Genomic DNA, 142499 nt, shown 5'->3' on the forward strand with positions numbered 1-142499 from the left:
TGTTCTGTGCAGGGCCAGGAGTTGGACTCAATGATCCTTGTGTGCCCCTTCCAGCTCAGGATATTCTGTGATCCTATGAGTTCCTAATGTGATGCTCATGAGCTTGCCAAAGTCAAAAATTCCTCTCCAGCTGCTACAGCATTTAATACACAGATGTCAGAATATCAAAGATCAGACCACTCTAGGTTTATTACAATTATTTCTGACTTTCCTGTTTAATTTGCATATTTGAGACTCAGTATTGCCCACTTTGCAGCTTCTTTGTACAGGAAAAATTACCCAAGGTGTGCATACCAGTGAACTGAGGTGCCTGGATGGGAGACACCTGTACCTTTACCAAGACAAAGCTGAGCAGATGTAATCATTAGGAGATTTTTAGGAATGTCATATTTCCTGGGAAATATACCTTTGGGTTCCCCAAAACACAAAATTCCTTCATGTAAAAGCCTCAAGGAGCAAACAGAAAATGCTGAGGTTATTTCAGTCTATAAATGACTGCAGCCTCATGAAGACAAACTCACTCTTTTCCTTTGCACCAGCTGCAGAATTGCTTCCAAATCTGCCTAGAATCTAATAAATCATTCACATCACCTTTTCTTTTAATGGATGAATATTCATGGCGAAGGTTTGCAATTATAATTTGTAGGATGCTAAATTTCTGGAAAATTTGCACAGAAATAACCGATTCCTTTTTTAATTTTAATGATTACACATCTTTAAGACACTTGTTGAAGCTGCCTATAGGAATTCAGACGAGTACTGCCAGTTAATGAAACTCAAAGTATGCAGAGTGTATTGCCAATAAAGACACAGGTGAAAGCTTTGATGGAAGAAGTCTGTCGCAGTTCCCTTACTTATTTTTATCTTTCCTTTTGGATGTCCACAAAAACTTGTGCAACTGAAGTTTGGAAACAGGAGGAGATGAATTGTCATCTCTGGTTTTCCCATGTGCCTTACAGGCACTCCTGGCTGTGGAAGCTCTCACTCATTTGGCAAAATAAAGCCTGAGCTGTTTTCTCCTCTAGGAATAAAGCACAAAGCTGAACACCATGACAGAAAGAGCTTCACACCAGGCATGAAATTACTCTTTGGTATCACAGCTAATCTGTGTAGAGGGAGCAGCTGTTCAAAGAGCAATTCTGCCCATCTTGGCTCACTGGAGTATGGATGATGGGAGCTGGGTGCCTCAGTCCTGTGCAGATGAGATCTCCAGTGGCTCTGCAGGCAACCTACAGCTCCCTCGAGGCCAGCTCTGCCTCAGCCCTGCAAAAATTAGTGGGGATGCACAGCATTGATTCTGACCCTCTGATACAACCATCCTGAGGAACTCACCTGTTCCCATATTGTTCCTATGCAGTCTTATTTAACTGCAATTACATTTATTATACTGGAAACTTTCTCATTAAAAATTTAAACAATGTTGTGGCAAAAAAAAAGCACACGTGCTTTTATTCCAGGCTGCTTTCTAAATATCAGATCTGCTTTCAGAACTGAAGTAACACAGGGATTGTCATGTCAGCAATTTTCTGAAGGCTAGGTACTAAGATTTTATTAATATTTTGACTCTGTAAAACATCCCAATAGTATTAAAACACTCATGAGACTTAAACACAAGTAGCAAGGGAATTTTCCTCCATTTATCCAATATTGTACTTTCAAGTGTGTCAGGGCTGTTGCAGGGTCCAGATGGCTTGTACTCAAAGATCAGGTTCAAACTCAAACTTGCCCTTTTCTTTCCCCTTCTTTCCCTCCACCTCCCTTCTCCTTCCTTCCAAATCCCAAATACTCTAAATAGGATACAAGCACCTGGACCGTAATTGTGGGTTCACTTCAGGGTTTGACAGAGAATTGAACTATTTTGTCTCCTGGCAATAGAGTGACAATTCAGTTTTTGTTTGTTTTACACTGCTGTGTACTGACCCCATCTCCCCCCTTTGAACCAGCCCTGCCCAACCCAGGCAGCACCCACAGCACGGCTCAGACAAACCAGGAAGGGAGGAAAAGGCAAGGCAAGGGAGGGCAGGGCAAGGCAAGGCAAGGCAAGGCAAGGCAAGGCAAGGCAAGGCAAGGCAAGGCAAGGCAAGGCAAGGCAAGGGGGCATCATAAAATTAACACTCAGCAGCATCCAGCTGGCCTGGAAAGTGTTTTTTAATGCATGAAACTTTGGAATTTTAAAGGAAGATGACACACTGCTACAAAAGCGGCTTTCAGGAGCTCATGACTATCTTTGTTACAGATTCACCTGAAAAAAAGTATTATTTTCAAGAGAACTTCCTTTCTGGATGTGCCCAGGAAACAGAAACAAAATTTCTGTCCTTTAGGCAGCAGGTAGGACTGGGTATGGGCCAGGATTGTTTGTGCCTGGTAAAGAGAGGCAACTGTGAGGGAAAGACTGCCAGGGCAGAAATTAGCAGGGTGTAGACAAAGTACTAAAGAGGCTTTGTGACTCCTTATATCCCTTTTCTTTTTTTCTTGACTATTTAATACTTTTCTGAAACCCTGCACTGACAGCACATTAAACTGTTTAGCTGTTAATTGTTTATTCACTGGACAAATGTATTGACTTAATATGTCCTAAGTCAAACAATGGGCTGTCTGGAGGAAAAAAAGATCCAGCAGATCTCCTCAGATCTATTGAAGAAAATGGAAATGCACAACTATATTCTAGCAAGGACGTTCCTGATGAGGTTCATTTCCCTATGTACAATTAACAAAATTCTGATTAAAAAGGAGTGCCTTTCTCCAGAAATCACAGCTCTTCAAGTTAATTCTGACTCAGCAGGGAGATTCTTTCCTTTATCAAGATGATCATCACTTCATTCAGTGCAAGGGAGCTGCAGTGCTGAGTGTTCCCAATTCCTAATATCCATAAAATATGTATGTGTAATGGTTTGTGCCTTTTCACAGAATATTTATAGGCTGAGACTGTTAGCTCAGCCATTGACAGGTATTTTCTGAGGTTATGAAATGGTGGAAGCAAAATGCAGGCACCTGAACCCCCCAATCCAATCTGCAACTGAAAAAAAATTAGACACATAATTAATCTAAGTAAGTGTGGAGAGTGCAGCTTGTAGCAAGAGGGAAAAGATACCCCTTTTCCTTCATTTATTAAAAGAATGTTAAAAGGTGCTTTGTTCACAGGTGCCTTGTTCACAGCTTGTACAAGAAACATATTTTGGATTCTAGATGGTTCCCTCTCCCTGCCAAAAAAAGATATAATGAGAATTATATCCAGCTGCAAACTGATGCTAAATAATTTCATATTTAAAAAAAGATAAGGCATAGAATGGTAACAGGAAAGGCAAGTCATGCAACAACATGTATAGAGTTGTGTGGGTTATATATTACCAGAAATCTTTAAATCATGGTCAGATATTATTCTGAAAGGACCACTAGAGCTGAAACAGAATTTCCCATTCCATGAAGAAATTACTGTGTGGGATTTGGAGGTCTGTGCTATACAAGAGGTGAGCTGGTTAGAGGTGAATATCAACATCCACTTTAAAAATCAAGAAATTCTTTCTCTCTGACCATCTCTCTGAGCTCTGTGGAAAGGGGGAAGTTAAAAACTTCCCCTTTCCACAGAGCTCAGAGAGATGGGAAGATAAAACCACCATAACAGAAAAAGACCAAACAAGAGCCAAGGCAAACAGCAGCTGGCTCAACAAATCCGAATTTCAGGTAATGGTCACGATCAACATGCTGGAACTGTAGATGATAATAAAGTGAGAGCAGAGGTCAAATCTTGCTCTTTAATAACATGTTTGGTTCAAAATAACAAATAAAATGAAAGTGTCCTTCATGAAAAAGCCCATTTTTGTGAGTAGTGCAAAAAACTGGTCCCCACCCCAGCAGTGCCTCAGTTCCCACACCAGGCACACAAGTGGTGCCTCCAAATGAACCGACCATGAAAAGGCACCTGGGAGACTGAAACTGCTGCTGACCCTGCTGACCAAACTCCCTGTTTCTTGGTATTCCTCAATCTGTTGATTTACACCCCTCTGCCATCTCTTCTCTGAGAAACAGACTGTAAAGTGTTTGGGGCAAAACCACCTTTCTATTGTTTCCTTTTGTGTAGTGGGTCACACAAGGGGCTTCAGGTCTTGGCTTTGACACTTTGGGTCTATGGAAACAGCTGGAACAGTAACAGATAATATTTCATTCTTTAATCACTGTTGCCTGCAGAGCCCCTGGAAATAACAACTCACACTGGTATCCAAGTACTGATGTTTAGGGAAGAGTTTCAGCTTTTACAGAGACTCTGAGGATATTAATTCATAGCAGGTAAAAACCCAGAGAAGTTTTGTCTTGATGAGGTCATTGCTGGAGCTGGTTTCTTCCCCATCTGCTTGTGTGAGATTTTGGATGCAGCTGTGCAGACACAACAGGGGCAGGACACTGAGCCACAGGGATGTGGAGACTGATCCAGACTCTCAGCTCCTGTGAGAAGCATTAGCCTTCAGACAGTTGTAAGAAATAATAAGATTTTATGCTTATCACAAGAAAAATCCCATAATTGTCCTAATAACTCTCTGAACAATTTATCCCATTATTTATTTCTTTGTTTGCCAGTGCAGTAACCTGAACACAGATGGCCAGGAAATACTTCTTTCCATTATGTGACCTTTGGGCTCTATTGTCAGCTTGCTTTCTGCACCATGGAGCAAGCTCATTTGTGAAGACATAGAGGAAAAAGAAATAGAATAGCCAAAACCTTTGTTTTAAATGTATTTACTTGGGCTGGGGGAGTCCAAACCTCTGAGTCAAACTATCTTGAAAGCAGCTATTTCCAAGGCAGAGAAATCTCTGGCTGACCCAAAGTTTATTTAAATGATTAAAGAAAGAGTAAATTACCTCATAGAAGAAAATAAGAATCATGCCATGGAGCCAAGGGGGTATTCTGGAGGTAGGTTGAGGTCTGGGTCACTGCCCTGGGTCAGGATTCAATCCTGAATCCTCCACCTGCCATGTTTGTCCTGTCTCTGCCACAGGGACATTTTACTTTTGAAACTCAGAGACAAGGATAGATGGAGGTGAAAAAGCTCTTCTTTAGCTCCCCATTCTCTAATGAGGATTGTGGTTCACAAATTGTGATGGGGAAATGATGGAACAGTCCTACAGCCTCTGCACAGTAACCATTCAGCACTGAAATTATCCCACACTGGAAATGGCTATATAAGTGGCCAAGATAGAAGGAAAAATTAGAGAGGGGATTTCAAACTCAATAAATAAATAACTATATAAATGTTTGCTAGTTATGTAGTTCCAGGCTATTACATCAATATTATTCAAACTTTATGGCATTTTAAGTCAGTAAATAACATTTTCCTTATCTCAAAAACAAAAAACCTGCCAGGCTGACAATGATGAGAGAGAGAGGAAGAGGTGCTAAAACACACAGTGCTTGGACTGTCATTTAAAGCTGGTCTTGTCCATTTGAGTGGAACTAAACTGTGTTATAACCATGTTATGAAACCATGAAAACCTGTATAGGAGCCCAAACTGGGATATGTCAGCCATGGAAACAGAAATGTACAGATGATGCTCCAGAGGCTAATGAATTTTAAAAGGATAGCTCAGACATCTCCTTCTTAGGAAGAAAAAGGAAAACACTTTTTTAAAATACTTTTGGATAGGATTTTCTTGATGAAAATAGATCTTAAAACTTTTTTTTTGTTTGTTTTTAATCTAATCCAAATATTATTACCAATAATGGTTTATTCAAAGACCATTATTACTGAAAGGCCCCAGTTTTGGAAAAAGGGTGAAGTAAAAATTTAGTTCTAATTTTCAACCAGAACAAGGCAATACTTCATGCAAGGTTAAGCAGAAACACAAAGTGAGGAGACAGCTCAGGTTTGCCTGCTCTGTGTGCAGCTTCACCACTATATCACACTTCTTTCCATTTCCTATTTGCAGAAGCAGAACAAAACAGATTTGCACAGAGCTGCCCAAATCAAAAAGCAATGATTACCTCCAATGAGCAAATAGAAAACACAGTCATTTCTAAAGACAGCTGTCTCACATATACTGCTGAACTGTTGGTGTATTGGCATTTTTCAGCGGTTTTTTTCTTTCTGATAAATTCGACTCCCCTTTCTCTTATTGGCAAAGCACATAATAGATACTTTTGTTAATTTACTGGGAAGATAGTTCTCTGCATTTTTTTTTTGTGACCAAACAATGCAATGAAGTTGCACAGAAATGATATCTGGGGAAATACATCATATTTTTGTCACTTCTTCATTGAGATATTCACCTCTCTCTGGGCTCTTCATGCACATAATGGAGCTATCACACACTGCGAGGTTAAAAAATAGCTGCACAGGGAAAATGAACTTGACTGGCAGATTCTGTGAAGGTCACAGAGCAAGAGAGACTTCACACAAATGCACACAGAACTCAGAAAATATCGTATTCTACTGAATTCTGACAGGGGCCATATCCAAATCCCTTCATCTGAATGTTATGAAAACTGGGAGAAGGCTGGATGTAGATATAATCTCTACAAGTGACCTTTGCTGCCTCTCTGCCTTGGATTCAGACATAAGCAGCTCCACATTTAGAAAATATTCAGAGATGAATTCAGAGCACATTGGAAATCTGCACCTGAAACCTATTTTTTAATACTGGAGCCTGACTTGCTGCTACCAATGATCAGAGTGAAGGCAACTCCATCAGCCTGAAAGAGCAGGGTATAAAAGGTTAGAGCATCTCTACTGTCAATTAGAAAAGTTTCTATAGTCAAACCATCATTAAAAGGAGAAAGACAGGGGAAAAAGCCAGGAATCTGTGCAGCATCCTGCATTAGACCTGAAAGATGGACTGGCCTGATTCTCAGCTGCTGCTGCTGCTGCTGCAGGCAGCAAACAGCTCTGAATTTAAAAGCACAGTACTGATAAGCAAAAAAAGAAGACAAAAATAGACAAACAAATAACAAAAAAAACCCAACCAACCAACCAACCAAACAAACAAAAAACCCCAAAGCCAAAACAACAAATCAAATAATTGATTTCAGCCACATCATTGCATAGATACATAAATTGATAGTTCTCTCAATAGTATTTATTTGTTCTTTTATCAAACAGATAACTTCAATATTCACTATCAATTGCAGTGTACTTGGGCTTTTTTCCTTTTTTTCATACTTTCCTATTTACTCCTCACAACAGCCTGTGGTGTCTAATACACACTACAGAGATACATGAATTATTAAAGGCTGTCTCTTCAAGAGGGCTGAGGTGTTTATCAAGATTTTTTCATAGATGTAACCAGAACTATTTTTTCCCCAAGAGAATTTGGAATTGCTAGACTTTCTAATCATAGGACTGTTTGCCATAGCTGGCAGTATTTCTGGTATTATATGTGGCAATTATTTCCATTTGACATAGCTGACAGTATTTCTCAGCAGGGAATTTGCAAAAAGTCTAGAAGGGATTTGCAGCTCTTGTGCAAGGACCTCAAATTCAGGCTCTTTAACTTGTTATCACTCCCTGGATTTCAGCCATTCTGAAAAAGGCCCTAAATACCCAACTATAAATATAAAAAAATTTATAGCTTGGGATCTCATCATATATATTCCTGATCTAAATTCATAGTACCTGTCAGGATTGAAATTAAGAATATACCAAGGTATATACAGTGAGAATGCTGAGGACTAATATTTTTAATTTCTTCTCTTGTACGGATGTTCATATTGTCTTAAAGGGAAGAACATGTAAGAAGCAGATCTCACGACTATGATCTCAGCATCAATGTTTTTAGATTGTCTTTCCAAAATAGCTGATCGATGACAGAGTATTTTAATTGGGATATTGTTCATCTGAGGGGAGAAAAAAAGGGATTTTGTAATTTCTTGTTCTTCTTGTTCTTCTTCCTTAAATAGAGATGCCTTTTTTCCTCTTGAACACAGAATTTTCTGATCACCAGTGACATATCTTATCAGGTGCAGAGATGAAAACGATTTTCTAGACAATTAACTGAGAATCACCTGTTAGAGACACGCCAGGTATGTTTACACTGTTCCTTACACTGGTGGGTGAAGCTGGCTGGTTTATGTTATAATGCCTCATTTGCTGGACTGTAGCTTTGCCTTGTTATCAACGTTAGAAAAAGCTGTGTTTCTGAGTTGTGGAAACATTTCCGATTAAGTGAGAGAAGGAGATGGAAATACAGATTCTCCATCCAGCTGAAATATCCCTCCCAATTATTTTTTTCACCCAGTGACCTCTGTCATCACCAGCATCTTCTTATCCCGTCTCCAGCTCCTTCTAGATACTGAGCTGCAATGAAAGGTGCCCTGCCAACAACTACATGCCATAGCTAAAGATTTGTGCTGATTTAATTTGAGAACAAATTCATTTTAAAAAGATTGAACAGATGAAAACATAAATTATAACAGAAACCAGGATGGAATTTGTAGTATAGCACTGAACAGCTACAATGCAGGAATGAGGCCATATGCTTGTGAGTGTAACATTTTGTCCTTTATTTTAATTCTGGTTGGTTCAAGATGTTTAGAAAGCTTTTACAAATGAGTCTGACACTTGAAACATACTGATCATTTCACTGGTAAGAGTGATTTTACTGGTTAACTCCATCACTTTAGACTGAAAATCTAATTAAAGAACAGTAGACAGATTCTGACAGGAGTCATCCAGGTGGGATAAATCCAGATTTTGACAGGAGTCATCCAGGTGGGATAAATCCAGATTTACAGCCATATAAATGAGGAGGATATGGCCCATCTGGCATGAGTAAAAAAAAAATACACAACCACAAGATCTTCCAGATGCTTTCAAACCCCTAGGAGGATCACTCCTTTTCTCTCATAAGAATCCTGTACAGAGAAACCTGCACTCTCAAAATTCTCTTAATGAAGAAACTCACAAATCATTTGCAAGCTTGAAGCAAAGTTTTCTGCTTGGACATGATCCAATCCCCAATGCAGCAGCACTCTGACATTTACTAAGGGATTAGCACATCCTCCAGCATCACATCCCAAACACCACAGCACTGCAACCTCTGGCCCCACACATACGGCTGCTGTTTGATATCAACGTGATTTGCACAAATGCTGCAGGCCCCACGTGAGCTGACATTTGTGTAAGAGCTGTCAGAGGAGAAAGCTGCCCTGTAACTCAGACCTGGGGGAAGAGGGAATCTCAGCCAATGGTAAAACCCTGATAACAAGTCCAGAATTTCTTAGTTCAACCGCTTTTCGAGCTGGTTGTGGACTGAATCCTGCAGCTCATAGCTGGGGATAAATTTGTCACGCTCCACTCCATCCCAGCCCCCAAGAAGGCATTTTAGCTTCTGCCCAGCACTTGCTCCTGATCTGACCCCACTCAGAGGTGGATGGGGACTGCATGGCTTTGGGAATTCTCCCAGATTCCCAAATTGTTTAAAACAACCCAAACCCTACGGGGCCAAGGTGCTCCGTGGGAAGCACAGCCATGCACTGGTCTACAGGAACTGACCATGGACTGGAGGATAAGCTGTGATCAGGACAGTCCTTGGAGAGGATGTCACACACCTGACTGAAACAGGAGGAGGGGGTGAGGGTGGAGTGAACAGATCCCCAAAGTAGTTTTCATCTCACAGGGCTAGAATAGCCCAGAGGTTGCTACCAGCAACCAAGCTGGATAAATCAGTGCTCTGGGAACAAAGAATTTGTCTTGCAGCCTGATGTTCACACTACCTTTCACCTGTGCTGGAGCACAACCAAAGGGCAGGACTGAGAGGGATTAAAGAGTTGAAAGGCTTTTTATTCCTGAAAGTTGAATTCACAGTCCAGTTTCTCATTTGATAAATTCGTAGCTGTCAGCTACAAGCACTTCAGGGCAGATTCGCTGTGTAGGAGCACAATGAGCTGTACACACAACTGTGATCCTGGAAGACACAAACACAAAGAACTGATTTCTCACTCCTTTGTTCGAAATGTGCCTGTCTGTAAATGCTGATTATAAACTCATTTTCCATGACATCCATGTCCTCATCCTTTCTCTCCACTATGTAAAAGAAAAGTATCCAAAAGGCAACAAAGAGAAAACTGGTCATCTGGTAAAGGTGGGATGTACACTGCATGATGATGAGAAATTCTCACATTGGAGCACAAGCTAAAACCTGAAATTTTCAGTAAACTACAAAGGACAGATAGACAGCCTATATCTGGGACAATCTTCCTATTTGCTCACTCCCTACAGATTCACATCTTTAGCTGGTCTAATTCTGCCCAGTCTGACTGACTCCTGCAGTGGAGTGAGTTTACAGCAGGTAAATATTCATCCTTACAAAGGTAAGGGGCATTTAGACCACAGAGGAGCCAGTCCATCTATAGCCTGAAGAACTGGGTTTATCCTTCTGACCTCTGCAAAGGAATGAGGATATGAATGAGATAATGAGGAAAGAGAAAACTTAAGACACAAAGCATTGAATTAATTGTGAGGAAAAGACCTGAGGCATCACATAGTCCACCCATCAAGGCAGGGACAGGTGCCAAAAGCAATTGGTTAAAATACATTTTGCCATTCTTTCTGAGGCAGAGAGCAGACAGCAGAGCACAGGCTACAGGGCTGAACAGCTTCCAGCCACCAGAGAAGGATTTAGATCTGGTGGGTCATGGACAATGCTTTAAATGCCCTGGAACCCACACCTTCAGCTATGGGATCCTGGAGACTGTTGCTACAGACACAAGAGAGGGGTTTCTGGAAAGGCAAATGTGGAAACCAAGTCTGCATTTTCACATTGGGCTCAGGGCTCCCACTGGTGACTGAAGCTACTGCTGGCAGTTTCACTGGTGGAGCAAATTCAGGAATCATCCCCCCAGCGAGCAGCTTTAAATTAACCTGGTTATTTCATCCCAGCTCTTTGACAAATGAGTCTGATTTATTTAGCTCATTTGAAACAAGTTCATTTTAATGAAGTTATTTATATAACTCCGTGATGCCATTAGCCAGATTACACGCTGTCCGAAGGGCATAATGCATGATCTCATTTCCAACTTAAACCCCTTCTATTCCTTTCATCCTCTAACTTAAGTAGCAGGAGATCAGAACATATGTTCTTCTGGTTTTCTCTAGATGGCAAAAAGTCATTTGACAGCTGCCAGGTATTATCAGCTCCTTTAGTCACTTCTTCTCTAGCCTAGGAAATCAGATTAGAATGCAAAATATATTTATGCTAAATCACAGGGAAATATAGTCCTGTTTGAGGTCCAGAAACATATCACTGTCACTTTTGGAAATGGATAATATTATCCTGACCACTGCCCTTTAAACTGTCAAGTTTTTTTCACTTCTTTAATTGCTTCTGAAGATTATTCTCACCAGTTTTTGCATGTCGGTAATGGGAAAAAAACAAACTTGTTGTGGTTCAGGTTTCAAGTTCTATCCTACCATGGATTTTCCAAGAGGCAAACTTCTCACACTCATATTCATGCTCATACTTCCCCACAGGAGTGCATGGGCACATGGGCACAGAAATTCACTCTACAGAGCACCACTTGAGCCTTGCTGTGAACAGGAGAGAGCCCAGGAAAAGGCATGTGGGCACTTTAAATCACCCCTGGAACTGGGCCCTGGCACTGGGTATAATCTTGCACTGAAACCCATTGATTCTTTGTGAGTTCAGGTGGAATTGCCATCAGCAAGATAAATGTATTTGAAGAACTTGGCCATGCAGGACTGGACTGATGTTATTGATGTTATTTATGAAGTGCTGAGTTTGGAAAATACTGCCTGAGGTCCAGGTGTGCTTAAGGATCAGGGACCTCTCCTTGTTCCTTCTGATACAAATACAAACATTTCTCAAGGCATAGGAGGAGACAGAAAAGTGCTCTGGAGATTTGAGGAGGATAACCTTGTCTCCCTAAGTTTAACTCTATCTCTTCTTGAGTGTAAAGCATCTACAGAAAATTTTAGGCACATACACTCTAAGAGGACACATCTATCTACCTAGGCATTACCTCAGAAGTGGTCCCTGATAGACTGTTTTTTCTCATTAAAAAGTGAAAAAGATGCTCACTTCTTTTTGCATGAGAGCTTCTGGCACAATTCCTTCCCCAGGAGCTGGCAGGCTTCTGTCCAGACTCCTCCTCATTGTGGAGCCTGGGACCATGGACATGCTCTCCTCAGCAGTGAAGCCACCCAGAGAGATGTCTCCCTGCAATCACTTCTGCTCACATCCTGCAGCTCGTCTCTAACTTTTTAACAACTTTACGGGTTTGTGCTGGAAAATGGGTCACTGGAAAAATCCAGGGCAAAACAGAAAAACAGCAAAAAAATACCTATTTTGGACATTTTTCTTAGCCCAGATCATTTCAATCATGTAGCATTCTGGCAGGGATGATGGGGGGATCTGCTCCCTCTCTTCTTACACAGAGCCTGACATGAACCTGTTGTTCAGATGGGAAGGATAAAACAGGGGGCTCACACTCAGTTTCTGGGACCTTTAGATTACACTCTCACAGGAAAAACCTGAGGCAAGTGACAGAAATCCTTGTCTGGCTCCAAGTGTGCCAGCTGCAGGAATAAGATCTTTCCTTTCCTTGGTGCTTCTGGCCTTTAGCTCTAGCACTTTCAGCCACCCTCTGAGAATATGGGTGCTCCATGGACCTCTTGAGCAAAACAAGAAGAGTTTATGCACCTCTTGGACAGCAGTTCCAGAAAGCAAATGAGATCTACTCCTAATTTTTCTGCAGCTTTTTAAACATTTAAATTTAGATATTAAATAGGCTGATGCCATCCTTCACTAATTCCTTCAAATATTCATTTTTGTTTTTTTCAATGTAAAAGTGTTTGAGTTGGTCCTGGGTTTTTTTATTTCCCAGAAAGAAACCACTGAGAGAAACCTTTAATCACACTGTACATTGCAAGAAAAACAATCAGCAATGCAGCACAGTATCAAGCATGTGATATAAAAAGAAACATTAAAATCTAGGGCAGAAGATTTTGACTCTCAGATGTTCTTTAGGTTGTGTCTCAGGTATATCTATTGACAGAAACTTCAGACTGCTATTAAAGGGAGACTGCAAGACCAGCATGGGCCTGAAAGGCTGGATTTGTAAATATAAAAATCACTTAAATTGTGGGGAATACTGTCACAAATAGATTTTCTTCCAGTAGAAAGATTTGGGTTTGGAATTATGTTCTTCCTGCCAGCCCCGTGATAATCCAAAGAGGCAAAGCCAAAACTGGCCAGTCTGCTTAGATAGTTGAAGTTGGGAGCAGAACAAGAAAAAGAACAATTTCATTTCGTAGAATTTTTTTTTTTTTTTTTTTTTTTTTTTTTTTTTTTTTTTTGTAGTAAACAAATTTAGGAACAAACAAGAATTGAAAATATAAAGGAGATGCTGCTTCCTCATATCCCGTCGAAGCTGAAAAAGCTGGTTCCCAGGTTCTGGATGTATCACAGCACCATCTGCCAGCACAGAGTAGAATTACACCACAAATGGCACATTTCCCTAAGAAACACCTTGTCTCCTTCAAATGCACAGGAGGTTTGTCATTGGTTTCACGATAACCCAGCATTTAGCAAAAGCTGCAAAAAAGCTGAACTTACATAAAACCTAAATCAACACGCAGCTCCAAAACAGGACAAGTTTTTCCACTGTGGAATACATCACTCTCTTCCCACAGCTTGAATTTATCAGAGTTCAAGACTATGACTATTCAGTTACTGGGGTTTTATGGGTGACATTGGCCAAGGAAGCAGCTCTTGGCCCTCTGGTTGTCCCTTCCTCTCCTACACAGCTGCAGCTCCCCTGCCCACCCATGGTCCCAGCACACAACCTGTGTTCAAAGCCATGCAGAAAGCACCTGCCCACTTTTACCTGTCCCTCCTACAGAAAAAAACTACATTCGCCACCCTCTCCTCAAGCCTCACCCTGCATAGCAGGATGCTTTGCCTGGAATGGGAAAAACAACTTGAACAATGTTCCACTTCCAAAGCTATCAGTGGTAAATGAAGAAGGGACCCTCATGCTGGTTTTGGTGCTGATTAGTGCTGAAACCACAGACACATCAATCTCAAAGTTAAACATCCTGATAGTGAGATAAAGATGTGGTAAAATACCTGGATAAAAGCAAACAAGTGCTACTATTGATCACTTACCTAGATATGCTGAGCTGACACAGATGGCCTGGAGACATATGACTGACAGTGCATCACTTTACACTATAAAAGCCGAGTTCCAAATTTGAACAGCAGGGTCTTATAACATTCCCCTTCTTGGGGTGTATGTGTGGAGATTCCTCCCTCCAGTGAGGATGCCCCTAAACATAATTCCTTGAAGCTGAGTGAAAGAAATCTGCCCATGGTCATTGGAATAGGTGAGTAACATCAATCTCTACTTAATAATTGTTCTTGCTAGCTTTAATACAATTGCTTTAATACAATTGCTTCAATATTGCTTCATAGTACAGTATATTATAATAGTTATAGCTCCTCTACAGTCTACTAAATAATTCTGACTGAGATCTTTTCGTCTAATCATAATCATTATAAATCATATATATTTATGTAAATACATCTGGTTTGCCATTCTTAATCCTGTGGGACAAAGCTGTATAAAGGTTCAATTACACCTAAATAAACCTTTACACATAAACTGTTGGCAAAGTCTGGGGCTCAGACTGGATCCAGCTGCACTCAGGCTCCTCACTAAGAAGGACTTTAGAAAGCAAGGGGCATCCTCTCTGCACCTCATGATTCAGTGGAAAGGCTTGTCTAATGAACTTTGTCTGAAGCTCCCACCCTGCCCACGACACGCTGCCATCAGCGCCTTTGATTTCAGTAGCACACAGCAAAGCACTTCCCAGCTGGGATCCATCTGCTCCTCCCATCTGCTCTGTCCTTTCCTCTCCCTTCTCTTCTGCCAGAGATCCTGTGAAGTCTCATTCCTTCTCCTCTTCTGCTGTCCATAAACCCATCCTACAGAAACAAATTCCTCCTTCCTGTTTTCTCAGATATCCTTTCCAAACACCAAGTCCTGATGGATACTGTGAATTGCACAGCCGCTTTCCTGCTAAACTCAACAGCAGGAAGAATGGCTCATCCCAATGTCGCTGGCAGCTCAGATCCATGTAGACTTTGTCCTCTGCTCACTGTCTTGGGAATTCTGATCCTTTTTCTTCCCCACAATTAACCTTATTAACAGAACCATTCCTAGTCTTGGACTGGGTTCAGTGGGATTGTTACTGCCATGGCCCCAGGGTATGGAGAGAGCTGGGCACGTCCAGATAGGAACCCAGGCTGTAGGTGTGCACTGACTGCCATCAGAATTCTGGTGCTCCAGCAGAGGTTTCAGGAAAAAAGAATGAAAATGCCCTCATTCCCAGCTCTGCAGACTGGACATTGAGGGTCCTGAATACATTGCCATTCTCTAACATTTTACCCTGACAGAGACTAAGTGACAGAGCAGGCCCTCAAAACAAATACACAGTGACTTTCAAGGTAGTCAGTCCATTACAGCCTCACACAGGTGCAAGTCAGGAAATCATGAGATTGTCACCAAAGACAAGGTCTCAGAATGAGTGAGTGCTCTTTATAGGATTCCTCCTAGGCCAGGCCACAAGGTAACAATTTTTCTTACAGGAGATTTCACTCTGCAGTGAAGAGCCCACAAAAATTGCCACCAGTGCTCTGTTACTCCTTCTTTGTCATCTCTCTGTTTCATGGCAGCTCTTCAGAGCCTGAGCAATTCTCCAAAGCCAGCCCCTTCCAAACTGTGAGCATGCAAATGAACAAGTGTTATATAAATACTAGATGGTTTATTTATATATTTTTTCTGTCAATGAGTAATAAATATATTTGCTGTATCCATATGTAATTCAATACATATCTATATACACAGAAATCTATGTAAATATGAAAAATCTCAAAAAGAACCAGGAACCCAGGCCTTTTCTAACTTCTGTTTTGCATTTCTTCCTCTGAATCTTGCAGAATGAAACTTTATTTTTTCTATTACGAAAAAAGAATCTGCACCAAGCTTTCTGTCACCACCCATGTAATCAGATTTGGGATTATTAAATTCACACTTTGCCTTCAGGATTTATGGTGAGTCATAAGCATGTCGATCCTCCTTCTCACGTCTTGGCCTTATCAAGCAGCACCACAGTCTCACTTTTCCCCTAATGCTTGAGGAGGTGTGAGTTTGCTGTACCTACAGAGCAATGCTAATTGGGCTTTAATTGGAGCAGAGGGAAAGACATTCCATCTCTGGGATGCAGCTGGTGGGTCTGGAGCACACGGCAGTAGGGACACCTGGTGGCCACCAGGAACACAGGACCTCTGGAAGAAAACTCGGTGTGTTAGTGAAAAGCTAAGTTAATCTAAAGAAGAGATTGTTAGGTCCATAGCAAACTCTGTGTTTGAGTCTTTCATCAAGTTAAATAGGTAGAGATGCATGTAACTGTTCCACTAACATGAGATAAGTTAGGATTCATGAACCTCATTTGCTCTGTGGAACAAGAGTAAGATTTCATCCTGTTCCTGAAACACCAGAGAACTCCAGTCATCATTTTATCTACATATACCTGATATAAAGTGAATGTTCCTGGGTATGGTTATAAAACATATTTTTGAAGCAAATTATATTCTTCCTATTGCATAAACAGAGAATGGGGCCCAAACAGAGGTCATCATCCCAAACTCTACACAAAGTCTTGCATATTTGTGACTAAAATAGTGGCATGAAATTCCCAGTGGCCCAGTCCTCTCAACCTGCTGCCACTTCACAGCTTATCATTCTTATATATCGCTATGATACGTCCCAGAACAACACCACTGTGTAAAAGGAGGTACAGATTTTGCAGTTAAAATAATGTTTTCTACAAAGTACACACAGATAAGTAAGATAAAAATATAGTAAAGAGACTTTATATCCAGCATGGAAAAGGCTCATAACTGAAGGGATGACATATGGGGAAACTAATTTATGGAAGGAGTCCTCTTCATGTTTGCTGCTTACTGCATAAGGTCTTTTTAGAAATTTTCACATGGCGAAGGCGTATATAAAATTTCAGTATTGTTTCCTGCAGTCTGAACACAGCCTCCTGATGAAGCATTTTGGAACCTCAGGGAAGTGGTATCCTTTTATTCTCAAAGCAAGCCCATTGCTGCCTTGAAACCAAACCCAGCCAAACAAACAAACAAACAAACCCAAAAACTAAACAGAAACAAAAAACCACACCACAACAACAAAACAGAGAGATACTTCAAGGAAGGCAAATGCAATGTTCATGCTTCATTTGCTGCAAAAACTGGGGAAAAACAAAAAAAACAAAAAAAAAAAAAAAAAAAAAAAAAAAAAAAAACAAAAAAAAAACCACACCCAACCAGAAGCTGCAAGACATCATGGCTGGTGTGTCCAACAGCTGTATGCAACCCTAGAATAGAAACTGTATCCCTACTTTGGCCAATCAGTGCCTAAGGGTACCAGGCACTTAATTTTTTCCCTGGAAGTCAACCACTGCATGTGGAACTCAAGATTCCTGAGTTTTGATGTCCAGAAATACCAAGTACACATAGACCAGGGTCATTGTGTGCTTTGAAGAAAACAGGTGCTATAAATCCTGCTTTCAGCTCCTTGTACTGGTTAATGTCTTGTCCCAGCTACGCATTTCATCTCCATATTTTACCACCATTTTTATGGGCAGTGTCTCCTCCCCTAAGCTGCCCTGTCTCCCCATGAGGACAATTTTTAAAGCTCCCAAGGTTTGGGGAGGACACAGCTGGAGGTCACACACACAGCCAAAAGTGGCCAAAAAAGGGCTTTGTGGTAGAAGTGCAATGAGGTTTTTAGACAAAAAAAATTGCAGGCAGGGGATGCCATGCACCCTCTTGCCCTTCTGTGCCCAGTTTGTCTGTGAGGGGCTCAGCTCATTTACCAAGGGTCCCACAGGCACCCATTCCATGGGGCAGCAAGAACCACAAGCTGAGCACCATTACATGCTTGCTTATTCTTGGATTTATGGATAATTTTTGGTAACATGCATAATATGCCTTGGTTTTGTGAGTTTGCTGGGCAGGAAGGAAATGAAAAGTGACCACAGAGCCACAGAATAATTAGGATTTGAAGGGAGCTCTGGAGATCATCCAGTCCAACCTCCTGCCAAGGCAGGGTGACCCAGAGCAGGTTAACACAGGAATGAATCCAGGCAGGCTTGGAATGTCTCCAGAGAGGATTCCACTACTTCCCTGGGCAGCCTGTTCCAGTGCTCTGCCACTCTCAATGTAACTAAGTTGTTCCTCACATTGAGGTGGAACGTTCTGTGTTTTAGTTTATGGCCCCTGCTCTTCATCCTGCTGCTGGGCACCACCAAAAAACTGCTGGCACCATCCTCTGAGATATTTATATGCATTGAAATTCCCTTCCAGTCTTCTCCAGATTAAAAGGGCCCATCTCCCGCAGCCTCTCCTCATATGAGAGATGCTCCAGAGCCTTCATCCCATGTGTGGCCATTGATTAGACATTGACTGACATCCACTGATTAAACACTGCAATGGGCTGCCCAGGGAAGTGGTGGAGCCACCATGGCTGGAGGTGTTTAAGGACACTGAGTGCCATAGTTTGGTAGACAGGGCGGTATTCGCCTGTAGGTTGGGCTCGACAGTCTCGGAGGTCTTTCCCAACCTCAGCGACTCTGTGGCGAAGGCCGCGTGGATGTTCAGGGGGTCTGTTCTCTCAGGCGGGTGGGGAAGGCGCCGTGCGCTTTGTGGCGCCGCCGACTCCCCGCGCCTCGCTCCGTGCGCTTTGTGGCGCCGCCGGCACCCCGCGCCCAGCTCCGTGCGTTTTGTGGCGCCGCTGTCGCTCCCAGCCCGCTCCGTGCGCTTTGTGGCGCCGCCGGCACCCCGCTCTCCGCTCCGTGCGCTTTCTGGCGCCGCCGACACCCCGCTCTCCGCTCCGTGCGCTTTGTGGCGCCGGGCGGGCGGGCGGAAGCGCCGGGCGGGCGGGCGCGGGCCCTTCCGGCGGGCTCGCAGCGCCTCGCCCCGCCGCCGCCGCCTCCGCCTCCCCCGCTCGCCGCCCGCCGCCGCCCGGCGCCTCCATCCTGGTACTTGGGAGTCTCCATCCTGGTTTCTCAAGTGCCCGGACCCAAAACAGGAAGTAAGTGCGCGGGGCCCTGCGGGATCGCAGGGCCGGGAGCTGCGGGCAGCGGCGGCGGCCGCGGGCGGAGGGGAGGGGACGGGGCGGGGAGCGGCCGTGTGCGGCCCCGCGGCTCGGCGCGCTCGGGCCGGGCTGCGGGGCGGGCGGGCAGGGCAGGGCAGGGCCGGCCGGGCGGCGGAGCTCGCGGCGGGTCCGTCCAGCGCCGCCGCCCGCCCAGGGCACGGGAAAATGGCGGCGGCCGCCCGGGGCCAAATGGCGGCGCTGGCGGCCGCGGGGCAGCCGGGCTGAGGCGGGCCCGGAGCCGCCGCCCCGGGGGCAGTGCCGGGGCAGGGGCAGGGGCAGGGCCGCGTCCTCCCGCCGGCGGCTCCTCTGGGAGAGCCCTGGGCCGGCCCCGGGCCGCGGCTCCCCGCCTCGCCTCGCCTTGCCGGGAGCTGCCGGGAGCGCTGCGCACAGGGAAATTGGGAACGGACGGGCAGACCGGCCCTGGAAATTCCCAAAGCCGGCTGCCTTGGGTGGGCAGGGCAAGGGGAGGCCGGCCAGCGCGTTTGTTTCGTTATGTTCTATTATTTTTTAATTGCTGTTGGGTTTTTTTCTGGTTTTAACTCCCTCCCCCATACCTGGATGTTTCTAATAAGAGGCCACCTGCACGATCTCGTTTGAATTTCTCGATTTCCTCTCGCCGGGTCTGTGCTTGGGGTATCCTGAGCTTGTGGGGTTTAATCTGTTTTGTTTCATAATCTCTTTTTTTTTTTTCCCAGCGAGATGTGTGATTTGAGGTTGCTTAGGGCAAGTGGAGTCTGAAATGTTCGACTCTGCCACCACGATGAGGGATTTTCATCTTAGAGTGGTACCAGGATTTTCTGCACTAGAGCTATGCTCTGTTTTCCCAAAATAAAGGATTCCGGTTGGAATTCCCCCACCCCTTCTCCTCCCTTTTAAAGATTTTTCTTTCCTTCTATTTTTTTTTTCTTCTTTTTTTTTTTTTTTTCATTCTTCTTTTTTTCTTTCTTTCTTTTTTGCGGTCTCTTTATTCTTGGTTTTGCCCTTGGGCATGATGAAGTGTATTTACACTTGTACCAGCTACTTCTCCAGCTGACTGATAGTATTTGTACGTGTTCATTCACAGAGTTGCACTGTTCAGCCCCACCTGGCCATTGTTAGTTGAAGTCATCTAGAAAACGCTTTTTCTTTGCCAGCGCTGCTCTGGCTCCAGATGTAAGTTGGCCTCTTGACAGCATAGTTAGAATTCCTTTGCAAAAGCAGGAGATGCAGGTTCTGCATTGAGATGGACACTTGTAATTCTCGTTTTCATTTACATTATTTCACAAAATGATAATAATAGACAACTTCATGATGTTTTAAGACTTACTGAAAAGATTGAACATTAAACATTATTTAACTTAATAAACATTAAATAATATTTATTAATAAACATTAAATAGAATGCCCCAAAATACTGATTTTTGTCTTAACCACACAAAGTTATAAAAAGTGGCCATGTAAGAGACAAAGACCTCTCTACTGTGTTTAATAGGTTCTTTTTTTTGAGCATCATTTCTGCGCTTATCTGTCCATCAGAAAGCAAGAAAGCCTTCTCCTTGCTTATCAGTTTTATAGTTAGGATAATTTTTCTTACTTTTCTTGCACGTTAAAATTTTAGCCATGGTTTATAAAGGTGAAGAAGTCACTGAAATGCTTAGCATGGAACTAGATTTACATGAAGGGAAAATAATTTTAGTAGCTACCATACTTAGGAAGATTTCTGTCCCCAGCCATAACCTTGTGCCCAAGAGCCAATTCCTGAAAAAGAAGACTTGAAACTTTCTGTGTTTATTTCTTTTGAAAGAGCCGGACATAGGTTTTATTTTGTTTTGTGTTGGGGTTTTTTTGTTGTTGTTGTTTGTTTGTTTGTTTTTTTTTCCTGTGTGACATTTAAAGCATGCTCCGTGTTTTTTATTAGACTTTTTAATGGACAGGCTAAAATTCATGGAGTTCTGCCAAATTTGGATCAATGCAAATGAGAACACTTTGTCCCATTGTGTTTCCCATATATTGTTTCAGTGCTGGCCCACTTCTTTAAGTACCACTGATGAGGAGGATGTAACTGCTCATAAAGGGAGGTAATCTCATGCTGATACAGATTAATAAATCCTCGGATGCCCCAGACTCAGGTCCTTGCATCCTTGTGATTGGTGTCTGCCAGTTTGGTTCCTTTCCATATCCATTAAAGAAAATTTCTGTGTAGAGGAATTTTAAATTTCAGCAGAATCAGTTCAGTCTGGAGTAAAGTTGGGGGGGGATTTGTTGAATATTAGCATAACAGCACTGGCACTAGTTGGATAATAAAAACTGTTAATGTGCTGGAAGTACTGACTTGGTGTGGAATACACTAAACATTCAGGCTTCCTAAAATGAGAGGTCCTGTAATGACTTTGTTTCCTTGGTGTTACTCTTGAACAAATATCTCAAAATCCCAATGCATTCCATGGGATTGTTCCAGTTATGCCGCAGTAACTGGAAGCCACCCATAATAATTTTCAATTTTTGCTTTTAACAGGACTTGGTGAAACATACTTATTATGCAGTGCAGAGAACACAGCCTTTAATACAATTTACTATAGAAATTTTAAAATGTTTACAACAGTCCACTGAAGAGTAGACATAACATTCAGTTAATAACTAGGGGCAGTGACAGAATTCTGTCTGCAAGAGTAAAAATACTATTTCTTAGAAGTGCTTAAGTTTTACAGCCCAGAGAATAATTGAGCCCTTCTGCCTGATGACAGCTATTTAGAATTAAAGGAATTTTGTATTAGGATGTTACATTTCTTTTCAGCTTGGTGTAAAATCAGCTTTGTGAGGTTGTTTTTTTTTTTTCCTGCCGTAATTCTGCTGCATGCTTCCCAAATAAATAAGAACAGCTTTATTATGTGGCTTTAGTGGAAAACTTACATTGGAATTCTGTATTAAATGAGTCTTGTAGACTAAGCATTTTCCCACCTCTTTGGCTGCATGTTGAAGCCTGTTTGAAATTGCAGTGCTGCTCTGAAAAATGCTGCGTTTGGTAAATACACACAGAAATCCAGCAAGGCAAAACATGCTGATTGAATTGACACTGATTTCTAAGGTGCTGTTTCATTATGGATTAATTATGGTATCCACACTTTTGGTCTATCCAACATTGTTCTTGTCCCCCAAAGATAACACCCTCCTTTGGAATATGAAATGTTAGTGATAGATTGGCATCTCTGTAAAGAATGTGTATGAATCAAAGATTAACGAAAAGCCTTGAGTTGTTCATTTAAAATCCAAGTAAGCCTTTTGTTTAAAATAAAACTTACATTTGTATTTCCAAAAGCACACTTAGTGAAGTTGTGAAAAGAAGGTGATGTTTTGGAGGCAATGAAATTACTCAGGTCCTAATTCTCACTAATTAAGAAACCTTGGCTGTCATTTACTTTGCCTTTAGCTTTTGCAAGAGCAGGTGTGTATGGATGTACATGGTGTGTGTGGATGGGCAGGTGTGTGTGGATGGGCAGGTGTGTGTGGATGGGCAGGTGTGTGTGGATGGGCAGAATTCTCCCATCACGTCCCACAGCCTCTCCCGAGGTCTGGCATTGTTTAGCTCAGCTCCGGTTTCTGCACTGTGATGGATCAAGGGTGTCCCTGCAGCCAGGGCCAGGAGAAGGCACCCAGGGTTGTTGGCTCGGGCAGCAGCACTGGGCTTGGGCCACTGAGCTCCCTGGGAATGTGTTGTATTTGATGGATGTTCAGAGTACCTGGTAGCTGCCTCATTATTTAAGTGTGAAACAATGAGGTTTATAAGATCTGGAGGTGGTTTCCTGTTCACTCAAAAGAACCACCGCAGTTATTCCTGGTTTTGGTCACTCATTCATGTGTTAATGTGTTGGTGCCCTTGCCCTGGGGTAAATGTAGCTTGAAAGAACCTGGTTGGTGGTTGGTTGGTTGGCTTTTCTTCCAGCTTTCTTGTATTTGTATGGTCTAATGAATAAAAAATATTGTGTCCAAAATACACATTTGACTTCATTCTTTGTGTTCTTTCTACTCAGTTTTCAATTGTGATCCAAGGCCATACGCATTAGAGTTGATGGGAATCAAATCAAGGATTTGGCTCTGAGTTTTTATCAGGGCTTGGTGAAGGTCATTACCTTTACTCAGAAAACTTAGGACATGCTAAATCTTGAGTATTTTACATAGAGCATCATTATTTTTTAGGAGAGAGCGTGCACTTAACAGGTGACAAACCATTTTTGGGAAATTGGCGAGGAGTTATAAACCCATCCTCGGTCCAGCAATTACATTGAGGAATGTTTCTTGGGCAGTCACAGGTCTTTGAACAAAGTGCAGTGCCCTGTGTTGGGGGCTCTGCAATATGTGGGAGCTCGAGCTGACGGCTGCAGATGTGTGACTTGATCAGAGGAGTCACTGGTGCTCTTAGATGTGCTGCCTCAGCCACCGTCTGCTAAATCCTGTTACAGCGTTGGATGGAAGTGTCAGGGCTGCAGCTACTGATCCTGGTGTAGCTCCCTCCCCATCTCTGGGAATGCCATGTTTGGATGTATGGATCCCTTTTATGCCGTGTCCTGTTCTCTCCTAACTTGCAAACCAGCAAGGCAGAGAATGTAAAGGGCTTAATTGCCCTGTGGTTTTTTATTTGGTAGCCAAATCCTCTAAACACACAGATTGATTTCCATCAAGTCCTGAGTAACTGTAGAAAGAATCACTCAGCTTTGCTGTGCCTATACTCAATTTTCATCAGTCTTCCAATAAAAGAAGGAATAGTCTCCTCTGTTTTCTGCTGTGGATGTGCTATAGTTTCCACTGCTTTCAGAACAGCTGTAGGTGAGGTAAATGACTGTTGTAATGTATCTTGTAAATCTCATGTCTTTCAGGCCCCTAAAATGGTGAAAAGAAAAATGGATGCTTTCAATTGATTGTAGAAGAATAAATGTTGTGACAATTAGTTAACATAAAATTAAGGAATAATCCTCCACCTCATTTCCAGTAACTTTAGGGATTTTTACTACAGCAGTCCCTGTAGTAAAACTTACTCAGAAAGTACATATGAACATGGAAAATCTGTTTATTTTAGCCCAGTCTGTTCACTCTCCAAAAGCTAAATTAATAACTTAAAACTGGGTTGAAAAAGTTACAGTCTGCTAATTTAGCTGTAATGCTTTGGATGTCTTTCTTCATGTTTTAACATGAAGGATGCCTCATTGGTTCCTAAAATCAGTATTACAGCCCTGCAGCAAACAGCAGCTTCTAGTGACAGAGCACAGGCTGTAAAACTCAACAGCAGATGAATCCCAAGGAAGTTATTCCCTCCTACACTTGCATGTGGCAAGAAACTGCTGCTGATGGTAGATGTGAAAGTAAGTTTGCGAACTCTCTGATTTAAAATGTCAGTGGTATCTGAAATTTTTTACATGTTCAGAGGAGTAATATCACTTCATTTGAGGAATCACTCACTGTGTGTTCTTAAAGATGTGCCAAATCTTCAACAAGCTTGAGAGGTGAGAAGTAATTTTTTAGAAGGACTGGCAGTAGTTTTATCTTTCTAGGATAACACTTCTCTTGGGAGTCTTCAATACTGAAGAACATGTTTTCTGATTAAAAATTAAATAATCTCCTGCTGATGCAATCATGTTAACATTATACAGGGAATTTGAAATCCAGGTTGTAAATTCCACTTGCATATGGGTATATGGGTATCCCTGCCTAGTACATGGAAAATTTGTAATGTATTTGTGAATTCTTTTTTCTTTTTTGAAGCTATAGCCAGATTTTCTTAACAACATTTTGGCTTCAAAATAAAAGTAATTTGTTGTTGTTGACATATGAGTAAACACAGAAAAAGAACTGAGCAGTTAAAGGAGAAGTAGATTATATTTTCTTTTTACAAATCTCTGCCAAAGTCAACAAACACAGGCTTAAAACTGATGAAATCTTTGCAAAGCTTCTGGATATTTTAGATGTGATTTCATTTAGCTTCTGCAGCAGCAAAGGTTGCCTGTCTCTGTATCTGGATAAAACTTGTTGTGGGGTTCTGCTTTGTTTTATTTCACAATTACTGCTGGTGGTTTCACAGAATGTCTTAGAAACTTTGTGTTTCACTGCAGTACTTTTATAGTGGAAATGGAATTATCAGAGACACTTTATATTGCCCTAATTCCTGACTTCAATGTATATGGCTTATCCTGGATTACTTGTTCTCTCAGTAGCTTTTTGTACTGGCGATTGCTTGCAACCAATTTATCTGTTGCTCTTGTTGTTTAAATGTTAAAGAAAAAAATGCAAGTTTCACATTTAGTTATATGGATGGAAGGAGAATAAAACTTTGCGAGTTGGCAGTCTATAAATAGGGCAGCTGTGACTAATAGGACACTAGAAAAATATTTGTCAGGCCTGACTGGCTTTCAGTTCTATAATAGCAGAATTATTAAATTAACAGTGGAACAAATACTGGACAAAAATCCTCAGATGTGAAGAATTTAGAAATGCTGAAAAAGTAATAGCCTAGGTTTGTGTTTGAAAAAAAAAAAAAAAAAGAAATCAGTAGATTGCAAATCCTCCTAATGAGTTTAGGTACTATTTTTAACTGGAAAAGTTACTTTTAAGCTGTCTGGTTTTACCCTGTGCAATATATGTGTGCAGGAAAGTAAAGGTAGGTGAATGAAGTTTTGGATTTTTCATGGATCAGGCTTATTCCCTGTGGGAGTTTGCACTGGTCGTTTGGAGTTGGAAGCAGCATTATGGTGCAAGTGAAGCCAGCTGCAGAAAGGTAATCTGTGTGTTGCTCTTTCAGGTTTGAGTATGAGCACAGTTGAAGAAGAGTCTGACACAGTGACAGTAGAAACCGTGAACTCTGTGACTTTGACTCAGGATACTGAAGGGAACCTAATTCTTCATTGCCCTCAAAATGGTACAGAATTGTATTATGTCATATTTATTTTTCTTCTTTGTTTTGATTGATCTGACCACCACACATCCCTGCCCACAAATTCTGTGAACTATTTAGGTGTAGCTTACTGTGGAAGAATTGCTCTGCTTTGGTTTAAAGAATGATAGAGTGTTGAATTAGGTATAAATCCCAAAACTGTCTCTGTGTGTGCCCAACAAAGATAGAGCTGCTATGGTTTATTTCACTTGAAAGAGATTCTTAGAGCCAAGCACATACCCAAGTTACTGTAGACTTATTTGTGTTCAACAGACTGTGGATGGAATTTTCAAAGAAAGTGCATGTTGAAGAAAACATGTGAACTGTTGTTGCCCATAACTTAGGCCATGTTCCTGGGCAGCAGCAAAGCACTGAACTAGCCTGTCACATTTGTCACATTTGCTTCTCCTGTTTGCCTTGGCTTCCTTTTTAGGAGAGCTCTGTCCAAGGCTCCACTTAGCTTACCGGAAGTAACCTGGCTATGTTTTTGTTGTTAGAAGCTGATGAAGTAGACTCTGAAGACAGCTCTGAACCTCCACACAAGAGGCTTTGCTTATCAGAGGATGATCAAAGCCTTGATGATTCTACTCCGTGCATTTCTGTTGTTGCAGTTCCAAGTAAGTTCTTTTATGTACTCCTGTAGTAAATATGTCTGTTGGTCAAGGTTAAAAGTGGGCTCTTGAATCACAGTAGAATATTCTGCATGGGTTTTTCTTCCAAATTTTATTAAAATACTTGGATATCATATCTTTTTTTCCTTCCAAATTTTATTAATATGCTTGGGTATCATAATTTATTTTTTTTCAGCCTTGATAGTTTTGCAGCAATTAGTACTGGCAAAATAAGCCTCTGTTAAAGTAGTTTAGAGACGTGCAGGCATAGATGCATTCAATAAAATGAAGGATAAGTAAATGAACAACTAGATGCTCTCCTGCAAAGAGATTTGGGGTTTTTTAATGATCAGACAGTAGTTAGTATTTCAGTGTTTTCTAATATTGAGTTGTATGTAAAAGAGATTGATGTTAAAAAGGATGAATACTGAATTAGTCTTCTGGGAGTTGATTGAATATTAGGAAGTTTAATATAATCTCCCAAAGGGAGACAGAACTAGATATAGTTAAAATACCAATTTGCAGTACCTAGAGTGCCTGTTTATTTGGTGAAACTAAGCAGAAATTCCTTAGAAGTAAAGGCATTATCATATTGAAGTTGAAGGAGGACTGGGGAAAATGCATGCAGCCAAAAGATTTGAATATTGTCCTTTAATAACTGGAAATTACTGGAGGTAGGGCTGGAAATGAAAGATTAATTCAGTTTCAAATTTTTGCATCAAACGCATTTTGTTTATGTTTCACATGAGGTCATAGTTGTAGTCAAGCATAAAACTGAAGGTTTCAAAATCCATACTTAAATTTTATGAAGAGAAGCCGTTGATAATCATTTTAGTGAATTTACTGTGTCAGCAAATAAATAAGGCTCGAATAAGGCTCTTCAGAATTTTCACTTCAGAGGTAGCAATTTATAAAACTCATAGCATGTGTAAAAAATGCTTCAGGAGTTAAGTATGCAACTAACTTACCCATTCTGAAGTTTCAGAAAATGATCAGAGCTTTGAGGTGACCATGACTGCTACCACTGAGGTAGCTGAAGATGAGATTAATGAAGGAACTGTTACCCAGATTCAGGTACAGTAAAACTTCAAATTTTACCTATTTGATGTATGCTTTTATTTAAATTGAAAAGGGAGACAAGTATCAGAAATACTTACTAAATGAGTCCTTGAAATGAATGTATGTGAGCATGGATGTTGTTTGTAAAAATGCTGGTCTGTGAATGGACAATTGAATAATTTTATGTATGAGAGGTTATTTGTAGTCTTAAGTTACTGCCCAAACAGCAATACTGCAAAGAGTAACAGAGGTAACCCTCCACTGGTAATTATGTGCTTTGTTGTGATCTGCGTGGAATATGAGTTTATCTGTTATTTCTGTCATTCTTTGGTTATAAGTTAAGCTTTTTAACAGGATTAAATAGGCTTTGTCTTGTCACCAGTCCTAACAGTTTCATGCCGTTTTCATTGTGGATATACCATGTTTGAAAGTTCTATATTGGAGATGCTGGATATAATCCTGTTTCCACCACAGCAAGTGAGACTCTTCTTACTTACTGTTCATTACACAGGATAAAGAATGCTGCCTAATTAATTCTCACGACATCTGTATATTATTGTGCTAAATCTTACTCAGGTGTTTTTAGAAAGATGATAGTTCCAATGCTATGTCTAAGACATGACACTTTTGAACAGTCAGCAAGGTGACAAGGTCTGCTGATTGAATTTTCCTTCCAACTGTGTCTCCATGTTAATTGCAAAGTGATGTAAAAAATTGAATATCTGACTGTATCATTTCATATTGGTCTTTTCAAGATTCTTCAGAATGAACAGTTGGATGAAATCTCCCCACTGGGCAATGAAGAAGTATCAGCTGTTAGTCAAGCCTGGTTCACAACCAAAGAGGATAAGGATTCTCTAACCAATAAAGGTAGGGTATTTCAATGCAGTTCTGCCATGCCTGTTCCAAATGTCTGAGAACATTTTGCAAGTTGCATAAAGTAATCTCTGGTCTGGCTTTTGGAGATGGGCCATGCCTGCAGTGGTGACAGTGGCCACAGTAGAGAAGGGCTGTGGGTCAGCCCAGATGGGAGAGTTGTGTTTGCCTGGTCAGGGATTGGGAAGCTGCAGCAGAAGTGGGGGATGCCAAGGAAAAAACCAATCCATGCTCAGGTTAATGGAGTTGCTTCAGAAGAAGAGGGCTCCTGCAGGACCAGGATCTGATGAAATAATCCCTGCTACTCCTAAAACTTCCACCCCACTGGGCATTCCTCCCTGTCCAGATAGATTTGCAATCAATGTAGTAGTTGCTGAACTCAAGAGCTTTTGTTTTTTTCTTTCCTCCCCACAGGGGAAGTGGAGGGTGAAAGAAAAACCTTTCTAAACCAAGAGAAAAAACTTAGTGTCAAATGAAGCTGTGTTGTCTCTCTGGTTTCCTCAGCCCCTCTACTGTTTTCTTACTTTGACTTTACTTTTTTTAGAGGATTTTTTTTTCTGTCAGTTCAAAGCAACTCTCTTTTTTGTTAAAAACTCTTTAGGAAAGAGACACAGCATTCTTAAAGGAGGGCATTCAATCTGGTGATTCCAGTTTAGAGATTAATAACTTGAGGAAGACATTTCTACTAAAATATGCCAAGAAAAATATTTGAGAATCTCTGCTGGCTGAACTTTTCTTGTAAGCTCTGTGGTTTGTCACAGAGATCAGCAGTGGAGGAATGCCAGTGTGTGTCTTCTTTTACAGTAGCTCAGAGTTTGCTATGTGTTGACTGAGCTCATAATTTTATAGCAGTCTCCACTTGATAATGTTTTCTTCGCAAACCTGAGGGCAGTCTTGATTATGAATATGCAAACATGTGAGGTGCAGAATATATGTCCTTTCCTAAAATAGTTTGGTATTAAAGGTTATTCCAAAGAGTAGCAGTGTCCCATTAAGTCAGTTCAGAGGTTTTGGACCTGTGTGAATCACAGTTACAGGAATACATTATTTTTCTGTTTCTGTAACTGTGGAAGAAGAGATCGAAGCTATGGGGCACAGGGAAGGAATACTCTCTCACCAGTTCCAATGGAATTAGTAATAATGCTTGTACTTTTCATTATAATTGGATTTGAGTAAACAGTCTCTTTGGTGTGTTCTGTCTCTCAGCTCTGGTAATTAGCAGGCTGAGAAGGAAGTACCCTGATTTTTCTGAGCAGGGGTGGGCAGGTAGCCAGCACACACCACTATGTTAACTAGGTCACACCAGCATAAGCTTAATTAAAAGTATTGTGTGACCATAAGGGGGAAAAAAGGATAATTTAGAGGAGGAACATTTTAATGTTTTATTGGTAGACTTCAGGTTTGAAATTTTCTCTCTGAATAAGTTGGTTGGGTTTGCTTTTAAAGCTTAGCTGGCGTTGTAGTTACTAAGGGCACAGACAGAGAGGAAACTTTGTTTCTATTGGTTTGCCACTTTTATTTGGGGAAGTAAAAGACCCACCACAAGGTTTTATGTTGACTGTGACCCCTGAGGATTACTCCCAATGCAAAAAAGAAGGAGAGAGATGGGGACCAGCTTGTCAAAAAAAGACTAAATGGAGCATTTCCCTCTATGAAAAGCACTCACAGTAGGTGGCACTACTCTCATGTTCAGGAGTGTTAAGGCATGCAAGGGAACCCCACCTTGTTGCCAATTCCTCAGGTAGTCTTCTGAGTCATATTTTAAGTTCCAGCTTCTGGAATCATTTTGAGTGCATGGAAAATTCAGCTGTCAGTTTAAAGACAGAAATTTTCTCGTTGCAGCTGAAGAGAAAGCCTGAAAATGTGACTTGACAGCATGTAGAGGAGTTCATGCTGTTTTTAAAAATGGGATGTTTTTGAAGAGGGGTCTGACTCACATTATTTAAATATTAGTTGATGGTTACTGTCAGTTATGAAATAACATCTGTTTAAAGTTAATGCTAGTTATATTTTAGTAGCTGAAATCATTCTTTTCCTTGTTAATTGCAGATACTTCTGTTCTTGCTGTTTTTCTGGCCTTCACTTCAGTAATTAGTTGTCATTTCTACTTTCAGGCCACAAGTGGAAGCAAGGGATGTGGTCAAAGGAAGAAATTGACATTTTGATGAGTAACATTGAGCGTTATTTAAAGGTATGTTTAGAGCACGTTCCCTGCTCATTGATGTGGTGATGCAGTTCCTGCTAGAAACCAACTCTCTTTAGTACTTCCCGGACTATGCAATAAATGATTTGAATTGATTTGTTGTAGGAATGGTCATTACCCATTTGAAATACATAAGAAAATTATAATCATAGACAGGATTTAATTACTACTAAATGTAACATTGCTTTTAATATTTGTACTGGATATAGCCCATTTTGAGCATCCTGGCAGGTCATTTTACGTGGTTAAATCTCTTCCTCTGACTATACATTGAGGACTCATAAAACCTTGGTTGAAGATGGTGGGAAAAAAATTGCACTAGCAATAGAGATAATTTTCCTTACTGAGCACTGAACACAACTTGCAGACGTCCTTGGTGCCAAGTCTGTGACTGTGTGCTACAGTAGCAGGATGCCTGTGTCTGCTTTCTTTCCCTTAAATTATTGGGGTCAGAGTTCAGTGTAAACGGGCATGTGGTGACCATGCTGACAGTGATAATTGCCCATAAGTCATGTTTGTGGTAGACTTGCAGCTGAGAATAATTGAGCTGAGCCCTTATAACTGAGAATATATAGCCTGGATATTACAGTTTCACCATCCTTCACTTGTGGTTTAAGCAAAAAAGCCTTGAATTTAGTGTTCATTGGGATAAAAATCCACAGTATTAGTTGAAGAGAGTGTGTCTGCCCACACACATATTAGAGTTTCTGCCACAAAAGCATTCATGGGTAATACTATGTTTTAAATCTAGCGAAGCTTTTTAAAGCTACCTAAATTAATTTCTCTGAGTTACTGATAAATCATTTGATTCATTCTTTTCCCATTTATCTGCTTTCTTGTACTGCTTTGAATAACTGAAATATAGTGGTTGTTAGTTTAAGCTGAAGTTAAGCTTTACTGTTATACTCCATTCACTGTTTTTGTATTGAATTTATTTGAGTTTCCATCAGAACAAGAAAAGTCCTTTAATAGAAAGAAATTGCTTTTGCATAAGGAATATCTAAAAATATGTAATAAATCAGTATAGCACTGTTTGACAATCTTCCCTTGTATGGCCCCAGACTAATTCCACCACAGTTTCTATATGATGGTTCAAATTCTGATCTTAAAATACATGTTCGACAGATTTTTTTTTTCTTATATGTGGATAGGTGTTAGAATTCTCTGTCTCCCTGGACTCCAATGTTAAAAAACCAAAACAAAACCTAGTGTTCAAGGGTTTGTATTTGAGGGAGCTAATCTGAAAATACTGTTTTATTTTGGACTGTAGTATTTGCAATACATAGAAAGTTGCGTAATGGCTTCAGTTCTTGTGTTCTACTTCTTGATTCCTAGGAGACTTTATCTAAGGTGTTTTGTTTGTGGTTTTTGTTTTTGTTTTTTTTAAATGCTTTGTTCTAGGCCCGTGGAATAAAAGATGCCACTGAAATTATATTTGAAATGTCAAAAGATGAAAGAAAAGATTTCTACAGGACAATAGCTTGGGGTCTGAATCGGCCTCTTTTTGCTGTCTATAGAAGAGTTCTTCGCATGTATGATGACAGAAACCATGTTGGAAAGTATGAAACCCTCTAATGCTGCATGGTCTTATTGGTATGAGTAGGGTCATGTATTTATGCTTGACATATTCTATGTGAGACAGAAAATTTTAGCCAAACAGTCCTAGATCTTGTTAATATGTCACCTCTGCTCAATTCTGATAGGTCATCCTTGGCAGTAGTTGTGTTCAGTTGATGGTATTCAATGACAGCTTTAAAAAACAGACAAAAAAACCCAAAACAAAGGTGACTAACAGATTCTCATATAATGAGAGTACTTGAACACAAGCATGGATCTGCTGAGATGTAACTTCTTCTAGAGATGTGACCTGGAAGTAATTTGTCTTTACCCCTTATGGCTTGATTGCCATTCTTTAAAGCAGTGGTCTGCTGCTATCCAGAAAGGATATTTTATTTTAGTTTTTGAATGTTGAAAATTAAAAATATCTTCTCAGTGCTGTTACACTTTTATGATGGAAAGTCAGCTTTATGGTGATGGTGAACTGGGACAGAAAGGAAGAAGTTGTTTATTTGAAACAATGCAGAAAAGTCTAATTCTTTTCATAGGAGTAAGATCACAGAGAATGGGGAATATTTCTGACAAATGAGAGGAATCTTATACCAGTTAACCTTAGAAATGCACTCATGGAAAATGGCATTTGTTCCTCACATTCTTCTGAAGTATTCAGTCAGATCGTTTCTTGCAGCTGAAATTCCTTAATCTCTTGTTATAACTAAATGTGTGCTGTGTGGTTAGTAAAATAAAAATATTTATGCTATGTGCTTTCTGTTTAAAATAATGTGTTTTTATTTGCCTGTTGCTTAGGTATACTCCTGAGGAAATTGAAAAGCTTAAAGAGTAAGTTATCTTATGAACAAGGTCACTCTTCATTATTTGTATTTAGTAGCTTGATCAATTTTTAAAGATTTCCTTACATGAAATCGCTGAAGAGTTACAAATTAACTTGGCTGCTCCAACACTATCCAAAAATAGTGCTTACTATCTAAAGAAAAATATAACTACATTTGGATTATTTTAAATTTTTTTTCTAAGATGTGTTCAGGACCTAACAATATGCAGCAAAGTTCTAAAGCAAGGCTTCTGTTGTAACTAGAAAAGTTTCAGATTTTTACAAGCACAGTCAGTATTTGTGGTTATGAGAAACAGAAGTTCTTTTTTTTTTACGAATCTGAACAAAGGTTATTCCTAAAGGAGGTGGCAGGTCGAGAGTAGGATCTCCTCTAGGAAGTGTTGCAGATACATAAATTAACAGTACAGTTCAAAAAGCCTAATTTTGGGCATAAACCTGATAGATCAGGGAGATGGAGCTGCAGACTTTAACTCCTCCTGCGCATTTCCAGGGTTGAGCAGTTGGAAGAAACTGTTGGACTGAAGGAGGGAAGGAAGGGAGTATATTGCATTGCACTGATGGAGCTGTTTAGATCAATTGAGCTGGTTTGTGTCGTTCACAAGGTGCTGTGATTCCAGATGTGTCAGAGCTAGTCATGGATCAACATTTTAAGCAACCTGCTGTCATATGAAGGAGAAAGATGATTGCTAAAATGATGAATGTGTTTATGCAGTGTTTTGCTTTATTTAAATTGTAGGAAGCCTGAGTTTTCATTGGGCATTATTTAAATTTCTCAAGTGCTCTCTATGCTACCTGAAAATCATTGAGGTACCTGTATAGAATGGAAATCAGCCATTTATCTAAACATTCAGATTGTGTTTAACACATTCATTAAGGCTCAAAATCTTCCTACAAGACAGATACTATGCATTTTATAATTATCTTACAGCTTAGCTAGTCCAAAAGGCTTCTAGAAACACAGGAGAAAGTAGCAGAAAGTATTAATAGTCAAGTAGCAAAGTGATTTCCCTGTTCTCTCTTTAAGCCTGTAAACTGCACATTTATCCTGTTTTTATTAGAGAATATTTGATATTGTGGTAGTTTCCTAGCTGGTTATAGTGCTAATGAGCACATTTCTTTTCAGGCTGAGAGTAAAGCATGGTAATGATTGGGCCACAATAGGAGCTGCCCTGGGGAGAAGTGCTTCATCTGTAAAGGATCGATGTAGACTGATGAAGGATACCTGCAACACAGGTGAGGTAAATGCTGGTGTCAGAAATGGATATTCTGGTTAAAGTTCTGTCCCTTGGCTTAATGGTTATAAATTTACATTGTATGTTTGGTGTCAAGAGAGAGCCAGATGCACTTCAGGAGTAAAGTACTGTTTATTTTGTAATGTATATAATACAAAATACATATACATTACAAAACATAATATATTCAAGTATAAAGGAAAATTCAGTCAGACCTCATGTGAATAATGTCCACTAAATTGTTGCATGGTTAATTCACTCCAGCTAATACAGTTCAGATAGCTTGGATCAGTTTGCTTTGGTCACTATTTAGACAAGTTCTGTGTGGCCTTACTCATCTCTGAAAGGAAAAGAGAAGTTTGGTAGCAGAACAATGGAATTGTTGCTTTGTTAATCAAGAATGGATATAATATAAATGGTTAGTAATTAAGAGCAGTTACATCTGCTTCACAAGTTAATATTGGCATCTGGAATAAGGTGTTGGACATGGAAGTTAAAACGTCCGCTGGCATGTTACAGATCAGAACAGAGGGTATGTGCTGCTAGTTAAGTTGGAGGGCTTCTCTGTCTTTCAGGAAAGTGGACAGAGAAAGAAGAAAAAAGGCTGGCAGAAGTAGTGCACGAGCTGACAAGCACAGAGCCAGGTGACATTGTCACACAAGGGGTGTCGTGGGCTGCCGTGGCAGAACGGGTCGGGACGCGCTCAGAGAAGCAGTGCCGCTCCAAATGGCTCAACTATCTCAACTGGAAACAGAGTGGGGGCACCGAGTGGACCAAGGAGGATGAAATAAATCTGATCTTGAGGTTGGTTATTTTAGTTACTTTTAAAGGTTTGTAATATGTGTTGCTAGCAGGATTCCATTGGGGTCCATTTTGCTGGTTTCCTAGACACTGAAAATTCTAGAACTTTCCAAAAATCACTGCTGTGTTTACAGTTCCCAGAGATTTATTATTGAACATATTTTTTGTTTTTTGTTTTTTTAGTGAATGTTAGTGTTCGTGAAAGGTGTCAGATTGAAAACCCTGGAGACTGAAGTCTTCTTTATTCCACAGAAAAGGTACAGCACAGGCAGCAAACCGTGCAAGCTTCCCACACGTTGCCCCACCGATGCGCTTTAACCCTTAACTGGAGGGTAGCTCAGTCTCCCTGCCCGTTCAGTCCTTGGCCTCTCTGCTGAGATGACCAACAAGGGTCAAGTGTGGTGGTGGTTTCTGTGATGTGGACATCTTGTCTACAAAGAGCTAAACTGAGACTGCAAATTAATTTCATGTAGGCCACCAAACACTGATTGGATATCAGCATCTCTGACTACATTTGAACTGGCAACCTGGTAGTGACTTTGGAAATCTTTTGCTCTCTCCAGTACCTCCTCCCATTTTGAATGCCTTTAACTCAGGCTTTTTAGCCAGTGGATTTTTATGGTTGGGTGGGAATAAAAAGCCAAGAAATCCAGGGAATCTAAGGATTACTTACAAAGTGGTATTAACAAATTTACTGAAGCTGTTTGACATGTACTCAAAATGAGGAGCCTGATTCCACATTTCAGAATGTGCTGGGTGTATTTCTTAGTATTATTTCTGATTTGGTCTGTCCAGATATCCTTTACTCATCCTACAGGGTTGGTTTTGGTAGGTTTTTTTCATTTTTACTTTTTTTCTTTCTTTAGCTAGCAAGAGTGCTCTTGCTTTGTGAAGAGGACTTTTCTTAACTTCCACAAAAATATTTTCCCCTTGCTATTCACCTCTCTTTCATATGCTCCATGTACAGATAAGGGCAATTCAGAGATTTTTAGTGATTTCAGACAGATTCTGGTAGAGAAGACTGTCCCTTATCTGGAGAGCCTGGTGGGATTGATTTATGAGAAAGTGTTTAATGCTGTAGTTAACTTCATCTACTTTGGCTAAGAAGCATCTGAGAGAAGGCAAAAATCTGTGTTAAGGATGGATGGTTGTTACTTAGAAGAAAACAAGTAAATATCACAACATGAAATTAATTAAGTGAATGTTCAGAGTGAATCTCAGGAAGTATTTCCTGCCTTGGAGATGTGTTTGGGGAATGTTTTTTCAAAAAGAAAAGACTCAAGTACCACCACTTGGAATGCTTCACAATAATCCGATCTAAGACCTAATGAATAAGTAATTAAGGAGAATAATCCTGCATGGCAAGGAGATGGACTGGATCATTTTAACAGGTCTAGTCCATCTTCTGTTGTTTATGATTCTGCTTGACCTCTGGCAGCGTGGAGCCTTGGAAGCCTGTGTCGATTCCTGAGCTCTGGTGGGCTGGTCACTAGCATGTCGTTCTGCGCTGTTACGTGTGACACAGCCGGACATGTGCGACACCCCTGCTGCTCTGGGGGGCAGTTTCTAACAGCTCCATATTTTCTGTATCCTGCCAGGATAGCGGAACTTGAAGTTTCTGATGAGAATGACATCAATTGGGATTTGCTGGCTGAAGGATGGAGCAGTGTCCGCTCCCCACAGTGGCTTCGGAGTAAATGGTGGACCATTAAAAGACAGATTGCAAACCACAAAGATGTTTCATTCCCTGGTAATGTACTACTTGCACACTTCTGAAAGCTGCTTTCATGTATGTCAGAGGAACAAGGCTGCATTTTGTTGCCTGCTTACAGCATTGCTGGCCAAAGAGCACATTGCTCCTTTGCTGGAAGTTACTGGCCCCTTGGATCTGCTGGCTGAATTGCTCCTACAAGCAATCCTTAAGTATTTCAGTCAAACAGGCCAAGCTGATATGTACAACTAGACAGCCTTTGTCATCCCTTCTTGCTTTGGCTAAAGTAAGAGCATGTATATAAGCAGCTCAGCTGGCAGATCTCAGATGATGCTGATCTTTGATATGGAGAGCAGTGACCTCCTCAGGTGGAAGAGGATATTATGTACCTGCAGCCTGACTATGGCCTCAGGTTAAATGTGTTGCTCTTATGATGTTAGAATGTAAACTCTGTCAGGTACTGAGCCTTAGCTGTAGACAGAAGGTGGATCTATTACTAGCTGCGAAGAGGAGGAGGGGAGGAATCAGGAATATAAAGCTCCCCCAAATATGTTTCATACCATTTTCCCATTCGGCTTGGAGAAACTAGTGCCCAAGCCAAAAGGGTGTCTGTGACCTTCAGACTTCCCTTTGTCTGACTTGGGGAGAGGAAAAAAATCAGAGATATTAGTCATGTTGTGATTAATGAAAGATGTAATTTAATGCACACTTGAGCTGTGGTTGACAATGTGGTTGTATATTAGTCCTGCCTCAAGGCTGCAGCTGAGAGGAGAGCCCCTGTTACATTAATAGGCAGTTGTTGCATCAAATAATGCATAATATAAATGCAGCACTGAATCAACAGGCTCTGCTCTCTTTTCCCTGACAAAGGGGAGATGTTTAGGCAATTTGCTGTAATGAATTCTAGAAAAGCTGAGGCCTCAGATTTCGTAACCTGCTGTTACATCAGCTGCTCCCTCAGCCAGGCCAAAGCAATCAGAGAAGAAGGGTGAGTGGTTCTGTTAGAGCATTGGGCCTCCTCATGCACAGGTGAAGAACTGTAATATAACCACTGTGGGATTCATTCTCTCTTGCTCCCTATTTTCAGTGACATTTCTGTCAAGCTCTTGAACAAATCTGCTTCCATGTTATAGAAGATCAGAGGATTTACTTCTGGTAGCAGTATTACACAGCTAGTGATACTGGCACTTGATTGTAGCTTAGGAATACACCATGCATCCTTCTAGAGACTTCCAAATTTTTATGGGCTGTGTGTTCTTTTTCCCCCCAAGCATTGTGAAATGTCTGGGTTCCATGAGAAAATCTAGTTTACTGCTGCAGCTGACTATAAATGTGCTAAATTTCTAGTTTCTGTATCTCTGGAGATTGCTTAAGTTTCAGATTCTGTAGAATGTTGTTTGCTCTTTTCATCTTGGGTAAATCACCAATTGCAGCATTTCAAATGTGCTTCCTCAACCTGCTTTAGCATGAGTGTTTTTTTCCTGTCTCAGTGCTGATAAAGGGTCTTAAACAGCTCCACGAGAACCAAAAAAACAACCCAGGGCACCAGCTTCCAGAGAACAAATGTGGCAGTGGTTTGGCAAACACCAACTCCAGCTCTGGGGTGCAGCACGTGCAGATCCGGGTGGCTCGTTTGGAGGAGAGCACGGGCAGTGCCCCGAGCCCCATGGCAGCCCTGCAGATCCCAGTGCAGATCACCCACGTCTGTAAGTACTGGAACAAACCTGGAGCCTGCCTGTGCTGAGGTGGGGAAGGCATGTCTTAAATAAGAGTTGTATTAATTCTCCCTTTGTCATGCTACAACTTCAGATGAAACGTTTCTGTGTTCTGTTTAGCTGTTTCTAACTTGGTTAGGCAAATGTAGATATTGCTGTGACAGTAGTTCCAAGAAGCTGCAATTGGAGCGCCTGGACACAGGTATTGTAGCTGTCTGTGTGTGTGCACACAGGATTTTGCCCATAACCTCTTCTTTGAAAAGCCTTCAGTGCACCAACCTCTTAATGAAGATGGAGTATGTGTTTATTTATTCCTTAAGTTGTTTCTGGTCACTCTTGTGCAGAACAATGAACATCATGTACTAGATCTCCTTATGTAAATTATGTAGACCACTGTCCCTAAGTTCTGATGCACTGAAGGGAAGGTGTGTTTTTTTCTAGTCCTTTATCATGCAGTAATTTCTAGGCAGAAACACTCTGAAAAGTGTCAGCTGCTAAGTCACAGCAACATTTAGCCAGCATTCTGCTAAACCACTGTATTTTTTTTTTAAGTTGATGCTTCCCATTCTCTTAAGGATGAACTTTGCTCATTATCTAACACTGATTACCAGGTCTTTTCTATGTGTAGTTCTTATTGATTGATTTTGTAACTAATCTTATTAAGTAACTCCAGTCACATGCAGTCTGTCATCTGCACTGTATATTATTTTGTACTCCATTTGTCATTTGTAAATTTTATTAGGAAAATTGAGTGCTTTGATTTTGCTGATTACCAGATTAGTTACAGAATATTCTGAGATTGAAGGGATCTACATGGATCATTGAGTCTCAGTTCTTAAATGAATTTCCTGTACAGGGGTTGGACCCATAGCCCTGGCATCATTAGCACCCTGCTCTGGCCAACTGAGCTAAGTTGATTAGCCTACAAACTGATTCTTCAGACAGAACAGGCATTTGGCAAACAATTTTCTGAATAATTTTATTAGATCAATCTATCTTAATCTATTTATTAAGTGCTATCTTCATTTTATGTGGTTTATTTTCTGATTAGAATGATAGATGACACCAAGCCAAGAACTTCTGGTCTGTCATACTATGTCAGTAGTCTCAGACATTGCAAAGCTGATGGATTTTGATGAGCAGGCAAGATGGGCTGGGATCCAGGAACCTCTAGTCCTTTCTGAATTGAATCCTGTAATGGTTATTTTGTGACTTCACTTGCCCATGTCTGCCTAACAAGCCTTTTCCCCCATTTTAGTCTGCTTTTTTTGAAGAATTTCTGGTTGTGTAATCACAGTGAATTTTGTATTGTGTATTTCACAGTCCCATGAGAGCTGAAGCTATTAGCCACTTTCTGCTGCTGCATTTGGTGGAAGGCTCAGGGTTTCAAAGGGGCAGTTCCTGAGCTTTTATGAATATATTGGGTGGGTGGCTGACAGGCCACACTTTATAGCTCTCTGCTACTGAGTACCAGGAAATCTGCAGCAGGAAACCTTGAACATGCCACTACAACAATAAAAGCTTCAAGAATGGAGCTTTTATCTTCTTAAGAGACCAAAATTAATGTATTTTGCAGCCACAGAGTCTGAGATGGCAAAGTTTCCAGTGCTTGGGTCACTGTTATCATCTTGTAGATCTTTTCCCCTTTTGGCATTTAGGAAATTACTGGAAAGCTCCAGGCAGAGTATTAATTTGGTTTCAGCTTCCTGGAACTTAGGATTTTTTTTAAGAGTAAGTCGGAATCGTAATTATGGTTATAAAGTTTTGAGTACAAGTTGTTTGGACCTGGTGATCTTAAAATACCTGGTACATCAACTGTTTTCAGTGCTTCTCTTCACTACTTCTAGAATGAGTGGAGCTAATTGCATAAATAATTACATAGTTGTAGTAAGAATACTTACAGCTCTTATACACTTCAGTCATAACACACAGGATAGGCAAATACGTTGGGAGGCATCTGATCTTTCATCAAGGGTGGACATATTGTGGAGGACAGAAAAGATTAAAAATACAAAAAAAGAAAAAGAGGTCTGTGGGAAACACAACAATATTAAGCCTGACATCAGTTTAAAACAAGCTGTACGTGATCCAAAGGATATAATTACACCAAAGGATATTGTTACATTAGAACCTCTTGTAAATCTCATTACAAAAAGTAATTAAATAGTGTAAGAAACTTTATTTGTCTTCTTTTATCTCTGTGTGCTAAGGTCATACTTACTTTCTTTTGCTCTTTTAGATTGTAGAATGCTCTCTTTAAATAGTATTGTATCTTGGGTACCAATTAGAGAACCTTGTCATTAGGATTGCAGCCAGTTTTCTTTTTCCTCTTAGGGGAATTAACAGTACCCTGCTATGTATTAATTATAGTATGTTATGCTTTCTGCAGGGCTGAACATTCTGGTTTACATACTTTCCTTTTCTTTTTTTTCCTTCCTTTTGCAGCCTCAACTGATTCCCCTGCTGCTACTGTTGACTCTGAGACAATAACACTGAACAGTGGAACACTACAGACCTTTGAGATTCTTCCAGTAAGTAACTGGTGTTTGTTACTGTGTGTTTTTCTTTTCAGCCCAGCTACTTCTTAGACTATAAGACTATAGAACTTTGCATTAAAAAAAAAAAAAAAAAGGAAGGTTTTCAAGTAGAAAGAAGAGTCCTAAAACTTATTTCTGGAAGTGTAATCCATTTGGGCTGCTAAGTAAAGTGTGAATTATCATTAAATGCTTTAAATTTGCTTTAATGCTACAAAGTTTTCCTTTGTGCTTGGATTTTTTCATTGTTGAAAACAAAGGAGACAGAGAAAGCTCCCAGCAAGTAAAGATTGTCTCGGTTCCATTGTCCTGTAATTTGTAGCATACTTTCTCTTCCATCTCAATGCAAAAGTAAGTTGAATTTGTTCCTTTTTTACCTGCTGTTGTACAGCATAATACAGACCTGCTGGGATCCTGCCTTTAATACTTGCCTTAGTAGCCTAAGGCTACAGATGAGTTTTTTCCTGCTTTTTGAGTGCAGTGCAGCAGTCAGTGCAGAAGAGATTGGATTGGTGTGATTTTCCAGGGGAGTCACAGTTAGGCTGGTTCATGTAAATCAAAATGTCCTGAGCAGTGCATTTGGGTTTTAAACCTGTGTTGTCTTTTTAGTCTTTCCACCTCCAGCCGACTGGGACACCAGGCACCTACTTACTGCAGACCAGCTCGAGCCAAGGCCTCCCTTTAACCCTGACCACGAGTCCCACCATGACGCTGACGGCCGCGGCTGCTCCCGCCTCCCCGGAGCAGATCATCGTACACGCCTTATCTGTGAGAGTCTGCTCGGGCACTGGGGGCAGGGGAGCATGGAAATGTTCCTTGCAGTGCATGTTAAACTTGAAAAGCAATTCTTAAGTCATAACAATGGTTATTGTTAACTTTGCTTAACATCCTGAAGACTGAAAATTTAGGAGGTTATGTATTGTTTTGGGAAAAAAGCCTCAGATTGCTTCAGAACTTAGCTTAGTGAGCAAGTTCTGCACATAGTGTCTCTATTTAGTGGTTTGGTCCCCAGCAAAACCAAATCTCGTTGTTTTGTGATGTTTTCATTACTCTCACAAATAGATATTGGTCCACAACACTTGGATAGTAGCAACAATTATTGGGTTTTGTTAGAGGGAGGAAAGGGGAGGCAAACTGGAGATTGAATCACAAAAGTGCTGAAAAATTCAGGGGGAAAAAAACTGACCTTTGGAATCTGCAGTGATCCTCACCTGAATGGTTGCCTCTTTCATATTATGTATTTACTTGTGACTTAAAGAACACATAACACCATATTCAATCTACAAAGTTACCCTTTAGGAACAGGAAAGGTCAACAGATGATCTGGGCTGACATACTGTATTTATAGAACTCTAAATTACACTTAAAAATTGGAATATTTTTGCTTGTATTTGCTTGAAAGATGTGTAGATAGTTACAGGAAAATCTCTGACCTTTCTTGGGGTTTTGTTTGTCTCTTTTTTGCAAATGCTGCTCACAGCCAGAGCATTTGTTAAACACAAGTGACAACGTCACAGTGCAGTGCCACACGCCGAGTGTCATAATCCGCACCGTTGCTGCTGAAGACATCTCCTCCTCTGTCACCCAGACAGAACTGACTGTGGATTCAGACATTCAGGCAGCTGACCTGACAGATCCTCCAGACACCCTAGGAGCAAATGCTTTCCCACATGATATCCATCAGTCCAAGCTGAGTGACGAAGAGCAGTCAGCCTACAACGAAGACGATGCTTCCAAGTTTAGCAGCAGGAGTAGTAGAGAACTGATGGATGGAGTTATGGTAAGAACAGAGGAGGAGATTGCTGATGCTAGCCTGAAACAGAATGAGGATTCTCACTCTGATTTACCCAGCACTTACGTTACTGAGGTAAGGGAGGGCATGATACTTGATATTTTCCCCATTTCTGCATTCTGGAGAATTATTTCATTGAATCTGTGGCCTTTATGTTAAGCTATTCCTCTGAAATATCTCAGGGATTTCATTTATATTGGTAGCTGAAGGGAGAAAGATGGAGAGAGACTCTTTGTAAGAGCATATAGTTAAAGAATGAGGAGGAATGGCTTCAAACTGAAAGAATGTAGGTTTAGAAGAGGTATCAGGAGAAAGTTCTTTCCTGTAAGAATGGTGAGGCAGTGGAGCAGGTTGCCCAGAGGAGCTGTGGGCTGCCTCATCTCTGTAAGTGTTCAAGGCCAAATCAGATGGGGGTTTTGAGTTATCTTTGAGGTCCCCTCCCATCCAAACAGTTCTGTGGTTCTGTATCACAGTTGTACGAGTATTTGCTGAGATCTTCTACCCTTGAGCTTTGTTAGTGTGTTATGAGTATGAAAGTAACAGCATTTAATTTGGTACTGAGGCTTATATTTGACTTCAGTGGAGCACTGAACACCTCACCAGCTGTGGAGCTGCTTCACTACTCAGGGTATTTCTGCATGGTGACAGTGGAAAGCTGCATCATTGGCACTGAACAGTGATTCCTGTTCAATGCTGTTGCTTTAAACTGGGCTGTTAATTGTCCAACACACCTCCATCAGTAGATAGAATGAGCAGGGGAGGTGAGCTAGAGTATTTAGGTTTTGCTTTATGAGTCTAATAGCATACTTCAAGATGTAACTCAGTTTCCAGTTTCAAGGACTTGTCTTAAATGTACTGCTCCAGTCAAGTGCCTGTGAAGTGGGAATTTGAAGCATTAAGCTACATTAAAGTCTCTCTCTGGCCTCAGATTTATTCATCTCCAACACCTGAGATGCAGAAATGAGTTTATCCAAATGATTACAGATATTTGGATTGCTTCTACTAAATTCCTTAATCTTTCAGTTGCTGAAATTATCAAAATTACTAAGTCACAGAAAACAGAGGTGCTAAAAAGAGGATAACACTCTTTAGTAGGTAGAAAATTCCTCTTCCAGTGTAAGTTTGATTAGGTTGGAATTTGGGAAAATATGAGTTAGAGTGAAATACCCCTTCCTGTTTTTTAGAACACTGTTGTCTACAGTAGCTGCATTTCTGTTTTGTCAGCCTTGAAGATCCATCATTAATATGCTTTGGCTTTGTCTTTGAAGAAGCTTCTAATAGACAGTGCATATTCACTATGCTCTTACAAAAGGGAGAACCTTTGTTCATCTCAAGTTTGCTACTGCAGAAGCATCTGAATCCTGAATACATCCAAAGCTGGGGATTATTCTTGCATTTTCCTCTTTCTGTGTCATGGTTGGCATAATTGTGATAAGATTTTCAACATTTGAGGCAGACCCTCAGCTTTCTATTCTTATTTTAAAACTTCAGCTTCTCAAGGTAGAATTAATGAACTTTTGATATTAACCAAGTTCCTAATTTAACTTTGTGCAAGTTGCTCATGGCTAGCAGAATATAAAACTAAACTTTTTTTTCTATGCAGAAAAACAAACTGAATTTGTAATTCTAATTTGCCTTACCCTTCAAGTCAGATCCAAGTTTGACATGTGTACTTAAATTCTAGGAAATAGTGAACTGTCTGTGAGTAATTCTCTGTGTAAAGTTACTCTAGAAAAACATGCCTAAATTTTGTTTTCTTTAAGTCAGTGTTATTTTTATGAGCTTGCCAGGGTTGTATTGTCACTGTGGGTGGGTAGTAGGAGGCAGGCAGTCATGCTGCAGGGTTTTATTATTTCTGGCTGGGAAAGGTGCCCATTTGCCACAATGGCTCCTTTAGTTTTTCACGCCTCCTCTTCCCAGTTTGAAGCCTCGCAGGCCAGTGCTGCTGGTGGGCAGAGCTGTGTGCTCTGCTGAGAGCTGCTCCTGCAGGTCAGGCACACACTGCCCTTGTGGATGGGGCAGAGTGCAGTTTCCTGAGCTGCAGCACAGGCTGCCAGCTCTTCTTCAGGAGTTTTCAGGGAGTTGCCTTTGCAGAAACACTGTGGAGTCACGTAGGGAAACAAATTTTCCTACATAAACAAGGTGGAGGAACATCAGGATTTTCTTAAACATAGAGGGCTGAACCTCTCCTAAACAATTCCTGCTCCCTCTGAAAACAGTGATAAATCCAGGTACCTTCCATTGTGTCAGCAGCAGTTGCCAGCATTCTGCATCAGGGAAGTTTGAACAAACCTTATGCATGTTACACACAAAAGCTGGAATCCAGATCTCTCTGCTGGTTCTGGCAGTACTGTGTGGGATGACTTTACACTGCATTTGTGGAGCCAGGAGTGTGCTGTGACACTGAGTCAGCCAGATGTGTTGCTGCCATTCCAGTACCGCAGGAGCAGCAGCAATGGCAGGACTGGAAGAGAAATGAGGGTATTGACAACTTGTACCTGGAAGGAATCAGTGTGTTGCCAATATTCTGGTATCATGAGGTTCAGCAAAAAAAGTCTGGAGCCAACCTCCAGCCAATGACAGACCAAGCAAGGCATAGCAAATAAAGTGGGTCTTTTGAGCTCTGTGTTTAGTGTCAGTTAAAACTTGACAACAGGAGTTGTGAAACTTAAGGTAAAGCTGCTGGGTTTGTGGGACAGGTAAGTGCTATAAAGGAAAAGCTTCAGTCTCAGAACATCTAGACAGCAAGTAGTGGAAAAGCCTAATTATTCATCTTCACAGACATAGTATTTGACTTGCAAGGGAATGTTTTATCACCACCTTGCAGTGTCTCCCTTCCTCTCCACCATTGCTCAGCAGGGTAAAATTCTTCTCATCTTGTTTTTGGGTGCCTGCACTAAGATGAAAGGTGCCCTGTAAATGCTGAAATAAACTGTCTCAGGTGCTGACATTTCAATTTAATAAGATGAAATTCATCCAGAGTGTATTGCTTACTGTGGAGTATGGCTGAGCAATGCAGGTTTTTGTTTATAGCTACCAGGAATACACTTTCATGGCCTGTTCTGTGTTGTGCAGGACCTGGATTCCCCAACAATAGAAGAGCAAGTTGATCAACCTACAATAGATGATGAGACTGTGCTTATTGTTCCTTCTTCCCATGGTTTTATCCAGGCAACGGATGATATAGATAGTGAATCAGTCTTGCCCTTGACAACTCTCACAGGTATGACAGTCCTTTCATTAAAGCAGTGTGTAGAGTTTTTGAGTCTCTGCAGACAACTCCTCATAGATCCTTGCTTTATCTTAAATAATTTTACATATCAACTCTGTGAAACTTGAAGTAACCTAACAAATACTCCTCCCAGAGGAAGGATCTCTCCCTGTAGAGCCATCAGAGGTCAGCACTGATAGTGTAATACCTGATGGATGCTAATGTGAGTCACACCATTGCATCCATACCTGTCCATATTGTTCATCACTTACCTTATTCTCTAAAGAAACTCAAAACTCACCTGGGTGTGGTCCTGTGCAAGGTGCTCTAGCTGAAACCACTTTAGCAGGGGGTTGGACTAGGAGATCTCCAGAGGTCCCTTCCAGCCCCAGCTATTCTGTGATCTGTGAAACTAGAAACTGCAAACTGCCTAGTTTGATCAACACTGCCAGTAATTGGTTAGAATTCCAAGCTACTTCTCTCTGTCTCCTAAATTTGTATCTTCTGTCTTAATGGCACAGCAATAGTTGTAATGCTTTTTGTCCCTTGACAGATCCTATCCTGCAACATCATGGAGATGGGTCACACATTATTGGCTCATCATTAGGCAGTCCTGACTCGGAAGATTCGAAGGATGTCGAGGATTTAGTGAACTGTCACTGAGAAGCAGCAATGGTGTCCATTTTCTATTGACTACGTTTGCATTGTGAAACTAGTTACAACCCTGTGCCACATTTCCAAAGAAAGCAGTCACAGTTTGTCTCTTTGAACAGAAGCTTCCAGTGTGAAATGACTGCTGTGCACTTTCTCTGCTCAGGCTGTTTCCCTCATGCGGGAGGGAGGACTGAGCTGCCAGCCAAGGCCTGAGGTGCCACGACTCACTGGAGTGTTCAGTGTTCTGAAGAACCTCTGTTGCAGTGCTCACAGTGCTCAGATCCCTCCAGTCAGTTCTGATCTGACTTGTTACTGATGTGCTGAACTGCACACGTGGAAAACTGGACAGAAGTCAAGGATTGTGGACTGTAGCCTCTTAGTGCCGCAGCAAGTATTAGTTTGCACAGGTTTCATGAAGAATGGGTGAGGATTTTTGCACTTACTGACTCTTGTAATACATGGAGTAAAAGACTGTTACATTTCAGGAAGGAGTGAGTTCCATCAAGGACTTCAGGGAGCATGGGCAGCATCATGAAGCAATGGTGTGTATTCCCATCTCACCTGACTCCTTAGGATGTCTGTGGCATAGGAAGAAGGCAGAAGCTTATGGGACTTGCCTGGTCTGCTTGTTCCTGAGGAATCCATTGCTGGCAATGGACAGAGTTCAGAAAGATCACTTGTGGAAAATCTTGGTTTTTTCTTTTTTTTTTTCTCTCATCACTACAGCAAGCTGAATAAAAAGGGAAGGGCTATGAGAAAGGGAAGCTCCTGGGACCCACCGGCCTCTCCCTACAAGCTTGGAATTTCTTTGAGACTGTTGTGAGTAGGTTGGAACGTTTGTCTCTCTCACTGTTTACCTGACACTACCAGTCACCTCTCCAGACATGATTTCTGCAGCAAGTTAGTAAATGGGGAGTGGTGTGAAGGTGGCAAAGTCTTGGAGGAATAGCTCTGTGAGAGTCTGGACATAGGGCCCTGAGGCAAAGGAGGCCAACTAATTCCTGCATCGTTTGAAACAGACACTAGGCTGAACAGCAGCCTGTTAGCTAGGAATCAAGAGAAAAAGCTATAGAAACTAAAGACTTGTATAAATTATTTTATTTATTTCTGTAATTAGCTCTTCATAATCAAGAGTTGGTCTTTTTCAGTCTGTGGTTTTGTTAATGTGAAAAATAAGTTGTAGTTTTAAATGGTTGCCTAGGGAACAGAAATAATTGTATATTCAGTTTCAACAAATTAAAGAGTATTTGTCTTACTTGACTGTAAGATGCCATTTATTTATACTGCCACAGATCCTTTCAGTGCCGCAGTTTATTTGTACAGTAATAAAAAAGTGCAGTTTTTTCCAAAATGAAAAAGCTTGTGCCATTCTGAAACATCAGTACAACTGGAATGTTCATTAAGCGCAACAGTAGCTCTTCAAAAAAAAGCAGAATGTCACGTCTTATGGCAATAATTCTCCCCAACAAGAGGGACATTACATATACATTTACATGAAAATCATGTACTGATTTATCCTTGCACAACCCACTTCTTTCCTCTCAGGCTGTTGGTTCTCACTTAAATGTCTTGAGTAGAGCTGAGAGCTGAGCTGGAAGCAGTCTGACACAGTAGCATCATTGCTGGGTATTCCCAATGTCCTTCATTTACCCACTTCATGGAAGTACAGGTTGGCACATATACATAACATGACAATAGAAAACAATATGTAGTAAATTAGATTTCTGAATTTGGGTTCCAGGTCTCCTTGTCGATACCAGTAGATCTAGAAGAGAAAAGGAGTTTGTGTTATTTCAAAAAGCCAGGTATTCTGAGGAAACTTTCTTTGGTAACTGAATTGGCAACTTGCAAGTTTAATTTTGGAGGTTTTTTCCTTCCTGTAAAACAATCCAGCTTCCTCTGGCCACAGAGATTGTGTATGTCTGTATGTGAAACTGGCCCTGAGGACATGTGCTGTGTGGTCAGCTTTGCTGAGAGGGAGGGAGAGTGGGAGGCTTAGCTGGGGCTGTTTTAACACTCAAAGCTGGTGACACCCTGGGGGATGAGGACAAGCATCAGCTTTGCACTAACACAGTCTATTCTGGGCAGAGTTGTGGCCACCAGCTGTAGGATCTAATACTGGGGCAGACCAGGCAATGCAGAGCAACTTCCAGGGGTTCAGGGCTGTTCCAGGTCACAGCTGGAGGAAGGAGAATGCTCCAAGTATGAAAAGCTACAGCAGCACAAGGAGCCACCAATGTGCCTGCCCATGGAAGGGGAGTTGGACAAGATGGTCTTTGACAGCCCCTTCCAACTCAAACCATTCTGTGATTCTATGAGCTCAGACCTGCCAGTTCCCTTTGCCAGTGCTTGGGACCAACTCCCTTGGAATTCTGCAGTTGTTGAGTAGAGGAACATCTTCCACTTGCTGCAGCTTCCTACCCCTGTAACTCATCCCCTGTGTTTGAAAGGTCACTGACTAATGTGAGTGCACAGCCAATCCCACTTCAAGTGTCTTCTGCAGCGCAGTCCATCTCTGCATTCCCATCTCAGTGCTCTGCTCCCTGGTTCCCTACTCTGTGTCTCCACTGGCAGCTATGGGTGGCAGTGCCACAGAGGTGACAAGTCTTGCACCACAGCTGGAGTTGGCTCAGTTCACACACTTACTCTGCAATGAATACAAAACTCATTTCCACTCCCTCATTGTCAGCTCGTGTTACGGAGGCAGGAAAGCTTTTCTGGGAGAGTGTAAAAAAGAAGGCAGCACCACGTAAAGCAGATTTTATTCAGAGCCATCGACTCAAAAGCACGGCAAATGTGGCGGTACTTACAAGAATGCCAGCAGAAATGCAACACAAGGAGATGCAGAAAGCAAAAAATACATTCACAGGTTTTGGAGGTAGTTGCGGGAAGACAAAAGCACTGATTAGAGTGACCTGTATGGAGGGAAACAAAGATGAGGATTTCACTCTGGCCAGAGCTGCAGTGAGAAAAGGCTCAGCCCAAGGGCTGGAGCAGCACAGCACTCACATCCTGATCAGCACACCCCTCCCTGGTCTCTGACTCCCACCCCTGAGCAGCTGAAGGAAAATGTGCAAGTCTAGAGGAAAACTGCTTTGAAACAGCTGCACACTGAGAGGAGCAGGAAAAAAAAACCAACTAAAGCTTTGCCACGCTGGCTTATTCCCAGAAACCACCCCCCAAGCAGCAGTGAAGCCATCAGGCCCAGGGGTGCACATTGCCCATGTAGGAGAATCCCTTCAGCCAAGTGTTCCACCAGCTGGCACCTCACCTGTCCCCACAGCCCCCCTGCAATCCCCATGGACCACACCACTGATGGTCTCCAGTCCTGACAGCGTTGAGTTTGTCTTTAAAGCTTGGGGAAAGTACAGCTCAACACAAGGGGACAAACTTTGGGAAGACTTATATAAGGATAAATAGAGGACAATAAATCATAAATAGAAGCAAACACACTCTCCTGGTACGTAAATGCTTTGTTGTCTCACGCAGCCTCATGTTCAGCCAGGATGAACAGTTCACCAGGGAACTTCAAGGATTTTATTACAGCTCTTAGAGAAAGGTATTCCCCTTCTGTTGTCAAAGAGTTTCAAAAGACAGATATGTCTCAAAGTGACTGCCTGCCCTAAATCAGAGCCTCTTTGGTCATTGAAAGTTTAAACACCCATTTTGGGGGAGGAATTCTGGTTTTCCCCCTGTCACAAGATGCAACATGGGATGGGATGGGAGATACTTACTACGAGCAGTAAGGTTGTTAAGCCACCAACGACTAGATTGATGATTCTGTCCTGAAGAAAAGAGAAAAGTGTTATGTGTACCTAAAAAACCAACATTAAAAAAACCCTAAACCATATAAAACAGAGCATTAACCAACGACACTGAGAGCATCAGTCAGGATCCACATTATCCCCAGCACACCATCAAGGCTCCCTGGTCAGCTCTGCCACACAGGAAGGTTCCCCTCTCTCCATGGACCCCAGGGAGGTTTTAGTGGTCAAGGCCTCGTGCAGCAGGTTTGCTCATTGGCTTCTCCACTACATCCAAACCAATTGCAGTTGTGCAAATTATATTTAAATATTTTTTTCTGAAGTGGGAGTGCACAGATGGAGGTTGTCAGAAAAAGCTTTTTTTTAGCCTCACTGCGTGAGAATTAATAGATTGATAGAGTCTTAGGTGGGAATTTGTGGGCTGCTGGCAAGGACGTGAAGCATTGCCCACACCCCAAGTGCTCCACCCTAACTAACATCAGCAGATCTGAAGATGCCACACAGTGGCTCTGCTTGGACAGGCAGATATCCCCACACACTTCTTTTTGCTGCTCCTGACCAGTAGAAAACAACTGGGAAGAAAGATCCCTCAGTGACAGCATTGCAGTCCCATCCCAGTGGCATCAGGGCAGGGACTGGCTGTAACACTGGGCTGTGTGACCACGGGCTCAGAGGAGCACCAACAGCAACACCCTGTACTGATGAACCTTCTGGAGTAAAAAAAATGAAAAGAAGAACATTCCAATCCCTGCCAGCACCCTGCCTCCTCCCTGGTGCTGCTCTGAGTATAAACATGTATTGCCACAGTCACACTGGGCTGCACACAGCCCAGGTGTAACATCCCACATGGCTGACAACTCAAATCAAAGGCTAAAAGAACAACTACGGCAGAAAAAATGTGCAGAGAGAAAACACTCGAGACTGAGAGTCATTAAGTAGGTATGGTGAAAGGAAAGTGAGAAGAGAGTTTGAGCAGTGAAAGCATTTTGCCCAAGATATCCCAGCCCAGCAGAGCAACATGGGCTTCCCTCCACCTGCTCTTGCACCCTCCTTCCCTCCTAGAATTTGGATTTGCAGAGGGAGAAGTCCCAGGTCATGAAGAAGTAACACATGACAGCAGCAAGGCACTAGAAAAAAGCAAAGAGAAAGCAGCAAATCATGCTTTTGTGGGGCACCACCAGCGGAGCTCACATTAAGGTGGTTCAGGAACAGGTGGGTGCTGTGCCCTGGTTATGTTCATCCCCAAGGGATAGGGCTACAGCAAGCAGACTCTCTGACCTCTTTTATTAGTCCCCAACTCCTCTGTAAAACAAAACCATCGATGCTCCTGCAGCTCAGAGGCCCCAGGCTGTGGGGGAACAGCAGTGGCTCCAGCAATGGGAAGTGACCTCCCCTCCATAGGAAATTGTCACCAACATCCCCTGTGCAAGGTCCTCACCAGCCAGGCACAAACCCCTTCTCCTCACTGGCATTTCTGCACACGGAGGTGCTGATATGACAGCAGAGATAGCAGGGAATGCCAGGGAGCCAACTGCAGAACAGCAGTGGGTCACCAACCTGCAGAGCTCACCTGGTGAGCACAGTCACAGCCAGCTCTGCAGGGAGCTCAGAGGGATGGACACACAGTCACCATCCAGAGTCAGCTGTGACTGTGCTCATAATTAGGTAGAAACCCATTGTGCCAGGACAGACTGGACTGGCAGGAGAAAACAAGGGGATCAGATTTGGCAACGATGGTGGAGTGTAGTAGCATCATTTCTCTTGACTGTTCCAGTGTGGGAGAGAGCATCCCCCAGCACAGGGACCTCTCATCTCTCACTGCTGACTGATGGACTTCTCAGTGGCAGCTGGATCAGGTACAGATGTCAGCAGTGGAGCCCGTGGCATCCAGTCCCTGTGGCCAAGGCATCCCCTTCCCCTGCCTAAACCTGCAGTCACTCAAATTTCCCAAATGTGCTGCCAGCAGAAGAAGGTATTTCAGGATCTGGGGATTACAGACACTGATCCTGAAATCCTGGGCTTGGCAGAGCAGTGAGAGGCTGTATTCCTCAGTGCCCGCTGACACTTCAGCCCCAGGCAGCTTAGCACAGCAAAAAGGTTAAAAATACTCAAGCAGAGGCCAAGACGGCTAAAGGGATTGGGGATGATGGAGCCTTTCACCTCCACACTGTGTCCGAGTGCAGAGCCCAGGCCAGACAGACGCTCCTGGATACTGGCTGTGGTGAGCTTTGTGTCCCACATGTCACCCAGCTGGCACAGCCAGCTCTTAGAACCAGCACAGCTGATTCAGGAAGAATTTTTTCTCCAGCATCACTGTGTAGTGTAATAGCTGTGGAGTAAAAAGACAAAAAACCCCAGCAGACACGCCAAAACAGAGCCTGCAGCTGTTTGGGGTCACCTGGACCAGCACAGGGTACTGGCACACACACCACCAACTTCTGATACAGCCCAGCAGTGCTTCCATGGGGGTCCCCACTCAGCCAGCCAAGCTGCCAAGATGTAGTGAGCTGTTTGGCCAGACAGCAGATGGATTCCATGTTTCACTGTTGCACAAGATGCATTTTGAAACAGGAGGGTTTCTGCCCTCTCCTACTCTGGGGAGGCTGTTGCAGGGGCTGGAGGCATCAGACTTCTCCCAGGGAGCTTCTGCAGTGCAGAGGTCTCCCTCCATCTGCCTCTGGGAAAGGGACATAAGGTCAGGAAGTATCAAATCCTTGCAAAGCAGGAGGGCACAGTCCAGGATTCTTTAGGATCTGGGTCAAGGTTACAAGGAGCAGCAGGGAAACTGAGGCCAGACTGAGATTGTATCTGCACTGCCTTCACAGGCTTTGACAGAGTGGGAGCTTTGCTCTTTGTCCCATTCCAGCTCAGCACCTTCCATCTTTGAATCCTCCAAGCTGGCAGCATGTGGGCTGAGACCACAGGGATCCTGGCAGAGGCTTGGCCAGGACAAGGGCATGGGCAGGTCCCCTGGAGCGTGGGTACCTGGTGCCATCTCTGCAGGAGTGACAGAAAAGCCATTTTTATGCCTTACATCAGCAAGTCCAGATGGTCAGCAGCCATTGCAGCCTGCTGCAGCCGTAGGGGATACCTGAATGCAGTGCCAGACCCAAGCTGGTGCACTTTCAGGCAATGCAGGCTGTGCTCAGGGCCATGCTGGTCACCCCACCCACTGCAAGACATGGGGACTTTCCTGGTGTGTCCTCAAAAGCTCATTCCCATCCTGAGCTCCTCAGTCTCCTATTGCTTTCAGCTTCCAGCCCATAGCAATTAATTCCCACCCACTCAAATGCTCCCACCATGGAGGAACCCAAGTTTTCAACTTCTTTCCTGAGAAGTGCAGCACCTGTGACACTCTGTCCCCTCTGTGCCACTGTACAGCTGTGCCTTTGCCTTGTCTCACCCATTCTCTGCCAGTGCTGCATCCCTGGAAACCACGGCTGAATTCACAGCACCTGGCATCCATCAGGACCCTGCTGCCACACTCCCTCTTCCCCCCAGCCACTCCTTGGGTACCATCTTGCCCCATTCTCTGCTCAGCAGCCACAGGACAGAGTGAGCTTGGCAGGAGCAGCTGGACCACGGCAGGGCAAGGAGGCAGACGCTGCTGCCCAGCTCTGCCATCCCCACAGCGTGGCTTTACCCTAAAATCACCAGCTTGGAGACCAGGAGAGTGCAAGAAGGCAGGAAGAGGGAATCCCCATCTCTACATCCATTTCCAATTGCTGGCAAGGGTGGGAGACCCCTAATTTTGGCTGCAGGGCTTCCTGGGGCACAAGCACTGCCCCTGCCCCTCCCTGTGGCCCCAGCCCGAGCAGAGAATCCCGGTTTGCAGTATCAGTCATCCCTTGCACAGACCCAAAAGCAGAGCTGGGGCAGACCCGCTTCTCCCGGCAGACCTGCTCCCATTTAAAGGCAAAGTTTAGCTTTTCCATTTCTGACACAGAACATTCCAGCTCGGGACCTCACCGGCGTCCGTTTCTAGGCAACCCCAGTGAATCAGGGAGGGAAGGACCCCTGGCCAGCACAGCCATCCCTTGTCTGTCGGACACGGCTACAGCAGCGAGGGGCCACTGGCCGCTGCTCGGCGGTTCCAAAAAAGCCACAGGGGACAGGCAGGGGGTGAAGTGCAGGACGCTGGGTCCCCTTTAGAGCCCAGGAACTGAAATCAGCATCCCACGTTTTTTTATTTACTGCTCTCCTTTGCGAGCAGAGGTGCAGATGGAAAAAGACAGGGATCAGGGATGGAAGCCTTAACCTGAGGTGAAAAGTCTGGAGGTCACCTGCCAGGACCTGCCTCCCTGCCCCCATTGCACATCCCAGACCCCAAAAGTGCCCATCGCTGGGAGCTTCCCAAAAGCCCAAAATCCCTGACCGAGGACCGTCCAACAGGACCCCAGTGCAGGGCACTGCTCCAGCCAAGGCGCTGCTCCTCGCCCCCAGTGCTCCCCACCAGGGCCAGCTACTGCCAGTGGGGGATGCCCGTCCCCTGCAGGTCATCCTGGGGTCCTGCCTGTCCTCCAATGCCGCATGACTCTATTTGCCCCCGAAAATCCGATTGGTATCACTTTGTTTTCATTAAACGTTACAATTGTAGCAACAGTTCTAAGTTCTTGCGGGGAGCGCGGTGATGGGTTTGATACTCTTGTGAATAATCTCAGGCAGTTTCAGCTGCACCCCCCAAACACCGGCGTGGGTTACCCCTCCTGACAGGGGACAATCCAAGTCCGGGACGATGATGTGACACCCCAGGAGTGGTGATTCCCGAGGGATCCGGTGCCGGGCAGCCCCAGGAGCCCCGTCCCCAGCACAGACCCCGCAGGGCTGCCGGGGATTGACACCTGAGGAGCCGCCGCTGCCACCGCCGGCTCCTCCATCCCGCGAGAAAAATCACCTCCCGGGAAGGCACCAAACGCAGCCCCCCGTCCCCACCCGCAGCACAGACCCCCGAACAGAGCCCGGCTTGGGGGCTGCAGGGCACACAGATGGGACCTCGGCTGTGAGACCCCTGCCCGTGCCCGAACCCCTTCCCAGCCCCGCTCCGAGGGACCCCCGAGCCCGGGACCCCCAGCCCCAAGTTCCCGACAGAGTTTGGGGGGATGTTTGTTTGGGGGAGATTCTTTGAAAGTTGATTTCCTTGGGGGAAAGGGGAGGGGAATGTTTTGTGAGTTTATTTGAGGAGGGGTCTTGCTAGGGGGGGTTAGTTCTGGGTTTGGGTTTTTTAAAATTTGAGGCGCTGTTTGTTTGGGGTGGTTTTGGATTCTTTTGGTTTGGGGCGCTAATCGGGAGATGATTGTTTTTGTTTTATTTCAGAGGGGTTTTTTTTATAATTACGCCAATTTGAAGCCTTCTTTTGGAATCCGGGGGGCTTCTTTTCTATTTTTCCATTGGAGTGCAGCCTTTCTTATTTTTGCTGCTGTTTTGGAGAGGGATTCTGTCTTATTTCATAGGGATTTTAAATTTGTCAGCAGGGCTGGGGCAGGTTCCCCGCTCGGGCCGGAGGCTGGGCTGCCTGCGGCGCTCCGAGCCGAGCCCGGGCACAGGGAGGCTGCGGAGCCGCCGCTCTCGGGGCCGGCCCGGGGGAGGCTCCGCATTACCGGGGGGAATTTACTCCGGGAGAGCGGAGGGGGGGGAACTACGGGACTTTCTGCTGCATTTCCTCCGCCGCGGTTTGCTTTGGCGGGGGGTTGTTTTGGGGGGAAGGGGGGCCGGTGGGGCGGCGGAGCGGCGTCCCTTACCCGGGCCGAGGTCTCCCCGAAGAGCGGCCGGTTGTCGGCGCCGCCGGTGCCGTACCCGCGGGCGGGGAACCCCTCCATGGCGCGGGGGCGCTGCGCCGGCGGCCGCGGGGGGGCGCCCGCTCATCCTGCGCCGCCCCTGCGCGCCCGCTCCGCGCCCCGGGGGGACAGACCCGGTGCGGCTCCGACAGGGGCGGGACAGGCCCGGTGTGTCCCTGGGAGAGGCGGGACCGGCCCCGGTGCGGCTCCGACAGGGGCGGGACCGGCCCCGGTGTGTCCCTGGGAGAGGCGGGACCGGCCCCGGTGCGGCTCCGGGAGGGGAGGGACCGGCCCCGGTGCGGCTCCGGGAGGGGAGGGACCGGCCCCGGTGTGTCCCTGGGAGAGGCGGTGCGGCTCCGGGAGGGGAGGGGAGGGCGGGACCGGCGCCGCCGCTGACTGTGCGGATTTGTTGCTCAACAAAGTTGCGGTATTTGAGCAAATCTCATTAGGGATGTTGGTATGGCAGCTTGGAGAAAGGAGCTTGATTTGATTTGGTTTTGATTCGATTTGATTTTTCTTTATTATGGAGGTTTGTTTTGTTTTTTTTTTCCTTTATTTATTTATTTTCCTTTATTTATTTTCCTTTATTTATTTTTTTTTATTCCTTTATTATTTCCTTTATTTATTTTATTCCCTTATTTCCTTTTTTGTGTTTTACTCCCATAGAATCATAGAAGCAGAATATCCTGTGTTGGAAGGGACCCACAAGTAACATCAGTCCAACTCCTGGCCCTGCACAGGGCACCTCACAAACCTCCCCCAGTGCTGGGAGCCTTGTCCAAACCCTTCCTGAACTCTGTCAGTGCTGTGAGTCCTGCCCTGTGGAGCCTCTTCCAGTGCCCAACCACCCTCTGGGTGTAAAACCTTTTCCTATATCCAGCCTCACCTTTATTTTATAGTTGTTGTATTTTTATTATTTTTGTAATTTATTTTATTTTTACTTTATTCTATTTTGCGTTATTTTTAAGGGGCTTGTTTATTTATTTAATTTATTTATGTTTAAACATCTGATCCTGCTAGAGCTGAAAATGAATTTACATGTGCTATTCCCAGTTCTACCTAAACTAAATAAAAGAGAGATTATTCCTGGGACTGGCATTGGTGTGAATGAAACACTTTTGCTGTGTACATTCCTTAGCCAAAGTTATCCCATGTACTGTCACTGTTGCTGCTGCTTTGGAGCTGATGATGGGTTGGCATGTGAGAAAGCCTGGGAGCATTATTTTGTTGTGGGTTTAAAAATATTTATTTATTTAAATTTTCTAATTATAGTTTTATTTACATTTTAATTGCATTTTTATTTAAATTAAATTTTATTGGTTTGAGGATTTTTTTACTTTTAATGAATTTCATATTTTCTATTTACATCACTTGGTCTCAGAAAATAGCTTTCCTCTTGGATGTCCTCCAGACCATCAGGGATACAACCTTTCTCCAAGTGCATTTTAGGATGAAAATAAACCAGTTAAGATGCATTAAATGTTGTGGCTTCCAGGACAGATTTTAAGTTTTTTGTTCAAATGAGCTCTGTGGTTTCCCCCTGACCCTGCTCTCCCTGCCGTGCACCTCTGCAGGAATTCCAGGGCACTTTTTACCCTGAGAGACAAACTCCCCTAAATACCGCTGCAATTTAGCAGAAGTAGCACAGCCATTTCCTTCTTGCTGGATAGGAAAGATTTGTAGGCCAGGTCTGTAGGTGAAAAGAAGAATGAACTGTCAGAGCAGTTGTTCTCTTGGTGGCACCAATCTCTGTCACCCCCTGTCACCCAAGGTCCCCCTGCAGGGACCGGGGTCACGGCCCGTGGGAGCTCCGCAGCTCTTGCACAAGAGCCCAGTGAAATCAGCCTCTTCTCTTGCGAAACGTTTCTGTCACTTTGGGTCACAAGTGCTGCGGGGCCGTGCTGTGCACTCGGGGAGCTCTTGGTCTGCCCTCGGCCTCTGCACTCAGAGTACACACTCAGAGACCAAAGCGCCGCCACTTCAAAGGTGAAAAGTATTGAATTGGAGTAAGGCTGGCAAATTATCACAGCTTCAATGAGCTTTGCCGTGTCCTGAGCTGAAGTGCTGGGTGGGAAGGCACAAAGGTCTCCTGGAACCCTCCAGCCGCCGTTCCCAGGGTAAGGGTTGGGGAAGAAGGGCCTCCAGGACTCAGTGGAGAGTCTCTTCATGTCCTCTTGAGCCACTTGGAATAAAACATTCCCATGGTGTGAGGGATGTGGCTTCCTGACACACAAGTGCTCTTGACCTACAGAACTGTTGGTTCTATGCTCATTTTTCAGTACTTGTATATGAATTATATTTTGGGCTGTGCCCAGATTAAATACTCAGGGGTTGTAGGGTCTGGGTGGGGCACGGGGGTGACTGTGGGAGTGCCCTGTGTCATGTACTGCATTTATCCTTGGAGTTATGGCCTGGTGGGACAAAGGGACATAACCTTCTTCCAACATACACTGAATAACTGAGAACAAATGCAAAACACAGGGAAAACTTGCTGAAAACCACAAATTGTTACTTGCACATAATAATCAATGAATCAATAATCAGTGAATATTGGAACAGGGGAGTTATGCGTTTCTCAGCTCATTCTTTGTTATAGTATTTTTTTTTTTTAAGTGCTACAAGTCTTCTCCACTTAACCAATCTACATCTCTCCCACCTGGACCACTCACTTGTGCATCAAAATGCTTCCTGGGTGATGTGATCTCTTAGTAGACAGCAGCTCTAATTTGATGAGAGTCTGATTGAGCCACTAATGTAACAGATCAAACAGATTCACTTCTTTCTACAATTCAAAGAAAGTATATCAATCTTCAGTGAAAAGTATCTATGCTTCTCAGGTCTGAAATTAAAAAAAATCTGCTTTTTAATGGAGGAAGTAATTTCAAAGGAAATCTTGGATGGTTTAACACTGGAAAGATTTGTTCTGCTCAGGTTGGACACAACTCCCTTGGTCTCATTTAGTGTGTTTTACATTTATCACCGCTGGCTGCATCTGTTACAGCAGTTCCAAGGTTTACATGCCAAGCTTCAGCTCTCCTTCCTCAAAAATATTCCTGGCATTACTTCCTAGAAATCGATTTGGCCCATGAATTGCAGAGAGCTTGGAGTGTCTTCAGAACATCAGCACCATAGACTATAAAAGACTATATGCTTTCTCCTGTCTAATATTTTATTTATATTAAAAGTCATCATGTGTTTTTCTTTGCACTCTGGGTGAAGGTTTAATTCAGCATATATATGAGAATTTCAATATATCCCAAGGCTAATTATACATCACTGTCACTGATGCTGCTGCCTCTGTAACTCACCAGCTGGCTGTTGGAGTCCCAGGGTGGAGGTCAGTAACTCATCTGGGCCGGCAGTGCTGCCTTCAGCCCCCCACTGACCTGGCTCAGTGATGCTCTGCGTGTCCTTTCAAGTGATCTAATGTGCTGGGGCTTCTAATGCATCAATTTATTCCATAACTCTTCGGTAGCAGGAGCTTTCTGCTGCCATTTATCTTAGTCTCAGCTCCAGCAAGAGCAGACCCTGCTCTCCCGTCTCCTTCCCCGTAGCGATTTCAGCTTCCCGACACAGCCGTTACTGATTACAGCCTGGTAATTGCTTTTTGCACTATTAAATCAGCCCTCAGCTCCCAGCACGATGGCCCTGGGGCTGTTCTGTTTGGCACACTTTATTTTGAAAGAATAGCAGTTTCCTCAGAGCTTTCTAACAAAGCTTCCACAACACAAAACTCATCTGTTTTCAAGTCCAAAGGAAACCTGAGTAACAAACTCAGTTTGTTAGAATGGACTTTAATCTCATCCCTATCAGCCCCCAACCTGAGGAAATACTCTGGAAGAGGAATAAAAGGACAAGACATTTTCAACACTGAGGTCCCCCTCCATCATCCCAGAAGAGTTGGGTTTGACTCCCTCTACAGAAAGGGTCCTGGCAGATCATCAAGGGACAACCAGCTCGAGGACATCCAGCACGGTCTTCCCCCCCAGAGCAAGGGGCACGATTTTCAGTTAATCCTGCCATGCTGAGATTGTACATTTCTTGCTTTTGCTGGGGCACATATTCTGCTGAGAGGACAGGAACTTTCTGTAGGGAGTGTGTGAAAGGAGAAGAGAATCCAATACCTTCAAGTTTTGCAGTTTTTTTACAGAAAATTTTAGTTAGCAGCTGCCTATAAGGGCCAAAAGATTTTAAAACTGGTACCAAGTGGTGTTACAGACATAGTCAAACTTACCAAAAAAAAAAAAAAAATCAGTGAAATATTTCCAGTATACCCTGGGTGTAATCTAGTGATGTAGCCAAAGGTCTCTGCCTGCATTTCTCAGTTTATGGTAACTTCCCTTGAGTCTCTGCTTTACTGCTTTCAAAGTTTTTCCCCTGGACAAGGATGCTTTAATTTAGAGTTAATGGAGAACCTGAGTGGCACTGGGACCCATGGGGCAGATGCCACACAGGGAACACAGGGTGGCTGGGGTGACACCCACTGACACCGTATCCGACAGCTCCTCAGACTTTACTGTCATTGCTTGGGACTTGGGGAGGAGCATCAGCCCAAAAGGAGGGGGAAACAACTACGGCCTTTCATGATTTGCAGCCAGGAGAGCGAGGTCTGGGTAGGCAGTCAGCAGAGGGAGGCACGAGCTCGCAGATCCGGTGCAAACCTCAGCCCATGGCGTCCCTCCAAGCTCCAGAATGAAGGCAGAGGGCTTCTAGCAGTTCTGAAAAACTATTTCATTTCACTTTTTCTTCATTCATGTCCAGCTCTTGGAGATCAGATGAGAGACTGAGCAAATGAGGAAGCTGAAACATTCTCATTCAAGGATGTATTGTCTGAATTATTCATTAAAATCCTCATTCTCTTGTGGATTTTTCAGCACTTGAGTTTTATGAGGATCGTGGATTCTCACACTTTTACGTTATCTAACTTAATGTATTGCAGAAGCTTTCCCATCTGCTCCTTCATGTTCCAAAACCTCAGCACAGAGTCAGTGTTTGATAAATTTAGAGAAAAATATCCTCAATATTTTTTATTTTTGAGAAAAAATATCTTCAAAAAAGATAAATGTTTCATTAATATATAGATGTGTATGCATATATAATGCAAATTTCCCTCCTGGGCTTCTGATAGATGTATAAGGACTTTACCAACTGCTCCCCTGAGCTGGTAGCAGGCATTAAGTGGGGCAGCAGCTGTGGGGCTGCTTCAAAACACCCCTTTGAAGAGCAGAGGATAGAGCTCAGTGTGACACCGGTCATTGCACACCAGCTGAACAGCAAAACATCCCTTCATCTGCTGCATCTGCAAGTCAGACATCACCTGTCACCCCACCGAGGGTGGCAGGAACATCACAGGGAAATTTGCATTGGTACTGATCTTCAAGGAGAAAAAAAGCTATTTTGAATAGTAAAAGGACAGAGCAGTAGGAGCACCTCCTGATTTTGCAGGATTTCCATCTTGTCATTTAAGCTTTCCACAGTGGGATAAACAGAAAATTATCCACCTATTTGTCCTTCCTTCTTATGTGCATATGCTCTCCTTTGGCACTACCACAGCCTCGAAATGCAGGATTTTGTGATTTTCTGCAGAGAGGTGGGATGAAAACTTTCTTTGCCCACAGCAAGCATGCTTTGAGAGGTCATCCCACCAGCAGTGAGGGTCTGTGTGGCTCATCCATCTTCCCAAGCCACCTCGAGGCTACCTCACCCAGGAGAAGGAGATTTTCTTCCCAAAACTTGATGTTCCTGAGGCACATGCTCCATTAAACAATGGCTAGCCAGAGGCTGACTAAAACATCTGCCTGAAATCCAGACTGCTGCCTCTTGTGCTGAAATGTTTCCAGCTGGCACTGCCCCAACCTCAGGCTTTTTTCCTGTCCATGGGCATGTGCAATTCAAATCCTGCAGTGGCTACAGCCTCTGAATTGAAAAGCAAGTCATGCAAATCCTACTTGCACAAGAGAGCTGTTATCTTACTGAAGTTTATGGAGTCTGAGGGTGGAGGGCTCCATCCCAGTTGAGAGGTGTGAACTCTCATCTCGGGGTCTCACACAACACAAGTCACTGCTTATAGTCAGGTAACTCTGGGCTGAGACTGATGACAGTGTTTGGAAACTGTGTTAGTCCTTAGGCAGAAAAATAATGTTCCAGAAACAAAACCTCTTCCTGCTCTGTATCTGTGTTACATCTCCGTATCCACCTTGTCTGTATCAGAGAAGATGGGTCTGATCAGTGAAGCACAGTGGAAAATACTTATTAACCTCTATTGACAGAGTCCCAGTGTAACCACTTCATTAATTTATCCCTGATTAGAGTCTGTTTATCTAGTCTAGTATCATTCCCTTTTAAGTACTGGTTCATGTTGACTCTCCATCAGTCCTCTGGCACCTCTCCAGTTTTCCAAAATTTGTTAAGATCTAAAATTAGTGAAATTATAGTACTGAGCTACTGGTCTTAAGACTGAAAGTGTACATGACCCCAGACTTCTAAACTGAGTGTTTGTATTTAGCAGGTGATGTTTCACATCTTCCTCAGCTACAGATGGTGAAATATTTCATCTGGTATAAATGGATCCTACTACCTTGCTCCGATATAGTAAAGCAGGAATTATGAACATTTAGTGTGATATTTTTCCCCATATGATGGATATAAACGGTAAGATTGTAAATAACAGAGAAGCTATTCCTAAGTTAAGATTTCCAGTGATATTTTAATGTCTTCTTACTGCCTATAACACACTTAAGTTTTTATATTTCTTCTGTTTCTGTTGCCTTGCATTCTCAATAATCTGTTTACAATATACATTCTATAGCAACGAATATCTCTTCTAAACACCTCTTCTGAACTCATCCTTCAGACCTGTCTATCTGTCCATCATCTGTCTGCCTATCTATCTTCTCTGTTGAAATACTGCTCTGGTCTGACAAAATATTAATCCACTGAAATTTTAAATAAATCTCTGTAGTTGCAAGTGTAGTAATCTTTCTCATTTGCTGAGACCAAAATTGTGAGTGATAGGCTATCAAAGATATATTTCATGATTTTAATTAGCATCTCCTTCAAACAGTGATCTTTCAGCTCTGGTACACAGATCTCTTCCTCTTTGAAGGGTCCAGTGCAGGGAAGAAGAGTCTTCCTGGATTGTGACTCAAGTTCCTTCTGAACAAGATGGACGTGTATCTCTCAGGGAGGTTAGGATAGGAGTTGGCAGGTTGTAACCACCACAGAGCAACAGCTCCACTGTCTGTAGCTTTAGGAAACCAGAGCCACGGAAAGAGGCTGATCTGCAGGGGCACCAGGCTGTTTTCTCCAGAAACGCTGCCCAACACAGCCCTGTGTCGCTCATGCCTGGCTCCAGCCCATCTCTCCAGGCACAGCCTCCCAGCACTTCTCGCACTCGCAGCCCACCTGCTGGCTCCTCCTCGCTCACGTCCCAGCACTGGCTGGAACATCCTGTACTTGGCACGAGGTGCTCCCCAGGACAGCACAGCAGACATCCTCTAGACACCCCGGGCAAACATGAAGAGCCTGCCATATATCCAGTCCCCCTCCTTTTTGCTCCATCCCCCAAGCAACTGGCAGCAGTTTATCCACCTGAACACGACAGCTCCCCCTTGGATGAGGTATTCGGGTACTCCTGCCAAGGCAAGAGGAACATCTGCAGCGAGGAGCTGGAACCGCATCCTACTTCCCCAATCAGCAAGAGCTGCCAGCAGGGGAGGAGCTTTCTGTGAGTACGAGATTGCTGGCAAAATGCTGATGCATCCGTGTGCTTGACTCTCTAACCTGCCCGTCCTTCCCTGAAACTGTCCCCTTTCTTCCCTTCCTTCCCCCTCCTCCTTCTGCTTCCAGGCATTCCCTTCCCTGTATCTCCACGTCCTTGGAGCTGCCGCCTGCCGGGACACGCGAACAGCGGCGGCACCGCGGGGCTCCGGTGCGTAGGTGCCTCTACATCATCGCTCAGAGCGCAGCCAAGCCCTGCCTCGGGGAACGTGCCACAGGACGTGTGAAACTGGAGAGCATCTGCTTCAGTAAATTGTTTGGTTATTCCGTATCACAGACATAGCAAACAACGAGGAAAACAGTGATTTGAACACACAACCATTAATGTGCAGGTGATTAGAGAGACAGTAAGGGAAGCCGGAGCTTGCCAGGCACTGATTGATGAGCCATTAAAGAAACTACTCTGATTTTGGAGAGGACCTGCCTCAAGGTTGTAATGGATCAGACAGAGAAAACACGGTTAGTGTGAAATTAGAGCACAGGTGTGTTTGGGGGGGCTTGGGGGACTGAACAAAGCTTACCACAGGATGTTTAGGGAAATTACCAAAGACACAGGAAGGGAAGGATCAGGGTGGAACGAGTATGGGAAGATGACAAAGAAGGGGGTTGGAGGTATCAAACATGACAGCAAACGTTTGGGCAGGACAATCACCTGGCTGGGCCTGGCCCTGATCCATGCAATCTGGCCTGCCTTGTTATTAAATCCCATTCTTAATTACCTTTGCTGTGTGCCAGCCCCTGGAAAAAACTGAGGGTCTGAGCCAGGGCTGGTTAGGGGAGCCAGGACAGAGGACACTGAACAGGCTTTTCAAGGGATCCATGAGTGTGGAGTGCCAGTGAAGGTAGAGAATATGGAAGAGTATTGAGGGGGGAAAAAGAGCCAAAAGCAACAAGCCACAAAGATACTCTATCTCAACAGTGAGAGTTGTAAATACACTGGCAGAACAAAGCATCCATAAAAATGATTATGTTTGTTCAAAGTTACATTGCAGTGATTTTTTGTGTGCCACCTTGGAACTCTGCTGTCAGTAGACATTCCCCAGTCACCATCCCAAACACTGTTTGTGAGGGTGCTCTGCTTCAGACGTGAACTAAATGCAAAGTCTCAATTGCAACAAGAAAGAAATTGTGGGATTTTTAAAGTAATTACAGTTGCCAAGAGGTGTTCAGCACAGGCTACTGAGAAAGCAGATCCAATGAATAAGATAAATTCAGAGGAACTGGAGCACCAGAAGAGAACCTGCAAGGAGCATAGGGAACTCCATTCCAGCTGTTTACAGGCACATTTGTATCAACAATGTGAGGAGCAGCACCAAGAGCTGCTGAATTAGAATGTTGTTTTTAATGAGTTTGAGGCCAACCACTTTCAACACTTTGAAACAAGGGAATCATGTTTGCAAACCAAAAAGTTGAGGTTCAACTGTCTTCAGAGATGGAAAAACAACTGTCTATTTGGGTGCTTAGTGAAAATCAAAACAATTCTAACCATCCTTCTGTGTGGAGCTTTGCACTGCTGGGACTGCAAAGCAATCAAATCACAACGGTATCACTGTCAGAAAATACCATTCCATAATGGATCCCAGGAAAGTCTGAAGAACAGAGCACACCAGCCTGGAATACACAAGGTTGCACTCTTGCTGTTTCATATGTAGTAGTCAAACACAAAGCCTGAAAAGTAGGTCTCGGAACTTTGTTTTCCCTACTCTTGTGAGCTTCAACAGGCACAGAAAGGATTTATTCTTCTTGTACAAAGCTATGAAGGGAATTAGAATTAGACCAAGTAGATCAGGCTTTGGCAGCTGCAAGCTAACAGAGAGCCTTGCCACCAGCTATTCCTTGAGCTGCTGCAAATGGCCATTGAGAGCAGTACATACAGTATTCCCTGATAAGAGAAATACCAACAGATAAGTACCTGGGAAAGTATTTTTACAGAATTACTTTTTACTAAGACTCAAATCAGAAAAATAGCACATATTTTCATCTCTAGGCAAGAAAACTTGAGATACGTGCTTTAGCTCTTTAAAATTCAGTTTAAAAGTTTGTATAATTATGGAGCACAGCTTCCTCAGATTGCTTACTTCTGACACTCCTTCATAACTTAGCTTAAGAGACAAGTGAGCTCACAGTTCTCCACCTGCTTAAAACTGAGGTAGAGATATTTCAGTTACAGATGTATCAGATAAGAGAAAACACTGAGTTCTTTTGACAGCAGCACCCAGGCAGCAGAGGAAACCTTGTTGGTACTCAGGTATCAGCTTCATGCTCAGCCAGCACAGCTGAAGGCCAAAGCCTGGTCAGGAGGAACTTTGGCAGGCTGGAGGAGTGGTCACATTACCCTAAGTTTAGCATGAACTGGATGTCAAAGGACAATTATAACTGAAACCAACACTGCCAGTACAAAACCTGCTGTTTTGCTAATGAACTGAGAGAACTCCCAAATTCACCACAGTCTTGACAAAGGCCATCTCTATAAACTGGTCTTACTAATTACAAGGCTTGTCTTCCTTTTTCATCCTGTGAATCTTTCAAATATGACAGTGACCTTCAATCTTTTTCACATTGACAGTGCTGATAAATATAAGTAATATCTAGGTAATTCACTCTCTCAAAGTGGGAAGGATCTGTCAACTCATATAAAGTGGAACATGAATTCCCATGCTATTCATTTGAAGTGAAATATCCATAGGCTGCATGAAATGCACAGTCATGGTTTTAAAATACAGACAGGAGCATCCAGCAATATTGCAAAAATATTGAGGAGTAGTCGGGTAAAATGAGGGAATCCCAGAAAATCTCTTACATGTGTTTCAACTTTTTTTTGTTTGTTTGTTTGGTTGGTTTTTTTTTCTTTTGTTTTTCTTGAGGAAAAAAATCCACATTAAATCCTAAAAAGTTATCTGCAGTTTTAATTCCTGTTCTCAAATACTCAACTATGTCTTTTTTATAGACTGAGAAAACGACTGTACCAAATGTTCTCACTTCTTCTTGTGCGTGCTGATAGCAATAACTTCTGACAATAAATTTGAGCTGGCTGTACAACACATCTATTTTTTGTGGAATTTTTTAAAGGCTGTTTTTATGTCCACTGGAATATTTTGTTTTTAGGAATCTATAAAGTTAACGAAGTGAGATCCACTAAACTAAAGTGACAAAATGGATAGGTTATCTGGTAATTGTTCTGTTCCCACTATTTAACTGCAAAGTATCCAAAAAGTCCTGTCTTTTAAAAGTGCATCCAGAGCACTCCAAGCATAGAAGAAATCATAATGAAAGGTTGAAGTGACATTCACTGTAGCAATGCTTTATTTCTCTACATTGCAGTAACACTTTCTTTATATGCCATTAAAACCTTCTGGGAATATAAGTTTCATAGTTGCTTCAGAGTGTCTTTCAGTCATTTCTCTAACAGAGTTAATACAAATTTAAGCTAAAACCTTCCAAGTAGTATAAATAAGATGAGGATACCATCAACAGTCATTGTCAATGAGGTCTTTTAAATATTGCACTCAAACTATTTATTTTGACTAGGAGCTGTAAGTCCTTTATTTCTCATGTTGAGTCTGCCTCCATCTTAGGCCCAAATAAATGAAGACTATCCATAAGATAGGTGGTCAAATGTACATTGTTAATTCATGCCTAAAACTAAGTTTAGATACCCTTGGTCAACAGTCTAGAGGTAGGAAATATCAATAAGAATTTTTTTGTAACTACCACAGAAACACCTACTGGTTTATGTAACAACAATCTATTCTAGTGGTCAATTTTCAGGAGTTTTGGCATCTCAAAGTTTTTAATTAAACCTCCTCATGAGTGAAGGTAAGTACAGTCCCTCATTTTCACTGAGTGCCTCAGAGTAGCCCAGGTATTGGCAGCTGCTGCAGAGCTGATGTCACAGCAGCACATTCAAAGAAAATGTTACATAGCTGCACTTAAAATAAATTAATTGTGTCCACAAGAGCTTCTCTCTATTCAGAACAAAGGCTGTCCAAATGACAGGATCAGGTGTAGATGTTGATAATGCAACATTTGAAGTTAGATGAGATGAATTCTGCCCAGAAATCCCACATATCATCTGTGTACCTCACTTTCCCCTAAATATTACCAAATGTGGATTTCATGTTCTCCCTGGATTTTATACTCCATGTTCCCAACCTGTGACTCCGTGATCCACCTCTGTAAGAAGGCAAATGTTACTAAGTCAATTAATACTTCCTCTTTGAGTAATTAAAACTGGCACCTGACAAAAATACTTTGGGGATAGACAGAAAGACATTTCTGTTGTGACTTTCTATCACAATAGCCAGTCTTTATAACTGCAGCTCAGCACTGCCATTGTTACTTGATTGTTCAGTGTCCTTCACTTAAATTCTTTGCTTGTTTTTCTCACTCTGCTCCAAGGAAATGTTAGTCAGTGCTCTGGCCTCACTTTGGCCCTTTGGAGTCTCATAAACCTTAACTACACCAAGAGACTGTGGCTGACATTAACCAGTGTCATAGATTATATTGTTTGGAATAACAATTGATGCCTGTACTTATAATGAATGTTGTATAGGTAACTGAAATATATGATGCCCATTTACCAGCTTTTTAGCTTTGTAGAAGCATTTGTAACCAGGAAAATGAGGAATAATAAGACTTTTGCTTATGAGAAGGAAAAAATGAAGTTTCTATGTTTTAGTTCAGGCTTCTCTACATTTCTAGCACTCCCCTTTCTAAACATGACATGGATACTTAAGGTAAGCCAGATTTCACAATTCATTTACTTACAGGCCTTAAGGAATGATTTATAAAACAAACCAACCAACAGTAACAACACTAATACACATAAACTTTCACTTTAGGGACGTCTTTGTCTTCACATTCTCTTTGCCTATTGTAATAATAGAATGTATTGTCCCTTCTCTGAAGTTTCTTAACAAATCCAGTTTCTGGCCAGCACTCTACCTATAAATAGAACAAAAATGTGTAAAATCACCTGAACACGTTCACATTAAATGATGTTTGTGCATGACATTGCAAGTAATGTAGGGTATACTTCCACAGGAAACCCTCATTTGCATCTAAATACCATTTTTCTATTAACTTGCTGAACTTTTAAAAACAGATTGAGAACAAGATGACAGAAACCAGTTTTCAGGTTTAGTATAAAGTTATGTGATCTGAAAAGCCCAGAAATAGGAATATAAGGATATTTAACAGGCTAATTAAAAATTGGACAAGCTTTTTAAAGCACCTTGTTTAGGCATATAACATTGATGCCATTCAGTTATTCAGTAATTGGAGAGGCTGCAAGAGTCTGCTTCTGTAAGACTGACAAACACTTAAAGGTTTCTTTCAGATCCTTCTGACCATGAGAAATGTGATTTTTCATTAGCAATTTCATGAAAATAAAATAAGCTGCAGACTGTATCAGCCTCAAAGACAGTGAGATCAGTCACATATAAGCCCAGCATCACCCAGGTGCTCTTCACTATTCCACAGTGTAGAGCCTTAAATTAAAGGCTTCAGCATTTGCACATTCAACAGCTTCATGGCTTTAGTAGCTCTTTCAGCTTGAGCATCTATGACTGCTTCTGATTAAACTGAACCTTAACAATCAGGTAATAAACATCTTATTTCTCTTCCAGGCAGAGCTGACAAAGGATGTCAGACTGGAGCATTCACTAATTGGAGAACCTCAAAAGTGGTTTCATCACTTACCTTATGACTTCAGGCATACAGCTGTGTTATCTACATTGTCTGTCTAAACATAGCAGACTAAATATTAATTCCACCTACACTATAATTACATCTTTAGTAACAACTGCATTATAGAAACACAACATGGACTAACCAAGACATTTAAGTTGAAAGAGAATCAGTGCCAGGCCCTGGCAGGCTGGGACAGAATGCACACTCACATTACAGTGAGTCAGTGGCATTCTTTAACTTTCATCAGGTTTTAACTGCTGGAGGTTGTGCCATAAATCATAAACACACAGATCTTACCACAATAATGACATGATTTCCTTCTGCAGTTACTGAAAATCATACCACAGCCCTTGCAGTGGTATCAGAGCCCACAATAAAATAATAAACTGTATCTTATTATGCACATCAACATGTTTTGCTGTGCTCTGAGTTAACTGGATGGGGAGTGAGTTTCTTGGAACTTTCTGTGGTTTCTTATGTGCACAGGAGGTCAACGTGTTTTAAAAGTGTGTTCTTCATACTATATTTGCTGCTTTGGAAGACAAATTTCAGGGCTGTAATAAAAATGATATATTGTTTGTTGTGTTAACCTGTCAGTAGCCACTGGATATTTGACACTACTCAATTGATGTGCTGGGGAGCATCACCACCAGCTGTGGGGAGCAGAGGCACAAGCCCTTGGTGCTGACAAGAGCCACAACTGCTCTTTTACGGCAGTTTTTTGTCACAACTGCCTTTTACAGCTGGCATCAAACACTTCCAATTGTGGACATCATTTTGACACAGGCCAAGCTGTGAGTGTGCACAAGCCTGACTGTGCCACCACACAGCCCAACTGCAAACTGAAGCTGCAGCAATGACACAGGACTGACTCCATGGACAGTCAGTGAGTTTCCCATCGAGCCTATTGACAGACAAATGGGGAAGATTCAGAGAACTCACTTGGAAATATTTCTTCCCTCAACACTGAATTATTCCTTTGGAGATCAGCTACATCTGTTCAAAGAGATCTCTGATGCTTCTAAATGCACCAGAGAGGGAGAACAAAACACAGGCTGGGGAGTGTTTCTGTTTCACTTCTGTGAGTTATCCTACACAGTTAACAAGAGCTCAAGAATTCAAGTCAGACCTGTGAGGAGACACACACTATCAGAACCCAGCCTAAATGAAAGGAAATAAGCAGCACCTCCATTTTTAGTTAATCATTTTACATGAGACAGAAGTTTAAAGTAGTAACTCTTACAAAGTTCTAAATCTTACCTCATCAACTTGTTTTACTTGTTTATATTCCACCTCATCCCTGTATCCAGCTTGCTGAAATCTGTACAAGTTCTCTACATCATCTGACCATATTTTGGCACGATGCATAGATTTTGGTTTGATGTCAGCTTTAGTCACGACTTCAGAAACTTTGGACATCTTCCTGAAATTAGACTTAAAAAAATTAAATAGAGAAGACAGAAGCAAGTGATTTTGTTGGGGATATAGGGTAATGGATAGAACGAAATTTTAAAATAAAGGAATTACAGAGCTCAAAGTCTGAGGTTAAAAAAGGAAAAAGTTATAAGCAGTTGGAATCAAATTAAATGCACTACTTGATCTCAAACAAACCCAACTCCTCTGTACTTCCATATACCTCTTGACTCAACCTTCCTAAAATTTAATTGTGCATATTGATGAATTAAAAAAAATATTAAATGTGGCATTTTTGAATTTCACATCTTTGCAGCTGCTGTCCCCTTGGGGCAGGCAGGCAGATGTCCAGATTTTTCTTTCTTGCTCCTCAAGTGACACCAAACTGGGAACCACAGAAGGAAGATTTGGGCAAACACTCAGGATGGGACAGGAGAGGAGAGGAGAAATGCACAGTCAGTGATGTGGGCACAGTGCCAGTGACAGAGATAAGGTCTTCAGAGATAAACTGGATAAGGAGACAAGGCACACAACCCACCAGAATTCACCCCTTTCTACCTTTGTCCAATCAGACTGACTGCCACTCACTCCCCCTCACACAAAACCCATTTGTTCAGACACTGCAAACAGGTTAATCAACTGCTAAAGCTGAAAAGAGCAGAACTGGGACAAGCTGAAACTCAAACTGAAAAGAAAATCAATTAAATAGAGAAATGAAAAAAAAAAAAAAAAAAAACCCAAACAAACTAAAAACAACAGCAGCAAAAAACAATTTAGAAAACTGCACAGTGGATACTCACCAGGGATGGATTTGAACTATATTTAAAAAAAATAAAATCATTTGACTTCTGCCTTATATCTGAATTTCATTGCATTTGCTTTCTTAAGCATCTTTTTTTTTTTTTTTTGCTACTCAAATAGAACTTTTGTTGTTTCTGCAAGCAAAACACAGACATCACTATCATGGCTAGCAGGTATGATCAGAGATGAGTCCTTTCCCAGTTTTGAAATGTCACCAAGCTTCAGCTTCATAATTAGGAAAGTATCTCCAAGAAATGAAAGCTTCTGGATTTTGCTGTGAGAGGATGAATACAGTCTCCTCCCCTGTGGGTTGGATGCTGTCTCCAAACCTTGCCCAATTTCTTTGCAAGTTCTTATATCAATAGAGAGCTTGAAAAGTTGAATGCTGAAATCTTATCAAATGCAAAATGCCACTAGTCTTTTAGAAAAGCAGAAATTGGGAAAAAAAAGTATTGTACCACAAGATAAAAATATTTGGAAAAATTTTGTCAAGAATTATTGTTATCACAGTGTGGAACTAGCAGAAAGAAGTCTGCACAGCTGTGCAGAGAGCAATCTGGAAACACAGAAAGGGCCTTTCATCTCTTACCAAATACACTTTATTAGAGATCAATAAAAATATGTAAAAGGGCATTTTTCTGGCAACACTAAACCATTTATTTCAGTTCATTACTCCAAGCATTCTTTTACCAGGCACTGCAGTATTTTACAATTGAAAGCAGCCATTAATTAAAATAAAAAAGTAATTTTCCCATCTGGTTATGAGGTATCAAATACAAATTAACAGGATAAGCACAGATCCTTATTCTAAATTTAGGGTAGTCTTTGAGATATCTATCTCAACACAAGTTTTTTCCTCCTGTGTTGCAAAGGGCTCTTTTGTAGCTGTCCCAGGATTTTTCAAGCTCTGTATTTGCTCATCACTGTTTGATGAGAACTGTTGTCAGTCAATATTGACTTTAGACAGTCAATATGACTAGCAATAACATTAGATGTTAATAAATGCTAAGCTATAATGAAATTAAGTGTCTTGTGACAACTTACGTGTCATTAGTGTTAAGTTCTTCTTTACAGGACGTGCTGGATTCACCTAATGAATGTTTTTCTTCCAGACATGTGGGGAGGTCTGGCACTTTGTGAGTCACCATTAATTCCCAGTGCCTGTCCACAGGCCTTCCTGCCCAAAAAATAAAGACATAAAGATCATGGATTGAAAGTTCCAGCTCAGTGACTTCGTATAATGAAAGCATCTCATTTGGGGGCTGCTATTTAAAAATTGTACTCTTTGTCTATTATGTGTCCAAGTTCCAGGCACAGAGCTGTTTTCATTGTAGCAGAGCAGAGCACAGCTGTAATCCAGCCAGGAATTCAGGGAAGAGATGAAGGACAACAGACTGATAGAGGCAAATAAACAAGACAAGAGAATGGTAAGAAAATACTCAGTTTAATATTAATGATTTTCATTTAAGGGGAAAATTTTGAGCAGTGAAGTGGACTTTGCTAAGATGACAATGTTTGCCTGCCCCTAATTTAGGGTAAACAGTGAGTGCTTTGGCCTCGGGAACACATTTTTTAATGTTAATCATAACACAATTACTGTGGAATCCTAACTAGCCTGGGCTCACTGGTGGTTTCCTGAACATTACACAAGCTGTCAGGGTTTGTGGGAGGAGAGAATCTGTTCCCTCAGGGCATCTGCTCAAGGACCATTGTCACTGCAATATGGAGTTACAGGAAAGGGAATAACAATAAAACAATATATGGGGACTCAAACCTGAGCAGCAAATGGGGAAGGTGGTGAAGAGAACCACACCTGGCCAGTCATGTGAAGAATGTGAAAATGTTTATTCCAGCAAGGTTATCTGATCATAAACCTTGTCAATTGGGAAATTTGGGGAAAAGTGGAAACAAACAAAATATGCAGAGACAAGGACTTGACAAAAAACCCTAGACAAAGAAATCTCAACTCTAGCACTAATAGATGGGCTATCAAGAAACTCCACAAATGACATCCCAGGAGATCAACCTGGACTTTGCACTGGTAAGACTTAACCAGGGGGACCCAGACTTGGAGAGGTGTGGGAATCCATGGAACTGTATAGATCTGTGAGGAATGTGCAGGAGCAGCGAGAAACAAAGATGGGAATAGACAGAAAGGAGTATAAAATAAGCCTGTTCTGTGTAAAACAGGAGCAGTCAGTATTACATGCCCAGCTAAGCCCCACACCTGAGCATCACAGACTGTCCTAGCCTATTGTGTCTTCTTAAATCATAACTATTTCTCTGCACAAACTCTGTATTCCACGTGTGTGTGTGCTGCAAGGACAGTCTTCTGGTGAGACCTGTGTCTGAGTGAACACTGGTGCCAGCTCCTGGAGTCAGGCTGGGGGTATGAGTATTCAGCCACTGGAGCAGGAATAGGATGTGTCCTGAAAAATCAGCTGCTGGGGGAGGGCTGTCATGAGTGAGGGGCTCCATGTCAGCAGGTGGAGCAGGACGGTGGGTCACAGCCTGTGTGCCTGGTGCTGGGGAGGAGTGGGGTCTGCACCTTCACCCGTTTTGGTACACCTAAAGTGCACACCCATATTCACCAGCAAACTTGAAGCTGAAGAGCAGGGGCACCTTGGGTCCAGGCCAGGGTATCAAGTGGGACAGGGCCCCTGCTGCATCCTCAGCCCGGACAAGGAGCACCATTGTCCCCAGGCAGGAGAGGCCCTGGGGCAGAGCAGCGGGAGGAGACGGCTGTACCTCTCCTACATCACTTAACCCACGCCAGCAAACACAGCACCTGCTTGGGTCTCACAAGAGCCAGGAGGAGATTTCATACGCTGTCAAAGATCATCTCTTAAAGATCATCTCTTTCCAACCCCCTGTCACGAGCAGGGACACCTTCCATTAAATCAGGTTGGTCAAATCCTCATCCAACCCGGCCTGGAACTGTCCCAGGGCTGGGACAGCACAACCTCACTGGGAAAACTGCCCCAGTGCTTCACGGCCCGCGCTGTAAAAAAAATTCTTCCTAATATCTAATCTAAGTTCCCCTTTCCAGCGATTTCTACCTCCTCTACCCGATAGTTCCTAGTACATTCCGAGGTGCTCAGGCAGACGTCCTGGCCTGGATCCTTAACTGCGCCGCGACCGTAATTTCACCCTTCCTCCCCCGCCACGGCCGCAGCCCGCCCTCCCAGCCCTTAAGGCGGCCCACCTCGGGTCGAGAGACGCAAAACGGGGGACTCTTCTCACTCGGGGCGGAGCGGCGGCCAAGGCCCCCCCTTCACGGCCGCCGCCCACCCCCAAACCCCCTCCAGGCTTGTCCCCTCAGGGCTGTCTGTCCCCTCAGGGCGGTCTGTCTGTCTGTCCCCACACCGCTGTCCTCTCACGACGCCAACGGTCACCCAGGCAACCGCCCGCCGCGGCCCCTTTAAAAGGCCGTGCCCGCCCCTGATAGGCCGGCGCGGGGCGGGCTCGGCTCGGGATTGGCTGGGGGGCCGGGCGGGCGCGCGGACGGAAGCGCGCGGGGCCCGCCATGAGCCGGTTCGCGGGCCGCACGCGCGAGTACCCGGCCGTGTCCATCGACCGCTTCGACCGCGACAACCTGCGCGCGCGGGCCTTCTTCCTGTCACACTGCCACAAGGGTGAGGGTCCCCCCCGCCGGGGTCCCCTCCTGGGTGTCCCTGCCCCCGCCCCGCTTGTCCCTGCCCCCTTCCCCTGTGTCCCCGCCCCGCGTGTCCCCCCGCTGACCCCGTGCCTCTCTCCCCAGACCACATGAAGGGGCTGAGGGCCACCGCCCTGAAGAGGAGGCTGGAGGGCAGGTACGGGCCTCGGGGTGCGCGGCAAAGCGTGAGCAAAACAGCGCCAACAACTGTCCTGGGGCAGATGTCCCAGCGTGGGAATGGGACAGGGACAGCTCCCACTAGACCGGGTTGCTCCAAGGTCCCATCCTTCCTGAACTCATCCAGGGAATGGGGCGTCCACAACTTTTCTGGACAATTTGTTCCAGTGCCTCACCATCCTCACTCATTTTGAAAACTTCTTCCTTTTATCTCATTTAGACCTGCCCCTTTTCAATTTTAAGTCAGCATCCCTTGTCCACACCATGTCCGTGTAGGAAGTCCCTCTCTATAATTCTTAAAAGCCCCCTTTAAATGGCAAATGGTAGCAGCAATGCCCCTCCAGAATTTTCTCTTCTCTAGGCTGAAGAACCCCAGCTCTCTCAGCCTGCCTTCATGGGAGAGGTGCTCCAGCCCTCTGGGCATCTTCTTGGTCTTCTCTGGATCTGCTCCCACAGGTCCCTGTCCTTCCTGTGCTGGGAGCCTCAGGGCTGGATGCAGCACTGCAGGTGGGATCTCACAGGAGCAGAGCCTTTCCTGCTGCCCACAGTGCTGGTGATGCAGCCCAGGATAATAGTGGCTTTCTGGGCTGCATGTGCACACTGCTGGCTCATGCCCAGCCTCTCATCCACCAGTACCCCAAAGTCTTCTGCAGGGTGGCTCTTAACCCGTTTATCCTTCAGTCTGTTTTGATACCAGGGGTGGCCCAGACTCAGGTACACTTGGCCTTGTTGAATTCTGTGACATTTGTGAGCTTCATGAGGATCTCTCTGTTGTTCCCTGGAAGTGTTGGTATACAGAGAGTGCTGTGCCTGCTCAGTGAAGGGGCCAGCTGTGCTCTTTGAAGTGTATAAACAAGCAGTTTGAGGGAGACAGTTATTCCCCTCTGACCAGCATCTGTGAGACCTTTCTGGGGTACTGTGTCCGGCCCTGGGCTCCCCTGGATGATAAATTGATAATTGGTGTTTTGGGCAGCATCACCACCCTGTTCTGGGGCCAGGACCATGTGATGAGAGAGGCTGAGAGAGCTGGATGTCTTCAGCCTTAGGAGTAGGAGACAATCAGGTATCACTGTTTGCAGGTAGGGGTAGAGGAGATGGACCCAAACTTTTCATGGAAGTGCATAAAGAAAGGGCAAGTGACACCTATTTCACTATGAGGATGATCAAATGTGGCAATGGGCCCAGGGAGGTTGTGGACCAGTTCCTAGGCTCTCTTTGATTCATTAGAGTAGATATTGCATCTCCTCTGACGCAAGCAGAGAATCTCTCTTTGCTCATCAGGTCTCTGTGCATAAGCTCAAGTTTCATAAGGAATATTCTGTGTTCTGCTGTGTGCTGACTGTCCCAAATGCCTGTTCCAAGGGTGTGTGCAGGGGTACAGAAACAAGCAGACAGGCCATGACCATGTACCACACAATGCATTTATGTCAGCACAAAACCATGAGGCACATGGGGCACACAGGGGTAGGTTTGGATTTGCTGTGCAGAAGAGAAGCCTGCAGGCTTCCAGATCTGCAGCTCTCCTCACATGAGAGGTTTCTGAGTGCAGGCTTTGATGTACTGGGTGCCAGGTGCTGATGTGTTGTTAGATTGTTCCTCATGTCTGCTTTAAAAAACACTTATCTGTGTTTTTTGTCTCCTCACAGCTTGAAAGTTAAACTTTACTGCTCGCCAGTAACTAAGGAATTGTTGTTGACTAACTGGAAATACAAGTTTTGGGAGAATCATATTGTGAGTTTGTGTTTATTTTGAAAATAGCACTTTCCAAGAGTGACTCTCAGAAAGCAGCAGCTCCCTGCTCCTCAGGAGTGTCTAAATATTGGTGTTGATACAGTCTTTCGGGGCTGAAGTCCTTCCAACAACTTCCCTTTTCTGCTGCTTCCTATGTGGGATTGGTTTATTGCCGTTTGTTGTTTAATTTTTTTCCCCCACCACAACATTTTTCCTTTTCTCTCAACTTCAGCTTTACGTGGCCTTCATCTTAATATTGATCATTTGTACATTTGAATTTGTATTCATTTGTATTGATCATTGGTATTCATTTCCTTACCTTGCTCGTGTCTCTTTGCTTCTGTCTCTTTCTGTTTGCTTCATTTGAAGTCTCTTATTGCTTGGAGTGTATATAATCTAAAGTTTTCTTTTTGCTTTTTGGAAAATGGACTATAACATGAAGAAGTTTTAGTATAAAATCACTGAAAAAATTAATAAACTTATATGATTTCCAGTGTTTGGAGCCGGACTGCAAGGGATCAGTGTTATGTCAGGTGTGACTTGAAGTTATTTCCTTCCCTTTGCAGATACAGGCATTATGAAATTGAGCATGAGTTTTTTTACAGAAATAGAAATAGTTATCTCTGCAGAAACACAGGAATACGTGCTCCTGGTGATTTGTGGGTCTGGTAATAAGGGGCGGTGGGAAGTGCTGCACAGCACAGAGCTGTCCTAGCAAGATCCACTGCTGTGGGACTGGGATGTTTTGGGCTTTGCAGTCATCCAAATATAAGGCATGTGATCCATCCAGAGGAACAAGAGCTGTTGCTGATAGAAGTCCAACATGCTCTAACTTTCTTAGGCAGGCACACCTGGCTGAGATATCTCCATTTAATTTTTAGATAACTTTTAGGAAAATTTATTCCACTGGAAATGGAAATTTATGACTTACTATGGGAAAACGAGTTTAATTTACAGGCTTAGCATTAGCCACAGTGAGTGCTAGAGATGTCTGCATAATGAATACCATGACATAAACATGAAAGAAAGTGTTCAGTAAATCCTATAATGCAGTTAATCATTTTGTTACAGGTTGCATTGGAAGTTGAAACTCCAACTCAGATTTCTTTAATAGATGAAACATCTGGTGAGGTAAGTTACAGGAAAAAAAGGTTCATATGTCAATCATGGGCAGTAATGCTGTTCACATGAGTACAGGAAACACAGCTGCAGCATCTGAAGTGCACAAGCTATTTTTAAAATATATGTGCCCCTCCTCTCCTCTAGTGACAGAAAAAGGGGTGATAGTTTTAAACTAAAAAAGAATTGATTCAGACTAGATATAAGGAAGAAGCATTTTACAATGAGGATGGTGAAATGTGGAACAGGTTGCCCAGTGAGGTGGTGGATGCCCCATCTCTGGAAACGCTCAAGGTCAGGATGAGGCTCCGAGCAGTCTGATCCAGCTGAAGATGTCCCTGCTTTTTTGCAGGGGAGTTGGACTGGATGAACTTTAAAGGTCCCTTCCAACCCAGACTATTATGTGATTCTGTACTTGCTCACCAGGAACCAAAGAAGTAAAACTCTTCTGTCCAGCCTGCTTTATAAGCACCATACAATACTTGGTCCTCTCTTCTGCCATGACAGGATGGCAATTGCTCTTTGGTGCTTGTTGCAGCGTGAAGAGACTCTCTGGTTTTAAAAGCAATGCTGAGTGCTGCAGGAGGCTGTGGGGAGTAATACATTGCTCTCACTGTGCTGACAAAAGTACTGGTAGCACTTACTACAGTCTGAAAACAATGCTAACCCCTCTCTTCCAGAAAGAAGATGTAGTGGTGACACTTCTGCCAGCTGGTCACTGTCCAGGTTCAGTCATGTAAGTCCTTTCAGTACTTTAAATGTTTCACCACTTGGCATTTAATGGGGAGTTTGACCCAAGTGTTGCTGTTTGCAGGTTTCTGTTTGAAGGCGAGAATGGCACAGTGTTGTACACAGGGGATTTCAGGCTTGCCAAAGGAGAAGCAGCCAGAATGGAGCTTTTGCATTCAGGGACCAGGTGAGCTATTTGTGGGGTATAGAAAGAACAGAAGATCATATGGCATGGACAATTTGGCTAGGTATTCATTATTTTCTTCCTCATTTTTTTATTCTGGATTAAATATAATTGCAATACTGCAGTTACAAGCCCCATTTGATGTATTGTTTCTAATCGAGAGGTAGAATTACCTCCTTTTGAAGAGAGAGGAAGTGGTGTATCTTAGCACTGTGATGCAATGTTTACTCTGATATCACATTTCTATCCTCCAGGGTAAAAGACATCCAGAGTGTGTATTTGGACACTACTTTTTGTGATCCCAAATTTTATCACATACCAAGCCGGGTAAGTCTAATAAATTATGAGAACAAAGGCCCTTAAAACTGTTAATTAACTACCCACCCCTTTGTAAGGTAAGTCTTGCAAGGCAATGCCATTTTGCATTACTAAATCACAGCACTTTAGAAGTATTTTCCAAGATGATTGACAGCATTTTCTACACTTTTCAGGAGGAATGTTTAAATGGGATCTTGGAGTTAGTGCGAAGCTGGACCTCCCTGTCCCGCACTCACGTTGTGTGGCTGAACTGCAAAGCTGCTTATGGATATGAGTATTTATTCATAAACCTCAGTGAGGAACTTGGAATCAAGGTAATGTTTCTCTAATTGTGGCTTTGGAACAGATCCTCAGTAATGACTGTGGCCAACACTGAGCTGGCAATGGCTGTTCAGAGGGCTGCTCTAGGTGACAGTTATGACTGTTTTATTAACTTCCCTTAAAAAGTGCAGTTGTGCTCAGAATGAGGTAACTAGTTGACTTCAGTCTGGGACATCTGGACTTTCCAAAAAGAAGTTAATTCCCAGTTTTCAAGCTCAGTGTTTACCCTTTTATTTTGTGAATGATAAAAGTCATTTGCATACAGCATTAATAGTTAGTATACATATTCCGATTTTCTCATGAGTATTCATCCTTCTTTAGTATAGGTGTTATGTTCTATTGGTTCTAGATGTCCAAGTTTTGGCTGACACATCTCTGCTTGGACATTATTGGGAGTAATAATTTAAATGCCTGCCAGCATTTGGGGAGAGCAGAATCCCATCTATATACCTTCTCCAGCTGCAGCCTGGCAAACACATTGACCTAATAAAGAGTAAATTCTGGCTTTCTCTAGGTGCACATGAACAAACTTGACATGTTCAGGAACATGCCAGAAATCCTGTGCCACGTTACCACAGACCAGCACACGCAGATTCACGCCTGTCGACATCCTCGGGTGCGTTCATTCTCCCCAGCTCTGCTGTGAGAGTGTGGTGATGTTTGGGGCCTGTTGGGTTCATGAAGACTGGTGAAATGGTGACTTAATGTGAAGCACAGTGAAAATCTTAGTGAGTTGAAGTTTGTGTTGTTTTTTTTTTTAAGAGAAAATATATTAGCTTATGCTAGAAGTAATTTAGTTGTATTTGAAGCCTAAAAATGGTGTTTTTAAGTGAAGTGAGACAAGCAGCAGAGTAGATCAATCAGGTATTACCCATTTCAGTGTATCAAAAGCAGCTCAGATGGTGCCTGCTGCAGCCACACACTGTGGTTTTAGCATGTGGCCATCCATTTCTGGGATGTCTGTCAGGCTGGAGGCTCCAGCTTGGAGGAACACAGGTAGAACCTGAGATGGCACACTGGGGCATTGGTCTCCCTGACTGATTTGCTTTGCCAGCTGCACTAAAGAACCAAGGTGTGGCAGGATCTTTCAAGAGAATTAGAAGTGAGAGGGGAACTTGGTTTGGCTAGATAGTATGCTGCTTAATTTCTGGGTAAAAAAAGGTCACTGTTGAACTTAATTTTATATCCATTGGACAGGATGAGGATTGCTTCCGAGGGAACAGACTGCCCTGTGGGATGACTTGCTTTAATGGAACTCCCCTGCACATAATCAGCATCAAACCCTCCACAATGTGGTTTGGGGAAAGGAAAAAGAAAACTAGTGTAATAGTGAGGTGAGCATTTGGACAACACAGAAACGTCCTGTTGTTTCAGGTTTGTATCTTGCCTGATACGTGTATAATTGTATCTCAGAATGGACATCAAGAGTAGGTTATGCTGGTCTGTTGACCACAGATGAAGAGCAGTTACCTACTTTCTGTGCCTCTTCTGTTTTTTTAGGACTGGGGAGAGAACATACAGAGCTTGTTTCTCTTTCCACTCTTCATACAGCGAGGTTTGTATACTTCTAGTACTGACTATACAATGATCTAAAAAATGTAAAAGAGTTTTGGTTGTTCTGGAGTGGATGACATGACTTGTCATAATAAGAAAAAAATCCTGTCAGTAAGAAGATGTAAGGAGACAGGAAGTTCAGAATGCTGAAGACAGAGAAATTTGTTTTAATATAGCTGCAGAGAAACTTGTTAGGGCAGGATTACAAGCCTATTTCCTGTTCTCTGTTCTCAATGTATAGGTCACTTCTACAATTGTTTTGACTGCCTTTCTATTTTTGATTATTGTGTAAGTATGCAATGCTTAAAGCATGGAGTTTTAGCTTACAATACATTGTTTATCTATTGTGACTCAGATTTGGGTGGGTTTGCCTTCTTTTCTCAGCCCACACATTTAAACTGAATTTTCTCACATCTTGACTGCTGCACTTGCCCCTTTTCCTGTGTTAAAAGAGTAAAAGGAAATTGGTCATGGCAGCATCCTCCCCACAATCACACACTTTCATTTAACATGACTTGATACAGCTCAATACAGCTCACTACTTTCTCCTAAGAAACTGAAACAATGATCTGTCACAAAGTCTTGCACTACAAAATGGAGGAAGGAAGTACTGTTTTTAAGATCCTGATTATGTTTAAATTTGCTCTGCCATGCAGGATTTTAGATGGAGGTCCCAGTGTGGAATTTGCTGACAGAATATGAGAGGCAGTGTAACGCTAGCACTCCTACCTCAACATGCAAAAACAGATGGTTCTTGTCTTGGTTTGAGACAATTTAAAGGAGAAGACTCTGGAAGGAGTTGTCTTGCTTTACAGGTTCAACAAATCCCTTTCCACCAATAAGGAATCAACAGGAGTAGATAGAAGTGAAAAAGTAACAAGTGCAACAGCAAAAGATAACAGTAAATAACTGCTAGATACAAAATTGCAATAATGTTATGGGTCACCCCAGGACAGTCAGCTGGCAGTGTAGTCTGCAAGTGTTTCCAGTGTTCAGCACTGAAAAAGCCTCAGCAGGAGTGCCCCAAACCTGACACAATTCTTCAAGAAATTTACTGGAGATCATCTAGAAGAAAACAGAGTAAGACTTGCAAAAAACTGTGTTTTGTCATAATGGGCTTTTAAAAGGTACTTAAGGAGAGACTTCAGGAATAGGAAAGGAATACCTGATTTGCATAACTGGAGACTTGAACTCCAGTAAGAAAAATGCGTATTTAAAAAGATCAGAAGCAGTAAGGACAAGGAAGGACTGGAACACATTCCAGCTCTGCCCAGCCTTTTCTTTCAGACAGTGATGGTCTGTGTAGTAATTGGTAATTGCAGTGAGGTGTTAGGTGAGGCTGAGTTCTCAGCATCCTTTCAGGCCTGTTTCCTTGTTCCAGAGACATCCACTTTGACAGAGTAATGGGCTATATTGTCTTTACATAAAGACTACTAGTAGTACTTTTGGATGTGCTTGCATCAGTGCTGCCTTTAGGTGACATTATTAACTGTTGATGTAATTTGTTAAATTGCTTTTTCTCTTCTGTAATTCAGATCAAGGATTTCCTGAGCTATATCTGTCCTGTGAACGTGTATCCCAATGTACTGCCAGTGGGTGTAACAGAGGACAAAGTGATGGAAATGTAAGTGACAAGTGGCTGCTGGAGGGAGGTGATCCAAAGGTGTTCCTGTAAGGACAATTCCCCTCCTGAATCCCAGCCTCTCAGGAGGGCCATTGCCTTTTGCTTTACTTGTCTGTCAGATTTTTATTCTATATTCAGTCCCACAGACTTGGGTTTTCTGAAGCACATGTGTGTTGAGCTGAGTATCAGAGTTTGTATTGTACTTCTCTCTGTGTGTAGAGGCTTTTCTGCTGGTAAGCTGTTTGGGAGGAAGCTGAATACAGATTCATCTCGCTGTGTTCTGTGACCCATTTCTATTTGTCATTGCTACTTCTCAGAAGTTTCTTTTAAAGGTGGTTTCTCTGGGGACTTGAACTCCTCCCCTGCACAGCATCAGAGGCCAGTTCTCCTGTAGATGTTGGCAGCTTAAAAAGTGCCCTCGGGGAGCAGGAGACCTGTGGTGTCTCTTAATCTGGACAGAACAAAGATTCCTGTTCCTTTTTCCTTCCCTCCTTAGTAAGAAAGGAGACTTCCACTTAATAATCACTGAATCAAACTATAGTCAGATTTTGAACCCTGTCAGCTTGTCTTCTGTAAGGAGGGAGCTGCAAGATAAGTTTCCAAAAACTGTACATGTTTTAAGGTAAATATATTGAAAGGACAGATTTCTACCTTTCAGCTGCTGAAGCTCACCCATGAATCAAGGACTTTGTCCTAGGTATTGCTGCCTTTGCTTTTACATTTTTGCTGCAGTGCCTGTGAAAGGCACAGAGCAGTGTACTTAAAACAAGTTAAAGGATTTACTTTTGCTCCTGAAAGCATCTGCTGAATTCTAAATATTAACTGTTTTTCTCATTCCCTTCAGACTAAAGCCATTATGCAGGTCTAACAGGAGAATCATGGAACCCAGGTACAAGCCCTTAGGAACACTGAAGAGAGCCCACAAGAGAGAATTATCTGATACAGGTGAAGGTTCTGCTGCTGTTGCTGCACCTTAAATGCAAGTCTAAGACTTAAGCAGAGGTGCCAAAAGCTTTGGTGTTCACCACAATCTGTCTGTACGTTCATAGCAACAGAAATAGAAAACATGTGAACTTAGGAGGGTGAGAGAGCACTAATTGTGTAAAAACACAGTTGTTTGCAGTCTTAAAATGTACTTAATGCTCAACAGCCCTATAAGTTTTTGGATGGAGTTCCTTCCCGCAGTCCTAGACCAGCCCTGGGAAAGTTTGTTCTAACTGTCTCTGTGAGGCACTGTGCTAACCAAGGCAACACTGTCAATATCATCCTGCAAAATTTCCAGCTCCAGTTAAAGAATATTTTCCTCAACTTACACTAAATTATTTTTTATTAAAACTTTGCTCTCAACAAGATTTTAGTAGAGGTATGAACTTTGCTTAGTGATTTTCTGTTTGTTTCTTGCCAGATGAAGATGATCTCTTTGATTCAGAATTAATTTCTATAAGGCCTAAGATTGCAAAACAGCAGGGAGGAGAGGGCAGGCCCTCCAGCACAGGACTGTCTGAAAATTCTGAAGGAAATGTTAATGAGAGCACAGGAAGTTGCAAAGGGACCACAACTTACACCTCTCTCAAGGTAGACTTTGTGGACTGTGAGGAATCAAATGATGATGATGATGATGAAGATGATGAAGAAGAATCTGAAAAAAATACAGTTCAATTTGTTTCCCGTGAGCCAGATGCCACTTCCACAGCCACTTTCAATGGAGTAACTAGTGACCAGCAGGAGTCTAATGCCAATATCCCTTGCTGGGATGAATTTTTTACTGTTAATAAACTAGAGGAAAGCTCTGAAAATGAGGACAACATCCCATCTTCAGCAGATGCTGGTGGGTCCCAGTCACTCTTCAGCGATTCAGATGGACTAAGTGACTCAACACACATCTCCTCCCAAAATTCTTCTCAGTCAACACACATATCAGAGCAGGGGAGCCAGGGCTGGGATAGCCAGATGGACACAGTGCTCATCACATCCCAGGAGAGAAGTGCCCTGGACCTCAGCAGAGGTGCGAGCAGAGCTGTGGCTCCTGTGCTGCAGGAGAGTCCCAAGGACACTCAGCTGGACAGCAGCTGGGGGAAGCCACCAGGCCAGAACAGATCTTGTGCCCATGATGGTGCCTGTGGCTTGAAAAGCAAAGGCTGTGAGAAAGCTGCAGAAGATTGCACTGCCCACGTTCAGGATGTGCTGGTGGAAATAAGTGATGACTCCAGGACTCCCGATCTGGAGCTGAGGAGGGACTCCCAGAGCTCCTCGGACTTTGAAATTCCCTTGACCCCTGATGCTGAAGCACCTCACCCAGATAAACTGCATCTTTTATACAAGAAACTTGCAGCAGGTGAAAACATAATCAGTGAGAAAAAAGTCTCCTGAGAACAGGTACAACCTGTTACCTTGTGGTAATACCCAGCATATCTATTAATACCTGAATTCTTTTTCTGTGGGTTACTGTCTGCAGCCATGCTGAGTCGTGCTTTATTAAGAAATCTCTTACTGTCAGAACTAGGAATTTGCAGCCTGTGAACCTTTATTGTTCCTTCCATGAAATACTGAAGTGTTCAGAAAGTATTCCCAGGAGGGGCAGCAAAAGCCTTCTACCTCCCAAGGTTCAATTCTCCAGGACTGTAAGTAGACAAAAAATGGACCAGACAAAACTAAAGGTAGGACACTAAATGAAATTTAGTGTTGATCATGAGCTCTAAGAGTTTGCCTTTGTAATGTGATCTCAGGTTTTTAAAAAATAGCACACTATTAACTGTGGGGAGGAACACCTAAGAATGACATGCAAACAAAGCAGCTGTAATTGGGCTTTAATCACTATTACAATTATTTATCATTCATATAACAATTTAACTTTTATTAAAAATCTTTAATAGTTATTTTTAAAAATAACTGCAGAACAGATAAGAGAATTACTGACATTGTGAGGGGGTTTTAATTTGTTTTAAATCAAATTGTTCATTTCAAAAAGTCCCTCTTTACACTGAGCTGTAACTCCGGAGTTAGGTACTGCAGACTGCTGTCTATGCTTCACCTTCAACTCACTGCAAACAACTTGTCATCGCTTCCTCTGTGTTCTGGTTTGTTCTTCAGAAAAACTTAAAATCCTGTGGTCCCCAAATTACTAGCCCTGTCCTGCTCTGGCAGGTAACTCAGCCACAGAAGGTAACCTGGTATACCAGACAGGCTCTTGTACTACAGAACTTCACCTCCTCTGCAACATTCTGTGGACGTCACTGTTTTAATTCAAGACAATCTATTCTCCATGCATGTGTGCCATCATAACTCTCTGCCAAAACTCTTCTAATGTAGAAATGCAATTTGGGTTTTTCCTAAAATGGAGTGCCTACAAAATATCCAAACCACAGAAATCACCTAAAAATCTCTGAGGTTTTCCATCCATGGTCTTAAGTCCCAAAGAATTAAACATACTTCAGCACATCTCTGCCCTCAGAGTGTGCCTTCAGTTGTTGTGCCATGTTTAGTGACATGTGAATGTTAAACCAACCACCATTCTGCCACAGGGAACAGAGGCAGGAGGGACAAAGCACTGCCATAATCTATCTATGATTTTCAGGATATTCAAGATCCATGAATTTCTCCTTTCCTGCTGTTTGTGGGATTTGCTAACTTAATTTCCAAACGTGATCTACCGACTTTGTGAGTTTTTTAGCAAGCCTGAGTGAGTGGAACTGCTGCTGGAACTACCTCTGTGAATAAAGTCAGACAAAACAGAACCTCTGCTGTTGCCTCATTTCATATCTGAAAACTGCATTTAAGTTTAGGGCTGCCTTTAACAGGATGCTCAAAAATACAGGAATCCAGTCTGTTCAGGCAAGTGTTAAATTTATACCAGTTTTCACCAGCCCTAAAGTGAAAGCACATCCTTTCCTCATGGTCCCTCTGCTGAAGTCCTTACAGTCCTAGAAAATTTGGGTACGGGCCAGGAATTAAGAGGTTGCACAGTCTTAAAAGCAAATTCTACTGCTACAACTAATTTTGACCAGGCTAATATTTTTTTAAAAATGACAACAACAAGAGAAAAACTAAATTTAATTTATTTTATCAAAAACTATAGGAAGATAGCAATACTAGAGATGACACAGTATGAAAAGAAAATGTTCCTGAGCTTACAAACTGCATATTCTAATACAGTTCCTAAAACATACATTAAAAATAACCAAGATTAACTTAACTTGGAGATTAAATAAATAGGCAATAGCTTTCCTTACAGATGATCTTTCAGCCTTAATTTTGCTATCAAAAAACAAAACCAACAAAAAAAGAACAGCTGGAGGACAGGTCACAGGTCACCAGCCCCCAAGAAGTGCATACACACGACTGAACTGGTGACCATGACAATGCCAACAGACCACAAAGCAAAACAAAGGCAGAAGCTGGGCTGGTTTAGCTTCCCTAAGAAATTTAAAAAAGCTTTTTCTCCATTTCCAGTTTGGCAATTTTCTGCCAAACTCATAAAAACAGTAAAAGGAGTTTTAAAAGCGACAGTGTCTCATTAAGCTAATTCACTGACTGCAATCCAAATACATTGTGAATATGTAAATATAAAATACTGTTCGAGGCTCCTACGTTGGAAACTGGATCCATGGGTTTCCTTCAAATAAATACAAAATACTGCTACCTCGCAGAACATAAATTAACAGTTCTTTATTTATGGCAGAAGATAACACACATTTCCTTAACAAACAGCAGCATTATTCCAGTGCTGGTGATAACATCTCTGCCTCTGGAAAAGGCAGACGCTGCACTCCAGTACAGCTGCCACAACCGTTACCTTCTAAAATGCATCTACTTGTAATATTTAAATCAAACTTGCAATATTTAACTCAAACTGGCCATGGGGAGAGAAAGAGCCTGGGGCCTGCCCTGTGCCCCCAGCACAGGCGAGGCTGGAGTAAGAATCCATCTCTTGCCGCAGCCGCTCCATCCTGCAGGGACAGCGCGGGCTGCAGACTGCGGAGGATTAAGGAGCTGGAGACTGCAGATTCCATCCACATGGAATGCACTGCTCATCTGAGCTACATGCAAGAGAAAGCACTAATGACTCCAAACGAGTTTGCTGACATTAAAGCTCCACATTCCACTTAAATTAAAAAGAAAAATCGTTAGAGATAGGGCATGATAAAAACGGATATGATTCAGCATTCGTCAATTGTGTGGATACAGGTGAGCCTGATCACATCAAATACTTTTAAATCTAAGCAAACTTTTTCCTATTCATTAAAGAATATAAAGTCTCTATTTCAAGTGTATCTCTGTATTGTAGATTACAAAACTCACACAGCATTTCCAGTGGCCCATGCTCTTCACCAAAAGTGTAAAACTGATTTTGGCTAGTAGCATATAAAATGTCATTTGCTACCAAAGAGCCAGATCTTCAGTACAAATGCAACTGTGCTTCTTAAGGAACAATCTTGAAATGCTCTTTTTGAAGTGCTAGTAATTAACATGGAATTTAAGGCATTTTCTAACAAATTAAGTAAACAGTTACATGCTGGGTACTTGACTTCATTCACCTGAGCCAACAGCTGTGCACCTTATAAAGGTAACTAGCTGACATATGATACATAGCCAGCATCCAGCTATGGAGCATCCATTTATGGAGCAACATTATTCTGCCTGACCCTGTCAACATTTACATGACTGGTAAGCAATATGCAAGTTTTACCAGCTTTGAATCCATGAGAGAAAAGCAAGTGGATCATCCTTAGAGCATGGACCCTGGCTGTAATTCCACTCATCACCTACCTCAACTGTTCTTCAGTGGTTCTGAAGCCAAGCAAAACTTAGCATATGTTATGAATAGATTAAGACAACTTTTAAGATGATCAGGAAAAAAAAAAAAAAGATGACTCAAGCAGCTGAAGAACAGCACATTTCTCAGCCTTTACATTCAAGAACATCTTACAAATGTCTACAGCAAATGGGTAATACTCACCCCTAGTCTAACTTCACTGAAGTTAACATTTTTGCAACCAGAAAATACAGGCCTAGTAGCTTAAAAGTCTGTCACTAGGTAAAAAAGACACAGTATGTAAAAATCTAACCCAAACCAATTGTGAATATACATCAATCCCAGGGCTCTTTTGCACCTAACAGATAGCAGAGCATATCTCCACAATTCATTTGCTTTGTTAGACAATGGGCTGCTCTCCTTAACCTTTTGCTATCTATTTCCAAACTGCAGCCAGCAACTTGTTTCAGCCATGACTGCCAAATTTCTGCAATGAAAACAAACAGTGAATGTTACTTCTGACAATTCCATATTTACAAATGCTCTGTGGAACTGCAGTCCTCCTATAGAATCCTAACTAAAAACCAGAGCATAACAACTGAAAACATCCTACATAACATCAGCTAAGAAGTTCAAATTTTACACTTGGGATCTGTTAATACCAGTTACAGAATCAATTAGGCTGGAAAAGGCCTTTGAGATCATCAAGTCCAACCTATGACCAAACACCACCTTGTCAACCAGACCATGGCACTGAGTGCCACATCCATGCTTTTTAAAACACCTTCAGGATGCTCCTCTCTGAGCAGCCCATTCCAATGTCCAATCACCCCTTCTGTGAAGGATTTTTTCCTAATGTCCAACCTAACCATGCCCTCCACCCAGCACAGCCTGAAACTATGCCTCCTTGTTGAACTGCTGGTTCCCTGGGAGACTGACCCTCACTTGGCTACACCCTTCTGTTAGAGTTGTAGAGAAAGTTAAGGTCAGCCCTGAGCTTCCTTTTCTCCAGGTAAATGATGGAGTGGTTTGGTGGGCTCATCTGCCAGCTCCCTTATCACCCTAGGGTGGATCCCATCTGGTCCCATGGACTTGTGAGCATCTATGTGACTCAGCAGGTCTCTAACTGCTTCCTCCTAGATCACAGGGAGACTATTCTACTCCCCATCCCTGTCTACCAGCTCAGGAGGCCAGTTGTCCTGAGGACAGAAAAACTGTCTTAATGTTGAAAACTGAGGCAAAGAGAGTGTTAAGTATCTCAGCCTTTTCCTCATCTTTGGTACTATAGTCCCCTACTGTGTCCAGTAAAAAATGGAGGTTTTCCTTGCCCCTCCTTTTGCTATTAATGTATTTATAAAAACATTATTTACTATCCTTTAAAGAAGTGGCCAGGTTAAGTTTTAATTGAGCTTTGGCCTCTCTAATTTTCTTTCTGCAATTACTTCCCTTGCATGGAGTTCCATGGACATTTTACAACTTGCACTCCTGTGAACATTTATTTACACACTGGCTCTCCTTAATCCCTCACCCTGGTGCCATGAATGTTATTGCTAAGATCTTCAAGCTTTTCATTATATAACAAAAAAGCAAAAGAACTGTCAACTAAGATTTAGAATTCAAATCAAATGCCTCCTGATTTCTCAAGGTAGAGAAAACATGTAGCATGGCTTCATCCCACTGGAATCAGCTCCTGAAGGCCTGTGGCTGAAAGCTCACCCTCAAATGTCTGTGACACTGAACAGGAGCCAGCAGTGCCCTGGCAGGAGGGCCAGCCCTGTCCTGGGGTGTATCAGGCCCAGCATCAGCAGCCAGGCAAGGGAGAGGATTGTCCTGCTCTGTTCTGCACTGGGGCGGCCTCACCTCGAGAGCTGGGGCAGCTTTGGGCACCACAATGTAAAAAACAACGTTGAACCATTAGAGAGCATCCAAAGGAGGCCACGGGGATGGTGAAGGGTCTGAGGGGAAAACTTATGAGGAACAGCTGAGGTCACTTGGTCTGTTCAGCCTGCAGAAGATGAGACTGAGGGGAGACCCCACTGAGCTCTTCAACATCCTCACAAGGGGAAACAGGGGCATGTACTGATCTGTTCCCTCTGGTGACCAGTGCCAGGACTTGAGGAAACAGCCTGGGGCTGGGTCATGGGAGGCTTAGGTTGGATATCAGGAAAAGGTTCTTCACCCAGAGGGTGATTGGGCACTGGACCAGGCTCCTCAGGGCAGTGGTCACAGCACTGAGCCTGGCAGAGTTCAAGAAGTGTTTGGACAATGCTCTCAGGCACAGAGTGTGACTCTTGGGGATGTCCTGTGCAGGACTAGGAGTTGGACACAATGACCCTTGAGGGTCCCTTCCAATCCATCTTATTCTATGATTCTAGGAATATTCAAATCAAGGTACATTCTTTGTATACATTTTACAGCTTCCTAAACAACTGCTCTAGAAAAATGGATTTTTAATCCCCATTATCAGTTTTGTATTGGTTTGAAACACTACAATCTCTTTCTTTGGCCAATGCCATTTCAATTACAAACACAGTACCTTGTTTTCACCATCCTTATTTACATTAGATGTAAGAATACTTGAATATATGTGTGAAAGAAGAGTCTTCTTAAAACACATTAAAAAAAGAGCAAAATATTTGTGACTTTGGATACCCGAACTCAGTTGAGATAACCTCTGCAACACACGGCTCCACATTTACAGACAGTTCTGATCCTCTTTTTGGATGGGCTAAGACCTTCAGCAGAGTCTGAAGTCAGATCTATTGAACCTGCAACACAGATGAACATAAGTAAGGAAGTTCTAAAAGATAGACCAAGATAGATCATACTCAGTATTCAAACAGCTTCTAAAGCCCTTCTAACAACCCAGTTCAAAGAGCTGTGTATGAAGCTGTACTCAAATTCTACTGACACCCTCATTACAGCTACTTGTACAACACCTTGTACATGCATCAGAATCCAAAACTCAGACTTGAGCTTTGTATCCCCCAGGTATCAGCTGAGAGTGCAGCTGGCCTTCAAGGGCCTTCAATGTCAGTGTCACAAACAGAGAGACAGAGGAATTTTAAGACTCAAGATCAATTCGTGGTTTAAGCCTAGCTGGCAATGAAACACCACACACACTCACTCACTTTCACCCCAGTGGAGCAGGGAAAAGAACCAAAAGTAAAACTTGTAGGTTGAGATAAGAACAGTTCAATAATTGAAACAGTAAAATATTGTAATAATTATGATATTCTGATTATGCTGATTATTGCTGTTATTAGTAATTGTAGTAGTAGTAAAAGAAAAAACCAAACACAAGTGATGCACACACAATTGCTTATGGCTCATTGATGCCCAGAGGCCATCCCTGAACTCTGATCATCCCCTTCTGGATTTCTCCCCAGTTTCTACTCTGGGCATGACATTCTCTGGAATATCCCTTTGACTAGTTCATTTGTCTATGCTCCCTCCCAGCTTTTTTTTTTTGCTTTTTTTTTTTTTCTTTTTTTGAGTACCTCCTCACTGGTAAAGCATGAGACACAAAAAAGTCCTTGACTTAAGAAAAGTCAAGAATAATGTTATCAACATTATTCTCATACTGAATCTAAAACACAGCACTGGACCAGCTACTGAGAAGAAATTAACTCTATCCCAGCTCAAACAGCTGTTCCATAGGACCTACATCCACAACTGAGGCCTACAGATATCAGAACTCAAACCTATGGTGACTCATGCTGCTGAGCTGTTAGAACTCCCTTAGTATCTATCTTGGTAACTATCACTAGCAGACTGCCTAGAAAATAGTTTACCTGAAATGCTGATCTGAATAAAGGAAAGCTTTATTTAAGGGCAACCTGACCATTCCTTTGAGCATTCCTGGGACAAAGCTTCAAAATCATTTGCTTCACCAGACAATCCAGCCACAATCCCTGATGTGCTAGGAGCACCAAGGGAGGCAATGCACTAGAGATGCAGGCAAAAGCTTCTGGGTGTGCTCTTCTCTGCACTACACGCCATGAGTCATGACTGTTCTGAAAGCCAGAGCTGTGTTATAAAAAGCCAGGCCTGAGCTGAAATGCTACCATCATTCAGGCTGCAGTAAAACCCACCAGCACCCCAAAACTCCCACAAGAACCAGGTTTAAATGTGCAGACCTTTCATCTGATAATCAAAGGTTAGCTCTTCTCCAGCCTTGATGGTTCGGGTAGAGAACAGCGCTATTCGAGGAAGACGCAAGTCGAGGTTGTCAATAAACACGTTGAAGACTTGAAGATTTGGATCACACTGTAAGCAAAAATTAAAGCAGTTTCTCTTTAGAAAAATTAACATTTAATTTTGCTGAAGTGTTTAAGTAAACCAAGATCATAGCAAAGAAAGAATAAGTTCTTGTCTCAGTGACAGAAGCCTGCAATTAAGTTATCTTCTCAAATCAGCAAATTGAAATAATGTTCCAGGAGAACATTCTTAGCTCAGATTCAAGTCCTTCCAGGAAGGCAACCTTTGCACAATGTGCAGACTACACTAATATGCCTATTACACTAATACACTAATATACCTAATAAAAAAATGGCACCTTCAAAGGTGACAACAAAAATGGTGACAAAATAATTAGAGCTACATTCATATGCTAGTATGTACCAACGAAACCCATAAAAGGAATTAAAGTTGTAAAAACAATCTAGTGTTTCAAACCCCACAAACTCACTACTCTGTACTGATGTTTAAGCATTGCTTCCAGGCCAGAGATAACATCTTCATACTGTGCATGAATTTCCACTGCAAACAGCAAACCTGCTTGGCTTCTGAATTCCTTGCCATGGCCTCGGAGCTAGGAAGAGGGTAAGGGTCACTACGATGGAACTAGAAACCACTCCCTCATTTTCTCTGGATTAAGTGTCAGAAGTCAGTAGTTCCTGAGACTGTTAAACTCTGCATGCTTTTTTTTTCTTTAACAGTGAAATATAAGAATCAGAAGTGAAGTTACAGAAAATGTATAAAATGTACATGTCTTTACATATATAAAGATGTAATTATTTCACATTAAATAATCAGAAGTGAAGTTACAGACATTTAACTTTACACTGAAGGCTGAGAATACTTCACTCCCGTTTGCAAAAGTGAAGAGCAACTGTCTGTATCTAAAACTGTTCTTCATCCTTCTCCCTGGCAAGCCTCCATGAAATATAAGTATCATCATCTCATAAACCTGAAGACATGAATTTTCTGTATTTGTAGAACACTGACTGCATACCCCACAAACACTGGATCAGTAAGAAATAATAATTTTTAGTTCAGGAATCCTTACAAATGCAGCTCAGCCTTCTTGCTTTACGTACTTCAGTTGAACAAAACACTACAAAAACTGTGTATTAAAATTTATTTCTGAGTTCTCTGGGAAGTTTAGATTGGGAGGGAAAATTATATTTCTCCCCTGTAGATACCTAAGAAAGCACAGGAATTTTCTTTTTCCTCTACCACGTTTGCAGGACAAAATACAGAGTAACATTCCCTCCTGCCTGGCTACAAAATAACACATCAATTCCTGTCATCTCTGACTCCTGGCTGATTTTATTTACACCTGTCACATGTTAAGAATTTCAGGTACTCAGAATAAAACACACTCAAACCAACCCTATTTTGGTTGTCTAGAATCAGCTGATTTAGTGAAAACTCCAGTCCTATAGGATGTCCAGTTCAGGCAGCATCTCTCCCCTAGATTTTTGTAGGCAGTCTCAATTCAAGGAAGGCCAAGATTTCTATTTATTATATAATCTGATTAATTGGAGTGAGCTGAAATGAAGCAAACTACTCCAGAAAAACTGTGAACATAATAAGGAAATGTTTACAGTAGAAGACTGCACATTTAGGATAATTCTCCAAATTCTTAGTATAGAAAACAGGGTCTTACACTGTGGTTCACAAAGTGGGACACATTTCCATATCGAGCTGCATCTACTGTAAATTCATCTGAGTCATAGTCCAAATCAAACAAGTATGTATTTCCCTGGTTGTCATAGAGCTGGCCTCGCCTCTCTGCTTCCTCACTTGTAATCACCTAAAAAAAAAAAAAAGGAAAAAAATGAAAAAAGAAACCTGCATTATATTATTAACTATTACTAACTCAAAACAAAGATCACAATCAAGTTAGAAAAAATACTTAGTAAAAAATGCCACAATAAGTTTTTGATGTTGAAATAGGATTCCATCTAATGAATGAAGAACACATAAGAGTACATACAGCTGAACTAATTATTGACTGAGCCTTCTCTGGATGCAATTTGTCTACAGCTGATGCACAGCACTACCTTGTCTCTGGAAAAAAAAAAATAGCAGTACCCTCTATTAATCATTTTGATGATGACAATACAATCAACTGTTATTACCTGAAGTTTCTACATACACACTTTTTCCATTAGACCCAGAAAGCCTCATTTACTTCACATAAAACCAAGATTCAACCTTTTCCCTTTGCACAGATGATCACCAGGTATCACTCTTTAAAACCCAGGCACATTTACAGCCCAGTATTCAGTTCCTCTCTTCCTGCTATTTTGGACTGCAATGAAAGATCCTATTGATGGCAGCTCAAACAGCCATCACTTCCCAAAGCTCAGTCTATTCAATTAGGTGAGTGTGTCACTGTGGACAGATAAAACAGCTTAAACAGCTTCACCTGCAGCCTGTCACATTAAACACATTCTGTTGTGCAGATTCAGCAAAGAAATCATAATTTGGCAGCAAGAGAGACACAAGATGTGATGGAATTGGACAACAAATCCCTCTAAAATCTGACAGATGAGATTTGAGAACTCAGCAGTAGATATTAAGTAGATTCAGGTGAAACAGTAAATACACACTCTTTCCTTTAAGCAACAAAATTACATAATCACCTTTCTGCATTAACAGAGATACTTGGAGTGTCTGACCTTTTTCATATTTAAAGGAAATGGATGAACATGAGAAATTAGAAACTTTGGGGCAGGAAGCCAGGAGGAAATCTACTTAAAACCATGAACACTGTACAAAGGAACAGAAGGAAATACTTTGAGTCAACATAATAGCAAGGCAGGTTTGTGGTAGAAATGCAACACACTGTAACAGAGAGGCTGCCAGGAACTGCTGGTGTGAAGAGCTGGAACAGAGCAGAGGCTGAACCGCATAAACACAGGGCAATACAAAATCTCAAGAGTAACTCAAGGTCTGTATTTTATAACATAAAAGTTGTCTTTGAAATAGTATGAGATTGAATAAATAGAAAATGTCCATACTATGAGTCTTATTCTTGCTAATAAAAAGTCATATAAGTATTCTTGTTAATCAAAAGTAATAAATATGCTTGGAAATATTACCTTAGAAATTCAGACAAAACAGAAAAGGGACTGAAAGTCTGTGCAGGGAGTTCCATAATGACTGTGCTTTGGGAATGGCAAAAACTACAAAAAGATGATCAGGGAAGAATGAAGAATATGATTGCCATGAAAGAAATTAAGGACTTACCTTTAGAAATACTATCAGGGCATGTATCTAAAATAATTCTTTAGAGCCATATGAGACAAATATTCTCTTTACTTTTCACCTTTTACAACTGCTCTGGAATGAGGGAATGTTGTGGACAACATAATTTTGCTGTCAAGTCGAAGGTCCCTTTATCTCTCTACTCAAAAGCAGACTGATCTATTATATAGTGAAATTGTAGAATATCCTGAGTTGGAAGAATCCCACAAGGATCATCAAGTCCTGGCCCTGCCCAGCACATCCCCAGGAATCACACCATGTGTCTGAGAGTATTGTCCAAACACTCCAGGCTTGTTGCCATGATCACCTCCTTGGAGAGCCTGTTCCAGTGTCTGACCACCCTCTGGGTGAAAAAGTGTTAAATTTGAGAGAAAGCTCATTAAGATTTTACCTAACACTCCCTTGATTGTATCTATTTCACCTACACGAGATAAATACATACCTACCTCTCCAACATACTCCATCACAAAACTGTTGGTTTTAATTTTCTGGAGGGTTTTGACTCCCCAGCCACGGCCATTGTTGGTTCTGAAGATGCAGAGGGAATATGGGGTCCCCTTCTGTACAATCCTATTGGGGCAGTCAGGCCCACACCTACAATATGAATTGCACTCATAGATGGGCAAGCCGGGCTGGATTTTCAATTTCTTACGTTTATTGTAAGCCAAAATAAACCCAGCCTCCTTTGGACAGCACTTCTCAGCAGGGCAGTCAGCACATTCACAGCCAGTTGTTATTCCATTGAGCACATTTATTCCTGGAGCAGGTTTATACTCATTGATGTAGTAGAAGTCTAAAGGAGGGCCTTCAAGATCCACGGTGTTTTCTACCAGAATCATTGCTTTGTGATTCTTTTTCCTGTTGAGTTCTTCTTTCCACCTCTGCAGAGCTATTCTTTGTTTAGCCTTCTTGACAATATAATCTGCAATTGCAGGTTTCAAAGTTTTAACGTGGTTCCTCACTTTCATTGCTTTGCCTTCTCTCCCCCGAGACAAGTATTCATCCCTGTCTCTAAGAAAGTTCTGGACAAGCAGAGGGCAGTTTAAATGTTTCCGAGGTTCCCAAGTATTTGAAGATTCTGGCCATCCTTTCCATTTCACAAGATAGTAGGCTTTGCCCTTGAAATACAGAAACAGATACAGGTTTAGCCAGAGTTCATGGTGCTGAAAATCCAGCATCACAGAGCACACAGACAAAACAAGAGCTCTGGTGCTAAGGATCAGCACACACGGCAGAAAGCCTTGGTGTCCCCATAAAAATTACAGCTGGGGAGAAGAGAAAAATCAGGTTTTCTGTTTGCAAATTAACTTATAGCACAACTTTGCATACTTTGCCAATCATCTCTAAGGGCAAAGAAATCAAAAGCTGGGATGAACTCTGGTTGCTAAAGGCATACCTGGAGGAGGAGGAGGCTAGTTTGTCAGGGCAGGTGGTAAGTTATGCTAACTTGCTGTATGACCCCTATGCACAAGCAGAATGCACTCGTAACACATACAGAACAAAAAAAATAAATCCAAAATTTAGCAAAAATAAAAGTCTAAACCCCACTGTTGGTAATATCAACCATCCTCCCAGAACAGTAATTAATTTGATACATGTAATATTGTTTTTACAATGAAGCAGCATACATTTTGTACTTATTTAAAAAGGACAAATAACTCTAACAAGGACAAATCCTGAGACTGAATTTCCCAGGAATCCATTTGCAGCACATGGCCCTAATTCTTTGTCAGACTACGAGAGAAATAGTTGCCTGCAAATAAAGGAAAGAAATCATAATTCATACTGAGCTACCATCCTGAAGCATCAGCATCAGATATGCAAAGATGAAACATTTCATATTCTAACATGTCTGTAATTTCAGGAAAAGATCTTCCTTCCACATACTGAAAGTAGCAGTTTACACCACTTTCTGTTTACAGTTCAAAGTTCAAAATATATTTAATTTGATGCCAGCAAAAGCTTTGTCCTCGCTGCCTGCTGCTTTATATTATGAGCTTTGGCTCGCTTCCAAATTTCAGCTGAAAGAGTGATCAAATTGGTCCGTGTTTCTCTTACCTCTTCTACCTTGTAGTCACACAAATATTCCACCTCATAACTCTTTAGACTCCTGTCGGTGATTCCAATGGATTTACATGTGAGATTTTCCTTCCTACATAATTCTTGGAGGGTCTCAAGTGAAGCTAGACATGGCACATACCAGGCTACAATAAGAAAATTGGTAAAGAATCCTATTTAATGTCTCAGCTAAATTGAAATCATTATGCCTCATCCCAGAGTCCCCACATTACCATTTGTGACAGCAATCCACGAGTCTCCTGTACAACTGCAGCGTCTCCAGCTCAACCCTCCTCTAACGGGTCAAGCGAAACACGTTAATGATTCCCTCCCTGCACCTCTATTCTGTACAGAACACTTATAAAGAAATATTTTGGAGGGCAGAGACTTCCACAAGCGAAAGATAGACTAAACACCGGGCAATTTTTCTACAATTACAGCATCGCAAAACTGAACTACGGCAAGCAGGAAAACCTCCATTCTTTAACGAGACCGCCAAATTTCTGTAGTCAAGCGCAACTGAGCACTTGCGATGCAACCATGGTGACTGGACGGGGAGATAGAGACCCACGGCCCCCATCCAGAAGGATCGCGAGTGCCTATCAGCCAGGCGGATTTAGAGGGACGAGACACTCCGCAGGGCGCCAGCGCCCGGGAAACACCGGGATCAAGGGCTGGATGAAGCCCAGAGCGGCTGCAGGGCCGTGCCCGCCTCCCCCCGGGCTCCGCGGGGCTCTCCCGCCCCGGCCCCTCAGAGCCCGGAGGGGGCGGCGGTGCCTTTCCCGCGGCCGCGCCGGGACCCAGCGCCTCTCCCCGCGTCCCACCCCCGCTCCAGCTTTACCCCAGGCACCTCCCGCCCTCCTCCCAGAGCTCCCCTGAGGCAGCGGAGCGGGCAGAACCCCCCCGGCCCTTCCCTTCCCTCCCCGCCCCGCCGGGGGTCTGTGGGAACGGTCCTGACACAGCCAAGCGACAGGGACCGGTAGCGGCTCCCACCGCCGAGATTGAGCGGGAGCGTCCCCGCCCGTCCTCCTTCCCAGCCGTCCCGGTCCCGCGGCGCCCGGAGCGGGGCGGGCAGAGCGCGGGGAGCGGCGGAGCCCGGGCAGCCCGTCCCCAGCCCGCTCCCCCCTCACCTCCTCGCCAGCCCTCCATGTTGGGGGGGGGGCTCCACTCGGGCCGCGCCGGCTCCGCCCCCCGCCGGAAGGGGGCGGAGTGCAGAGGGGCCCGGCGCGCGCGTGGCCCCGCCCACCGGCCCATTTCCCGCCTCTGGCGTGAGGGGCCCCCGCGGGACGGGCCCGGGAAGGCGGGACGGGGTTAAAACCATTTCGGCTTTTGTTCTTTTAGAGCCCCGCAGTGCCTGCGAAAGGCGGGGGAAACGCGAGGCAGCTTCTTTCCCAGGCCCCTCAGCTGCAGAACTAATGGTCCTGGCCCTTCTTGGAAGAAAAAAAAAAGAAAAAAAAAAGAAAAAAAAAAAAAAAAAAAAAAAAAAAAGAAAAAAAAAAAGTGACACCGTCATCACACCTCGCTCCTCGGATGAGGTGTTTGCCACCTCCAGGCTTTCCTTAAACACCTGCGGGGACGGTGATTTCATCACCCCCTGTGACAGCCCATTCCAATGCCTAACTACCTTCATTGTGAAGAAATTCCTCCCACTGTCCAACCCAAATCTCCCCTGTCACAGCTTTAGTCAGCAACCTCTCATCCTGTCGGGCCCTTTCTCCCAGGCAAACACTGACAGGAAGGCTCCTTTCAGGAGGTTGTTGAAGTGTTTTGAGTTCAATTCAAACCCCAGGTAAAGGAATACAACCCTCTTCAAACCCAGACAGGTATCTCTTGCTTTATGTTCTCTAATTTTGAGGCTCTCCCGTGACACTTTCACTATTTTACAAAGTAACGCACTGTTGTAAGAACTGAACTGAACTGTTGTACCTTAACTGCACTTTGGGCTGAGACCCTCATATACCATAACCACACTTGCCTGCTCCATCTCATTATTATTATGCCAGCTTATACCCAAACAAATGTATGACAATAAAACAGTGCCACACAGAATGAAGATTGCCAGGATCTGCATAAAAAAGTGTATTTTTTAATAACATATAAATAAGCACACTTAACGCTTACATTTCTCAGGCAATGTCACAAAACCATTTTACAGAAAAAAAAAGTCTGAAAAAAAATAAATTCACCTGCTCAAGAGGCCAGGGCAAATGGGCTCCACCTTCACGGTTTTGGGCAATATCAAGACCACACAGGATTTCAGTGTAATTACCAGAGTGGATTTTCACCAGTCTCATTCTCACTGGTTCAAAGCCAGACTACTGAAGCCACAGATGATGCACTGGCTGAATGGGTACAAGACCTGATTAGCCAAGGAAATATTTTCAAACTGTGTAAAATGCTTGTTGCTGAACCACAGGGACAAGCATTCGTGCTTTGCATTTTGTAAATCAAGAGCTATTAAGATAATTTAACAATCTGCTGTTCACATGTCTTGACTAACATTCTGTACCACACTCTAAACAGACTTGGTGGTAAATTATCTTGGTGGCATTTTACTTTAGTTTATTACAGTCCTCTAAGAATCATGAGAGACATCACAGAGAGCCACTGCTTTGGTAGAAAAGCTAGTAAAAGACAAAAATCAAGTTAGAAAAATGTTGTCTTCCAAAATAGACTATGATGCCACTTCAACAGTGATGATTTCACACTTCCCAGTATCTTGATCTGTGCAGGTAACGTGCAAGGACCCATCCCTAGATAAAAGAGAGAGAATTATGTTTAGTATTATCTCAACACATCACTTACTATACTACTGCATGTGCCAGAGAGGATAAACAATAGTCTTCACACAGGTGAAAGGATGACAGATCAGCATCAAAATATCCAGGGACAAACATGCTTCAACACAGACAAAACTGGTTTATGAAATTATGTTTAATTTAGTCAGTGTTTTTATATGCACTTCTCACTCTTAAAGCATCTTCTCTACATATGCTGGAATAGATCTAGGGACACATTTAAATATTGCAATTGAATTTATTTTGTACAGGTTTATAGATAGAATATGTGGTAATATTATTCAAAATATTCTTTGTGAGAACTGAGTAACAGCAATGGATTGAAAAATATGTCTTGTCACAGCATGAGAACTTGACTTCTGAAGTGTAAGTGGTCTTTAAATTCCAAGGATTTCCTTCAACAAGGAAAACCTTAATTGTTGAAATCCAAGAATTAAGAAACAATATTGAGCCCTACTTCAGCTAGACATACAGTCACAAAAAAAAAAAAATTAGGTACAAATAGATGTCCTCTACTAAGCTTCCTCTCCCCTTTTCACCTAAATATTACTTAAATCTCCTTCCAAATAATGCTGTTTTTTCTACATGACAGAGTTCCATCTGTAACCCCCAAAATGTTTCCCTTATCAGTGCTCAGTATAAATCTCTGTATGACAAACAAGGCACTTTAGGTGAGGTCTATTAACAGGTATTAACACACCTGAATAGCTAACGTAAGAAAATGAAGTCTTTTGCAACTTAAACAGCAAGTAGAAATTTCCTGTGGCACTGTTTATCTGCTTAACAACCCTGCCTCTGAAAGAACAGAGTCACTGTAAATTCTACAATCCTTCAAATCTAAAAAAGACAAAATCTCCTTCAGTTTTTCCTAAGAGTGTGGGCATTCAGCAAAACTACCCAACCCATTTCCACAGGAAGTCTGAGATCCTGACTGCTCTCAAGCATGGTTAAACTGATCAACGGTTCAGAAGTTGCTAAAAATAATCTACACCATTGTATGAAGCTTTGTTTCTTTAGGAATCAAACAATGACAGAACCAAAGGTAGTGCAGAAAACCCACATTTCTACAGAATTTACCCCTGCTAGGACTGTACAGCCCTGTGACCAACGAAATGCTGAAATTCCTCAAAAATATTAAATACTCTGTAACAGGAGCAAAGACTGCTTGTCAGAAGTGTGACATAGCAGGGTAAACAGCAGAACAACAAGTGCTTTGGGTACCTTTTCATAGTGAGAACAGTTAGTATATCATGTAGGCCATCCTCCTTTTTATCTAAATCCTGGAGTACAATCTATTAAAAAAAAAAAAAAAAAAGTTTGATTATAATAGGTTATTCAAGTGCAGCAGTTCAAAGGAAGTGACAACAGTTAAGATGTGAAAATTCATGCATTTTGTCTGTGTGCACTATTGTTTTTGTGGTTTGGTTTAGGATCTATCCCTAGGACCTACCACTCCCACAGTGTCCTTTAGAATAAGTACTGTAATCATTAGGTAACATCCCCTCCTTATCCCCTTTAAAGATATTTGGGCAGAATTAAGGTGCAATAACAATCTTCTTAAATATTTCATCAATTTCAGACACATCTGCCCCTTCCCTGATGCCTTCAAAGTAAAGTACATCAAAACTGCTTTAAAAAAAAAGCTGTGCTCTCTCTGCAGGTTGACTCCTTAACCAACAACTTTAAACCCTCACTTGACAGAATCATTTCATCTTACCACTGTGATAAATCAAATTCAATATTTAATACCAAGATCCTGTCCAAGGAAGATCAAAAAGTAATCAGCACATTAGCTATGCCATTTTCTTCATCAGTTTTATTTTTAAAATGTTCAAGGATCTGTGCACTACTGGAATAACTGGTAAAGGTCTCTCAGCCCAGGTGATCTTATTACAGTAGTGCCAAGTGTCAAACCCTGTCAGGCATTTAGGAATTCAAAAGGGAAATTTCAGTTTCTTTACAAAGTAGTTCAATGTTTTGCATGTCCAGAAGAATAACTAGAAGGCCAACAACAGAGAGATGCATGTCACTGTAATTTTCTAACAACAAGTTTTGGAATTGGTGGAATTGGTTTCCATTTCTTTTCCCAGGTCCAAGTGATTTCCAGGTGGCTGCTGTTAGAAGTGCACAGGAGTGTGCACACACTCACCTGTGCAAATTTCTCCTCTTCGTTCATGGGACTCTTCCCCAGTGACTCGTACAGCTCAAGGCACACAGAGGAAATATTCCCAGGAGCATGCAGGGTGTGCTGCCTTCGAGCTGGCAGTGGTGTCCCTGATGGAAACAGCACCGTGAATTTGTCAGCCCCTGACTCGTCTACTCCCTGAAAATGGAAAAAAGAAGAATATAGTTCATTATTTTCTTTAAGTGCTCCACTGAGCTGGAAGTGTTACAACAATGCTCCTCAAGAAAAGAAATCCAAGCTTCATTCCCTCTGTCACATTTACCATCACAGCAACTCAAACCCCAACATTCCTATAAATGAGATATCCAGCTATTACAACACAGAAAAGATACAATCTATCTCCCCTTAAAAACAGTTTTTCCTGTTAATAAACCTAAGTTACTATATACTGATAATCTATAGTAAATCTGTAGAAGTAATAATAAAACAATGCTGTTTCTCCAACACCAGTCACACAGAATTAGTGCTATATATTCACTGCAGTAGTAAAATTTCCTAATATTCTAAATTTAGCCTTACCTTAAGAAGAATATCTTTGGCAGAACACTCAATGAGTGCATCTTCTTCTAACAAGGTAGTTTCTTTCCCTAGCAGGATTCCTGCCTCTATGGCTGCACCAATGGGAATAACTTCATCTGGAGGAATTGAATTCAGTAATTCTACAGTTGGGAAAATATCTTTGATCAGCTGCTGTAGCTTTGGGATTCGAGCAGACCCACCACAAAGAACTACCTGGAAAACACATCATAAAAATTTCAAATCTTTAGTCTGTGAAATAAAACAGACAGGTCACACCCTGCAAACTGCTCTGGGATATTTTATCATCTGCAGCTGTTGAAATAAAAATTTATGTAATCTTTGGTTGACTTCTGATACTTTTGCTTTTGATATTAAAGGAAATACGATGTCTTTGAAAAGCTTCTTACAGTAAGAATCACTCAGATAAAGTAACACTTTGAAAATTGAAATATTTATCACAAAAAGAACATCAGGTTGAAAGGGACTTCCAGAGGGGATCCAGTCCAACCTCCTGGCCAGAACAGGCACAGTTACAGCAGGCTGCTCAGGACCTTTCCTCCACAGATATGAATTCCACAGACTCTGTAGGCCCCTAAATCAGCATCTGATTTTCCTCATAGTACACATCCCTTTCCTGGAATCTAAAATTTCCCCATGTTGTAACTTGGCTGCTTGCCACTCACCCTTGTATCATGCACCTGTAGGAAGGAGCAAGTCAGGTATTATCCTTAAGTCCAAGCCTTATTGCAGTGACTGTTGAAATCAGCCAGATCTGGAAACAAAGCTAAGTCCCACTTTTCCTCATGTAAAACATACACCTAATTTACAACTCTGAAGTTATTTATCTTTACATTTAAAGTGTTTCACTGCTCTCCATCCAAAGCATTAAAGCCTGAGAGCCTAAAAGGCCACCTAAAAACCACTGCCACCAGAACACAAAAGCCATTCTTTGAACAGTGGCCTGGGATACTTCATTACCCATCAGAGAAACAGATGTGACACAGCAAACAGTAATTAAGACTCTGAAACAACATCAAGTGTCATTAAAAGCACCAGGCAGCTTTAGCTGCAGACCTGATAAGCCAATTCCTCCAGCAGGAAATGCAGCACCATTTGCCAAGCACAGGTACAAAGGGGGTGAGATGAATTTCCTCTCTTATACCAAGGCAAGAGAGACATGAATTAAACTACTTATGTTTGCTGCCCTGCTCACCATCTTTGGGATTAAAGCTCTCTGGTTTGGCACCTCAAAAACTTCATGTGTTTTTTAAGGCAGCAAGGAGGAGCACAGGCACCGACACTAGTGATTTGTTCAACTTTAAGTCAAAACTTTGCCTTCCTTCAGAAGTGTCAGCAAACCCTGTCCAAAGTTCAGTGAAAGCAGAACAAAGCTCACAGACTGAACTCAAGGAAAGTACCCCTCAGCTTAGATTTGGACAGAGCTACACAAATGCACCAAATGGAGACAGATCCTCCCCATCTACTCAATATGCAGCAGTAAAAACACACAACTGAATGTGACTCTACTTTATACTTAACTTCAAATACCTGAAATGAAAGCAAATATAGAAGTTCTAAAGATCCTGAATCTATAGACTTTGTTTGATCACAGTAAAAATTGCTTAAATATATCAGGAAATAATCAGTCTGCAAGGAAAATAGGCTGCATAAGCATTGTTCTTGTGGAAGTGTCGTAGAGACAAATGATTTCTATTATTACCTTATTAATATCATCTGCTGTAAATCCAACTTGCTGCAAGAGCTTTTTAATTGCTTCTACACATTTACTAAAAAGTGAGGAACAGATAAGTTCAAACCTGGCCCTAAAAGAGAAAAACAAAACATTCAAAAAAAGAGTTCATGTCATCCATTAGAGACAAATACCTGAAATGGAAGAAAAATAACTTTTAGAATATACTTTAGTTCTCCAGCTAGTACTAAAGGATTTAAAAAAAAATCTCTTCACATTATTAATCTTCAAGTGATTTTGTTGTGGAAATATCTGTGCTATTTGTTCCATCAACAACACCTACATAAATGCACATTCATTCTTCTTCAGTGTATTTTAGAGGAAAAAAAAAACAGTATTGTTGTCTTGACAACACCAGTATTGCTGTCTTGACTCATGCCAAAAAAATAAAGAAGAATCCTGGAACTGCTCCATGATCTTTAAAATGGACACAAGGACTCAATTTTTAGAAATGTGTCCTGATTTTCACATAGAGAGTAGATTAAGCAAATTAAAAATCAGATTTTGCTATTTTTGTCTCTTTCAAACCTGCAAACGAAGTTCTACTCTGCACAATACAATGACTTTGACAAATCAAAGTCTGCAACACTGATCCTCAGGACTGGCATCCTGATCCAAAAGGAGCTGACTCCAGTTATACATTTATTGCTTTTCACACTTTCAAACATGCTGTGCCTTATTTGAGCAGCTGCAACTCCTGGAGTTCTGGAATGGAAAAGTCTGCTTCATCTTGCTAAAGCTGCTGCTGCCTGGAAGAGCAATCAAAGTGAGCTGAAAATCTCAGTGAGAGATCATCCCAATGGAAAAGAGACTGAGTAGGACACAGCAGTAGGAACAAAAAGATAGAAAAGATCTTTCTACTCCAGCTCTCACTGAGAAGCCACATCAAGAGTTCCAGAACTCCTACCATTCTGGATCTCATTTAGATGAAGAGTCCACAAGCCATCTTTTCTTTAAGAACAGTATAACAAAAACAATAAAGGGAAGGAAACAGGCACCTTGACTCATTACAGTATCTACTCCCCCTCCTATCAACAACCAGACTCTGAAGATGAGGTCTCCTTGTGCCTTTTTGCGCTTCATTTTCTAACCATCAGGGCAACACTGTTGGTGTGACTGCCCTGACCACCAGATTGCAGCATAACAAACTATCAACATGAAACAGCAAATCTTCCTTCAGTCTCGCTTCCTTCTCTAAAATAAACACCATCAGAAATCAAAGCTTACTGAATCAACATCTATAATACCACCTGGAAAGATTTCAGAAGCTTCAAGATCTGCCTTACCTGGAGACATTGCAATCAAAATCCAATCCATCATACAATGAATCTACAAAACAGTTTGCACTTCCCAGGGTTGATAAAGAGTGCTTTGCAATATCAGCACTGTTCATTAATTTCATCATGGCTCTGGGATTTCCTCTAATATCATGTTTACAAGACCTGTATTTAAAAAAAACAAGACAACACCAGTTTAAAGAGGCAGAAATTTCACTGGTAACTCTTTCTGAAAGGAAAAACGGATTAGAGCTCTTGAACTGGTTCTTTGTAAACATTTTAGTATTAACTACAATGCCAGTACTGAAAGTTTGCACACATTTTGACACAGCAGAGTCCACAGCTGAGACTTTACAGTTCAACACCAACTTCAGGCAACATCCACCCAAACTCAGGCATTTCCCAGCCTTCCTCCTCAGACCCAAACAACTGACTGCTCCTTCAGCATCATCTTTATTTGAACCATTTCACTCACAGAGATTCTGCTAGATTTTTTTTTTTTTTTTAAGCAAGCACCACATAATGAAGGATCCAGTCCTAACAGCAACACGCTTGGAATTCAGATCTTACCTCTGAAATTCAGAAGCTAAATGTTGTGCTAGAGCTTCTGTGAAGCAAACTCCACCAATGCTGTCATCTGTGTTTGTAGCCAGCACACGATATATTCCACTGTTTACTTCTAGGACTGTGATAGAAAGTGATGTTCCACCCAGTTTATAAACCAGCACGTTGCTGCCACGTTAAAAAAAATATTGAAAGTAGCATTAATTTTGACACATTGTCAAAAGATTACCACCGTGTATTGAAGGTTTCAATCAGACAAGTATATGAGAATGGTAAAGAAACACCAAACAACAAAACAAAAAAAATTCACGCTGACAGCAGCCTTTGCTATTTTGAAAGTGAATTATCTGTATATTCATAAAGACAACCCAGATGCACTGATTGAACCCAGGAGCTCTGCTTTAGTTCTTCCAGCCCATGTAAAATGATCCCATCTCCCACAGTTAAAACCAGCTATGCCAAAATATGTTTAAAAAGGAATGCATTTTTCTTCAGGCAAATCAGATTTTTAAACAGAAAGTTGGAAACTGGAGACAAATCTTTCAAGAAAATTCTCAAAATATAAAGATCGAAACAAAGGGATTTAATACACTACAAAATTACAACTTTTAAATGCTTATTGTCTTGATTGAGAGAAAAAAAGCAAAACAAGCCTCATGCTAAGGCAACATAGCATTCCCTCATTTAAGATTTCTCAGGATTTAGGTACAGCAGCTTAAAAAGAAGTACAATATTAGGATTTTACCTTTTCCCAGTGGGTGAGTCTTGGCCAATTCCATAAGCAAGGAGAGCTGCAGACGGTTCATGAATTAATCTCATAACATTGAACCCAGCAGCTGCAGCTGCTTCCCTGCAATGAGGCATAACAGTATTTAATTTTACTTTAATGATCTCACTAAAGTCACACACTATCAAGATTTCACCTGAACTACATGTGCCACCAAATCAGACCTTGTTTATAGCATGGTATTAATAAAATTGAGTGACTGGAAAAGTACCAACAAGGTCAGTTGCTACTGTTTCCTTCAAATAATTGGATCTGCTGTGTGCTCATTGTCAAAGAAAACACTGGTCTATCTGACTACACACCCCATAAAAACTGCAAAATACCCTGCAACTACACCCTACCCTAAAATAAAGGTGGTAACTTCTCTTCAGGTGTGCTATTAAGACTCCTTGATACAATATTTCAACAGGTAACAAAATTACTTTACTTGCCTAACTAACTTGCAACATTTAACTTACATGTTTTCTTGAAACTTCAGTGACCCTGGGAATACCCCACAACTTGTTTCCTCCACTTTGAGGTTATACCCGAGCAATATTGGTATTCTGACCAACTTTTAGGTGTGCTTTATTTATTTCTTTCATGACAGTTGAATGTAAAGGCTTCTACATATCAGAAAGCAGAAATAGATTTATCTGCCATTTATGCTCAGCTTTAAGCATGCTTATGTTTTCCTACTGAGGAACTGCTAGAGCAAAAGTGTTTCACAACAGAATTTCCAAAGAGAAAACTGGCATGTTTTCCATACCTGCACTCTGACAAAGCAGATATAAAGAGCCCATGCAGCACCACTTTGGGGAGTATGAAGGGCAGGGAAGGGAAATTATGGAGGAGGATGAGAAACTATTTGCATTTCAAAGGGGTCACTGAAGATTCTGATCTGAAATGAGGTTCTATCCTTGATGAAATTGAAATTTCCTCTCACTTCAGTGATTCAGAATTTCGTTCTAGTCACATCAGTAAACTCCATTAAAAGTTTCTCAACTCAGGATTTAATCTCTTGCTTTCATATTTTCTCAGTTTAGACATCCCAATATCTTAACAGACTGTCACAAGTTGAAGTCCAGCAGCAAAATTCCCACTGCTGATCTTCCAGCCCATCTGTTTTAGGCACATAAAATAACAGAAAAACCTCAATGCTCTTACCCAAGGGCATTTTTCTGATTCTCTCCAAAATCAAATGGTACAGTGACAACAACATCATTCACATCAGAACCCAAAGCAGACTGGGCAGTCTCTGTTTAGAAAGAGGCAGAGCATGGTGAGTAAAAGCAAAAAAGAAAAAAAAATACATGACATTTTAAGAACTTAATTATTATATACCTTTCATTTTACTGAAAATTAGTTTTGCCACATCTTCTGGGTTAATAAGTTTGTTATCTATTTCATACTGAAGTTTTCCATTCTTCTCAACCACCTGTAGGCAAAACCAACATACTTGTGTTAGATAGTGATTTGGTTAATAACAAAAAGTAATGTTAATTCAGGGTCTGTTTTAAAGTAAAAAAGCACTAAACTGTGTAAACACTCTCTGCATTAGTTTTCTACCACAAGGGAATAAATGCTTTCCATGCTTATCAAAGATCACAAAAAGACTTGTAGCATATGACAGGTACAATAAGGACACTTAAGAACTTAAAGGGTCCAGACTTTCCCTTTCTATTAAGTTTTCCTGAGTACAAAAACAATGTTTAGAACAAAAGTACACTCCTGTTATATTCCATAAGAAAACCCCCAGCTATTTATAAAATCACAGCAATGTGAACAGTCAAAACCCAGGGAAAAACTCCCTCTTTTGTTATCAATGTATTTTCCAGGATAATTTTTCTCCTGTTTCGCAAAATTTTCTAGCAACAAGGATAGTATTATGAAATTTAAATACTGAGATTTAATCAATTAGTTGAAGATGTTAATCACAAGGTGCTGCAACTTGGATATCTTCCAGCAGCTCTAAGAAAAACCACAGTGCTACTAGCTAAATATATTAGGATTCATCTCTCTGGAGAATGGTCAAGAGATAAAAAAAATTCTGTTGTAACTGACTGTATTATGCTGGCAGACCCCAGAACAGACAGTTATCTACTGGATAAAACCAGAAACATTCCACATAGCAGCAAAGGGACAGCACAGGATGAGAGCTGATCACTACAGAACACAGACATGGTGTGGCTCAAACAATGACTGGAAAAACACAAAACTTTACAAATCATCATACTCACAGAGCATTTGCTTTCTGCAATATATTTCTTTGCCTGAGGGTCACCAGAGCTGTCCATAAAAATTCAAAATAACAAAATAAATCATGCGTTCAAGGTTAATTGCACAAATGCATATTGCTGATATTCCTCTTAACATCTCCAACACATCAAGCTATACTTGAACCAAAAATTCCTGTTTTCACTCTACAGATGCAGTCAGAGAGCAGAAGAAAACTAACAGTTCTGACTGGTGGCATCTTTCATTCTCCTTTCCCAAAACTTATGATTGAAAAAACACCTACTACTTATGGAAAAGGAAAGCCAAAACCATTGTTGTAACCTGCTATCCCTCATTAATATTATATAAGATTTCAGTGATGTTCTGCATCTGAAAAGGGCTGAGAAATACACCAGAATGGGCAACATCCTTTTGGCTGCTTTCTATGGAAGGGCTGTAACACACACCTGGGTCATCACTAAAATGCTTTGTCATATCTCTGATGTTAACTCCAAACCAAGAGGTTTAGTTCTACTGTCACTGTAATTGCCAGTGCAAATGATCACAGCTCCACTAACAGGAATCACAACAGGCACCAATCAATAGTTTCACTATTGCAATAAAAGCAACACAGAGCTTCATGCAAACAAAACCACAGTGGATTTTACACAGAGAAAAGCAATCAGGTGACAAGAAATCATAGTTAAGAAAATTACATATGAAAAGCACGTATGCAACTTATTACTGTATTTTACAACTTGATTTTCACAGACAAGTTCAGACATAAAATACAATTTTTCTTCTCTACTTTCCTATTTTCAGAAGCATCTCTTTGCTGCCGGAAGAAAACACAGGCTGAGAAGCTCATGGTACCAGTCGGGTCTAGGGGAAGGTGTCCCTGCCCATGGCAGGGGGTGGGAAGGGAGATGATCACTAAAATCCCTTCCAAACAAAACCGTTCGGTGACTCTTTGATAACAGAATGATTTTTTAAGAAATGCCTTCTGTATGAGTGCTGAGACGTTAAAATACCCTTAAAGGGGAAAAATTTCTCACCACTCCTTTCACCCCCCCTTCTCTTACCTCCGCCCAAGGATCTGCTTCACTTTCACCACAGTATTAGAAATATTTCTTATCCTGCTCTGCTTCGCAGCTAAGCCAACAACCTGAACGAGAAATAAAGGCAAACAAAAGCAGGAAAAAACCGAGTAGCCGACGGATCGTCCCTCCCTTCCTCCCTCCCTCCTGCCCACCCCTCACCTCCTCGCTCTCCGAGAACGCCACCACCGCGGGAGTCACCCTGTCCCCGGCGTCGTTGGCGACCACGTCGGCGCGGCCATCCTGGGGAGAGAGAGACACAGAAGGGGGCACAGCCGTGAGCCCGCGGGGGTTTCACGGCCGAGGGGGAGCCCCGAGCAGCAGAGTCACCCCGCGGGCGGCCCCGGCCTCACCTTGTACACGGCGGCGCAGGCACAGGTGGCGCCCAGGTGGACCCCGATGGCCGCCATCGGCCCCGACGTGCCCCGCGCGGGCCCGCTCCCAGCCAATCCCGCGCCGCGCTGCGCCGTCGCCGGCAGAGCAGCCAATCAGAAAAAGTAGAGAGAGTGGCGTCATGGCGCATAGCAACGGGGGCAGACTGTGCGCGGGGCGCGGGGTTTTGGCGGGAAGCGGCGCTGAGGGGGCCGGGGGGGGGGGAGGCTGGTCCTGGGGGTTTGCTAAACCCAGGACACCCGAGCGGAGAGAAAATGAGGGTTAAAGTGCCGGAATTAGAAAATAAAGACACTAAAATAGGAAATCGAGAGTGCAGTGGAGAAAGTAGCAAGCGCGTGTGTGGTTTATGGCCGTGGCGCCTCTCGCGGTTTTATTGCCGGCAGTGAAAACGAATGAAGGGAGACGCTGTAAATCACAGAATCACAGAACCTTCTCCATGAGGTTGGAAAAGACCTCTGAGATCACCGAGTCTAACCTACGGCTGAACACCACCCTGCCAACCAGACCATGGCACTGACTGCCACATCCAGCCTTTCCTTAAACATTTCCAGGAATGGTGACTCCACCACCTCCCCGGGCAGCCTGATCCACTGTCTGATCCTCCTTTCTGTGCAGAAATCCCTCCTAATGTCCAATCTTACTATATTTCAGAAATATCTCTGTATCTAGGGCTGGATGTTGAGCAGGAGTGCTGGTTTTCCATCACCTAACAAGGCATGACCAGTGCCTGGAAGCAAAGCTCAGTGTCCCATAATGTTACATGCTGTTGGAGAAATTCATTCTCAATGCTGCAGGACAGAGAAGTAAAACAAAACAAAACAAAACAAAACAAACAAACAAAAAAAAACCATTAAAAAAAAAAAAAAAAAAAAAACACAAACACAAACCCACCAAAGAAAACCACAAAAAACCCCAGAAAAAAAAACCCCAAACCAAAACAAAACAAAAAAACCCCAAACAAAAAAAAACAAAAACAAAAAATAAAAAACCAAAAAACCCCAAACAAAAGAAAAAAAAACCACACCAAAAAAACCCACCAGAAAAACAAAAACAAACCCAAAAACAAACAAACAAAAAAACCCCCAACCAACCAAAACAAAACAAAACAAACAAACAACAACAAAACAAAACAAAAAACCCCCACAAACAAACAACAAACAAACAAACAAACAAAAAAAACCAACCAAAAAAACACCTCTAATAATTCCTGGGGAAATCAGCATCATTCACACAGATTTTCATCCTGGCCAGAGCTCTGTGCCAATGGCTCCTCACATTTTGTGTGACCTGATAAAAGGAACTGCAAAGTTGTCACAGGACAGGCCACCTCGTTTGCAACCTCACACTCTCCAGGTGACAGCATTTGTGTAGGTTTGGGTGCTTATTTGTATCTTGTTTCCATAGGAAGTCTAAATGCTCCTCTGGGAGCATTTATTCTCACTGCATTGCTCTGAAACAAAGATTGTCCTTAACCTGCTTTATAAATGGAATGTGGAAGGTTGAAGGAATGGACCAAGATCACATAGAGGAGAAAGGTGTTAGCTGGAGTTGCAGAGGAATTTTCTGTCCCAGAACACATCCCACAGTCCTTGAGCCACGTGGCAATCTTCCTTTGGGTAACTGAGCTTGCTGAGGGTCCCAAGGGCTGGAGCTCAGAGGCCAGCAGTGTGTGCTCCAGAGATGATGGCAGCGTGACAAAGCTTATACAACTGGAAATAATACCTTTGGAGTATGTCCAAATTGTAGCTCCTTTCTGTCTTCTCTTGTAAACGGAGGAATGAACAGAGAAAAAGGGTAGAAGTGTGCAGGAGGGAGCTGTGCACACTGGAAAAAAGTATTGTGGTAGTGGGGGGTGAGGGGGCACTCGCTGTGATGCTTTTAGCAAAAGAAAAGGGAAGGGAGTCTGGGAAGACACTGAAGATGAGAGGATAAAGGAGAACATAGGCCCCAATACAGAAACCAAGAATATTTTTCTTGTGCTTTCGTCCAAATCCTAACACCGTTTATTAGGGCACCATTTATGTCAATACACTGGTATTTACAACCCAAGCCAGAATGTGTAATCTGTGTATTACAAAGTGCTTGTGGCCACACTGGTAACAACTCTTGAACTGCTAAGCACACCCACAGTTATTTTGCCATAGACATGTCCATATGGACAAGAAGTTCTGCTTATCTTAACCTTTTGGAAAATCGCAGCTCTACAGAGACAGGGCAACTGAGAGGTGTTTCTAAAAGATTTTATCCCATTATCAGTCGCATAGAAGGGTGAGACATAAAAGATGTAAAACTCAATGCCATTCTATCAGAAGCCAAACTATTTCTTTGTTACAATACCTAATAAATGTTTTTCAGCCTATTAACTTTAGCCACACAATGCTGCTAATACTTCTAACACCAATCACCTATTATTTTACTCCACATAGCCTTGCTACAATGCATCTTTCACAGTTCTAATTCTCAAAAATATCTGGTGTGTTTGCAAGGCCATAATTTGAAACTTGTTTCCAGTTCAATTTCTCTCTCAACAATGCCCTCTCTATTTCATGGTCTTTCTGAGTCAGCACACCTTATCTCAGAGTTTGCATATAGATGTAGAAGACTATGTGAGCTTTCAGTCAGGCTTTGAGAATCCTCTACAAATCCATTTCTCACATCTCCCCCTCTTCTTTGAACTGTAAAAACTTCTTTAATGGCCTTGTTCATCGTTTGCTGTGCATAGAGAAGTATACAAGGCAGCATCACTAATATTACTACTATAACAATCAATACATAAAAACCTATTTTGCAAAGCTCCTTTAGCCAAGGTGCAAAGTTCCATCCTTCAAACAAATCATCTAACCATGATCCATTGTCTCTTTTAATTTGATTTGCCAAATCTTTCAGTTTTTGAAGCTTTTTGTAGATGGATTCAGAATGGTCAGAAAAATTCATACAACACAATCCTCCAAATTCTTCACAGCCATGTCCATGTGCCAGTAAGAGAAAATCAATGGCAGCTCTGTTCTGTAAGGCTGCATGTCTAGCAGCATCAACATCTGTCATCATATCACTAATTACAATGGAAGTAGCATTGATTTCTTTGCCCAACCAACACCCCAATCGGTCTAATTGTTTCAATGCTACAGCTGAGGCAAGCTGAGGTAAAAACAAATCAGATGTAACTTGTTTTGCAGGGCTCCTGGGCTTAAAATTGTCATTACAGTTTTCTTCATAATGATGGGCGAACCTTTTTCCTCTGTAATTTTTCTTGATGGCCTTTTTAACACTAGGTGCTATCACAGTGAGCTGTCCAATGCTACATGGGCCACCTTTAATTTTTGAGGGAATGCCCTGCCAGGCTCTATCTCCACAAATGAACCAATATCCTTTTGGCAATTGCCGTGGGAATTCACCAAGATCAACGGTCTTACTCTTAGGGGGCACAAGGGTGGTAGAATTGCACCAAAAAGTTGAGTTTCTGTACACAGGATGATGGGGAATAACATTCAACTGCGGATTTCCCTGATACTGAAACTCAGCACAAAATTCCATTGTCAATGAACCAAGAATTTCCAGTTCTTGAGGTTCAAAGGGTGCCTTAAGAAGATCAGGAGCCCAGTGATACCAATCAGTTACAGGATTTGTCTCATTGGCAGCCTCACGCCAAAAATTGTCACGGTTGGGTATTGGCCACTCCTTGGCTGGCACCGGCACACCGACCAAACTGGCTGCAAAGGAAACCCTTTGCAAAAAACCAAGCCTGGTCTTGAATGAGTAAAACACATGGTGTCTGAGCCTGCTGAGTTGGCTAAAGCAACCCAAATGTTTGTTTTTGGTTGATTTACAGGCATGTCTGCACTGCAAGAGCAAGCAAACAAAACTAACAAGCACCGATACATTGTTTGATCAAACTCCATGTTTCTGTTCAGCTACTCTTGGCAAAAGGCTTTTCCATGAATTTCAATTTCCAAGCAAATCTTTTGGTGGGTTCAGCTTTTGTGTTTTCCCAAATTTGTTCAGGGGCTGGCCAACTACAAGGCACTAAACTGTCCTGTTTACACCCAATTTTGCAAATTTGGATATCTTGGGATTCTTTTTAACACGATGGACACCAGACTTTTGCTAAAAGAGCTCTACGATACCAACGATTTTTACAATTTTAACATTGACATAAAACCCAAGGTTTGCAGTTTTTGCAGGCTGAGCAGGGGACATTGGGCATGAACTGTAGTCTCTCTGTGTGGCTCACGTCTGTGTGCTCATTTCTCTTCTCGTGGAATTGTCAGTGCACTCCTGTGTGTGACGTGGCTTCACATTCTTTGCTGGAACCCACTCAGGTGCTGAACCTGTGGAAACACAAGCAAACCCTTTGCTCCAGGTTATTAAAAAAACCAGACCTTCAATTTGTCCTGTCTCAGGCTTTCTAATTAAAACTGCCTAAAAATTGGTGGTTGGGTTCTACAAGTGAGCTATTTAAAAATTAAGAACATATAAAGTTTTACTCAACCTCATCTGAGGAGTTGCCCAGGCCATTTCCCCCTTTTGTTGGTCTAAAATACCACCAATCCATTAGAAATGTGTTCAATTTTTTGAGCTGTGTATGCAGGGCTATTGTCTGTTTTGATTTCTTAGGGTACATTTAATGAAGCAAAAGCTTGTAGAAAATGTTGACAGGCATGATTTACTTTTGCTTGTTCAAAAATGTTTTGTATGGTATTTGCAACAACTATTGTTAATTTTTGCAGTCTTGCACTAATTTTTCACTCAAAAGCTGTGATTATTTGGCTAGGATTAATATGTTCTTTATTTAAAGCAAGAACAGATTCTTCAAAAGGAAACTGGACACTGTATAAACTCAAATTATTTTCTTAAGGGCATAAATCTGTTAGTCATTATGCAGTTGCTGGTGAGGCTCTTTTCACAGGTATTCTCAGAGGGTGAAATCACAAATCTTCAGAGATCAATGTCAGGGCTGGATGGTAATTAGATATTTTTTATTTTCTCTGGGTCTCATTCTTTTGGAGGTGATTGATGTTTGTCTAGATGGACAGGTAGTTATTTTGAACTTGGTAATAAAATATACGCATACCTTTTCTTTAGGTTAGTAAATTAGTTAGGCCTTATTATTGTATACTTAATTAACAATTTTAATGCAGAAATTTTAGAAATTGCCTCTGCACATTCAAATCTTCAAAGTTGTATCTTTCTGCTATGGATCAAATCTGATTTCTTGTTATGAACATGAAGGGAACATGAAAAGCAAAACAATATATGGCAAAACCATGAACTTACACTAAGAAGAAATAAATCAGAAAATACACACAATTAGTAGTACATGAGAGATAGAACAGTGATTTAAAACAATGGATTATTAATTCCTTAAATACTGCACCATCACCCAGTGTTTGCAGTAGCTGGCAAGCCTTATTGTAAAGCGAGGGCTTAGAAAATTATTCCTGGGTATGATTCTTAAATTTACTTCAAAAAGGGGGTCTAGCTATTATAGGTTCAAATTTGGCAAGTCAAAATGACCTGAGTAACAGTTTTGGTGCAGAAAACACCTGGGATTGGCACACTTCCTGACCAGGTAACACTAGGACTTGGCCAGGGCCCAGACCTGAACTGGAAAAGTTTCTCTAATATATTCTAAAAATCTCTTAGTAATAGTAGTTAGGAAAGTTTCTTAAAATTATACATGTCTTGTAGATAGATATACAAAGATATATTAAACTTTGTAAAGCAGCTGGCTTTGTTATTTATTTTTTATTTAAACGGTCAATGGTACCATAGGCAAATAGTAAATGAGTAAAATAATGCCTGTTATAAAAAGTCAGTGAATTCACATAATAATATTAACAACATAATTAGGATTATTAATATATCAGTAGTAACTGTCTTAAGAAATATTTTCTTAGACATTTATGCATATACGATATTAAAGCAAAAAAATAAAAAATAAAGCATTAAATAGCTTAGAACTATTAACAGTCATAATATGGAATTATTACTCATTCTTCAGTATTACTTATGGAAATAAAACACTAGAAATTGTTCTTATTTCTATAATAAAATAGCTGTATCTTGTAATTTAAATGAAAAAATTTTAACAGAAATCCATTTAAATTTGAGTCATTCATTTGTCAAGATAAACAACTTGCAAATAAACAACTATACTGAAACAGCAACAACATGGATTTACTGGAGGGATTTAAGTACTGCAGTTCTTTAAGATTGTACAATAGATTTTAGTTCGGCTTAATAAAAGTAATGGGATAAAAATATTGAAGGCTAAACTAATAAAAATTTAGTTATATAATAGTGCCATGAGTTTTACACAAATAATTTGGTTAGTAGGTGTGTAAGATTAATACTTGCATACAAACAATTACAAAGTCAGGGGTTCAGATTAATATAAAGAGTAAGCTACTGTTTACTGTATTTGTGGTGTATCAATATACTTAAACTGTTTTGATATCAAGTCCAATTTCGATTTAAACATGGCAAGGAAAAATAATTACACTTGAATCACTGAAGAGTTGTACTGAAAGATTTACAATAAAATCGCTTTGTTAAAACTGTAGAATAAAAGACAAGAAGCTGGTAAAGTTGATAGTGAAGTTTCATGTACTGATTATAGCTAAGTCTTATATAATTACTGCAGATAAAGTTCAAAGTTTGCTTTTAATGGGAGTAAAGGAATGCTAAATTTACAACTTAGCTAATTACTCTCAGTAAATCACGCAATCCTGCTATATTACTGATATGTAAGAAGACACCAGATTCACACAAACAACTTTAAACCTTTCCAGTAACAATCATGTTAAAAATCACAAATCACAGGTTAGTAAAATTAGAAGGGAAATTTTAACAGAGTTTCAGTCAGTACATAGCATTAGTTGATATTTTGGTGTGCTGTAGCTCCAGCATCCCGTGCAGGCTACAAGCCCAAGCAGGGGGGTTGCAGCCCTGCAGCAGCCACAGACAAAGCTACAGCCGCAGCTTCTGGCAGGCATTATGTGTGGAGATAAAGGTCTGGTTCTTTTTCAGCGTTGACAGGTCTAGGGTCAAAGGGGTATTCTTCACCCTCATAAACTCTAGTCTCGTAAATTATCCTCTAAGCAGAAGAATTTCAGTGGCTAAGGGGACTATTGAAGATGCGGCCGAATTAGACTGCTTAATAAAATTTTTAAGTACATGGCACGCTGGGAGTGACTTAGCAGCTGCCAAATCTCAAGGAGTGGTTGCATCATAGAGTTTAACTCCCACAGAGTCCTAAAAAGACACGGGAATACCAGACACAAGATCTGGTACCTGTATTTTATTATTTTCTGTATTAGGAATTTTTTTCTGCACCCAGTATAAAAAGTCTTTAAGCTCTTGCTTGGGTATGGCATGAGAATTAGATCTGATCAGAGCCTTAAGGCTCTTATAAACATCTCTGGGCTGTTTGGACATCTTGTGTCTTATCATGTTCCCCAAAGCCTACCTGTTGTTGTGCAGCAGGTGATGATATCCATCTCTGTCCGAGTCAAACCAGCAGGGCAGGCAGAGGTTCCAACTGCTCTTTCCTTGTAGGAGTGATGCCTTGGGAAGGCTGACCTGAAACAGAGACTGGACAGAGCTAGAGAATAAAGTAGGTATTTATTGAAAGGCCTCCAGGATCCACCTTGGGCAGGAAAAGAGCCTGACCAGGGCTACACCCAAGGTGGACATAAAATGGTCACAAAATGGCTAACAAGCCACGAGGTCTTACATTTTTATAAGTTTTGGTTCATTTGCATATTGGGGTTTAATTGTCCAATTACAGCTTCAGGTTGTGAGGTCTCATCCTTCTTGTTCCTCCCTTCAGTTCACTGTTGTTTATGCTTTCAGGAATGAAAGTTGTCCTTGATCTTCTGCAGGAAAAGAACTTGTTTTGTCTATCTACTCTGTGAAGAGAGCTTACTGGCACTTAATATGAGGCTCAAAACTACAGCCCTAGGCAGCACAGAATCGGAAAAACAAGAAAGCTAAAACTTAAGGCATCAGGAGGACTCCATATCTCCAGGGTTCCTGCTTCTTCTCAGTGGCACTTAGCAAAAAGTACTTAGAGGCATTCTAGCCAGTTGACAAATTACCTGAATCACATTCCTCAAATGGAAGGCAGTTCCATTTGTTGGAAAATCCCAGCTCTACAGAGACAGGGCAACTGAGAGGTGTTTTTAAAAGATTTTATTCCATTATCAGTCTCATAGAAGAGTGAGACACAAGAGATGTAAAACTCAATGCCATTCTATCAGAAGCCAAACTATTTCTTTGTTACAATACCTAATAAATGTTTTTCAGCCTATTAACTTTTGCCACACGATGCTGCTAATATTTCTAACACCAATCACCTACTATTTTACTCCACATAGCCTTGCTACAATGCATCTTTCACAGTTCTAATTCTCAAAAATATCTGGTGTGTTTGCAAGGCCATAATTTGAAACTTGTTTCCAGTTCAATTTCTCTCTCAACAATGCCCTCTCTCTTTCATGGTCTTTCTGAGTCAACACACCTTATCTCAGAGTTTGCATACAGATGTAGAAGACTATGAGCTTTCAGTCAGGCTTTGAGAATCCTCTACAAATCCATTTCTCACATTAATCAAATCAGTTAATGTTCCTGCCAGGTATAAGCAAACCTGAGTGGTAGCAGGCAAGAAATTCCTCAGCAGAGGTTTGTGGGGGCAAGTGGTGTTCCATGAGGAGTGAAATGCCCTTGTCTCTCTGTGCCCTTCCTATGTTTTTGGGAATTGTTCTTAGCTAATGAGAATTTCAGAAGCTGCACTGAGCTTGAGTGAGCCGATACGTGGGGCAACAACTCACCTCTAAATAAAAGGTGGAAGCAGCAGCCTGGCTTTGGAATTTGATCTTGCACACCTCTGTGGGAGCTATTTCTCTGACCTGGGAAGAGGAGAAGCACCCTGTAGAAATTTTCTGTGGATGGCAGGGACAAGGAACTCTGCAGACCTGAGATATTCCAGAAACACGTGGCTTTATTATTACAAGGGTCGTGGGTAAAGCGGGCCTGCTTTCAGCCACCAGCCTCGGCTGAAGCAAAGCCCTAAAGAGAGAATGGGGAGAGAGAGAGAGATAGAAGAGAGCTAAGGGGTAAAAACGGGGTAGGAGCAGGGGGAAAGCATGGGGAGAAAGCAGGAGCAAGCAAGCTGAGAAAGAGGAGAGGGGAAAGGCCAAGAGAGTGATCATCTTGTTACAATGCATTATATCTCTTTTTGTGTTGAATATTCTAATTTACAGTGACCAACCAGCGTGAGATACAAAACCTACAAACTTTGCATGCAGCCTATAAGAACTACTACATTACCATATCCTTTTATATTCTAAACTCTATAGCCTCCTTTCTTATGTACTTGTTCCCTGATGCCTTTGCCAAGGTGGAAAGGCAACATTCCCGTGTCTTTTGTTTTCCTGTTTTCAGCTAATCACTGTCTTCCTGCCTGCCATGCTCACATCTCGAAGCTGGCTTTCATTTCTATTTCGCTCACAGGTTTTATATCTGCAGTATTTCTTACCATGCAGTCGTATTCATAATTCCTTCCTGTCCCATCTTTCCCAACAGCACCCATCCACGGTCTGACTGGAGTCCTACACATCTCCAGGCACCTGCATCCAACACCCACCATCCATCAAACTCAGCTGAGAATTAGACGGGCACTCTGAAACCTGTTGGTATTATTTTCCTGCTGAAAAAGCAGTAGCACAAACCTTTCACGGTGTCAGAGCTGTCCCTTCTCCTCTGGGCTGTGGCACACTTCTCAGCCATCCAAAACCCAGAGCAGCTCTATATCCTCATATCTAATACAAATCAGCCTTCCTTCAATTTAAAACCATCACCCCTTGCAACAGGCCCTGCTAAAAACTCTCCCCATCTTTCTCACAGGCCCCCTTTAATGCCCTTAAGGTGGAAACAAGTGTCTCTATAGAACAAAGAATGTTTTGCAGCTGTTACATAGTATGTACACTAAAATGTCCCTTGGGGTAAGGAAGGAGGGATGAGAGAACTTCTTTTAATTATCATTTGTGTGTTCTGACTTAATTCTCTGAAAATTAAGCTTTGAGGAGACAAGATGGCAGCTCTAAGACTGTGGCCCGTGATCATCTCTGGCCTGAGGATGTGAACAGAGCCAGGGCAGTGATCAGGATTCAGGATTCTCAGGAAAGCTTTGTGAGAGCCTGGTTGTGGGGGATATTGACAGCAATCCTCAGTGTGGCACTTAGCCCCAGCTTTGAAAACAGCTCCTTCCCCAAGACAGAGGTGTAAGACTACACAGTCTTACTGGAGGTCCTGACATCTCTGTTAGAAGATTTCCATTTCCCTCACTTTGTATAAAAGAGTCTTTTCGGGCTCATTGTCTGAATTCCCCAAAGTGATTACACCATCATTATTCATCGCAGTGCTTATTTTGGGCACACATGTTATTGAGGGGGTCTGTATATCACTTCCAAGCCTGCTGGGCTTTGGGGGAGGCTGTAGCTATTTTTGGTTTTGCTCTAACACTTTCCACCCTCACAAAAGTCATTTAATAAAATTGATTTCAGTATCCCCTCTTCATAACCCCAGTATATAAATGATAGGGAAGAAGCAAGCTCAGTTAGTGGGTCAGATTAGTTAAATAATTGTCTTAATATATGATAAGTGGAACAAAATATTTTTATGGGTCAAAGGTCGGGGCTGACTGCTGTGGAGTCTTCCCTCAACAGACCACAAAAAAGAAATACACAGAAAACTTGGCAGGCAAACCCCTTGCAGAGCTGCTCTCAGTGCCTGTAGGTGGCAGAACTGCCGCATGAAATCACAGTGCCACAATTTACCTGCAGCATTCTGTCTGCTTGGCAGCTCGGTAGGTTGGGAGCAAAGCTGAAGCCAGATTAATTCTCTTTTACTCACACCAGAGTGCTTATTAGAGAGTATCCCGAGATTGGTTTCTATTTTAGAGGACATAGAGTATATTAAACATCTCTGATTTCGATTGTAAATCAAGAATGGTAGTTTTCTTTCTTTTCTTGGAAAGCCTTAGAGTGCTTTCAAAATAAACCACCGGGTTTTTTTGCACCCCACATCACAAACTTGAGTCACAAAGTAGGAAAAAATTGATTTTCTTATAACCTGAAGCTACCAAAATGTAGCTGGGGCATTGATGAATGCTCCTTGAATGAGCTGCTCACCCACACTGAAGCATCCCAAGGGAACCTGCCAATGACTCCACTGAAAATGATGTTGTCCTGAAATAATGTGACCTGTCTTTCAGGTCACTCTGGTACATTTCTTCTCTGCTGCCACTTAGCCAATTGTGAATTATTGTTGATAGGAGCAAGGAGGTGCTGAAGGCCAATTAAACACAGCAAACACACTCCAAGGCTGGAATGGAGAACTGGCACAAGCCACCTTTGACAAGGCTTTGTTTAAATTTGGCTATTAGGGAAATCAAATTGGTATGAATTACTGTAGAGTAAATATAAGCACACGCCACAGATAAATGCATGTACACTTGGTGTTAATAAAACAAAAAAATATGTAATGTTCTCATTGCTGTTTGGGGAATTGTTATTGACTATATCAGGCAGTACCATCTTTGGGCACATCTGTGATGATCAAAGTTGGCTAAACAACTTCATTACTCTTGTCAATCCTGAGAACTTTCAAACATACATACCACTATTTCCCCCTCCAATAAAAGCTCAAATCCACATATTTTTGTCCTTTTTCCTCTCTGTGTTCCAGTTTTTCCATCTCTTAAATGATGTCAAGTTCACGCTGCAGGAATGTTGAAAGGTTTTAATAATAGATAGGAAGTGTGCTGAGATCCTTGGCTGGAGGATGCTCTGTAAATGCAAAATGTTCTGGTTAATAATGCAAATCTGAGTTGTGACACGAATTACAAAGGGTGCCATGAGGCAAGCTCAGAGCTTCCCAAGCAAACTTCATGGTAAAATATGCCTGAAATTCACTTTTGTGCTCTCAGTGGAAAATCTGGTGTTCATTGAGCACCGCCATGAAGTTCGTACTCTGCAGGGCAAGGTCACTACAAAAGGATGAGAGGAAATGGCCTCAAGTTGTGTCAGGGAAGATTTAGATTAGAATTAGATATTAGGAACAAATTATTTGCTGAAAGTGAGGTCAGGCATTGGAATCACCATCCCTGGAAGTTTTCAAAAGGTGTATGTGTGTGGCACTTGGGGTCATGGTGAACACAGTGGTGCTGGGGTAAAGCTTGCACTGACTAGATGTTCTTAGAAGCCTTTTCCAACCTGAAAAATTCCATGATTCTGTGAAAACTGAGCTGCGTTTAAACCAGCATTTTAGGAAGAGGTGACCACCACAACAGGTTATGATCAGCATCAGATTAGACAGTGATTAGTGTGGGCAAAGAAAGGATTTAGGCATGAGGGTGCCAGCTGGAAACAAGGAGTTCATCCTGTGCACTGTCAGAGGTTTGCCATGTGATCTTGTGGAAGCCATTTAATTTTGCTGTTCCCTGAGTTCTTCATTTGAAAACAAAAAACAAAAAACAAAAAACAAAAAACAACCCAAACCAACAAATAAACTGGAGCAGCATTTTCCTTTCTCCCAAGGGTGTTCTGAGGATAACCACATTAATTAGTTGCCTGCTTAGAGGTGAGTGTAATAGGATGGAATAGCTGGAACACAGCTCTTATCTCTGCTGACCACTCCTGGTCAGTATCATGTCAACTAAATTGATTTCTGCAGAAGGTGATTAAACACAATTAAATGTCCATGTTAAAACCAACACCAAGATTAGCTTTACTGAACTGAGATCAAAGTGGTGATAGATTTTGAGGTCCTTTTATTTAAAAAAAAAAAAAGTGTTAATAGGATTCATGCAGAGCTGATAGAACGACTTCCTTTTCCACAATCCCAGTTATCTATAAAGCTCAAAGATGAAATTACAGTTCTTTAAACTACAGAGCAGTGATATTTTTTTTAAGTGTTAATGATCCCTGTCTTTAGCTAACTTGTTAATATTCCTTTGGCAATCTCTGCTGTTCAGCTTAAGGTTTTTATAGTTGTTGTATGTAAAGAATTTTTTGATAGATTTTACTACAAATTCACTTAGAATATAAGAATTCAGTTAGAGAAATTTAGTTCTTGCTGTGGACATCATAGCTGGTCAGCAGCTGTGGGGATCAAAGGAAAACAATGGCATCTGGAATCATTCTTCTTTGTTTTAAGTTCTGAGAAAGCCCTGGTTAAATGACAGAATTTGGGCTCAGAAAAAAATCTCTGTCCATCTGCACTCACAGGCATTCATTCAAATCCAGTAATGACAATAATAATGATAATTATGAATAACAGAGGACAGTCCTGCGGCCTGTGAGAAGCAGATTTGCGAGATTTGTGCTTGATTTTCAGCATATATGGCCGTGTGTTTTTGGACAGCCATTGAAATCAGTGGGACTCTTTCCAGCAGCTTCCCTGGTCATTGGCTGGGGCCCTAAACTGCCTATTACAGCAGGGGAGAATTAACAGAGCTGTTGGCAGCTCATCAGCTGATGACTGAATAGATATTCTGAAATTCCCTTCCACCTTTACAGAGGAAGCTGGGAAAGGCCGAGGGTGCAGAGGAGGGAGCTGCTGTGCTGATCAACAAACAGCTGCACTTTTCCTTAGCCACAGCTTCAGGGCTTCCCAGGAATTTCAGACGCCCAAGGATTTTACTGTGCTATGCTCTGGTTTTAACGACCTGGATCCAGAGAGCTGCCTCAGAAATAACAGCTGTCACTTCCGTGGAAAACTACACGTTTTTATGGAGACAGAACCACTTCTCATTTGGGCAAACCTGGGGCCCAGGCAGATGGGACACATTACATGGACTGATCCTCCCTCCTGAGCCACAGGAGGGCTGTGCAATCAGGCAGTTTGGTGTAAAATCTCTGCATGCTCTGATGTTAATCAGTTGTGCTGCAGGGACTCCTCACTCCTTTGGAAGAGGGAGGGGAATCCCCAAAGTCTTCACAGAAGAGCTGCTGCAGGAGACACTGCTTTTGGCAGCTCACAGGGGACAAATCCCATTCCATAGAGCAGAGGTGGCCTGGTTTAGGCCAACTTCAGCAGAGACATCTGCAGCACCAATCAATTGCATGGGTCTACCCTTTGAAGAAAGGTGTATGCTGAATTTTCAGCTCTGTATTTTCCCAGATTGTCATTTGGAGATTTCCCTGGCCTGTTCTCATGCCCAGAGGTTACTCCTCTGAGTGCTGTTCAACCACAGAGCAAAAAGACAAAATCTACTTGAAGAAGTTACAGTCAAACCAAGGAGAATTTCCTGGGGTGCAGAGAAACAGTGAATCAGTCTGGCCAGGAGAGAAGCAGAGGTTTCTGTGGTCCAGCCTCCTGCCCCTGTGCTTATCCACTATCCACTACAGTGGGACAGGCTAGGTGGGTAGAGCTGCAAGAGTCTCATTCTTTATTTAGAACCACAGGTGGTCTCTTTGCTGTAAAAGCTAGCAGAAAACCCCTGCTGCTTTTATGGGATGCATTGTACCATGAAGAGGAGAGCTTCCTTGCTGTATCACGTTACTCATTAATTCATTTAATTGTACATTCATCATGTTTGCTCATGTGACAGGCTGACACAATCCAAGGCTTAGCTTCAGGATTTATTATAGGTGCAAAGTTAAAACAAAATATTGCCAAATAGAAACAACACCATTCAATAGCTCCTTGAAAATTATTTGCACATTTACAACATCCATTACAAGCAGGTCTGGCACTGCTGTGCCCTTTGCTTTGCCATGTGTTTTACCCAGTGGAAGAGGGAGTCCCACGGTTTTAGACAGTGGCTTGTGGCAGTTAACATCCCTGGCATAATTGTGCCTTGTACTTCCATAGGTTTCTAGGAGTGTGCAAGCCTTCCCAGCTTTGCAGCATCCCCTACCAAAGATCTGTGAAAAATATAAGGTGGCAGACAGTTTGGTGAGCTTGGATAAGGTAGGTCGAGGTTCTAAAGCATAGTGCTGGGTTTTGGGGTCTCACTGTAACATTTGGGCCCCTTCCTATAGATTTTTTCTGTTCTTCAGCCTTTCTAAACTTGAACAGAAAGAGAAATAAATAGTTCTGTAGTCTCTTCCTCCCTGTTCTCATCTACTTACAGCCATAGCCAGGAAAAGTTTGGAGCTTACACTTCCCTGCTAGCCAGAGCAGCCTTTGTTGGAGGCCTGTCTGGATGACTCATGGATGTGGATGGGCACTTTCTCAGCTCTGCAGTGAAAGAGGAGCAATGCTGACTCCTTCAGAGAGAGGTTGCTTGTTCAAGTTGAACAGCTGTGCACAAAGACTGCTGAGTTTTAAGTAACTCAAATAAGTGAAGTCTCTTTTGCCTTTTCTTGTTTTCTTTGTACATCAAAAACCTGTGTTCCTCTTACCCAGGCAGTTTTTCATGGCAGACAAAAACTGAGTATAGGACATAAACAGCCATTCCATGGACTGAATGAAAACTCATTTCCAGTGGCTTAATGACTTTTGGATCTGCTACATTTTTCCTAGTAAAGTGCAGGGGTTGGCATGAACTTTTCTCATGGCTGGGCACTTCTCAGACTCATTCTCCTGTGTGATTTTTTTGGTGGCTAATGAGACTTATTCTAAAGCCTTTCTCTTGAGAAAAGAAATGAGACAGAGGAGCTGGTGCCACCCCCTCTAGAGATGTCATGGACTGATAAAGCCTTGGTCCTTGGCTTTAAACACTTGGAGCTGCAGGCAGATCAGTGTAGGATACAGGACTACAAGCCCATTTCATTTGGGATGCAACAACTGGTCTCCCTGGCTGTGCTGCCCTCTGTCACAGCAATTGCTCTACAGCACTGACATAAACTGGGTGAATTTTTTCCTCTCCACAGCACAGAGGAGTTAAGGACAATGTGCAAATTCACATGCTCTCTAAAGCATCTCTCACATTCTTTCCTCTTGTGGAAAGGAAACTGGATTTAAAGCACACAGAGCTCTCCAGGAGGATGAGGGAGGCTGAGTGCTGGAAGTACTGACAGGCTGGGGAGAAGTCAGCAGGGTCTGTGTGGAGGAAGCAAAGCTTGTTCCAAAGTGTCTGTGTGGAAAGCCCAGATCACGCCTTGAGCTGACACTGGTCCCAAGCCCATGCTGATCACAAACACTGTCTTAAAGGAGTGTTTGAGATTTTTATTAGGAGCTGCTTTTGTTGCATGCTAGCAGTGCAAGGCATCTGTCAAACACCTTCAGCAAAGATTTCTAACAGACATACAATCATTAATTATTTACCTTGCAATAGGTGAGCAGAGGTCCCAGTCTGCCAAGACCTGTACATAACACACACATCAACACACACGCACACAGAGGAGTTGTTTTTCTACACTATTCTCTGAGGATATGGTGTAAATAAAGCCACAGACAGAATCCATAAATAAATAAAAGAGCTCTGCCCTGTTACCAGTGAAGTCAAGGGTCTCTCACTGATGATACTGAGAGCAGAATTAGCCTTAGGATATTCCTGGAGCACATGGCACTACGGAATAGACACAGGGGAGGAGGGAAGTGCCAAAATGCAGTGGGTTGAAACTCATGTGCCCTGGCTCAGCTGCCTGAAGCACAAGGTCCAGGTCAGAGCTAGTTCACACGTGGCAGAAATGGGCATCTGAAGAGACACTTCCAACTCATCATATTCTGGACTGCTGGCAGGCTCCCCACACTCAGTTCTCCTCTATGAACACAGCCTGGCACATACAGATCCTACCCTGTGTTCTCTATTGCTTTTTCTGTCTTTCAGCACAGGTAGACAAGTGAGCAGCAATACAGATACAAATTGCAGCTCTTAGTCAGAAAATGCTAACCAAAACTAACCAGCCTAAAGCCTGTGTTGCTAGGAAACAATCTGCCTCTTACTATGCATCATTGCCATTTGCATGCATCTACCCTTCTGATTTTCTTATTAATATTCCTCACCTCAGACACCCTTAAGAAATTTCCACGACAAGCTGGTACAGAATCCAGTCCTCTCCAGGTCCCCCAATGGTTTAATTTAACCTCAGACTGCTGATGCAAGTGGCTTCAGTTACTTAATTCTAGTCTGGCAGGAAAGTGACAGAATTCACATGCACTTGGCCATGTGAAATCAGGGACAGCTGAGCTTTGCAGGACACAGTGGCATGTGCTGCCTTCTGCTTTTCCAGCCTGTCCTGGAGGTTTCTTCCTTTCAGTGTTGCTGTTGATTCTTACATGCCTTGAGGAACTAACCTGCCTGCTTGTGATTGTCCAGCCATACTCAAAGGGAAACTCCGGCAAAAAACTATTAATCCTGCTAAAATTATTTTTCCTAGGACAAGTCCCTTTAACCTACATTTTTATGTCATTTCTAGGGAGCTCTCGATTTACTATATTGGAATTTAAGTCAATGGAGGTAAATCAATACCCAACTGCAGCGGAGATTAGGTTCACCATTGATTTCAAGTGTGTGTGACACCGGTAGAGTTTGCCATTTACAAGCACAGGATTTATTGGTGTGAGGCAGTTTTAAATCTCTCTGGCCACGTTACACCAACCCTGCTAAGATTTAGGCTGGGAGCTGGAGGGGGATTTCCAGTGGTGCATTCCCAATCTGCCAGTGGTTGCTGATAAACAAAGTCTCCTGATAAAACATGGGGTGTCACTGCTTCCCAGTACAGTTCTACCAGGAAATTGAAGTTTAGCAAGAATCATGGCTTTTGCTTTTGTTTCAGTGTGTTTTCAGGTGAGGTAATTTAAAGCCTGTCATAATGCTGTCAGGATTAGGAAAGGGCTCTGCCTGCAGTGCCAGCAGCAGCCTGGGAGTGCCATGGCAGGGCAAGGACAGCCCAGCAGAAGTCACTGTCAGAGCACTCTCTGCTGACCCTGAGCAGCAGCAGCCAGCAATCACATCATCTTATCATCTCATATGGAGGTATTTGGCACCATCTGCAGCTTCCACAGGCAGCTCCTTAGCCACAAATCCATCTTTGCTTTCCTGGAAGGCTTTTGCCTTTTATCTTAGCAGTGAAGGAAGGAGGCAGGGATCCTGTGGATAACCCTGTCCATTGCACGTTACAGAATAAGGCAGAATCCTGGGGAAAAAAGGCTTTTTTTCCAAAAACCTGATTGCAGTGCACAAAGGACAAAGTGAGTGTTTCACCTTGCATCTGTAATCTTATAATGGATGGGAGAGTCAGTGTGGTATCAATATATATACATGTTCCCTTGTGAAGATTATTCCCTAATCCCTAGATCTTTGCTGCTTGGGAATGATTCTTGAACAAGCCTCTGTTTTCCTTTGCTTGTTGCCTCTGAAGCAGTTTGCCACAAATACACAGCCAAATTCACTTAAGGCTATTGTAAATGAAAACTCAAGCTTTTTAGACCAACTCTAAATACATCTCTTTCCACATTGTGTTATACTTTGCCAAAATCTATAGATATCCAAGGGTTTTGTCACAATCTTTAGATATCCAAGGGCTTTGCCACCTCACTCTACTAAACTGAACTTTCCAGAGGTTTTCAATAGAATTTGAGCTCTTAATTCTCTTATTGTTTTGGTGCTCTTCAAATCCCTTCCAATCAGGGATTGATACAATGGATGGCAACACAACCAAAAAATCCCACTACTCCAGGACATTCTGCTTGTTTAAAGGAGTTGTTGAATACATACAGGTAGAGGCCTGTGAGTTTAAGTATAGAAAATGTAGGTGCAGGAAGATCAGCAGAAGATAATGGTACAAATCACAAAAGGAGAGCAGAAGGCTTGTCCATTATGTTTCTACCTCAACAATTCCTGTGGGAATGAGCAGAATTCCTTCCAATTCCACCAGAAGGAAATGTGCTTTCTCTCATCCTGGGCTGCTCTGCCCAGGCACCATCATACTGTGAAAGGTGTGGGAGGCAGCAGGACAGGTTGGGACATGAGTCCTGAGTGAACAGCTTAAGCCCTGATGGGCAGAGCTGGTCCCAAAGTCTGAGACTGGCAGCAGATCCCTTAAGAGCAGGAAGAAACCTTCCTCTGGTAACTTGACCCATCCTGGAAAAAGTGAGACCTACTTTCTAGTAGCTGGAGAAGCAGAAGAAAACAAGATGCAGCACTTAGGAAGGAAACTAGTTCATGCACTGGCAGCCCTTTGAACAGTTTTTTATTTCACAATCAAACCCCATGGAAAAAGGATTCTGCAGTTGGTTAAATGCAATAGTAAAATTAGTAAAAAGAAGACTTCTAGTATGTCACAAATTAATAAATGCCTAAAAATTCACATCTGAACCTTGGCAGCCTTGTCTTGTCTGGAAATCCTGGACCTGAATCTCTTGACTGAGCAGACATCTCTAGGGCCATTGGGGAGGCCCAGCTGGGCTGGAAGGATGTGCATCTCCTGGAGGTCCCATGTCACAACTGCCCACACTTGGTGTCTCAGCCAAGAGGGTTTGAAATGTGTTGAGGTCACTGAATAGAGCCTGTCTTGTCTGGGTTTGCAGTGAATTTTCAGTATCTCCTGTCACAGAGGTACACACAGAGGTGAGTAACTATATATCTATATCTTTATCTATACCTATATATCTGTTTGTAAGTTACTTGGGTACATCTGCTTTAAAAAAGGAAGTGGAAGAGGAATTGCTCCTTGTCCATCAGTAATGAATGAAGGACCTACTTTATTCTTAATGTTACTTGTCTTTTGTGCTCTGTGACAGAAGTTAAGTCCATCCCTTCCACCTCTTAAAAATGTTCTATACCTTCATAAAAGAGCACAGTACTAACCCTGGGAATGTGGCCAAACACACCTTGCCTAAACCTTCCTGTCTACCTCCATTTCCCTCCAGGTACATCTGAATAATATAGTCTACACTTCCTATCCAAACCCACCATATCTTTTTGCAGTGAGGTGTAAAACTATGTACGAAATACATAAATCTGGATTTCATTGCCAAAGCATTTCAATAAATAGATTTAATTGTGTTGCTTAAGTTTGCAAACTTTTTCTTGTGGTCAAGAATATATATATACACATAAAAAAATATAAATAGATATTTAGGTCCTGGTCAAGACCTCTTGTCTGCTCAGCTATGACTGTGGAATAGGGAGTCAGGTGTGGTCCTAAGGATAGACTCAGAGTTGCCAGGAGTCAAATGAGCTCAGCAGAGCCCAGACAATTCCCATCAGCCCATGGCTTGGTGCAGGTTCCTATGCAGAACTATTTAGTGGGAAAGGTGCTTAAGTTGCACACAAAGTTTAAGCAGCAGTTTTAAAATTTTAAAATGAGGAAGGAAAATATTCTCTCTGAACAAAACATGGAAGTGGGAATGTTTTGTGTAGCAGGTGGGACTCCCTCATCCACTGAACTGGTGCAGAAATAGCTGCCATCAGCGTTCTGGAGCTGTCTCAGTCTGTGAATTGACATTTGCTGATGGCAGCAAACTCAGCAGCCTGAAAAGCTATTTTTTCCCTACTGCTGAGACCACCATTCCATAGACTCTGGCAGAGGAGGTGCCTTCTGTCTCCCAGCATGTCATGCCAAGAGAAAGCCTTTTGTCCACCCACAACAGAGGCTGTGGCAGAGCAGGAAGTTGTGAAACACTGACTACTGTTGCTGGCAAGTGAGCCATGAAGGAGGAAGGACACAGGCTGGGATCTGACCTCCCTTTCTGTGCTCACAGCCAGTGTGGATAGGTGAAGCCATCTCCTGAAGGGAGCACTGGAGGGGGCTGAGCTGGGCTGAGCCAAGAGCTCCCTGGAGTTAACTGCACTGTTAATGCTGGGGCAGAGATCCGGGTCTGTGTCGGAAGCACAGACAATGCTTCCCCTCAGTCTTGCCACTGAGAGATTTCTGCCAGCTGGGCACCTGCCATGGGTCTCAAAACACAGCTATGAAATTGGTTGCTATCCCAAATTAAATAATATCCTGGAGGATGGCACTGAGCAGCTTTCAGGCCAAATTTAGCATCTTTTGTATTTGCTAAAATCTGCCTTCTTAATAGTCCTTGCCCATGTCTGCCTTCTCTGTGCAGCATCAGAGTGTCCAAGCAGCAGGGTGAGGTGCCTTTGGGCACTGGAGATGTGTTGGGTTGGTCCACCCAGGTACCCCCTCTGTTGCTCCTCTGCCCTGCAGAGGCATCTAAATTGGGTAGGACACTGATGGGGTGATTCTCTGCATCTGCTCTGGGGTGTGCAGAGTATAAAAGGGGTGCAGAGTGGGACACTGTCCCAGTGCTGTGTGCTGATGAAGGATCTCTTCCCTCCCTGCTGAAGGGCCTTCACTCTCTCCTTCCTGCACAGGGCCATAGGGACACATTAGTGTGTTACTGATTACTCCCAGAGTAAACTTCAAACTCTGTTGCAAGCCCAAGGCTCAGAGACATATTTTAAATGTGGAATTTGCAGTTCTGGCATTTCACCTGCCTCTGGGAACCAGGAGCTTTAATTGAATCCTCCTCAAGCCTTAAACACTGCTTCAACTTCTTGGCTCAGCCTCTTCACATCTAAATCACACACTGGACCCATCTTTTCAGTAGACATTTTGCTGCAATAAGATTTTCAAAGTTGCTCTTTAAATTTTGTGGCTAATTTCACATTTGCAGCATGTGAATGAAATGGCCAGATTTTCCTAGCCTGAAGCACCTTGCAAGACCCCACAATTTTTTGTTCTTGCCAAATATTTGCTCTTGAAGGCAGAGCCAAACAGACCCGTGCTGTGGTTTATTATGACCTGATTATATTGCAGCGAACTCAAAGGGTGGGTGTGAGGGGAAGCAGCTATTTAAAACCACTTTTCTCAAAAATCAGAGCAGTCTGTGGGAGCAAGACAGCTGCTAGATGCATTGTGGGCACTGAGATGGGAATTCCTGCCTGTTTAATCAGGCAGCCAGCTGCAGCCAGCAAAACCGACCCCGACAAGTCAAGCGATGGAAAGCTGCACCTGTGAGCTCCCTATGAGCCTGTGGTGGGGTTGGGAAGGAAAAAAAAAAAAAGAGATGCCTAAAGACTGGGTCAAACCAATGAAACCTGAAATGTGGAAGCTGTACAGAGGTTAAAAAGTAATAGCACTGTCATGGATTCATCTTGTAGGCTTGGCTGAGAGAGGACTCAGTGCATCAATGGTGAGGAGTTGTCTCTGCTTGGGAAATTTTCCAAATGTCTTCAAAACCAGCAATCTTCTGCTGAAACTTGTGTAGCTGGGTTACCATTCCCACTGCCTGAAGTCCTGGATAATTAGTCTTAAGGACACCACAGGGATGCCTTTGTGTTGCTGCCTGTGATGTCTCAGCAAGGAGTGTGGCAGTGAAATGCCCACAGAGCCTCAGTGCAGAGCGGTAGCAAACACAGCCATCTGTGTTTTGCTCAGGCATTGTAAGCAAACATGGAACAAGTGCATTGCATCAACACACACGTGTTTCAGCCCCTGGTTTGAATTGCCCCTGTTGCACATGTGGGCAGGAGGCAGCAGAATGCTGAAGGGGAGCCCCTCACCAGCTGCCCACATGGATCCAGATCAGGCAGTCAGTGCAGAGCTTTAACTGTCAGACCTGAGCTGGTTGATTGCTGTGTTTCCTGGACTCAGCGATTGATGTTTAAGTCACCCACTTCTGTCTGAGATGGATTTAATGTGGTCATGAAGTAGATGACCCCAGACTGGGAGGAGGATCTGATACACCAATGGATTACACTTCCATTCAGATCTCAGTGAGCTGGAGAAATGGGCCAGCAGAGACCTCATGAAACTCAACAAGGAGAAATGCAAAGTCCTGTGCCAGGGGAAGAACAACCCAGGCACCAGTACCTGCTGGAGGCCACCCACCTGGAAAACTTGTCAGAAAAGGACCTTGGTGGACACCAAGTTGAACAGGAGCCAGCACAATGCCCCTGCAGCAAAGAAGGCAAATGGCATCCTGGGCTGCAATAACTATTACTAGAAATTGGAGGGAAGTGATATTTCCCCTCTACTCTGCTTTCTTGAGACCTCACCTGGAGTATTTTGTTCAGCTCTGGGCTCTCCAATACAAGAGTGACATGGAGATACTGGAGAGTCCAGCAAAAGATCAGGAAGACAATGAAGAGTTTGGATCATCTGTCCTATGAGGAGAGGCTGAGAGAGCTGGAGCTGCTCAGCCTGGGGCAGAGAGGTCAGAGGGTCTTATCAATGTGTGTAAAAACCTAAAGGGAGGGTGCAAGGAGGACAGAGGCAGGCTCTGTTCAGTGGTGCCCAGGGACAGGGCCACAGCCAATGGGCACAAACTGAAACACTGGAGATTCCCTCTGAACAACAGGAAACACTTTTTAGCTGTGAGGGTGACTGAGCACTGGCACAGGTTGCCCAAGGATATTGCCTCCATCCTTAGAGATATTCAAAACCCGTCTGGACACAGCTCTGGCCAACTGCTCTAGGTGGTCCTAGTTGAGCAGGGGGCTTGGAAAAGATGACCTCTGGAGGTTTCTTTCAGCCTCAACCTTTCTGCAATTCTGTGATCTTGTTTCTTGATTAAATACAGAATCTTGGCCACAGGCATGGCTGTTCATTTTCCCAAGCCTCAAGCAAGAGTGTTGCAAAGTAAAGAGAGCCAAGTGATGTGCAGACATGGCCAAAATTAAATTGAACAGAGCAAAATGATTGAGGACCCTGTTTGGTTTAATCACCTATCTCTGGTCAAGGGCATGGCAAGTGCAGGCTTTATTTAGAGTTTTCAAGAAAAGGCTTCCAAACCAGAAAGATAATTTCACAAAATACCATTTCCTGAAATGATAATTGCTTTGGTTGATTTTATTTTTCTTCACAGAAATGTTCTTATCAAGAAAGATGACTTCCTCATACAAATAAGAAAGAGGGGTTTCTTTTCCTGTAAATAATATGTTTTCTTGAAGTGTTTTTATAAATCACCTGGAGGTTTACAGGGCATTTGCATTTACAAATACAAACCAATTAAACAATTTTAGAATCTCTCACTATGTTGCCCCATAATATTGATTCTGGTTTTATTACTCACAAATCACTGCTCTGCTGAGTTGAAGAGCAGGTTTTGTTCAGCAAGCACTCAGAACACAAATTACAATATATGCCTTAAGTCCTCAATGATGATGTATTTTCAAGCCCCTGTGAGGGAAGAAGGAAATAAAGTGCTTTTCTTCGTGTCAGAAATTTCAGAGTGAGATTTTGTGGCCCATTTGTGACACAGGGTACCTGATATGGTTCCTCCTGGCTCTCTTTCTGTTAGCCATGGAGACTTGCTCAGTTAAGGGCTCGCAGAGTCAAAGGAATTGGGTGAACTTTTTCTGGGAGGCAATTGTTGCATTGTAATTAGCATAGTCAAGAATGAAAAGGTGATTTTAAGGGTGAGAGATAATGACAGCACCTTGATATTAAATAGCACAGGCAATATTTTTTAGATGGATATGGAGGCTCAAAGAAGAAGTCGGTGGGAATGAAAAGAACCTGAAAAGGCACCTTCTCTGCTCCCAGACCTTGCTCTCTTCTTTTTCATGCCTCATTTCTCTGCTTGCCCATCCATGCCCAAAACCAGATTCTGGGTCCCCGAGGGCAGGACTGTGCCATAGCCTTGGGTGCTGTGCCATGCCCCAGCTGCAGCAGCAGGCTGAATTACACAGCCATGGATCTCATCTGCATAACGGAGAGCCCATTCCCAGCACAGGAGGCCACAGAGCAGATTTCCTCTCTCCATGATTCTAATTAGCCATCTGTGGTGTGCAACTGGAAAAGGGCTCGGCTCAGCAGGCAGAGCAGGGAAGGAGCAGGCAGAGAATGATTCCCCCAGTCCAGCCTGGGCTGGCATTTCTCTGTACACGGGAGTGGAGCTCCCAGTGCTGCTGGAGCAGTGACACAGCTGCAGGCCAGCAAAGGAAGGGCTGAGACCCCCTGCCTTCCCATGACAAAAACTGGAAAAATCAGAGCTGTTTGATAATATCCCTGCTGGGAGAGCAGCCTTCAGTCCATCCCTTTCCAAAAGGGCATCTGGCAGTCTGCCTCATCCATATGCCAACATGTGTGAGCAAAGCGACCGTCTGGAATATGGAGAATGGCCCCAGGACAGTGCATCAAGCCATCAGGGTCCTGATATGTCTGCCCCATCAAAGATGTGTTTCCAGTCCAGAGAAGTGTGGCCAGCAGGTCAAAGGGCAGGATTGTTCCCCTCTGCTCTCCAGGGGTACTGCATGAGGCTGGGGGAACTCCAGTACAAGACAGACCTGGACCTGTTGGAGTGTGTCCAGAGCAAGGCTGTGAAGATGCTCAGGGGGCTGGAGCACCTCTCTATGAGGACAGGCTGAGATAGTTGGCGTTGTTCAGCCTGGAGGAGAGAAGGATCTAGGGAGAGCTTATTGTGGCCTTCCAGTACTTAGAGGGGGCTTGTAAGAAAGATCATAAAATCATAGAACTCTTTAGATTGGAAAAGACCTTTGAGGTCATTGAGTTCAACCATCTGTGTGTCTTTAAAATACCTATAGGGATGGTGACTCCACCATCTCCTTGGGCAGCCTGTTCCAACTGGGGACAGACTTTTTTAGCAGGGCCTGTTCTGGCAGGCCAAGGGGTAATAGTTTTAAACTAAAAGAGGGCAGATCCAGACTAGATACAAGGAAGATTTATTTTGCAATGAGTATGGTGAAATAGTGGAACAGGCTGCCCAGAGAAGGGGTGGATTGGAAGTGTTCAGGGCCAGACTGGACAAGGCATTTAGCAACCTGGTCTAGTGGAAGGTGTCCCTACTCCTTGCAGGGGATTGAACTAGATGACCTTTAGAGGCCCTTTCCAACCTAAATCATTTTATGATTCTAAGTTACATACAAGAAAATCCCCCCTTTTTTCTTTTAATTCCTTGAAAATTACCTGCCTTTTGGAATGATTGCTAAGAACCAGCCATCAGGCAAGTCTGTGTTATTTCAAAAGGGCTGCAACAACACTAGAATGCATATTTGCAAACTCAAAGGAAATCTTTCTATGAAGTAAAATGATTGAAACTCAAAGAAATATTTTGTCATTGCTCTTTTGTTTTACTTAATATTCGCAGTCACGCCATGTTATACCAGTGGGTGAGAGTGAAAACCGGAAAATTGCTATAAATGTATAAAGTTGTGAAGGTTGGATGTGTAATTGAGAAAAGAGCAGAAAGTAAATGAAGCTGATCATTTACAAAGTGTCAATTATTTGAAACTGTTCTGGCTCAGAGGCTTGAAGTGTCATTAGTGCATGAAAGGCCATTTAAAACAAAAATATGGGGTTTAATCTTGAATCCTCTAAACTACAAAAGAAAGAGATTCTACTGCTGCCTGAAGGACAACTTGTACTCAGACAGAAGTTTTATTTCAGTTGTTAATCCAGCTGCAGGAGCTCTAAATTCATCTCAGAAACTAGTAGCACTTGTTATGAAAGAACTAATTTATTAAACAGCCTTCTGATTTTTCCAAGTTTTCACTGATGGAAGCAACCTGCCTGGCTGGAAGATAGCAAAGTAAATATCACCATCTCTGTTGTACCCATTTCAAGAGCAGAATCAAGACTGATTCTACAATCTACTGATTTCTATAAAAGCTTCTGGCTCCAAGGCCCAGGACTTTGGTTTGGTATGAATATTATTTGCATGGCCAAAAATGGAAAATTCGAACAATGATTTTCATTAATATAAAGAGTGCATGTGTGCATTCATCCTGCTTCAGGAATCATCCAGCTTCTGATACTAATTCTGCAGTAGAATGGCACAATCTGTTGCAAAGGGCTTTATTTTAGCTTTTCATTTCCAGTCTTCTGTAATCTCACCACATGGGTTTACCTTTTAGTTGTGGTTTTTTTCCCAGCTACTCAGTAGGAATCCCTTAGGCAATAAGCATTTTCACAGTCCCTCAAAATTATAACTTTTCCTGGGAAGACAGAGGGGTGTACTCAGAGTCTGCCTCCAGCTGACCCAGTTAGTCCTGTCAGGTTTTGGCATTCCAAGAGAGGAGGTTTTTGTAGCCTCTTAGGAGTGAGATTTTGACAGGCATGCTCAAGACCTTCAAAAACTAGATTGGCAATGGAATGTGTGGGAGATGGGGTTGTTTGTTTGGTGTTGAAAATGTCAAAACATTTAGAAATTTCAGAAAATTAGTTGGGAAAAAACCTCTAAAAGTTTCAAATTTTCTGTCTAGAAAAACAGTCAGATTTTTTCCTGTCTAGAAAAACAGGCTCTGCCATAACTGGATGAGACTAATAGCTCCTCTCAGCCAGTCACCTGCCCTGAGTGAGGCCTAATAGCAGGTACAACAGAAGATGAAAGGAACTCTGAAATTATTAGGGAGTGTTTTGGCTACCATAACCATCTTATTTTTAACCTCAATCCCTGTGTGTCTCAGATGAACACAGGCCATCTTATCTCATTTCTTATCTTACTGGTTTCTTGTTGCATCTCCAGCTGAGCTCTTTTAAACCTTCCCTTATGAGCTGGTCCCTCTGGCATTTGCAATGTTCTCTGAACTATCTTCTGTTAAGCTCCATCCAAGTAGTGCCAAGTTGCTTCCAGCTGATTTAATGATTTCATGGTTTAGCAACACTCCCTTTACATCCTCTGATCACTGTTCCAGATCCCCCAAATCTGAAGGCAGTGGAACTCTATTGATTATCATCAGCTCTGATTTAACCTAAAACCTACTTTGGTGCAATGAATGTATTCCTTCTGCAGGCAGCCCTGAGGCAGCAGATGCAGGTTGCGGCTTTTGTCAGGATGAGAAAGAGGAGGTGCTGGGGAATGGTCAGTTATGGCCAAACCCACCAGACAGAAATGGGTTTGGGAGATGTTTAGAGAGGCAGTGCTACTGTAGGAGTGATGAGGAAAGAAGGGAGAGCTCAGAAGAACAAAAGCTGCAAAACAAAATGCTGCAAAACTCGCTCCTGTGAAGTGAGAGACACAGCTAGGCTTAGTTCCTGCTGCAAGCCTGGAGCATCTGAGCTAAATCTGACCTGATGTCTCCTGCTGAGAAGAGAGTATAATATCAGCCACGTGAAGGAAAAATCTCTCTTGAAAGGAATAATACTGAAGACAGGTCATAAGTTGGCTGCAATTCACCTTCTCCATTTACTTGACATGTCCAGCTCTCTGAGCTGTTAAGCCAGAACATTTCAGTTCATCATTAATTTATGAGCAAATTCAGGAAAAATAAAGCGAGTCTTGTCTCTTGTCCTAGTAATATCTCATCACACATAAAAAGTGGTTAGTGCACTTGATTGATTAATGCAAGGAGATCTGCATGAATGAAATAAACCTTGAATCATGACTTCAGTGTTAGCAAGAGTGATGGGCTTTAACCAAAACCCAACAGCCTCAAGCTGTGAGGAGATGGAGCTCATGTCTGGCTGCTGGGGCTCATGGCTGCCACTTCTTAGATGTCACCAGCAAGTTCATTTTGGACATTCTCAGCTTGTGATATTTCTCATGTTGTCTTTGAACTCAGGACAAGACTCATGGGTTAATTACTCTTGTCCTGATCACTTCTCTTACAGGTACAATGGAGCATTTAGCTCTTTTTGTTGGCTGAAAAGGTATCTCTGTGGCTCTCACAGCAAGCAGGCACTGAACATTCTCCCTCCTCAGAGGTAATACAAGCACTCACCTGATTTTTAGAACAACCACTCTTCAGTCAGACAAGCATCTGTGCCATGTGGTGAATTTAAGTGCAGCTAGTCTTTGTGTAGACTGGTGTCCCTAAAAACTCATTAGGTTCTCAGAAGGAGTTGTAGAAAAGCTGGCATGGCCAGCTGAAGACTGAAATAATTGAATATAGGTTGTTGGCTGACTGACTTGCTGAAATAATTATTTTAATTCCAAGGACAACTTACTATTTAATTAAAGAAATGTCAGATCATTGAAGTCTTAGTAGTGCATCACTTTGAAATTATTGTTTTTATCTAAGCACCAAAAGCTGTTCCCACATGAAAAACAGTTCTTCGGTCCTGCCTCTCCATCTCACCTCTCACAGCCACAGAGCTGTGCAGAGGAGCAGGGCACCCAGGTGGGTGCAAAACCATCTATTGGCAGTGAATCCACTTCCAAAGGGATCCATGTTCACCCCAGTGGATGCCAAGTGAGAGGAAGTTGCTGCATATCAGCACAGCCAGCCTTTTGTTTCCTGGCACTTGCTGGATGCTGATATTGGTGCTGATACTTTCACCTCAAGTAAAGTAAGGTGGACCCCAAACCAAAATCAACCTCTTCCATGATACAGGACAGCCAGACCCCCTGCAGGCCAAAATGTATTGCTGTGCAAGCTGGACGCCACTTTGGACCTTTCTAAAACACAAAACCAGCCACTGAGATGTGCAAGACAGTCAGAAAAGGGTACTAAGAGAATTTTAAGGTTATTGGGGATGTGAAACCTGAAATTGTTTTGCTCCCAGTGCGGAAAATTTACACATCAGGAATTTAACCCTCAATATCCTGCACTTTGGTTCCTGATGAGCTACTACTATTGGAAACATGAGTTTCTCTTAATATGTCACATTTTTTGCTCAGTGTTACACCTTACAGGGATATGAAAGAAACAATTACAGGGAGGGTCTGACAAACATCTAGAAACCTCTAACAGCAAACACGGCTAGAAAAACAAATGGAAGATTATGATCTTGTAGGGAAAGACTGAACCCCCAATTTCTCTTTAGAAGATGTTAGCAGGTAGATTCCATGTTTCTACTCAGAGACCTTTTGTACCAGCAGCTTAAAGGCAAATAAGAACAAGCTCCTGCCCTCAAGAGTTTATAACCTTTTACAAAGAGACAGGATATGTATAGTGGGTGGAAAAAAAGAAGTGATTACTCTCCTCCTTTTTACAGATGGAGATAGAGATCAAATAACATCTCTGCTATCACACAGGAAGCCTGTGGCAGCACAAAATAGAAGGAATTGGGATTTTCTGGGAGCAGATGCTCTAACCACAAACTCCCTTCTTCCCTCACTTCCCGCATATTTTATTTTAATAGCCAGCCTCGAGCCACTGCACTTTGAAAAAGGAAATGTCTCCTTTTACAACCACCCAAGAGCAGATGAGGTTTAGTAGGATGCTTCCCTGGTTTTCTCTGGGGAATGGAGAGGGCCAGGAAGAGCAGTGAGTGACTTTGAGGGGAGCTGGGAGATGTGATG

The 142499-nt window shown here is 42.4% G+C and overlaps 6 protein-coding genes across 11 annotated transcripts; 2 read left to right on the forward strand and 4 right to left on the reverse strand.

Moving 5' to 3' along the window:
- The first annotated feature begins 19011 nt into the window (after window positions 1-19011).
- Window positions 19012-46890, forward strand: DMTF1 (cyclin D binding myb like transcription factor 1). 2 transcript variants are annotated; one of them, XM_083859088.1, is made up of 17 exons: window positions 19012-19108; window positions 25938-26054; window positions 26567-26686; window positions 27660-27754; window positions 28495-28609; window positions 30730-30806; window positions 32220-32377; window positions 33183-33215; window positions 34352-34461; window positions 35036-35264; window positions 36860-37011; window positions 38463-38678; window positions 41133-41218; window positions 41831-41989; window positions 42702-43088; window positions 46089-46236; window positions 46778-46890. In XM_083859088.1, the coding sequence occupies exons 2-17, from the start codon at window positions 25946-25948 to the stop codon at window positions 46885-46887; spliced, it is 2304 nt and encodes a 767-aa protein (XP_083715214.1). In that variant the 5' UTR covers window positions 19012-19108; window positions 25938-25945; the 3' UTR covers window positions 46888-46890. The 2 variants fall into 2 exon arrangements, with proteins under 2 accessions (XP_083715214.1, XP_083715215.1); XM_083859089.1 differs by having other exon boundaries at window positions 42702-43001.
- A 1625-nt stretch (window positions 46891-48515) lies between these two features.
- On the reverse strand, window positions 48516-56485 carry TMEM243 (transmembrane protein 243). Its single transcript, XM_083859090.1, has 4 exons — window positions 56381-56485; window positions 50613-50663; window positions 49689-49793; window positions 48516-48643 (listed from the first exon to the last, which is right to left on the reverse strand). The coding sequence occupies exons 1-4, from the start codon at window positions 56456-56458 to the stop codon at window positions 48521-48523; spliced, it is 357 nt and encodes a 118-aa protein (XP_083715216.1). The 5' UTR covers window positions 56459-56485; the 3' UTR covers window positions 48516-48520.
- A 12452-nt stretch (window positions 56486-68937) lies between these two features.
- Window positions 68938-75481, reverse strand: MEIG1 (meiosis/spermiogenesis associated 1). 2 transcript variants are annotated; one of them, XM_083860071.1, is made up of 4 exons: window positions 75306-75481; window positions 73145-73277; window positions 71147-71309; window positions 68938-69139 (listed from the first exon to the last, which is right to left on the reverse strand). In XM_083860071.1, exons 2-4 carry the CDS (start codon window positions 73246-73248, stop codon window positions 69011-69013), a joined length of 396 nt encoding a protein of 131 aa, XP_083716197.1. In that variant the 5' UTR covers window positions 73249-73277; window positions 75306-75481; the 3' UTR covers window positions 68938-69010. The 2 variants fall into 2 exon arrangements, with proteins under 2 accessions (XP_083716197.1, XP_083716198.1); XM_083860072.1 differs by lacking the exon at window positions 75306-75481 and adding an exon at window positions 75208-75263.
- DCLRE1C (DNA cross-link repair 1C) lies at window positions 73800-87345 on the forward strand (the record flags this gene model as incomplete). 4 transcript variants are annotated; one of them, XM_083860068.1, is made up of 14 exons in its annotated part: window positions 73800-74141; window positions 75861-75912; window positions 77579-77663; window positions 78735-78794; window positions 79463-79518; window positions 79597-79698; window positions 79950-80022; window positions 80187-80327; window positions 80849-80950; window positions 81532-81668; window positions 81835-81889; window positions 83424-83512; window positions 84357-84457; window positions 84918-87345. In XM_083860068.1, the coding sequence occupies 13 exons, from the start codon at window positions 75866-75868 to the stop codon at window positions 85880-85882; spliced, it is 2013 nt and encodes a 670-aa protein (XP_083716194.1). In that variant the 3' UTR covers window positions 85883-87345. The 4 variants fall into 4 exon arrangements, with proteins under 4 accessions (XP_083716194.1, XP_083716195.1, XP_083716193.1 ...); XM_083860067.1 differs by lacking the exon at window positions 73800-74141 and adding an exon at window positions 75627-75735; XM_083860070.1 differs by lacking the exons at window positions 73800-74141; window positions 77579-77663 and adding an exon at window positions 75701-75735.
- Window positions 87346-87568: 223 nt separating this feature from the next.
- Window positions 87569-100490, reverse strand: SUV39H2 (SUV39H2 histone lysine methyltransferase). The gene is made up of 6 exons (XM_083859549.1): window positions 99953-100490; window positions 98823-98968; window positions 97211-97882; window positions 95158-95304; window positions 93404-93533; window positions 87569-92032 (listed from the first exon to the last, which is right to left on the reverse strand). The coding sequence occupies exons 1-6, from the start codon at window positions 100074-100076 to the stop codon at window positions 91923-91925; spliced, it is 1329 nt and encodes a 442-aa protein (XP_083715675.1). The 5' UTR covers window positions 100077-100490; the 3' UTR covers window positions 87569-91922.
- A 307-nt stretch (window positions 100491-100797) lies between these two features.
- HSPA14 (heat shock protein family A (Hsp70) member 14) lies at window positions 100798-112423 on the reverse strand. The gene is made up of 14 exons (XM_083860329.1): window positions 112349-112423; window positions 112158-112238; window positions 111981-112063; window positions 110922-110970; window positions 110026-110119; window positions 109849-109939; window positions 108661-108765; window positions 107922-108083; window positions 107361-107516; window positions 106045-106147; window positions 104325-104537; window positions 103770-103943; window positions 102842-102912; window positions 100798-101575 (listed from the first exon to the last, which is right to left on the reverse strand). The coding sequence occupies exons 1-14, from the start codon at window positions 112403-112405 to the stop codon at window positions 101497-101499; spliced, it is 1518 nt and encodes a 505-aa protein (XP_083716455.1). The 5' UTR covers window positions 112406-112423; the 3' UTR covers window positions 100798-101496.
- Between the last annotated feature and the right edge of the window lie 30076 nt (window positions 112424-142499).

The sequence above is a fragment of the Zosterops lateralis genome (assembly GCF_965231275.1).
Source record: "Zosterops lateralis genome assembly, chromosome: 4".
NCBI classification, from domain to species: Eukaryota; Metazoa; Chordata; class Aves; order Passeriformes; family Zosteropidae; genus Zosterops; species Zosterops lateralis.

Bases quoted from the DNA above. Each gene is read 5' to 3' on its own strand.
- DMTF1 (XM_083859088.1), top strand. From the start codon at position 25,946: ATGAGCACAGTTGAAGAAGAGTCTGACACAGTGACAGTAGAAACCGTG. The intron at 30,807-32,219 runs GTATGTTTAGAG...GCTTTGTTCTAG, and splicing joins ACATTGAGCGTTATTTAAAG to GCCCGTGGAATAAAAGATGC. The intron at 46,237-46,777 runs GTATGACAGTCC...GTCCCTTGACAG, and splicing joins GCCCTTGACAACTCTCACAG to ATCCTATCCTGCAACATCAT.
- TMEM243 (XM_083859090.1), bottom strand. From the start codon at position 56,458: ATGGAGGGGTTCCCCGCCCGCGGGTACGGCACCGGCGGCGCCGACAAC. The intron at 50,664-56,380 runs GTAAGGGACGCC...TCTTTTCTTCAG, and splicing joins TCGGGGAGACCTCGGCCCGG to GACAGAATCATCAATCTAGT. The intron at 48,644-49,688 runs GTAAGTACCGCC...TTTCTCTTCTAG, and splicing joins GCATTTCTGCTGGCATTCTT to ATCTACTGGTATCGACAAGG.
- MEIG1 (XM_083860071.1), bottom strand. From the start codon at position 73,248: ATGGTGACTCACAAAGTGCCAGACCTCCCCACATGTCTGGAAGAAAAA. The intron at 71,310-73,144 runs GTAAGTTGTCAC...GTCTAATTTCAG, and splicing joins GAACTTAACACTAATGACAC to GAAGATGTCCAAAGTTTCTG. The intron at 69,140-71,146 runs GTAAGATTTAGA...TTCTATTTATAG, and splicing joins AAGTAAAACAAGTTGATGAG to GTAGAGTGCTGGCCAGAAAC.
- SUV39H2 (XM_083859549.1), bottom strand. From the start codon at position 100,076: ATGGGCCGGTGGGCGGGGCCACGCGCGCGCCGGGCCCCTCTGCACTCC. The intron at 95,305-97,210 runs GTAGGTATGTAT...TTTTTTTTTTAG, and splicing joins TGATGGAGTATGTTGGAGAG to GTGATTACAAGTGAGGAAGC. The intron at 93,534-95,157 runs GTAAGACCCTGT...TTTTGCTTACAG, and splicing joins CCCACTTTGTGAACCACAGT to TGTGATCCAAATCTTCAAGT.
- HSPA14 (XM_083860329.1), bottom strand. From the start codon at position 112,405: ATGGCGGCCATCGGGGTCCACCTGGGCGCCACCTGTGCCTGCGCCGCC. The intron at 112,064-112,157 runs GTGAGGGGTGGG...TTTCTCGTTCAG, and splicing joins CGTTCTCGGAGAGCGAGGAG to GTTGTTGGCTTAGCTGCGAA. The intron at 109,940-110,025 runs GTATATAATAAT...CTTTCTAAACAG, and splicing joins AATTTTCAGTAAAATGAAAG to AGACTGCCCAGTCTGCTTTG.